The sequence below is a fragment of the Mytilus edulis genome, chromosome 2, assembly GCF_963676685.1.
Source record: "Mytilus edulis chromosome 2, xbMytEdul2.2, whole genome shotgun sequence".
NCBI classification, from domain to species: Eukaryota; Metazoa; Mollusca; class Bivalvia; order Mytilida; family Mytilidae; genus Mytilus; species Mytilus edulis.
This window is the reverse complement of record NC_092345.1, coordinates 4,409,862-4,543,746: the sequence shown is the minus strand read 5'-3', so window position 1 is coordinate 4,543,746 and position 133,885 is coordinate 4,409,862. Positions and strand designations below refer to the sequence as shown.

At 32.8% G+C, this 133,885-nt stretch overlaps 3 protein-coding genes and 1 long non-coding RNA gene across 4 annotated transcripts; 3 read left to right on the top strand and 1 right to left on the bottom strand.

The window, feature by feature from the left end:
* The first annotated feature begins 12,756 nt into the window (after positions 1–12,756).
* LOC139510412 (uncharacterized) lies at positions 12,757–31,637 on the top strand. The gene is made up of 4 exons (XM_071296995.1): positions 12,757–12,778; positions 13,549–13,713; positions 15,632–15,826; positions 30,953–31,637. The coding sequence occupies exons 1-4, from the start codon at positions 12,757–12,759 to the stop codon at positions 31,267–31,269; spliced, it is 699 nt and encodes a 232-aa protein (XP_071153096.1). The 3' UTR covers positions 31,270–31,637.
* A 14,014-nt stretch (positions 31,638–45,651) lies between these two features.
* LOC139511269 (xanthine dehydrogenase/oxidase-like) lies at positions 45,652–106,186 on the top strand. Its single transcript, XM_071297879.1, has 33 exons — positions 45,652–45,840; positions 50,538–50,595; positions 55,638–55,728; positions 56,092–56,200; positions 57,684–57,810; positions 59,042–59,103; positions 59,563–59,688; positions 61,675–61,816; positions 62,307–62,474; positions 62,824–62,900; positions 63,716–63,809; positions 64,128–64,249; positions 66,135–66,319; positions 68,195–68,345; positions 69,178–69,370; positions 70,778–70,956; positions 76,249–76,368; positions 78,717–78,938; positions 79,432–79,495; positions 86,533–86,602; positions 87,249–87,336; positions 88,271–88,357; positions 89,310–89,498; positions 90,212–90,357; positions 90,598–90,679; positions 91,879–92,103; positions 92,626–92,700; positions 93,379–93,431; positions 95,618–95,738; positions 96,280–96,366; positions 96,824–96,991; positions 98,776–98,943; positions 103,915–106,186. The coding sequence occupies exons 1-33, from the start codon at positions 45,799–45,801 to the stop codon at positions 103,957–103,959; spliced, it is 3,936 nt and encodes a 1,311-aa protein (XP_071153980.1). The 5' UTR covers positions 45,652–45,798; the 3' UTR covers positions 103,960–106,186.
* Positions 106,187–111,728: 5,542 nt separating this feature from the next.
* On the top strand, positions 111,729–117,726 carry LOC139511268 (thiamine transporter 2-like). Its single transcript, XM_071297878.1, has 6 exons — positions 111,729–111,841; positions 112,444–112,678; positions 113,453–114,103; positions 114,998–115,196; positions 115,892–116,033; positions 116,974–117,726. Exons 2-6 carry the CDS (start codon positions 112,447–112,449, stop codon positions 117,085–117,087), a joined length of 1,338 nt encoding a protein of 445 aa, XP_071153979.1. The 5' UTR covers positions 111,729–111,841; positions 112,444–112,446; the 3' UTR covers positions 117,088–117,726.
* Positions 117,727–124,882: 7,156 nt separating this feature from the next.
* LOC139511267 (uncharacterized) lies at positions 124,883–128,202 on the bottom strand. Its single transcript, XR_011661991.1, has 2 exons — positions 127,974–128,202; positions 124,883–125,456 (listed from the first exon to the last, which is right to left on the bottom strand). It is a non-coding gene; the product is annotated as an uncharacterized lncRNA (long non-coding RNA).
* Positions 128,203–133,885: the final 5,683 nt, after the last annotated feature.

Sequence of the window (133,885 nt, the reverse complement as noted above, 5' to 3'; positions counted from 1 at the left end):
TGATTTATATAATTGATATAAATCAAAACATCGTGTTATTTCTGATTATTTTTTCGAATTACTTTATTAAGGTGTGGAGAACCTTTGGTGACCCCATAGTTTAAGTGTCTTTAAAAAGTACATAGTGAGCAGTGGTCGTTACATACAAACGTTCACCTAAATTGTCCCAGTCAATGGATAAATTTAATGTGTCAATCAATGGCCACAGCCACACTGTTTTGAATTTCATTCTATTTAAAACTCAGCAGAATTCGATAAATATTCAATATCTGTTGTGTCTCATATGACATCATTTTGACCTATTTGTTAACTGATTAAGGTTCATAATCCTTCTTGGCTTTCGAATATTTCACTTAACTGCGTTCCTGAATGCTATGGTTGATACGAACATGTCAGCGATGTTTAGACATTTGTGTCTTTATAAAGATCTACGACCTTAAACATTCGGATAAAACAAAAGAAAGAGTACCAGGGTGTGTAAGCTTAATAACACTCCGGATTTAGTTTTTTTTTCATAGGCCAACTTTCTTTCGATACTATAATGATATTAGTATTTCGTGCTCAAGACACTTACCACGACTGACATTAACACTACATACATTTTACAGTCACCATCGTAGTTGTGTGGACAAATACAATATGTCTTTGTGTCAACTTAAACGCGAAATGTTTGACGGTCTTATATCTGTATTTAGCAAAATAGATGTTTCATATGTAAATTCTGTGTTCCTGTTGTTTTTTTGTTTTCCTGTTCTATTTGATGTGTGACGCACGGTTCAGGTTTGTAACCCGGATTTGTTTTCTCTCAATCGGTTAATGACTTTTGAACACCGGTTAACTACTGCTGCCGTTATTAATGTCGTATTAAAATTGTGACATTTTTGTACTATTACGGATTCGCTTGACAAGTGATGAAGGCATTTCAAAACACGCTGCCCTGGTCATTAAAAAGTATTTACTAGGTTGTGGTTCGTTAAATGAAGATGTACATTTAAACATAAATAAACTTATCGACTTTCTCTTTCATAAAACAGAGTCTTTTTTCCTTTTTGTAAGAAGAACTTCTCAAGAGTTCACATCAACTGAAATGTACAGATATGCTTTACAAATAATGGATTGGAGTATAAAATAAACATACAACACTTTTTAAATTGCATGCGTACGAAATAACGTTATTGGATCGTCTCCAATCATGAAATGCTGCCAAACAGACCACAACCGCAAAAACAAAACACAAAAACAACACCATGCAGACGACAATAGAACCACCTAATCCTGTCCTAAATGTTTATATAAATGTGAAGACAATCAACATTATTTTTTCGATTGTCCATCATACACTTTTGACAGGATCACATTCCTTGATAAACTGTCTGCCAATGGAGTTGATATTGATTTAAAGTTAATACTTTTTGATGATCAAGATATGAGTATTGAAGACAATGTGCAGATAGTTATGGCTGCTCATGAATACCTAAAACATTCAGAGAGATTTGTATAATGAAATGTACTTTATAGTCCAAAACAAAATAAAATTTTACTTTGTATGTCTGTATTATATTTTATATTTAAGCTCCTAGACCCAAACGAGCTGAAAAATAATTAAAAATTGAAACAAAAGTTAAAAATCAAAGGACAGTACATTGAAATTAATATCATAAAAAATAAAAACTAATAACTGCACCTTTATTTCTATATTATTTCTATATTCAATTTGTATATCCTTAGTTTCTTAAATCTCTTTTTTCTTTTCTTCTTATTAACATTCTAAATTCTTTTTATATCATTATGATTCTTTAATGTATCAATTTGGTTATTACTCACTGTCGTTATTCTTCAGGTGCAACAATTTAGCAAAAAAAAGTACATGATATCAAACATGTTGTTTTTATAAATGAGCTATTAAATTTATTATTTTGAATAGCTGACTGTAGACCATTTAATTTACTGTGAGACCTCCAAATCAATGTTGGAGTTTATTACCTAGAATATGAGAACTTTTTTCATCTTTAATTCATTTTTTTATTTTTTTTATTTAAAAAATAAATAAATTCTTAGTTTACAATTTGAAGCATTCTTAAAATAGTTATACTTTTAACCTCAGTTGAAAAAAGTAAAATCACAAAAATACTGAACTCGGAGGAAAATCAATTTGGAAAGTCCATAATCACATGGCAAAATCAAATAACAAATCACATAAAAAACGAATGGACAAAAACTGTCATATTCCTGACTTGGTACAGGCATTTTTAAATGTAGAATGCTGGATTAAACCTGGTTATAGCGCTAAACCTCTCATTCCACTCAGCTAAGAGGTATTTTGTAAAAATTAATTATGTGTTGTCATTATGTCTGTGTATGTGTTGCTTTGTTTGAATGTAAAATAGTGTACATTGCTTTGTGGAGAGGGCTTGTTGCCCAATCCAAACCGTTTTTTTTTCTAATCTTAAAGATGCGTTACTTTCTTTGCCTTCTTTTAATCAATTTAACTTCTCTGGATTTCGCAATGCCGCGACTCAGTGATGAAAGACGTAATCAAGCTATCGGAATGTTACAGGCAGGAATGAGTCAACGTGCTGTTTCAAGATATTTTAATGTAAGCAACTCAACAATCAGTCGTTTATTTCAACGCCACAGATAAACAGGAACAGCAAAAGATCGTCCGAGACCCGGCCAACCACAAGTAACGACGCCACGCCAACAAAATGCCATTAGACTACGTCATTTGCGAAATCGATTCACGACGTCGACGTCAACCGCAAACGATTTAATTGGACACCATGGCAGATCAATATATCCCAAAACAGTATCCCGTATCCTTAGACGTCGTCAAATTTGCTGTAGGAGACCCTATAAAGGAATGATTTTGACTCCACGTCATAGACGAAATCGACAGCAATGAGCCAGGCAACAGCAGCGGAGAAACTGGAATCACTTGGTGTTTTCCGATGAATCACGGTTCAATGTCAGTTTTGCAGACGGAAGAACAAGAATATACTTTGATACATATTTGATGGCGGAGGTGTATTGGTATGGGGTGCTATTAACACAAATTTTCGGACGCGGTTGGTTATTGTCAATGGTACATTAACAGCTAGATGCTGTATTGATGAAATTTTGCAGCCAGTTGTCGTTCCAGAGTTACGACGTCATAGACAGTTAAATCAATTGACATTCCAACATGATAATGATAACGTGCGCATACCGATAGATTGACTCAAAACTTTTTGAATTTGGATGGAGTAGATATTCTTGAATGACCTGCTCTTTCGAAGACTTAAATCCCATTCAACACATGTGGAATGAGTTAGGCAGACGCATTCGTTCTCTTCCGAATCCGCCGACTACCCCGGCTGAATTTGGTATCGCATTACAACTACAACCGGAACGGCAAAACATCCCACGCAGAACAGTAAGAAACCTTTGTCAATCAATGCGAACAAGATTAGAAGCTGTTCTACGAAACAACGGTGGCCACAACCGATACTGATGATTTACATGATTTACATGTGTACCTCATTACCTCGACATCAAACATTACGTCATTGGTTTCTCGATTGACAGTTAATTTTGTCTGTAACATTGAAAGATTGATTAAATATTCGTATATACCATGAATTTGTGTAATATACCATTTATTTTATTTGATAAAGTCTGATTTATTTAGGTGTTGCGTTTCTAAAGTCGTTTAGTATATTTTGAAGTCAACATTCATATGGTATTGCATATTCATTGTCAGTTCAATTATCACGTATACTCTTTTTTGGAAGACGGAACAGATCACTAGAAATAGACCCAATCTATGGAAATATGATGCTCTTAGAAACCATTATCTTTTGTTTTACTATAAGGACGTATTTCATTTGAATCATAATAAAAACCTCTAGTTACAAAGTTACGCTGGACTAATAAGTTACCCAGAATTTCATTAGTATATTGTATATTACCCTCAGTTCGCTGTAACAGTCCAAAGAAACAATATTTATCCATGTACTATGGGGTTCTTGGAGGTCTAAGTAATAAAGTAAAACAAAATCCTAATCTACATACACGTTTCAATTTAATTTTATATGTGACAAATAAGTCAGCTAAATTGCGATGCCAGTATCATTGATGAGTTTATCACAAATTGTGTTGCAATGAAGAAACAATAAAAAGAAATAAGAAATGTTGTGAGTTCCAATGAGACAACCCCTCATCCAAGTCTCAATCTGTAAAAAGTAGATAATGATAGGTCAAAGTACGGTCTTCAAATAAGGACATACTATCTCAAAAAAAGTCCAAACTTTTTATTTTGTTTGTAGTTTTTGACTCATAAAACCATATATAGCATACAATGCTGTTTATTCTTCGGCATTATAATATATGTCTATTAAAATTCGATGATGACATAAAATTCTGTTGTTAGAGCACTTTTACATTGATCAATGTAAGAATGCAAAGTTGTTTAGCATATCCGTTTTGGTTTAAATAAACAAATGATATGAATTCCATAGACAGAATTGATAAAATTCACATAAGGGAGAGCTATTTTTGTCTTCTTTTAAATTTAAGAATATATAAAGACAGCAAACACTTTTCCGTTTACATTAAAACACATCCCAAGTTGGGATGAAAATGGGCCATTCTTTATTCTTATTAATGACATTCATGGTTTGTTCTAAAGCAGGTAAGATATTTCAATTTAAAGTTTAATTGTATTTTGTCGTGTTAAAAAATAATTTTTAAATCTAATTCATCGTACACTAAAAAAGATCAAAATCTAAAATTCAAAAATCTCCCCTCCCCCCTAAAAAAAATAATTACAAAATTCAATTAAAACAATTAAACCCGGTTACCAATTGTGGTTTCGTTAAATACAAAACTGTTTAAAGCTGCATTGGTTTTATATATGATAGTACCCTTTTGCTATTTCAGCATTTTATTTGTATGACGACATAATACTTACTTGGGATGAGGCTCAAACTAAATGTTCTGATCAAGGGATGTCCCTTGCTGTGTTGAAAACAGAGCAAGATTACACCAAGGCCAAAGATTATATTGCAAGTAAAATGTAAGTATATTAGATTTGTATTTCTATAAGTCAGGATTTTTCATTTAGTTAGTTGCAGCCTGTTTATTATTTTTTTATTTTCATTTGTCATGCATTGTCTATTTATATCTTACTATTATACATTGGTTTTGCTCATTGTTGAACGCCGAACTGTGACCTATAGTTACTTCCATATCCTTTTATGTTTTTTGTAAATAACACCATATCTTTTTTTTTTGTTAAATAAAACTTTGTCTGTAAACGTCTAGCATTTTCTTTAAAATTTGTAAAAATAAATACAAGTTAACATTAATCTTTTTTGTTTGTGTTTTATTTATCATCTATATTCTTTTATTTGAGTTTATGAATGGGATTTTGTTTAATTAATTTGTTTTGGTAGTATTTTATAAATGTTTTTTGGATAATGTGACAATTATTCAGATCCAGCTGAAAAACTTTGTAGTTGATAGTAAATTTGACAATGTCGTCATTAACAAATGTTTTTGTAGTTGATAGTTCATACAGTATATAGTAAACACTTTTCTGGGGATATTCTTTTCCCAAGCAGAAAACTTTAGCCGAATTGAGCACAACTTTTGGAATTATTGGTCTTCAATGCTCTTCAACTTGGTACTTGTTTTGACTTTCGAACTTTTTTCATCAGAGCATCACTGTTTAGTCTTGTGTGGACGAAACCCATGTCTGGCGTATTAAATGTTAAACCTAGTAGCTTTTGTTAGCTATTATTCGTGTGTTTCTCTGTCCTACATGTTCTCCCATTTATTTGTATTGTAGTCCTCTCAAGTAATGTTGTCATTTTAATGTTATATTTAACATTGCTATAAAAGCGAGCGGTGTGGCATGCCACAAAACCAGGTTCAACCCACCATTTTTGTTTTATTAAAATGTCCTGTACCTAGTCATGAAAATTGCCATTGTTATATTAAAGTTCGTTTCTGTGTGTGTTACATTTTAATGTTGTGTTGTGTCATAGTGTTCCTCTTATATTTGTGTTTCCCTCAGTTTTAATTTGTTACCCGGATTTGTTTTTTTTTCTCAATCGATTTATGAATTTCGAACAGCGTTATACTACTGTTGCCTTTATTTTCCTATAAAGTACAAATTGAGTAAAATATAAATAAAAGGGTAAATAATCCACCCTGTAGAACATATTGCATCTACCCGAACCAGGAACGTCCAACAAAAACAACACACAATGATTAAATAACTTGCCATGTTAAAATTGATACAAGCAAAAGAAACACAATTCCATGAATACAAAAACAAAGGAGATACACAGCTAATACCCATAGGAATGCCGACAACCAAATGGAAAGAGTTACTTTAAAAATTCAATAAATACTCCAGCATACTGATCACTTGCATTGTTTGTTTTAGTTTAACCTGTTTTATTATCGGGCTAATTTTTAGACAAACATGCCGAATTACACAAAACAATAAATTTGAATCGTATGGTACCATTTGTTTTGAGGAAATATTGTGAATTACTTTGAAATCGTTTCATTTTTACAAGTTTATTTTTCATCTACCTGCTCTGGTTTTTTTTTATAATTTTGTAAGTAATTAAAAACATAAACGGATATTTCACAAATAAAGGAGACTAAACTAATAACTGTAATACACCTTCACACAGTTTTGTAACTATGATTCATAAAATTCAAGCTAAACCATATCATTATAATGGGGAAACTAATGCTTTCACAATAATATTTGTGTTAAAAGATAAATGGCCATTGTTATATTAAAGCTCGTTTCTGTGTGTGTTTACATTTTAATGTTGTGTTTCTGTTGTGTCGTAGTTCTCTTATATTTGATACGTTTCCCTCAATTTAAGTTTGTAAGTCGGATTTGTTCTTATGCCCCACCTACGATAGTAGAGGGGCATTATGTTTTCTGGTCTGTGCCTTCGTTCGTGCGTTCGTTCGTCCGTCCGTCCGTCTGTCCGTTCATCTGTGCGTCCGTCCGTCCGTCTGTCCGTTCGTCTGTGCGTCCGTTCAGGTTAAAGTTTTTGGTGAAGCTGAAGTCCAATCAACTTGAAACTCAGTAAACTTGTTGCTTATGATATAATCTTTCTAATTTTAAAGCCAAATTAGACTTTTGACTCCAATTTCACGGTCCTCTGAACATAGAGAATGAAAGTGGGAGTTTCAGGTTAAAGTTTTTGGTCAAGGTAGTTTTTGATGAAGCTGAAGTCCAATCAACTTGAAATTTAGTACACTTGTTTTTTATGATATGATCTTTCTAATTTAAAAGCCAAATTAGACTTTTGATCCCAAATTCACTTTTCACTAAACATAGAAAATGAAAGTGGGAGTTTCAGGTTAATTTTTTTTGTCAAGGTAGTTTTTGATGAAATTGAAGTCCGATCAACTTTCTTGCTTCATTGAAGACCTGTTAGTGACCTTCTGCTGTTGTTTTTTTGCTGTTGTTTTTTTTCTATGGTCGGGCTGTTGTCTCTTTAGCACATTCCCTATTTCCATTCTCAATTTTATTGAAACTTAGTACATATGTTCCCTATAGTATAATCTTTCTAATGTTAATGCCAAACCTGATTATTACCCAATTTTTACAGTCCATGGAACATGGAAAAGGACAATGCAAGTGGGGCATCTGTGTACTTTGGACACATTTTTGTTTCTCTATCGATTTATGAATTTCGAATAGCGATATACTACTGTTGCCTTTATTTGTTACATATTTGACGTCGAAATCACCGTTATTCCAGCCTACCTCAACTTCTTCAAAAGAAGAGGATTTGATACATTGATTTTTGAGAATATAAATTTCTGTTTAAATGTTCAAACAGATAACATGTTTGGTTACATTTGATCGAATCTTTGTTTAATGATGAAACGAATAATGCATGCGGATTTATTTTCCATCGTTTTAGCAAGATTACTCGCCATACCTTATAACGATTATCCTCACTCGAGGAAAACTGAAAATGAAAATAAGTGTTTGGTTTAATTACAGTTTTAAAAATATTTCATTTAAATGCATTGCCTACGTAAATCGTCTATCGTTTATGTCTCAATTGGCTTCAGAATATGCAATGTATCATTGGTATATTTCATTTCAATATTAACATGTATTTCTATGTGTTTAGTTCAGCTTTGAAGGAAATCAACTGAAGGGAACAAATGGTTACCATTAACGTTGGCATTTAAGAGCACTCGAAACAATCCTCTTTTTTTTTTTTTATTTAGTTAATTTTATTTAAAAAAAAAAAAGAACTGCATGGATCAGGCAACAGGCAAAGCTAATTAACCCTCTCATTTAAACTAAGGAACACAATATATTACGTTCAAACAAAATAACACACACACAGAGTTATACTGAAAATACAAAATTTCTTCAATTTAAATCTACCTCATTGCAGACGGGAAATTGCTTCTAATAGTTGAAAAAAATCAAATCTTCTAATATTTCAAGTAACCAACTCCGATATTGATTAAGAAGCGTGAAACTGTCAGCTGGTACATATCATTTTTTAATAAGTAATTTTTTTTTGCAAAAACAACATAATTGGTATCATGCACGTACTTAATAATTTATCGCACTACAGGAATAACGCAAGTGAGTTAACCAAATTGATTCATTTAAGTTTGAGAAAAAACAATGAAGAATATACTTTAAAAATATAACAGACAAACAAACAAATAGTGGTTCCAATGACAAACAAATAAACGGTAGTTTGAATGATATAGAACAGTGGAGTATTTATTAGCTTTTTTAAAGATCAATGATTGTCTTTTATTTTTCCATCTTTTTCTTCAATTTTATCTTTGCCATTTGACGCTAAGTAACCATCAATCAATCAATGACTTTTGTCTACTTTTCAGCCAGTTTGGGCCAGAATTTCAATATAAAATTTAAAAAAACACATATAGAAAGAAGCAAGTTCAGCTAGTTTCAGACTAAAAAAAGTTTTCACTATACATCTAAATTTTTTTTTTATTATGTATTTATAAGTGGAAGGTTTGGCTAGCCATAAAACTAGGTTCAAACAACCATTTTTTTTCTTAAAATGTCTTGTACCACATCTGGAATATAGCAGATTTTATATTTTGTTTAGATGTATGTTGATGTATGTTGATGTTTGTTTTTGTTTGATTCAGTGTCTCCGTTAATCCGTTATTTTCCTCTGAGAGTTGATGTGTTTCGATCAGTTTTGTCTTGCGACCCTGATATGTTTCATAACCATTGAATAGCGAGAAACTACTACTACTTTACCCATTAACAGCCTTAACTATCTGAATATTTTCTTCAATACTCATAACTTAATCACCAAATATTTATAACTTAAAATCAGTATCAACTTCATAAGCAGGCAGGTTATCAAGGGGTGTGATGGACAATTTAAAATGATATTGATTTTTTTCATTCTTCACGTTTATGTAACCGTTAAGGACACGTATGTTTTTCAATCAAACAATCATGAAGTAGGTAAGACTTCTCAGGTTTTTTCATGGGATTCGTGTTGCTAAAATAGTTTTTGATTTATGTTTTGTTGTTTGTTATTGGTTTTTTAGTCGTGTTTCTTTTTAAGTTATATTAGCGCTAGTACTTTTTTCGACGTTCAATTTGTATAGTCCCTTCGGTATCTTCTGTTATATTCTATTAAACATGAAGTCATTTATCAATGTCAGCACAGACTCAGTCTTTTTATAAATTGAAAGCTTATGAATGAAATAGAAAATCAAATGCCATGGGTGATGTTTAAAGTATTAGACGATCGGACAGCAACATAACAACACACAAACAAAAACAACAACATCAACACAAAAGACAAAAATACAATACAACAACAATGTGTCCCCATCTGCACTAACATTTTCTATGTTCAGTGGACCGTGAAAATGGGGGAAAATCTCTAATTTGGCGTGAAAATTAGAAAGTAGAAAGATCATATCATATGGAACATGTGTACTAAGTTTCAAGTTAATTTGACTTCAACTCCATCAAAACCTACCTCGACCAAAAACTTTTTAATCAAAACTTTAACCTGAAGCGGGACGCACGGACGGACAGACGAACGCACAGACCAGAAAACATTATGACCACGGGGCATAAAAGCAAATCACATCAGTATGCAATATATAGTGAAATCAATTTACATAGAATATCCATGCTAAACAGTTAAAGTATCACCAATTCTTTTTATATTATAGTGGATCACTTGAGATAAAAATATTCATCGGATTATATTACGATATTGGAAAAGACGCTTTTCTTTGGACAGACGGCACCCTTCTTACGTATGACAGATGGGGCATCGACCAGCCAATGAACACGGAGACATACCGTTGCTTTCGTTTATCAAAAGACTTGAGGGAATTCGAAAGTGATGAATGTGACACAAAACGCAATTTTCTTTGTTCTGATAACGGTAAGATTCTGGAACAAAGTATTACCAATTGTCTATGAAATTGTTATCTCAGCTCGTTCGAATTATCCGTGTCTGTAGTAACATTTTATATTTTACTGAGTGTAAACTATGTTTTACTGGTAAATTAGTAAGTAAGTCAAGGATTTTGTGAAACCTTTACTAAATTCTTCCATAGATATGCAAAAATAAATCCTTATTTCAAAAGGAATAAAATGTCTCAATGCAAATTATACCATATCTTTTTATTCTAATATCACATCATAATTTGTATAGCTATGTTTACATAAATCATTTAGGAGCCCTGTATAATTAGTTGTTCGGTTTTAAGGCCATACTTTAATCTATAATTGTAAACTTTTAAAACATTGTGACTTTGATGGAGAGTTGTCTTAAAAGTAAAATAACAAAAATACTGAACTTCGAGGAAGTCCATAATTAAATGGCAAAATCAAATGATAAAACACATTAAAAAATAGGACAACAACTGTCATATTCCTGACTTGACACTCATGCAACATCTTCTTTTTAATATCAAATGCACAAAATCATATTTTTCTAGGACTGTTAATGACTTTACACTTACAGTTTAAGCTGTAGCGGTAAGGTTATTGTTAACAGCTTTAGTGCAATAAATTTATATTCAAGTGTTAAAAAAAAAAAAAAAAAAAAGACTTTACACTTAATATGTTTGAATTGTGTACTGTTTATTCCAGTCATCAATACATGTTATTTTGTTTGTTGTTATTGGTTTGGAACTAGCAGCGAGTTAACTCTTATCTGTGATCTGTGATTTGTGATTTTTGTCTTTAATTATTGTGGGAAATGTATGCAAATACCTTGCCAAGTCCGGTCTGTGTCTTATGTAAGATGTGTTTCTGCTTTGTATAGATCTGATTATTTAAGCTTTTTTTTCAGCTGATTAGTATAGTGTGTTTATGTGTTGTATTTGTATACCACTGCCCAGGTTAGGAGGAAGTTTGGTGATATCAAACACCATTATATATCTGTTCCGGTCAACAGTTCGATCCGGTAATTTTGCGCTGGTCATTGGTTCATGTCTGTAATATTTGTTTTTGTTTTTCTTTTGTTTCCAGTGTCTAAGCCGAAAGTTGTGAAAGCAGGAGTATGTCAAAAATTTCGTCCATTTCTTAAAAAAAAGTTTATCGGAAGATAAAAAGAGCTTGTTGATAAATATTCCGTACCAACTAAAAAATACACGTCTAAATTCTAGGAACTGAAGATGTTTATAATCTGAATAACGTGTAAGAGTATTCTTTTATTTGTCTTTGGAAATTACCGTATTACTTTAACTGTTTAGTCGGTTTTTGGTAATATCAATTTGACATGGCTTGGTACTTGATACATTCCTTCATTGTGTTATTTTGCTATGGTAAATGTCTAAATTCTTGTCTTTCGTTTTTGCTAATGAACTTTGTCTATATTCCTTTATGTTTTTCTATGTTGATATAACACAATGTTGTCTGGTTTATCCCTATTTTTTACATTTTTACCTATCATTTCTGTTTGTTTTGATTGCATATTATTGTCAATATAATAACATTTTATACGGCTCTCATAAAAGTGAGAGGTTTATCTAGCTATATAACCAGGTATAATCCACCATCATCTGCATAACAAAATGCATGTACCAAGTCAGGAATATGATAGTTTTCATCTATTCGTTTCATACGTTAAGCTTTTGAAGTTACCATTTCCTAAGGGACTTTCTGTTTAGAATTATCCTACAAGTTCTCTATAAACTTATTCTAAAAGGTTACCAATTCAATACTGTAATAAGATCATTGATTATTGTATTTATTGGTATCAATATTGATTTTGTTGTCAGTAAATTACAAGCAAGCTAAATATTACTAGTATGTTATATATGCATATGCATTTTCTCTGACTGTTATGACGTCTTTACACTTAATCCAGTGGATGTTGGATGTGTACGGTTTGATAATTTAGTCTTAGATGCATGATTTTGTTTTATTAGTTGTTAGTGGCTTTGAACTAGCTGTCAGTTAAAAGTAAAATCACAAAAATATTGAATGACAAAACACATGAAAAACGAATGAACAAGAACTGTCATATTCCTGACTTGGTACAGGCATCAATTATACATCAATTAACTCTCAGATTTGTACCTAGTGTCTTTTTGCTGTTTGGGTGTACAATTATCCGGCCCCGTCCACTTGTATTTTTGTTCATATGATGAGTTGAGCCTTTTTTAACTGATTATTATAGTTCGATTTTATGTGAAATACAAGTTTACCACTGTCCTAGGTTAGGGGAGGGTTGGGATCCCGCTAACATGTGTAACCCCGCCATATTCTGTATGTTTGTGCCTGTCTCAAGTCAGGAACCTGTAAATCAGTGATTGTCGTTTGTTTATGTGTGACATATTTGTTTTTCGTTCATTTTTTGTACATAAAAAAGGCCATTAGTTTTCTCGTTTGAATTGTTTTACATTTCATTTCGGAGCCTTTTACGGCTGAATATGCTTTATGGGCTTTGCTAATTTTTGAAGGCCGTGCGGTGACCTATAGTTGTTAATTTCTGTGTCAATGTGGACTCTTTTGGAGAGTTGTCTCATTTGAAATCATACCAAATCGCATTTGTTATATTGGGGATGTATTGCATAATTTATAAACACCCTAAATGAATCCCTTCAATAATTGTAAAAGTTAGGTGTATTTAATATTTGCCAATGAGAAAACATTCAACCAGAGACCAGTTGACAACATACAAATGATCATCTTGACTTGACTATTTGTTTTAACATTTCGCGCGACTTTATTTTAATCGGAATGAAGAAGACACGTTGATAGTTCAGACATTGGAAAAGATAACTCCCTATTTCATTTTCTCAGTGATAGTTCAATAGTTATCAAAGGTACCAGGATTATAATTTAATATGCCAGACGCGCGTTTCGTCTACATAAGACTCATCAGTGACGCTCAGATCAAAACAGTTAAAAAGCCAAACAAATACAAAGTCATTGTCCATGCTGCTGTAAAAAATCTTTATTAATGTGACATCATTTTGTAACTGTTTATTTGAATTGTATAACATCACTATTTCTGTTCTTTTGATCATGTGCAGGTGCTGAATTATCAAGTCAACCGACTTCTGAACCATTAATCACAGAAATACTTAAGTCAGAACCGACAATTAAACACAGTACAGAAAACGACATAAGTTCTACACCAATGACCACAGAGAAGATAACCTTTCCTCCCGTAACAACACATAAAACAGACGTTTCAAGTATGCATATAATTACCTGTCGTCGTTTTTGAATACTTTTAAAATGACTTTGTAAAATAATATTGGGGTCCTGCTTACTCCTTCAAAACACAGAATAAAATAAACTAAAACAGAGAATAAATAGGACAACATTAGGGCAATATTAGTATATCAATGTTTGGATCTTTTTGATCGCTTTAGAAGAAAACTCAACGAAATAACCAACAAAAAAGTGTTTATAAGACACGGATGCCCCACTCACACTATCATTGTCTATGTTCAGTGAACCATTGAGTCGGGATAACTCTTTAATTTGGCATTGAAATTATAAATATCATATCATAGGGAACATGTGTACTAAGTTCCAGTTGACTTGAGTTCAACTTTATCAAAAACTACCATGACCAAAAACTTCAACCTGTGGCGGAACAGACGGGCGGACGAATGAACGGACGAACAGACGAACAGACACAGAGGCCAGCAAACATATACTAATAAAGGTGGGAGATGAAAATCAAAATCGAAGGAGCTTAAATTGATCTAAACAGAGTGTGTTGACGGCGAAAGCATCTCTAACCTTCTGAATCAACACTCAGTGAAAATGTTTCAATCCGGAAAGGGACATAATAAATAAAATTTACAAAGTTTCATTTGTCTTTTCACACGACACAAGATAGAAAACCAAAGACTAAGCACTATGAACCCTACAAAGACTAGGGTGAATATCACCAGTGAATATGCGTACACAAAGCTGTATGAACTGTTACAGAAAATTGTCAGGATTGGTTAAATGTGAAAGAGGGACGAAAGATATCAAAGAGACAATCAAACTCAGAAATCTAAAACAAACTGACAACGCCATGGCTAAAAATGAAAAAGACAAACAGACAAACAATAGTACACATGACACAACATATTAAACTAAAGAATAAGCAACAAGAACCCCATGAATGTTTTGGTCCTTGAATTTTGACGAACCGAAGAGTCTGCTGTAAGACAAAGTACTGCCCTTAACGTTTATCCAATTTTTCGGTGGCACTCCAAATGGCATGATTTTGGGTTGTATAACACATAAAAACGGATACTACGAAAAATATCCCACATTACAATGGAGAACATCAACCACTTACACCCGACTTGCAGTTTGTTTTGAGTTAAGAGTAGCCATCAAACGAAAAATCAAATATTTTACTTTCAGTCTTCTTTTATGTTTCATAACCACAACATGGAGAAACAGATGTCAAACGCAAAATCAGTGTATTTCTCACAATTGTGGTGGCACCTGTGATGAGCCAGCCTTTTAAAATATGATAGAAATAGTTACAACAGACGTATCCAATTTGAATAAAGGGTCAAGCTAATAAATATACATAATATAGTTGGAAAACTGTTAACTCCCGGTTATTTATTTATACTGCGACCATGTTTGATCTCTTTTATGCTTCGTTTTTGACCTTATGAAAACAATTTGGACAAAACCAAATCTATCCTAAGCTTCTTAAAAAGATATCTTCTTTAAATTTTTATTTGTTCAATTGATGTTTTCGAATTAAGATCGAAGAACGTGTATTGAGGATGCATTGCATAATTTTTAAACAACCGTATCTACCTAAATGAATCGCGTTCAATAATTGAACAAATAAGTTGTATAATCATTGTCAATGAGAACAACATTCCACCAGAGACCAGTTGACAACATACAATTGATTATCTTGAATTATTTGCTATAACATTTCGCGCCACTTTCTTTTCAGTCGGAATAAAGACTACACATTGCCATTTCTGACATTGAAAAAGGTACTGCCAATTAAATATTTCAGTAATAGTTCAATATTGTCCATGCTGCTGAGAACAAATCTTTATGAAATGTGATATCATTTTGTGACTGTTGGTTTACATTATATCCCATCACTACTTGTATTCTTTTTATCATATACAGGTGCTGGATTATCAAGTCAACCGAAGTCAGAACCTACAGTGAAACAGAGTACATCCACACAGACATCCACAGATGATATAACAAGCTTATCGCCTTTGGGTTTACAAACTTCAGAAAACGACATAAGCTCTACACCAATGACCACAGAAAACGAAATGGTTCCTCTTGTATCAACACAGAGAACCGATGTGTCAAGTATGGATAAAAATACCGTTCATTGTTTTTGATACTTAAGGACTTTGTAAATCATAGTCTGGTCCTGCTTATTCCTATAAAACTTAAAATACATACATTCAAACGAAAAAAAACCTATTAAAAATGAATGCAAAAGTAATTTATCAAGATTCATATGTCATCAATACATTAAGAAAACAATTCAGCGTAACAAAATATCGGAATCCAATGAGCTAAAATTGACCTCAAACGTGTGTTTTGACGGCAAAAGCTTTTCTTTTTATACATTGACAACCTGCCTTGTGAATCCACAATCAGTTATTATGTTACAATTGTGAAAGAGACACAATGGGTGAAATTAACAAGGTATCAATTGACGTTCCCACAACTCCGTTTATTTTTTTTTAACTCGAAAGTTATATTATCGAATTCGTTGTTAACCAAATAGTACAATCTTGTAACACGACTAGTTGTTTTTTTGTTTATCTGTACGGATCATGTGAGATGTTTTACTAGGGTCTTGTTGGTCAGTCCTGGTTTTCTTTTAAGTGGTTTAAAGAACGCGTTGTCTCTTCGTGGAATCTCGTTTTTGCAATTGTGCTATCTGTGTTCTTTCTAAATTTCAAAGATTTAAACCATAGTATAATATAAATAACTGCAATTAATAGTTATCAAAGGTACCAGGCTCATAATTAAGTACGCCAGACGCGCGTCTCGTTTACATAAGACTCATCAGTGACGCTCAGATCAAAATAGTTATACAGCGAAACAAGTACAAAGTTGAAGAGCATTGATGACTCAAAATTCCAAATCTGATGCCAAGTATGGCTAATGCAATCTATGTCTTGGATACAAAATCCTTAGTATTTTCCATATCCCATTGGGACTAGATGTAAAGCTGATAAACACGCATATTTAAAATAGTATGAATACATTGTTATATATTCTGTGAAGCATTTCTGAAAATAGTATCATCAACATGTTTGGATTCAGCTTTGACTTCTTTTGTGTTTTTTAGTATAAAAAACACATAGAGCAATAGAAGATATGTAAAAAAAAATAATCTTCTTTTTCATTTGTAGAATTGATGTTTTCAAATACACACAATCTATAAACACTCGTGTCTTTCTAAATATTTTTTACTTCATAACAGTTCAGACAAGGCAAGCTATAAAAGCGTCCGTAAAATTTACGAAGGGAATGTTGCTACTTAGAAATGGAAAGTTCACTTCGAAAGCTGAAATCATCTCTTTTGTCGTAAATTTTTGTTTTCAACCGACCCTCATTTTTAATTTCTAGATGTTACAGTTGGGGAAAAGCAAGCACGTAGTTGGTGAATGGGAAAAAATCTTTAACTATTTTTTATACTGCTAATGTTCCCCATCTGCACCTACAACTAGCATGCATGTTTACTTTTTACTTTTCTACATTGGCTAGAGGTATATGGGAAGGTTGAGATCTCACAAACATGTTTAACCCCGCCGCATGTTTGCGCCTGTCCCAAGTCAGGAGCCTCTGGCCTTTGTTAGTCTTGTATTATTTTAATTTAAGTTTCTTGTGTACAATTTGGAAATTAGTATGGCGTTCATTATCACTGAACTAGTATATATTTGTTTAGGGGCCAGCTGAAGGACGCCTCCGGGTGCGGGAATTTCTCGCTACATTGAAGACCTGTTGGTGACCTTCTGCTGTTGTTTTTTTCTATGGTCGGGTTGTTGTCTCTTTGGCACATTCCCCATTTCAATTCTGAATTTTATGTGTCATCCGTTTGTAGTAGTGAAGACACAGAACAGTCACACCCGTATCAGAGGTCCGTATGATTATTCTGTCGCTCTTTCCCATTTCTGTTAACTTCATGTCAAAGTATAAGGCATTAATTATCATACAAGTATTGGCCCTTGTTGAGTGGTAACCAAGTTACGACAGTCCTTTACAATAAACATTTATATTGTCTGAAATAACTTCTACAATTTCTGATTTACAAACGTTCCGGCTGAGTAAAACCCACTATTAGGTAGACAGAGATTTGTCATAGTTTTGAAGAAGAAAAACTACCAAAGAAATTACGGAGAGCCTGTTGATTTTCTTGAACAGAAAAAAACTTCTTCCAGTCAGGAATCCTTCTCCCTTCAATAATCTGATACAATTTGATGGAAGCTGTAGTCTTTGTGCGGCTTTCCTTTTCAGCAGACAACTTTGTTGAGTTTTTCATATCGCAGCGGTAAAAAAATGTCTGCTTACTGGGTGCGCTAGAGAAAAGCATAGGGTCACATTTTTATAATAGTCAGCTGCAAGGTCACCAATTTGTTTACTTTTTTGTTATCATTTATACATTTTAAAAAAGCAATGCGAGACTGGTGTAAGTTGTGAGTGATGGGCCAAAGGGTGGTAGGGAAAGTGAAAAAAAAGACATCAGAATCGAATTGGTTCACCAAATCATGAATTTCAACAAAAGAACCATACGCTTCAACATATTGCTGGCAGATTCCATCATTAAGTCTTTCAACAGAACTTAAGAAGCAACGTTTACTCTTTACAGTAAAGGAAGTGATTCAGTACTTCTTCTCTTGCACACGATACACTTTTCAAAATTAAAACACATGTGTTGCTTTTTTTATATGGTCATTTTTATGAATTAACAAAAAAGATCGAATTGAACAAATTTTAGCCATGAAAAATCTATGTGATACGAAATATCATTTATTATAATAGATTAAAATAATAGTATCGGTCCGGTTCAATATTTTTCGAAAGTCGAATTTCAAGAGGAAAACCTGTATCTTCATTTTGTAGTGTATATTTTGTTTCAATGCAAAAGTCAAAATAATGCTTCTGAGATAAAGGCTTTTGAAATTGTTGTTTAATAAAGGGTTTTTTTTTTTTTTTTTGAAATATCATATAAATGTTGATTATTTTACATTTTGCGAAAAAAATAAATGATGAAATGAATTGAAACGTATTAATTAAGTGAAAAATACTCGTAGTGTTCAATATTTACAAAAACTCTTCAATAACGGATTAATTTTGCAAAACTTTGTTTGAAATTGTTAAAATAAGGTGTAACAACAATGTATATAATAACAAAAAGCATATCACGAATGTACTTTAAGAATGTAGGCCTAAAATCTTTTAAAAGTATTTTTTTTCTTTAAAATAAGGGAACGAACTTCAAAGCCCATTTTACAAAAATTGCACCGTACGATTTTTTGACGACAAGTCAAATTGTGAAGTGAAACCTTTGAACTATCAATACTGTGATTTATAGCCGTATAGTCCGAATGACGATTAAACTCCTTAAATAAGCGACTTTTCCTTACTTGGTCACCGTACTAATTTCTATAATGTATAAATGCTAGAGTAAGTAGTCATCAGACCTCTGACGCATTAGTCACAGAAACTATATCGCAAGATCCGACAGCTAAACAGAGTAGCTTTGCAAATATACTTACTCAAACACGCAGAACGGATGTTGCAAGTAAGGATAAAATAGACTTTTGTCACAGTTGGTAATAAAAGTTTAATTACAGTCGAAGAAATGTATTCGCGTATATATAAAATTTAGTCCTAGTATCTATGATGAGTTTATTTGACCGTAGTCAAAAAGAAGCACTATGATCAAACATCTGTTGGTAAAATAAATTGTTCATATGTTCAGAAAAACTATCTTCATAATTTTTACTACGTCTGGTTTTCTATAATGTTTTGCCGTTTGTATTTGTTTATTTTGAGGAAGAGAACAGGGCTAAAAGTCTAATAAAATTTGTAAATAATCAACTAATCGTAAAATATAGTGAGCAGCGTACAATTCCCATTTCAATGATAGCAAAAAAGCTTGAGCTAATCCAAGAGGCTCAAACATGGAGCTAAGCTGATTGTTTCGACAGAAAAAGCATCTCCTGCTAAATATGTGTTCATCATCTGCCATGCGAATTCACACTCTGCTAAAATATCACAATCGGAAATAGGACGAAAAAAGCGAAAGATCAAAATGTTCGTATATCTTCATTGTATTCAACGATTGATTGCCATTTTGTTTACCCCTTTGAATCACATAAGATTTCCCTGTGTTGTATTGGGTTCATTTTTCTTTTCTCAGTCCTTATTTTCTGTTTAGTATTCTGGCCATCGTTTCACAAAGAATCGTACGACAATCTTAGATCGTACGTCGGTCGTAAGTCAAATCGTAAGTTTTTGACCGTTTCATAAACAATCGTAAGTAGAATTTTATCGCAAGTTTGATCGTAAACTTACGAGTATTAACAGGCAGTCGTAAGTCAAATCGTAGTGATTTAACCTGTCGACAATTTGTAAAAATCAACAACATTACATTATCTTAAAGAAAAATAAGTGTCATTGGATCATTAGAATACATGTATTTATGTTATATTGTCCCAATCATAAGTAACTGAAAATTTAAATTCCTGAAATAATCGTATTTTCCAGTACATTTGACTTTTTTTCCTTTAACTTAACTTTCAATAGTCCAAATATTTGACCATAAAAACATAGAAGTGAGTACGCTAGCACAGCACTATATATATACGGAGCCCGGATAGGGAGAGAGAGGGATCGGTACGTCGTGTCACGGTGCTTGTACTAACTGTGTACTAAATATTCAGCAAAAAAAGAAAATTATAAAAGCTTATTTGCTAGTTCTACAACATTTATCACTCATGTTTTACACGGACTTTATGAAGATAACAATAAATACATAGATATGTCAAGTCACTTAGATATTAAATTACAATCATAGTTATGACCCCTTCCCCCACCCCCTTTTTCCCATCTATCAATGCATGTACTGCGGTTAAACACTACAGCGGAGGACGATGTTCTTTATTGATAGACATTTTTGAATATATATTACGATTATTTTAAAACAAATAACAGTCCAAAAATTGAGAAAACAATCATTTATAAGTACATGAATGTATTGGTATCAATCCATAGTTTCAATGTAATTTACTAATTACACAGTTGTCATGCCCTCTATCAGGTTCGCGTTTTTTTTAGGTATAAAATGTATGCTTCAACCCCGTACTCAATACCTGCTTGGATTTTTATAATATATGTAGGTTTGAAAACTATCTTAGTTCACTTTGCCATTATGGGATTGTTTATGTCTATAAATTTACTTATCAAATTTCATTTTCAAATTAAGAAAATTGTAAGAATCCTAAATTTTCCAATCCTAAATATGTTTAATTAATTCATTTTTAATTTTATTTTTTTTAGGTGACGAGATTTTTATTTTTAAGTATTCAAGTGGATGGAAGGAAACATTAGAATTTCTTTGATTTTTCAAGTTCCCACCTTGATGAAAGAAAATAAATTCAACTATCTTTCAAATACAAACAAAAAATCCTTCACTCCATTTCAGCTTCAGATAAATATACTCTCCTCGAAGTCAAGATCTTGTTGAAAGTTAGAATTTGGGATCTTAAAGTCATAATAAACGAGTAAAAATAATGTTATTCCAACTCTTGAACTAATGCATACAAACGTCATAAACTTACTAGTCTTCTGTGCACGATTTTATCATTTTTTTCGCATAAATTTCGTATAATCGTCATTTTTTTTTCAATCGGTCAGTGTTGTTGTGAAAATATGGCAGGTAATTAAAGTTCGTGTTTTGATGCCGAAGTTTAAATATAAACGATTGTCACCTGTTTGTCAACAATCAACAAAAAGCATGAATATTGAGCATGTATTTAACATGTACAATCAGATAATAGTTTATTTTAAGGACATTCATGCGTATTGCGATCACCGGATTTTTATGAGATGGGTCACACTGAGGTCACTTTGCATACGGAAAATATGTCGGGGAATTGCTTCCTGGAAGGAAGCAATGAAAATAAAGTAAACTTCTTTTAAATATGAACAAATTAAAGAATTTTCTTAAGAAAAAAGTATATGCACATAATGAAAACTATCCATTCAGTTATATAAAAAAAAAGCATGTACATTATTTTTTTTAATTTGAGGTTTCTTAAGACTTTTTAAGAAATGAGCCCGAGCGAAATTATTTTCTCTGTGTCAAAATATTACAATTTTTTATTGTATAGGCAGCGCACGGTAGGTTGTCTCTTGAGTATGCATCTCCACGTAAAAAATAGTGTGTTCATTGTATACAGAATTGCTGAAATATTTTGAAAACATTTCATTGCCCCCCCCCCCCCCCACCCCTACCGATTACAAGTGCAAACTTTTAGGCAATCGTTTTTATATTATAATTTGAGCATTTTCGAATTATACGGATGCTAGCAGATACATGTGGTAAATATACTAAACTAGAAGAAAAATGTCAAAGATAGAGAAACGTGGCGTTAAACATCAGCAATAAATCAAAATCAATACTATATCATAAAGAATATCGACAATCTTTTGTGGAATACGAGATATATCCTTTGTTGTATTGAGAACTATTTCCTCATTATATTTGTCTCAAAATCTCATACATCTTCGCCATATATTAATTCTTTTAAAAAATGATAATTACGCATTTTGTCTCGGTCAAGGATTTTTATAGTAAGTAAATCTTTATATACAGGTGGAGACCGTCAAAAGTTTTGTTCATACATGAAGAGTGTACTTTTTTTTTACGGAGATTGAGATATAACTTAAAAACAGATGTACAAATTAATGTTTAATATGCCTACCAAAATAATCCCCCCTCCCAAAAAAAAAAAAGAAAACACAAAAAAAAATTTTAAAAAATAAAATACAATTGCACACAGGCTGAGACATGACTCGTAAATGTTTGTTTTGTTATTTAGTTCATCCACACAAATGAGGGAAAGGGGGGGGGGGGGGCGGGATCGGAACTCCGGGATCGAGTATTTTTAAATACGGGATTTCGGAATTAATCTTTTCGTGATCCGGGAATTCTTTTTTTCGAATTTCGGGATGGCGGGATTTATTTTAAATTACTTTAAATTCGGGACCTCTGGATTTCATTTTTTAAAGTTCGGGATTTCGACAAGACAAGACAATTTTTTTTTATTCGGTTAATTTTTACCCATATATTATATATAATTTTTATATAGAACAATTTCCTTTGAGGAGACAACCATACGAATCACTACTAGTAAGACAATTCTTTTAAGGATCCACTGAATGTTCTTTTATTAGGATAATATTCCATGTATAACTCTTTAAACCATAAACTATTTATACATGTATCTATTAAAAAGATTTGTGTTCTATTTTTAACATCGAAACTTTCAACAAAATTGCGGACGTGAAAGAAAACACCATTAGAAAAAAACAAACACGTCAGAATACAAAATGTAGCGATGGATTAATGATCGTGAAACATCATTTTTGTTTATTTTTCATTTGTTATAGTCTAAAAACTGTTGTATGAATATTAAATTATTGTTCCGACCGTAAAGAAGGTTAAAAATTTAAATGTATTATAGTTTAGTGTCATCTATATGACTGACTGACAGCAGCGGATAATTTATGACCAGTATTAATTTATGTGGTTCCTTTCCTTTTCGATACTTTGAAAATATTTTTAATTGTTCCGAATGGTGTGATAATTTTTAAAATAGGGGATATCTAGTCTTACCGTACAAGACTAAGTTTAGTATTAATGTCCCAAACTTGCCTTTTGGCTAAAAAATATAAAATAAGTGTAAAATGCACTTTTTAAACGGTTCTTGACGTGGGGCATGTATATTTAATAGTTGCTGTTAAGTGAAAGAGTTGGACATTTTTGATGTTGTATTCTCCCCATACATAAATTGTCTATCATAAAATTATAGTATGGGTCAAAAGCTATGAACTGATATATTTGATGTGGGACTTGTCAGTAAAAAATTGACATGGACAATTCTCGCTTGTTGTATGTTAAGTTAGCATAAACTCACAGATTTCTTGTTGTAAACAAGATACACACCGAATTTGTGAATGACGGTCGACAAATGGAGACATAAAGGCCACACCAGCAGGCAGGTTGCAGTCTGATCTTGATAAAAGTATTCGATATATCAGTTCATGCAAACCCCCGTCCCGAAAAAAGTACGCCCGTTTTTTATTTATTATGTTCATTTAATGCTATATTATTCTGTTGGAAATTTTCGTTTCTATTAGCCAAAAAGTGGACAAGATTATTGTTTTCAATCTAAATACGGCCAGACTCTCAGATCTCAGACTGCCTCCTCAAACAATGGCTCGAACCTTGCACTTTAAATCTATCCAGAGCTTATACTGACTGGGGATAATTATTCAGCTATGTTATTTTAAGATAGGCGCGGGCGTTATAGTGTTATAGTTGTTATAGTCTAAAAACTGTTGTATGAATATTAAATTATTGTTCCGACCGTAAAGAAGGTTAAAAATTTAAATGTATTATAGTTTAGTGTCATCTATATGACTGACTGACAGCAGCGGATAATTTATGACCAGTATTAATTTATGTGGTTCCTTTCCTTTTCGATACTTTGAAAATATTTTTAATTGTTCCGAATGGTGTGATAATTTTTAAAATAGGGGATTGAGAGTTGGACATTTTTGATGTTGTATTCTCCCCATACATAAATTGTCTATCATAAAATTATAGTATGGGTCAAAAGCTATGAACTGATATATTTGATGTGGGACTTGTCAGTAAAAAATTGACATGGACAATTCTCGCTTGTTGTATGTTAAGTTAGCATAAACTCACAGATTTCTTGTTGTAAACAAGATACACACCGAATTTGTGAATGACGGTCGACAAATGGAGACATAAAGGCCACACCAGCAGGCAGGTTGCAGTCTGATCTTGATAAAAGTATTCGATATATCAGTTCATGCAAACCCCCGTCCCGAAAAAAGTACGCCCGTTTTTTATTTATTATGTTCATTTAATGCTATATTATTCTGTTGGAAATTTTCGTTTCTATTAGCCAAAAAGTGGACAAGATTATTGTTTTCAATCTAAATACGGCCAGACTCTCAGATCTCAGACTGCCTCCTCAAACAATGGCTCGAACCTTGCACTTTAAATCTATCCAGAGCTTATACTGACTGGGGATAATTATTCAGCTATGTTATTTTAAGATAGGTGCGGGCGTTTGGAGTTAAACATAATTTCGTAGGTAAATAATATTAATGTGGAACTTTTTTCATGAGATTATAATAGTGTATAACTTTTTTTGGTTGAATTGTGAAATAGAAGTCAATACGTTCTTGCTCACTCCTTTGTCGCTTTGAAGGTGTCATGATTTTTCATGCTCAGAATTGCAAATGTGTTCCTGTAATTTGAATTTCAAAATGACTGAGTGACGTTTTTTCGACGAACTGGTCAACTCAACCATACCGAATCACTCTACTGTGATGCGACTGCCATATAAGTTAGAGGTTTAGCACTATAAAACCAGGTTCAATCCATCATTTTCTACATTTGAAAATGCCTGTACCAAGTCAGGAATATGACAGTTGTTGTCCATTCGTTTGATGTGTTTTATCATTTGAATTTGCCATTTGATTAGGGACTTTCCGTTTTGAACTTTCCTCGGAGTTCAGTATTTTGTAGTTTTACTTTTGAAATAATCAGTAAATACTGGCGAAAAAAAATCTGTATATGAAAAGAAATGTCTCATAAAAATTAAATACACGGGAAATGGCAAAGTTTACGAAGTCTAGTCTAAGTCCAAGCAAAAAGGGGGGCGTACGCCCTCATGCCCCCCTCTGTATCCGCCACTACACGCAGTTACTGACAGCTTGTTTAAAGCCAATAACAAATAATAAAAAAATCAAGCATCTAAGACTAAATTCTTACCAAGATTTCTGTAAATCAGTGTTGATTGAGACCCACTGGAAAGAAATGCACCACTATTATTCTGTGTAACAGATTGTCATTGTTGCGTCAACCAGATTGATTTCTTGTTTTACTTCATTTGAATTTTAAAAGTATAAGAAAAATTGATTTCTTGTCCAAAAATACCGTGTGTTGCACTTATAAACCTTTCTTCTTGTTTTTAAAACATGCTAAATGTTTATAATTACATGATTGTGTAAATTTACATTCAAACATTAGATGAATTGCATTTATTTCAAACGTTCCAGAAAACATGCTCATATTCGAATAAGCTGACAATAATTCAAGTGAAACAGGGATGGGGATATACAAAGTACTGTAAAAGAAAAGTTAGAGTATCTATACTTATAAACGAGAAGACCTAATTTTGTGTGTCGCTTCTCTTCCTTCTACAATGAATTAATCATCTTGCCTCTGTGTTCTATATAGGTATAGTCGCATTTGTCATCTTTTCTTATGATTATTCAGTTTGTGTTATTTTGGGAGGAAAACGAAAATAAAGGTGTCAAACCACCAATTAAAAATCCCTATCTGTTCAACCGAATCTTGCAATTTTCACAGCTATCTAAATATTTTACCTTAAGTTTAACTTCAAGGAAACCAGGTATATCCTGAATTGTACATGTACCACCTTTCTACATGCCAATTTTCAACCAATGTTTAAAGTCTTATATGAAATTTCTGATCTTGAAAACACAGGTACTACCAAAATAACTCCCTGTTTTCTGGAAATCTTAAATTAGTGTACTATGAAGCGCATTAATCCTGAATTTTTAACGCAAACTCATAGACAAGTGAATTTTGACTCAAAATGGTCTAAATATATTTCCCTTTCACCAGAAGTTTCATTTCTGCATATTTGTTGGTTAGTTTAAGTAAACAATGACATAAAAAGTGTTATTTTGTGTCAGAGTTCAATATACTGTCGAGACCGCACTGTTTTTCCTCATCACAATTATGTAGAAATAGTGGTGAGCAACAGTGATCAACAGTTTTCACACTTGTTTTAACTGGTCGGCAGATATCCAAACTCAGACACCTGATTTTCGTTTTGAAGGTCGTCTTCATGACTGTTTTCATATTCATTTTCAAAATCCTGTAGCATTTCTTCAATTTTAGCAAACAAGTTCATTCTCCTAGAAGATACATACTTTCCGTCAGATTTACCGTTGTCCCATTGAAAAGTCGCCGGTTGAAATTTTAACATTGCAAAATCTGGTCAAAGGGACGTAATTCGTACAAAACGTCGCAATATTTCGCGGCATCCGCTAGACGGCGTTCACTTACTGTTACTTGACTTTAATAAAGGAATCCAAAGAGCAAAAAATATATATATAGGTCATCGTGCTTGTTTTCGAGATATGAGCCATTGAAATTTTAGCGGGAAAATATTTTCTCTTGACTTTTCATAGCTTTATCATTGACAAGTTAAAGTTCTCAAAAACTGTTAAAAAGTAATTAAAATTTTATAAGACTTTAATTTACAGATTATCGGTTTATCATTATACATGTTAAAGAATTTCAAAAAGAAAAAAGGGGGTCACCCGGCAAATTTTTTCAAGGCATTCAAATGGATAAAACCAGAGGATTCTGAAAATCTGACAAAAATCCAAAACCTGACAAGCCAGCTTCCTTAACAGCTGTATCATGATACGTGATATATCTGTAATTTTCCGAATTTTTGATCGATAGTGAACCGTTTCAGTATTTTTCTTTAATTTTTTTTCGTGTAGCCGTCCGTCTCAGTGTTATTCAGTTTTTGTACGAGAACACATATAACAATATTCAAATTTATTTAGGGGCTCAATTAAGCAGAGGAAGTTCCCTTTTTTGGGGGAATCTTTTATGATATCGGAAATTCGTTACGCGCTGAATCAGCTGTTGGATCATTTTTGTTATTGTCTCCCGATCTTACGAGAGTATTATGTTCATACGTTAGTAGATAAACACTCCCATTCGTTGTAGCAAGAACTTTCTATACTAAGTATATACTATTATAGAAAGTCCCTGGTTGTAGTTATATACAAAATGTACATGTCTGTTCAGCTTTCAATAATATTGAAATTCAAGGTCCTCGATAAAAAAAAAATCTTTCGTTCTATGATCTTGCTTTACGATATGTATTTTTTAACTTACCAGTTTGATTTCTAACAAAAAAAAATTTAAATACAGATAATAATTGTTTGCATAAAAATTGCTTCCAGGATCCAGCAATACTGATATTTCTTTAAGTAAGGAAATCGAATGAAAACGGGTAATTTTTAGCCACTGATTTTATTGAGAAAAAAATCAGCGGTCACTTTATTAAATGTATTTAATGTTAATAATTATAGGTCAAAGTACTGCCTTCAAGACGGAGCCTTGGCTCACCCCGAACAGCAATCTCAGCTTAAGTTGTTCTTGCTTAAAAATTGCTTCCACGCTCAAATAATACTAATAAATATAATAATAGTACCCGTCCACTTGTATTTTAGTCCATCTGATGAATTTTAGTCCATCTGATGAGTTAAGCCTTTTTCAACTGATTTTTATAGTTCGTTCATATGTTGTTATGTTTGACACTGTCCCAGGTTAAAAAGGGGGGATCCCGCTATCATGCTTAAACCCGCCAAATGTATGTATGTGCCTGTCCCATGTCGGCCTGTAATTCAGGGGTTGTCGTTGCATATTTGTTTTTTGTTCAATTTTTACATAAATCAGGTCGTTAGTTTTCTCGTTTGAAATGTTTTACATTGTCATTTTGGGTCCTTTTATAGATGACTATGCGGTATGGGCTTTGCTTATTGCTGAAGGACGTACGGTGACCTATAACTGTTAATTTCTTTGTTATTTTTGGTCTCTTATGGAGAGTTGTCTCATTGGCAATCACACCACATCTTTTATCTATCTTATGCTTTCCTAATGTCCTGATGACTATTTTTTGGATGATACAATAACAAATGCACCGCATAGCGTTATAAAATATGAAATTAAAATATGCACATACTTTTTACATTTCCATAATTGATTGTTGTTTTGCCAGTGGGTTTCTCCTTGACAAAAAAACAACCTAGACACGCACTAGAAACTTTCACAATGCTTAACACATTTTATACCTGTTCATAAATAACATTCAAAGATACTTATAATTTCTAGTAAAAAAGTCCCAATGAATGTAACTGGTTTTTTTTTTGTATGACTTCATCATTCTTCAACAATAGCAAAAACAGACCGTGCATGAAAAAAACAACCTCCGCCAGTCAATTTTCTAATAAAATCAAAGCAAAAAATTTCTTAAAACTAGATTGGACACTTATCATGCTTACCTCACTAAACCTCATTACTATACTAACAAAAAAACTGATAATTATTTCAAAATACGATGGTATGAATGTTCTTCCTGGTTTTGAAAGAACGATTCTTTTTATAGACATGAACGCGGCTGTCAAAGAGAGCACCCCTTTTCCATTATTATCGTAAGTCTACGTTACGTTTACGTTACGTTTGCGATCACCTTTGTGAAACACTCGCAGGTAAAATCTTACGCTTAACGTAAGTTTAATCGTAAACGTAAGTCGTACGAATCTTTGTGAAACGATAGCCTGTACGGCATTTTTGTCTCCCAGTCATATTTCGCTTTTGCAATTGTCTTATCTGTTTTACTTCAACTTATAAGTTGGCGTACTAAATTATAATCCTGGTACCTTTGATAACTATTAATTATCCCTTTGGTATATGATGTCTGTATGTGTTGACAGAGATAACTGTATGTGTGCATGGAAATGCTTAAATAGAACACATCCAAATCTCGTCTGTTAAATAAAGGCAACAGTAGTATACCGCTGTTCAAAACTCTATGGACAAAAAACAAAATCGGGGTAACAAACTAAAACTGATGGAAACGCATTAAATATTAGAGGAGAACAACAGCATTTGAATAAAATGAATTATTCAATCACATGTATTGTACCTACCATAGTTTGTTTTTATCGTTTTGACCTACATATATATATATATATATATATATATATACAACTCGTCTAAACATCAACCCAAGAATGTTAGATCTGTGAATTTGCTTTCGCAAATTTTTGGTTCTTCCCTCGCCGGGATTCGAACCCATGCTACTGTGATATCGTGACACCAAATCGCCTGCACTGCAGCCGTCCCGCTAGACCACACGACCACCTGGGCTCTCAAAAAAAGAGCTTTCGCTGGCCGTGTGTTACCTTTCCTTGTCAGTTTTAATCTAGCGGCGTACTACAGTACATGATATATAAGGCATGAAAATGTTATTGTTACAGATCAGCTAAATTATCTATAGTAAAGGATCCTACAAATTAATGTAATATACAGTCACAGAAAATAATTATATTTATAAGTACGTCTGAGTCAATGACAACTCTACAACAGATGTATCCATCGGATCGCCATCAATGATGGTGATACATGGCTGTGTACATAATGTATATACAACTCGTCTAAACATCAACCCAACAATGTTAGATCTGTAAATTTGCTTTTGCAAATTTTTGGTTCTTCCCTCGCCGGGATTCGAACCCATGCTACTGTGATATCGTGACACCAAATCGCCTGCACTGCAGCCGTCCCGCTAGACCACACGACCACCTGGGCTCTCAAAAAAGAGCTTTCGCTGGCCGTGTGTTACCTTTCCTTGTTAGTTTTAATCTAGCGGCGTACTACAGTACATGATATATAAGGCATGAAGATGTTATTGTTACAGATCAGCTAAATTATCTATAGTAAAGGATCCTACAAATTAATGTAATATACAGTCACAGAATATATATATATATATATATATATATATATATATATATATATATATATATATGTAGAATCGAAATAACGAAGGGGGCATGACATATACTAAACAAATAAACAAGGTGTATCATAGATTGTTAATTTATAGAAAGGAAAGCTTTACACAGGCACATTTACTCTAGCAAGACAATGATTGAAAAGGAATAAAATATGTATGAAATGAAGCACTCAGTGTATACTCTAGCCAATGTACAATAAACACACACACAACAATACACACAGTTAAACTCATTTGCGGTTCGTGTTGTTTATTCTTAAGTTTTCTATGTTGTGTCGTGTATATTCTTGTTTGTCTGTTTGTCCTTTTCATTTTTAGCCATGGCGTTGTCAGTTTATTCTCGATTTATGAGTTTGATTGTCCCTCTGGTATCTTTCGTCCCTCTTTTAGATGAAGTCAGTTTAAAAAACTTTCTTTCGTAATTCTTAAGTGTTATAAACTATATCAGTTTTCCTTGGTGTTTAAAAGAGTTATTTCTATTACTTTAATATATCTTTACAAACATATATTTCAGCTGAATCGCTGTGTCCCTGCAAAGGTATTATATATAGCAACAAGACTAATGTTATAACTGATATTCAAGTCGAAGAAATGAAAAGAAGAATAAAAAAGGAACTTACTGTCGATAAGAAAACATTATCATCAACGAGAAACAAACGTTTATCGGCCCACGATGATCGTACCTCATCCAAATGTATAGGGTTAGTTGGTATATGTGTTCTCGTTACTTTAGTGTCACTGTTTGCTGCCAGTGATATAATGTCCTGTGTCTCGGTGCTTTGCTTTCGCGCCAAGAATAAAACCTTTCATTTGCGCCAACAATACAGGTAAATAAAGGTAAATATTATTTTTTTTTTCTTTCAGAAAACGCTTTGAAAAATAAATACAGTTTTTTTTTGGCATAATAAAACATATTCCTCAGAATTCAGGCATCTTGAAATCATACATAAGGTATATTAAAACTTCGTTAAAACACAGTTCTTTTACTTTGAACATGTTTAAAAAGTAGTAAAATTGCGAGACAGTTGTATGCATTATACACTATAGTAAATTTATAATTCTGTCCATATCAGTTGTTATTCTGGCTTTGCAAGTTTTATGGAACACCTAAACGATTTTTAATATGATGCATATGATAGGCTATTTTTTGATTGAGTTAAGTCTGCCAATTGATATTTTATCGTATGTTTTTCTTTGTTGTGATGTTATGCTATTGTTTCAGAAAAAGGGAGAAGGTTTGGATCCATTAAAACGTTTAATCCCGCTGCAAATGCTTGCACCTGTCCTAAGTCAGGAATCTGATTTACAGTAGTTGTCGTTTGTTTATGTAATATATACGTGTTTCTCGTTTCTCGTTTTGTTTATATAGATTAGACCGTTGGTTTTCCCGTTTGAATGGTTTTACACTAGTAATTTTGGGGCCCTTTATAGCTTGTTGTTCGGTGTGAGCCAAAGCTCCGTGTTGAAGGCCGTACTTTAACCTATAATGGTTTACTTTTTAAATTGTTATTTGTATGGAGAGTTGTCTCATTGGCACTCACACCACATCTTCCTATATCTATTTTTATATACCGTATGTGTGATCATAAAAAATACAGACTTATTTCCTCATTTGGACTCTGAACTGACAACGTCCATCTATACACCTCAAGCTTATAAACATTTTATAATTTTAAACCTCAGTTCTGTATTAGAAATTAGTATGAACAATCATCCAGAAGAAATACTGTAAAAACAAATCTTATTCAAGATACAGCAAAGAATATTCAACTGTTCGGTTATATTTTATTTGAATTACCTGTGAAATGGCGCAAATGAAGTTTTTTTATTTGGCGCAAATGAAATATAACATTGTGGCGCAAATGAGATTGGATTTTGTGATGTTCGATTACTTACAAAATTACGTAGTGGGACACTTCAATTGGATATCAAAGTTGGTAGATATATTCTCCATCAGAATTACGATTATGTCTTTGTTGTAATATGATCGTTGCTGAAGACGAATATCATTTTGTTTGAGTTTGTCCTGTATAAAGACATGTAAAGTGACATTGTTTACCAAAATACTTTGAAATTTGTTCTTGGCGAAATATTTATAAACTGGATCAATTATTAAAAGCTGCCAATAAAACTGTAACTATAAAATTAAGTAATTATATCAAGGCAGCATGGAAAATGAGATGTCAAATTCTTACTGAACTTTGTGTGTTGTTTTCTGCTGTTTACCAATGTGTCATATATGTCATATATATATTTTGATTGCCATATCATGTAAATGCTTTTTGCAAATAAATTCATTCATTCATTCAACAATCCCAAATGGAAACGTTTGTAGAATCTATGAATATTTAATGTTGTTTATTTCAATCTGTACTATCAACAATATTACTGAAGATCGATATTACAGCTTTTGTATTTTAAATTGCATTGCTAATATGGTGGTTTTTTCTAATTAAAAAAATCAGATTTTTAAATATAATTCAATCACAATTTTTATCGATAAGTTCAATTAATTTGTACCGTTTCTTATAGAATTAGTAATGCTAGTCTTCGACCAATTTAAAAAAAAAAGAAGATTTGGTATCATTGCCAATGAGACAACTTTCAACCAAAATTCAACTGAAGGGATTTACAAAATAATAGATAACCGTACGGCCTTTAACCGTGACAGAAATAACATACCTTATATGCGGCTACAAAAGGCGCCTGATATGAAATATAATTATGTAACAATTCTATTCAGAAAACTAACGGCCTAATTCTTAACAAAGCAATTTGCTTCAGAAATATGACAGACATAAACCAAGTCTATTTTTCATTTTTAGTTGTCATTGTGATAATCTGTTGAAATTTTTGATAGGGTTTGGGATCAATCTTTTTCATGTAGTCATGCAGTTATTGTTTTGCTATTTATTCTAACCATGTTTCTAAATGGGAACAATTTCATGTACAAATATAGGAAGGCTAAAAAGGACTTAAATTTTTTTCATTCTCACTGAATGTTTATGACTTCTTTATACTCAACCCTTATGATATTGGATTTTTACTGATTGATAATTTCGACTTAGATGCATGATAAAATTAGTTTGTATTGGCTTTGAACTAGCTGTTAGTAATTGTGAGTACTTTCAGGTCTGTACTAAGTGGTTTCTTTTGTTGTTTGGATGTACCAACACCCGGTCACGTCCACATATGTTTGTTACATGTATTTCTATTTGTATCCTTATGATGACTAAATTAATTTAAAAAACAAGATGTTTTTTAACAGATTATCATAGTTCGTTCTTATGATATACTGTTTCGCCAATTCCCAGGCTTGGGGCTAATTGTGGATTCATTATTATTCGTTGGATACAAATTTTCGTGGGTTTCATGGGTTCATGTGAACCAGGAATTAAAATGTTCAACGCATTACAAATTTTATATAGGTTTTGTATACAGATATTGCTAAACCACGAAATCAATTATCCACGAAAACGTAATTTTTACTAAATCAACGAAAATTGATACCCACGAAGTAAATAAATACACAGAAAGATTATGTAACAAACATCCAATTATCAAAAAATTGAAGCGGAAAAGAATTTAAACTGAAAATCCCCAAACGTATGGCAAAATCAAAAGCTTAAACACATCAAACGAAACCACTTGGTAAATAAATTTCCATATGTTAATCCACCATTTTCTAAATAAAGAAATGATTGTTACTGCTTTTAATGGTAGCTTAAAAAAAATTGTCGCTTGTATGACAGTCAAAATCGCATACAATTTCATTATAGTGCCAACAAAGTGTGAGAAAAACAAACAAACTTAGAATATAAAAATATAAAAAAAAAATTGAAGTGCAGCAGCCAAAATTGTTTTATATCTTAAAACATATATATACAAAGTAAAATTACAAAAATACTAAATACCTAGGAAAAATTTAAAACGGAAAGTTCCATATCAAATGGCAAAATCAAAAGCTCAAACACATCAAAACAATAGATAACTACTGTCATATTCCTGACTTGGATCAGGCATTTTCTTTTGTAAAAAGTAAAATCACAAAAATGTACACCACACTATAAAGACATACAACTATTTCAACAAAGATAAACTAAAAGGTATGGGGACACTCTACACACAATGCTCATAACCAAAATTGTAAGAAAAGAATACAAAAATAGACCCTAGCACAAATCCAAAGTATAAATACTGAACCACGCCAAAAAGATATTACCAAATATGGACTAAGCATAAACAATAAAGGTTAAAGATATACAAAGACAAATATAAATATCAGTATGTTGCCTTCTAATATAATTCAACATATTTTCGATTTTGTTTCTAGTCAAACTTGTTTGCGGCGATTCGTATTCGTGATTTTTGAGAATAGCAACATCAGAAATTTATATTTTTATTACATTGTCTAATGTCTAGTATCTGATCTAATATTGGTCAAGGATGCATTATATCAGTAACTATAGTTACGGAGCTGTCTACTCTGTAATTTTCCAGAATTTGTCCTATTCCCGATTTGTACTTTAGTAAAGTGACAGGTGCTAAACGTTCATCCCTGTTCACATCTGATTAGGTGAGAGGTGCTAAACGTTCATCCCTGTTAACAGTTGTATAGGTGAGAGGTGCTAAACGTTCATCCTTGTTCACAGTTGAATAGGTGAGAGGTGAAAGATACCTTATGGACAGTCAAACTCATAGAAAGGAAATAAACTGACAACGCCATGGCTGAAAATGAAAAAGACAAACAGACAAATAATAGTACACAAGACACAACATAGAAACTAAAGACAATTAGAGTTGATAGGCATTATTCGTTAGCAAATATTTTAACTATAATGCCAGATTTTTTGTAACGACATGCCTGTCGTGAAATGGTTGTCATGGGTGAAAAGAGACACGAATCAAATAGAACTCAGAAAAACAGCTTTCAAAATCAGATTGAAATAAACTTTTTTGAAACGGCCCTTTGAAAGTACCCAATTTGATGATTTTCCCATTTTTCATCAATTTTCACCACTTTTTGGGCTATTATCGTGAAAAAAATCACAGTTCCAAAAATTAAACTTTTTTTCATAGTTTCAATAAGATGAAGTGGATCAATCTGAATAAATTCAACTTAAAAAAAACCCTATTTTTAGGTATTAGCATAAGAGGTTTTTTTATCATATTTTGATGCTTTTTCGTGTCAAATTTACCATGCTGTCAATTTTGTGATTTTTCTCTGTTTTTAGAACAAAATGCATATTATTTCAAGTTCTTTGTTATAAATGATTGAAAAAAAATACATATCTTAGTTAAAAAGAAAAAGTGATATGGAATGTCCGTGTTTCTGGTAAAATCATTTTTTTTTTACCCCTCAGCCATTTTCTCAAAATTTTGTCTAAAGAGACTGCCTTGATTGGTAATAAAATTTGATAAATTTATAACTTAAAAATTTCTTATTGTACATATACAATTTTTCACAGAGTTTAGTTTTATTATGATATTTATTAAGTTCATTGCTATTTTCCAATTGTATCACATGTTTTGGAAATTAGTCCAGAACGAGATTTCAACAAGACTTAAACATCAATAAACATATCTGCTTCAAACTTAATAAAATAATATTGTACTTCAACCATCAAAAGTAAAGGTTTCTGTTCAAACTTCAAAATCAAAATTTAAAACAAAATCAAATCAAAAATAAATTTATGACAAAAACATTCAAACCAAAACTGAGGGATCAGATATCCTGGTCACGGCACCATTTGTAGCAGGAGGGGTCGGTGACGATAACGTGAAGTGGCTAGTACTTCGCTACTATTCGATCCACGGGATACCTGATATCAGATTTTGGCAGAATAGAGACACAAATCATATAGAACTCAACAATTCATTCACAAATGTACAACATTCAAATAAAACATTATTAAATAAAATGAAAAGGGATTGTATTTCAAGAGTTAAGTTTGAAATGAAATTAACTAGTTCAAAAGTATTGTTCGTAAACAAAATGGAAAAGAAATGTATTGAAAGTCAAATGAATGAAAATAAAATAGACTTAGATAAAAAGTAAATGTAACTATATACTTCGCGTTGTGTTTTAGAATTTAGAAAATCGTATCAAACTAATGCCTATGTAGTTGCTGGTAATTAACATAACAGGTTTGGTACCATTAAAACGTTTAATCCCGCTGCAAATGTTTGCACCTGTGCTAAGTCAGGAATCTGATGTACAGTAGTTGTCATTTGTTTATGTAATTTATACATGTTTCTCGTTTCTCGTTTTTTATATAGATGAGACCGTTGGTTTTCCCGTTTGAATGGTTTTACACTAGTAATTTTGGGGCCCTTTATAGCTTGTTGTTCGGTGTGAGCCAAGGCTCCGTGTTGAAGGCCGTACATTGACCTATAATGGTTTACTTTTGTAAATTTGATGGATTTGGATGAATATATATATAGTTGTCTCATTGGCACTCATACCACATCTTTGTATATCTAATAAGTGGAATCATTTCTACGATCTGGTATTTAGAAAATGGTGGCAGTGATACACTTTTTTATCTTTATTCTGCCGGCTCATTTATACACTAAGAGTAACTGACAACAAATGGAAGTTTTTAACGACCTTGACTGGCTATACAGCCCTTGCACGGTCGGTAAGTAACTGATGCTGATGGAAGTTTTTAATAACCTTGACTGCCATTCACCTAGTCAAGAATAAGATAAAAGATCATCTCTTTCGAAGATATAAATAAAAAAAATACCATAAAATGTAAATACTTTTTAAGATAAAAAAAATAAAATAAAGATACTTTGTATTTTACACTGTCTAGATAAAATTGAACATAATGTGATGATTTAGTATCTAAGGCTAGATTGTTTATATTGGTTACAGTTCGGTAGAAGCCTTATTTTATGCATTATATATATACCTTAATAAAACATAGTAAAGAATTGGATGTTTCGCGGGTAAACTTTGGGTCAGGTCAAATGTGAAGGGGTGTTCCGAAGGAAACTCAGATACGAGTAACGAGACACTTTGGTAGAACACCCCTCCTTCAAGAATGGTACAGCTCCCATCGGGGTATATAAGCAGGAGAGAATCCTAGCTCAGAGTCGATTGTTAGAAGTCTTCGTAGACTTAAGACCACGGTACGTTGATATTGGAGATCGCTCGCTCGTATATATTATATATTATTACTAAGTGTAATAAAAAACAGGTCGGTGCCTGTTATAAATACGGATTTGTATATTTACAAGCGGAACCGTATTGTACCGTATAGGACAAGTGTGAGTCTGTGTGACCACCTTGTAAAGTACATAATTGTACAAGAGGAACAAAGACAAGTGTGTAAACTTGTAGGGTACATTATTGTACCAGGAGGACAAGTTTGTTCCTGACCCAAGGACAAATTTGTAAGAGTACAAATTTGTACCAGTTGTATATAGATACTTTAAGTAGAATAGTTTATAGATAGTTTATTAAAGATTGCAAAGAGCAGTTGTACATATTTTGGTTCATTGACGTATATATTTGAATAAAGATTATTTGTTATATGTTTTGTAAATAGAGCAATTTTGGATCCAGTATCAAACTGGTAACGTACTCATTCTAAATTGAAATAGACACGCTTACCCTGTGTACACGTTACATAATTTGGTGGCTAGCGTTGGGATCCAAATTGTTCATTTTTAAATCCATAGTGAAAGATTATATATCCAAATTTGATTATCTTATAAACTTATATCCAAACTGTCTTGTGAGAATAAACTGTTCACTTTTGCACAGATCGTTTTTGTCCAAACTGTTCACTTTTGCACAGATCAAAATTGTCCTGTTAACGTTTTAAATTTCCCACGGTTAAGTTACGATTATTATTTACATTAGGGATTAACGATCGATAGTGGTACAGGCAAGTTTTTGATTGACATTTATTACACTGTACATTTATGACATTGTGTTGACATTATTATATTGTATGCATGGTTAAACCGCAAATTAAAGTACAAACATGTCTTTTGATGATACAATCGACGAGTACACAAAACAAATTTATGATATGGAAGAAGGAACAACTTATAGAAACAGTTTTGTTTCGTCAACACCAAAAGATCAGGGTGTTCGTCCAAAATATAATATTGTATCAAGAAATGATTCGGGTCTGGGATCAAGAGGGTCCTCATTGTCAAGAAAGGGAGATAATGAAAAAGTTGATTTACCAACATTCAACAACCCGAATACGCACAAAACTGTAAAATTTTCCCAAACTGATTTGAAGGAAGGGGATACTTTGCCTTTACCCATAGATACTAGTTACATTAGGGAAATAGACAAAACTGACAAATCAAAGTACCGACATACTGGTAACACAGATAATTCTGGTGTAAAAATCAAACCATGTCAATATGATGGTAGCACATCATGGACGGACTATTTGTCCCATTTTGAAATGTGTGCACTTGTAAATAATTGGTCGGAAAATAGAAAAGGGTTATACTTAGCGGTATCGTTAATGGGACAAGCACAGGCTGTACTTGGAGATTTACCAAGTGAGAAAAGACAAAACTTTTCCGATTTAGTCAGCGCACTTGAAGAGCGATTCGCACCTTCTAGTCAAACTGAGTTATATAGAGTTCAGTTTAAAGAAAGACGTCAAAAAGCCAGCGAATCACTTCCCGAATTAGGCCAGTCAATTCGAAGATTGTCCAACTTGGCATATTCTACTGCCCCATTGGATGTACGTGAAACTCTCGGGAAAGAGCAGTTTATTGACGCGCTTGTCGATTCGGAAATGCGGCTTAGAATAAAACAATCGCGACCGAAAGGTTTAAATGATGCCGTAAGACTTGCTGTTGAACTAGAGGCGTACAATAAAGCCGAAAATAAAGTAAGAAAGGGACGAGGTTATTTACGGCAGACTATGAATGATGACGAGTTCGATAGGGAAGAAAAGATTACAAAAAGTGACTCACCAACGAAAGACATTGCATCATGGATGCAAACAATGGAGAAAAGTCTAAGTACTCTTACGACTGAAATGGCAAAATTAAAAACTAGTGGTACAAATGTGGGGTCTTCTTATGCTAAAACTAGATATACCCAAAGTAAGAGGACAAATAAGGGTTGTTACAATTGTGGCAAATTTGGTCATTTAGCAAGGGACTGTCGCCTACCCCGAAGAAATCAGAACAATTATAATAGAAATAAGGGGGATGGGTCTGTAAAAACATTAATGAAAACTAGGAAACAAAATAACCGTAAGATAAATGAAGGTGCGGTTACAACAGCATCTGAAGATGCTGGTATGTATGTCAAACTAAATGTAGGAAACATTGAAGCCAAGTTTGTGGTTGATACAGGAGCAACTTTAACATTGGTATCTTCTAAGTTATACGATATGTTGACTCCATTAGATAAATCATATCTAAGTGAAGTTAAGACAACTGTTAGGTCAGTGTGTGGCAATAAGCTAGAGCTTCGTGGAAAAGGGAGGTTCAATCTGCATTTCGGTCCAAATATGTTGCAATCTGAAGCTGTTGTGACTGATCTGCAAGTTGATGGTATACTTGGTTTAGACTTCATGAAACGACATAATTGTTTAATTGATGTTAAGAATGGGCACTTTTGTATTGGGGATTTTAAGGTAGATTTGTGTTTTCAGGGATCAATAGGCTGTTACCGAGTGGTTGCTTCAGAAGCGGTTGTCATACCGCCAAGGTCAGAAATTGTCATTAATGGCACGGTTTGTTTAGCAGAAGGTCAGAAATTACCTGCTGACAATGCTTTGTTAGAAGCAAACGAGCATGCAGGGAAAGACTACATTTTGACTGCTAGAACGTTGGTAAGGTCAGGCGAAAAAGTCCCTGTTAGATTAATGAACACAGAACTAGATCCTAAGACAATCTATCCTGGTACAACTATAGCCCAAATGTCTGGTGTTGATCAAGTACTAGATGGTAATATTAGTTCAAATGAACAGAAACATGACGGACTTAGACCAGATTTACAAGATCTGTTAGACAGGACATCAGATGAATTGACTTCGAAAGATAAACAAAAAGTAAAATCTTTGTTGATAGAAAATCAGAACTTGTTTGCTTCTTCTGATGTTGACTTGGGAAGGACCAATCTCGTAAAACACGAAATCAATACGGGAAACGCAAGGCCATTTAAAGAACCACCTCGTCGTACACCTTATCATTTAAACAAGGTAGTAAATGACAACCTTGACAAAATGTTACAAAAAGGGATTATTGAACCATCCCACAGTCCCTGGGCGGCAGGGATAGTCTTAGTTAAGAAAAAGGACGACAGTTATCGCTTTTGCGTAGATTATAGACGCTTAAACAGTGTGACCCTTAATAAAGACGCGTATCCTTTACCGAGGATTGACGATTCGTTAGATCATTTAGCAGGAAATAAATGGTATAGTACTCTGGACTGTTGTTCAGGATATTGGCAGGTGGAGCTGGCCGAAAATGACAAACACAAAACCGCTTTTGCAACGCGAAGGGGTTTATTTCAATTTCGGGTCATGCCGTTTGGGTTGTGTTGCGCTGCACAGACATTTGAGCGATTGATGGAAACCATACTAGCTGGTTTGCAGTGGGAAACATGTCTGGTTTACATTGACGATATAATCGTTTTTGGAAAAACACTAGATGGTATGCTTGATAATTTAAGAGACGTTTTTGCTAGGCTTAAATCGGCTGGTTTAAAGCTGAAGGCGAAGAAGTGCACCTTGTGTACCACCAAGGTTCGTTTCTTAGGACATATTGTCTCTGAGGAAGGAATTTCCACTGATCCCGATAAGATTAAAGCTGTTAAAGAGTGGCCCACCCCTACAAATATAACCGAAGTTCGTTCCTTTTTAGGTCTCTGTGGGTACTACAGAAAATTTATCAAAAACTTTGCCCACATTGCTAAACCATTACACAAAATAACAGAGAAAGAAACTAAGTTTGTTTGGACTTCAGATTGCCAAGAGGCTTTTGATCAATTAAAAGGTAAATTAATAAACGCACCAGTTCTTGCATATCCAGATTTTAACAAAGAATTCATTTTGGATACTGATGCAAGCAATTTGGCAGTCGGAGCTGTCTTGACTCAGAAATCTGATGAAGGGCTTGAACATGTTGTAGCTTATGCTAGTCGTACACTTTCAAAATCAGAACGAAAGTACTGTGTGACACGCAAGGAATTGCTTGCTGTGGTTTGTTTTGTTAAACATTTTAAACCATATCTCTACGGTAGAAAATTCACGGTTAGAACTGATCACGGATCATTAAAGTGGTTACTTAACTTTAAGAACCCAGAAGGACAGATAGCTAGATGGATAGAGACATTAGGATCATTTGAGATGCAAATTCAACATCGGCCAGGAGTGCAACATAGGAATGCAGACGCACTTAGTCGCATTCCTTGTAAACAATGCGGTTATTATTCTGGTTTAGAAAAAGAGACTGAGACTAAAGACCAATATGACACTGTTAATGCTATCACCCGTTTTGATGATAGTTATGACAAAGATGATGACAGTGAAGATTATGATCTGTCTTTAAAGGAAATTCAGAATAATGACCATGACTTGAAAATAGTGACAGAATGGGTAGAAAAAGATGAACGTCCTGATTACAAAGATATTTCTGATAAGGGATTTTTCTTGAGATCACTTTGGAATCAATGGAACAACTTAGAGTTAAGAGACGGACTTATTTACAGACGATTTGAAGACCCTGTAACCAAAATTGTAAAAATGCAGGCTATCATTCCTTTATCAGAACGCAAAAAGGTTTTACAATTTTCCCATGATGATAAATGTTCTGCTCATTTGGGTATCCATAAAACTTTGGCAAAAATTAGACAATCTTATTATTGGCCTGGATTACAAAATGACGTCAGAACTTACATAAACGGATGTGACAAATGTGCAAAGCGAAAAAGTCCACAAAAGTCCAAAAGAGCTCCAATGGCTTTAGTTGAAGCTAATGGGCCAATGGAAAGGATAGCTACAGATATCCTTGGTGAGTTGCCAGAAACAGAGAGTGGTAATAAATATATCTTGGTAGTTTCTGACTACTACACAAAGTGGACGGAATCTTTTGCCATGCCAAATATGGAAGCTAAGACTGTGGCTAAGATTATAGTTGAAGAAGTCATTGTAAGATTTGGTGTTCCTCATTGGATACATTCAGATCAAGGTAGACAATTTGAAAGTTTGTTGTTTCAAGAGATGTGTTGTATTCTAAACATTAAGAAAACACGTACAACTCCATATCATCCAAAATCTGATGGTATGGTGGAAAGGTTTAATAAGACTCTTGCAACAATGTTAAGTTCATTTGTGGAACAGAACCAGAAAGACTGGGATGAATACATTCCTTTCGTCATGATGGCATATAGGGCATCCGAGCACGAGACGACTGGACAAACGCCAAATAGTCTCATGTTAGGTAGGGAACTATCAACCCCTTTAGACATCATGTATGAAATGCCACCATCAGTTAAAGATATCCCTGCACATAAATGGGCTTGGGAGCTTAAGGAAAAGTTAGAAATCTCCCACAGTTTTGTCAGAGGTAAAATAAAAGGGCAAATGCGAAGACAGAAACACTATCACGACCTCAAATTGTCATACCAAGATTTCAGAAAAGATGACGAGGTGTACGTTTATTTCCCAGTAAAGAAACCTGGGATGTCTTCAAAATTGACTAGTTTCTGGAAAGGTCCTTTCAAAATTCTCGACAAATATGGTGACCTTACATATAAAGTTGACTGTGGATACAGAGGGAAACCACAAGTCATACATGTCGACAGACTTAAGAAAAAGAACAAACAGACATTAAGGACAGAATCAGATAATAACACTTTTGTTCCATTAGACACTGAAAATGATACAGCTGAAAACGACTCTTATTCACAAGACATTGCTGTTCATGAGTCAACGTTGCCTGAGGAAGAAACGCAAGAAATTAGTTATGAAGGGCGTCGTACAAGGCGAAAACCAGCTTGGATGGCAGATTACATTGTTAAATAGATTTTGTACATTTATTTGAATTCATATGGCTATATAGTACTTCAATGTTTTATCCGTTTTAAAAGTTAGTTTTAGACATGCGGGACGCATGTGTTTTTGAGGCGTGGGTTATGTGATGATTTAGTATCTAAGGCTAGATTGTTTATATTGGTTACAGTTCGGTAGAAGCCTTATTTTATGCATTATATATATACCTTAATAAAACATAGTAAAGAATTGGATGTTTCGCGGGTAAACTTTGGGTCAGGTCAAATGTGAAGGGGTGTTCCGAAGGAAACTCAGATACGAGTAACGAGACACTTTGGTAGAACACCCCTCCTTCAAGAATGGTACAGCTCCCATCGGGGTATATAAGCAGGAGAGAATCCTAGCTCAGGGTCGATTGTTAGAAGTCTTCGTAGACTTTAGACCACGGTACGTTGATATTGGAGATCGCTCGCTCGTATATATTATATATTATTACTAAGTGTAATAAAGAACAGGTCGGTGCCTGTTATAAATACGGATTTGTATATTTACAAGCGGAACCGTATTGTACCGTATAGGACAAGTGTGAGTCTGTGTGACCACCTTGTAAAGTACATAATTGTACAAGAGGAACAAAGACAAGTGTGTAAACTTGTAGGGTACATTATTGTACCAGGAGGACAAGTTTGTTCCTGACCCAAGGACAAATTTGTAAGAGTACAAATTTGTACCAGTTGTATATAGATACTTTAAGTAGAATAGTTTATAGATAGTTTATTAAAGATTGCAAAGAGCAGTTGTACATATTTTGGTTCATTGACGTATATATTTGAATAAAGATTATTTGTTATATGTTTTGTAAATAGAGCAATTTTGGATCCAGTATCAAACTGGTAACGTACTCATTCTAAATTGAAATAGACACGCTTACCCTGTGTACACGTTACAATAAAATAAACATTTAATTATGAAAATACTAATCCGAGACAATTAAAGGGAGACTACAAAAAGTTTAAACCACAATCATTACACATAGTAAGCAGATAGACCGTTAGACGGTCTTCGAGCCTTCTTTTTAGAATATCCCTTACGCCTTTTCCGTTGACTTAAAGTTTTTCAATTGACTTGAAGTATATCAATAAACCTATTCAGTTTATGTACGTGACCTTTGCCGGAACCAGGCCGTTTTTTTTGTTCGTGTTGTTCAGTTTATATTTTTCGAGGCTGTGTAATTTATCAGAATTGTTATAGGCGCTTGGGTACTTGATTCCGATATTGTTTATTGTATTGAAGGAGATTTCAGCCGTTTCGTAGTGGACATTAACAAAAATACGGTATCACTCTGGCCCATTTGATGTGTTCAATTTTTCTTACCAACTATTTAATTGCCGTTATAAAAGCATCATTTCTTTTGTAAGACCCTAATGTTTATATCTCTTGCTAACAAAAATTACATTGATTTTATAAAACTGTTTATTAGCAAATTTTAATGACTTCGTTTCGTAGTGGACATTTTGTCAGTGACACACCTTTCTGAAATTAAAAATCCTATGTTTAAAGCTGTTTATTAAAATATGTTGGCTCTAAACATACTTTTGAATGATTAAAGAACTTATATTAAGTAAAAATAACATTTATTTCAGGCTACATTTTTTTACGATATTTTAGAGCGGTCTGCCATTTTGGTTGTTTTAGGCCATTCAGGAATCAATATCTTATCAATTCATCAATCCTTCTAAAAAATAAACTGTTTCTTTGCTTAAAAATGTTAAATCTAATTCAATGACTGCACAAAATAATACTTGCAATGATCGAACACTTTTTTTTAAAATGCCTTGGACAAGAAAGTACGGTTTTATTGAAAAACGCCAATATAGTTGTCATTTTTGATAAAAAGTATTTAATAAACAACCGATATAACATTGGCGGATCCAAAGGGGGGGGGGGGGGGGTTCCGGGGGGTTGGATGGAACCCCCTTTTTTTTGGCCGATCAATGCATTTTATAAAACATACAAATAGTCAATAAAACAACATCATAAAACATACAAGAGCTACTCTAAAAAGAGTTATGAGTTATATCAGAGACATATAATAATACATATTATATGTCTCTGGTTATATCAGAGACATATGTGTATATATATATATGTCTCTGGTTATATTAAACATTACAGTTTCCCGCGCTTTAGGCCTTCGGTGGTTGTCGGGACCTGTCATTACAGTGATAGGTAGATCAGAGATCAAAGGTCAATATTCAGGATCATTGAGTAAAAGCAATTGAACGTGTATGGAGATAACCTTTTCTAGCTGATGCTATATCAACAGTAGAAAGATAAAGAAGAAAGAGACGACGACGAGGAAACGACGAACATGGGAAAACATTCTCTTGTCTTCTTTATAAATGGAAGAAAGGTAATGACAGTAAAACTTGCTCATTTATATATAAGTCTAAATAATTATGATGTCTTGAAAGGCTTTCGGCTTTCAAGGAAGGCGTCATAGATTTTTTTATAATTTAGCTGTTCAATTCAATTCATTGACAATCATCTGGTGTGACCACAAGCTTTTTTTTCTATCTATGGGAATATGCATAATTTGCCTGACAAGTGTTTATGTACATGTAGCTAATAATAACTAGCTAGCTTTCCTAAAAAGCTTGCAGTGTACTATTAACATGGTTAATGACATTGTATAAACAAGGATTTGTATAGTAAGACAAAGTACAAATCCTTGGTATAAAGAACCCTATATTTTTAGATTTTAGTTGTGTACAGTAAATCTTAAAAATAAATATTGATATTAAAGGCCTATAGATACTTTTACCTTTTAATTGCGTAAATTATTTTATCAGTCCTTAAATAGTTTAGATTTTATCCGTGTACAGTGAATCTAAATTTTTTTATGTTATTTGTTGAAAACTTTTAGTGCATACAATATAAGTTTTAATTAACTTCCGTCTGGATAATATCCTTTGCGGAGGTGTTCCATAATTGGAAGTATATACATACAGAAGAAGAAGACCTACAACTGACAGGTATTAAGTGCTAGTCTTTGTAAGAAGCAGGCAATTTAGGTAAAAATCAAAACATGATCAGAATAAACCCACTGAGCTAATCATGTTATTTAATACTAACCATCATCCTGAGTTAAAAATTATTAGTCTTTCGTTTGTGTGTGTCTGGTAATATCAAATAACTCGGTTAGAAAATTGGTTAGAACAGAGTTATCTCCCCTTATTCGATAATTTCTAGTGCATTTCAACCAAATTGTATCTTCTATTACCAGAACAGAAAACGAAAATGAATGTTATTTTTGTGCATAACTACATATTATGAACTGAAATCAATGTCAAATTGGGTGGGTTTTTTTGGTCATGTTTTCACCACTGCCTGATTCTTAGGCAAACGGGCACTTAAACTTTGAATTTGATGCATCTGCACTCATGAATGTTATAGTGCATTACTACTATTGAACTTGAAGTATTTGGCATCAAATCTTTAAGCTGAGGTAGAAAGTGAATAGAGATGACTGTCAATGTCTTCTCTTATTATCCTTTTTAGTTGGTGCTCTGTGAATCGCTGAGTCCATGTCAAATAATACATGTACAAAATGTCCCTTTGCAAACTGGCACACTTTTCAAACTTATACCCAGACATGTGATTTTCTGATTCTCCAGATTTTTAAGCTGTCTGTCCCTTTCAACATGTTCAATAATAATTCAAATCTTCAATTTTTTTTCAAAGTTTCATACCCAAAAATCTGTCTGTCTCTTTTTTATTATTAAATAATATTTTTTTTGTGTCACCTGTGAAGGAAATTTTTTACAGAAAATCAAAGAACTTTTATAATTAAATGGCTTCATTTGACAGCTTGTTTCTTTTACTGCAGGCTACATGTGACTGCCATTATGTTATATAAGCTCTGTGTATTTGAAATCTGGTGATATAAATTTACTTCCCTTGTTTACCATATCCTTAAAATAATATCAAAATATAAATGAAGTACAAACTTAACAAAGAATTCTAACAAAATGGTAATTAAAAAATTTTAAATCCTGAGGATGAATAAAGAAATAATATTATAATATAATATAATATTTTAATAGATATAATGTGCAACAGGTGCAGAAAAATTGGTACCCTTTACATGTATGTTGTTAATAAACCTTTTTTCAACATGTTCAAAGCTTGAATTGTTTATATGACACATTTTTAGCTCACCTGGCCCAAAGGGCCAAGTGAGCTTTTCTCAGCACTTGGCGTCCGGCGTCCGTCGTCCGTCGTCTGTCGTCCGTCGTCTGTCGTCCTTCGTCGTCTGGCGTCGTTAACTTTTACAAAAATCTTCTCCTCTGAAACTACTGGGCCAAATTTAACCAAACTTGGCCACAATCATCATTGGGGTATCTAGTTTAAAAAATGTGTCCGGTGACCCGGCCAACCAACCTAGATGGCCGCCATGGCTAAAAATAGAACATAGGGGTAAAATGCAGTTTTTGGCTTATAACTCAAAAACCAAAGCATTTAGAGCAAATCTGACATGGGGTAATATTGTTCATCGGGTCAAGATCTGTCTGCCCTGAAATTTTCAGATGAATCGGACATTTCGTTGTTGGGTTGCTGCCCCTGAAATGGTAATTTTAAGGAAATTTTGCTGTTTTTGGTTATTATCTTGAATATTATTATAGATAGAGATACACTGTAAACAGCAATAATGTTCAACAAAGTAAGATCTACAAATAAGTCAACATGACCAAAATGGTCAGTTGACCACTTTAGGAGTTATTGCCCTTTATAGTCAATTTTTAACCATTTTTCGTAAATCTTAGTAATCTTTTAGAAAAATCTTCTCCTCTGAAACTACTGGGCCAAATTTAACCAAACTTAGCCATAATCATCATTGGGGTATATAGTTAAAAAAATATGTCCGGTAACTCGGCCAACAAACCAAGATGGCCGCCATAGCTAAAAATAGAACATGGGGTAAAATGGAGTTTTTGGCTTATAACTCAAAAACCAAAGCATTAAGAGCAAATCTGACAGGAAGTAAAATTGTTGATCAGGTCACGATCTATCTGCCCTGGAATTTTCAGATGAATCGGTTGTTAGGTTGCTGCCCCTGAATTGGTAATTTTGAGGAAATTTTACTGTTTTTTTTGTTATTATCTTGAATATTATTATAGATAGAGATAAACTGTAAACAGCAATAATGTACAGCAAAGTAAGAACTAAAAATAAGTCAGTATGAACAAAATAGTCAATTGACCCCCTAAGGAGTTATGACCCTTCATAGTCAATTTTTAACAATTTTCTTAAAATTTGAAGATTTTCAATAACATTTTCCACAGAAAGTACTGTTATAAATAGAGATAATTGTAAGCAGCAAGAATGTTTAAGTATATCACCGGTATAAGGAAATAATTCGTAAATATAACTCAACATGCAGACATCTTATACGTTCAGGTATTTCACATCCAAAATTTTATGGAAATATTCTTTATAAAGCACAAAAATGTCAGTATTCTCCTCAGAAACTAACAAAACCTTTAAATAGACTTATTAAAAGGGGATATAGTTACGATACTGTTGTCAGGTCATTAAAGATTGCATATTTTGGCTTTAACATTGATTCACTGATAGGGTCTTTGCATCGGAACTAAACACATTTATTTCTAAAAAAACAGTTGTTGGCATGACACGGGTTATGTTCTTCTCATATATTTTATGATAGTATGATACTAAACCCCTAACGGGAGGGATTGTACCTGATATTCATATGATGAAGACATAATCTTTCAATCAGTTTAATTGAGGTCTGGAGCTGGCTTGTCAGTTAACTGCTAGTAGTCTGTTGTTATTTATGTATTATTGTCATTTTATTTATTTTCTTTTGTTACATCTTTTGACATCAGACTCGGACTTCTCTTGAACTGAATTTTAATGTGCGTATTGTTATTCTTTTACTTTTCTACATTGGCTAGAGGTATAGGGGGAGGGTTGAGATCTCATAAACATGTTTAACCCCGCCGCAATTTTGCGCCTGTCCCAAGTCAGGAGCCTCTGGCCTTTGTTAGTCTTGTATGATTTTAAATTTTAGTTTCTTGTGTATAATTCGGAGTTTAGTATGACGTCCATTATCACTGTACTATTATGCATATTTTAGGGGCCAGCTGAAGGACACCTACGGGTGCGGGAATTCTCGCTACATTGAAGACCCATTGGTTGCCTTCGGCTGTTGTTTGCTCTATGGTCGGGTGGTTGTCGCTTTGACATATTCACCATTTCCTTTCTCAATTTTATTAGTAAAGTAAGATCTACAAACACATCACCATCACCAAAACACAATTTTGTCATGAATCCATCTGTGTCCATTGTTTAATACTCACATAGACCAAGGTGAGCGACACAGGCTCTTTAGAGCCTCTAGTTATTACTCATTGTTGCAGTTACTGTATTTTGTCGTGACACCCACATTATTTTTGTATCTACACTCATGGACTGTACTTTGTTTTGTAGTTGATTTAAATTTTATTTATCATTCTAAAAGCAGCAAGTCAAATCAAAGACCTAAAAATGGTACTTTACAAGACCTAGCACTAACCATGCTAACCCAGTTTAGTGTGTGACATATGTCTTCCTGTGGACAGCATTTCAGACAAGAAAAATTCAAATGCCTGTTCTAGCTAGCAATTTGTATTTATAAATGTATATATTTTATTTGGTTGTTTTATGCAGTCTTTGGAGGTTAAATATTTCAATGTATTTGGATGGATAGTCTAGTCTAAAATCTGTCGGAAATGATGATTCATTATAGCAAGCCCATACATTGTTTCTTTTAGACTTTTTGTAATTTTGAAATTCGTTTCAGTATGTTTTATATTAAATGTTAGAATTTGAGTCAAATTAGTGGAAATGAGTTTGACAGATAAAGCTCCTTTAGACATATTTTGACAAATTGATAAGAATACGTTCAGACAAATTCAGAATGTTAGTTCAGATGAAGTCACACATTATTCATAATTTTTAGAATGTCATTTGAACTTAGAATTAATAATTTTACACAGTTATCATGGTAATACACAAAATGTATGTATGGTATATTTATTTGAACAGGTGGAAGAGGAGTCTCCTAGTCCAGAGACAACATTACTACAGTATCTCAGAAGAGTTGGTATCCTTTCTCTACTTCTTGATGTTATCTATTTTTGAAAAAGTAGCAGGTTTTTATGTATCACTGCTACTCAAAGGGCCAAGTGAGCTTTTCCCATCACTTGGCGTCCGTCGTCCGTCGTCGTCGTCGTCCGTCGTCGTCCGTTGTCGTTAACTTTTACAAAAATCTTCTCCTCTGAAACTACTGGGCCAAATTAAACCAAACTTGGCCACAATCATCATTGGGGTATCTAGTTTAAAAAATGTGTGGCGTGACCCGGCCAACCAACCAAGATGGCCGCCATGGCTAAAAATAGAACATAGGGGTAAAATGCAGTTTTTGGCTTATAACTCAAAAACCAAAGAATTTAGAGCAAATCTGACATGGGGTAAAATTGTTTATCAGGTCAAGATCTATCTGCCCTCAAATTTTCAGATGAATCCGACAACCCGTTATTGGGTTGCTGCCCCTGAACTGGTAATTTTAGGGAATTTTTGCTGTTTTTGGCTATTATCTTGAATATTATTATAGATAGAGATAAACTGTAAACAGCAATAATGTTCAGCAAAGTAAGATTTACAAATAAGTCAACAAGACCAAAATGGTCAGTTGACCCCTTTAGGAGTTATTGACCTTTATAGTCAATTTTTAACCATTTTTCGTAAATCTTAGTAATCTTTTACAAAAATCTTCTCCTCTGAAACTACTGGGCCAAATTAATCCAAACTTGGCCACAATCATCTTTGGGGTATCTAGTTTAAAAAATGTGTGGCGTGACCCGGCCAACCAACCAAGATGGCCGCCATGGCTAAAAATAGAACATAGGGGTAAAATGCAGTTTTTGGCTTATAACTCAAAAACAAAAGCATTTAGAGCAAATCTGACAGGGTTTAATTGTTTATCAGGTCAAGATCTATCTGCCCTGATGTTTTCACATGGATCGGACAACCCGTTAGGTAACTGTCCTGAATTGGTAATTTTAAGGAAATTTTGCCGTTTTTTGTTATTATCTTGAATATTATTATAGATAGAGATAAACTGTATACAGCAATAATGTTCAGCAAAATAAGCTCTACAAAAAAGTTTGCATGACCAAAATAGTCAATTGACCCCTAAAGGAGTTATTGCCCTTTATAGTTAATTTTTAACATTTTTCATAAATTTTTGTAAATCTGTAGAAAATATTTTCCACTGTAATTACTGGGCCAAGTTCATTATAGACAGAGATATTTGTAGCAACAAGAATGTTCAGTAAAGTAATATCTACAAACACATCACTATCACCAAAACACAATTATGTCATGAATTTATCCGTGTCCATCATTTAATATGCACAAGACCAAGGTGAGCGACACAGGCTCTTTAGAGCCTCTAGTTAGTTATTATCTTGAATATTATTATAGATAGAGATAAACTGTAAACAGGAATAATGTTCAGCAAAGTTAGATTTACAAATAAGTCAACATGACCGAAATGGTCAGTTGACCCCTTAAGGAGTTATTGCCCTTTATAGTCAATTTTTAACCATTTTTCATAAATCTAAGTAATCTTTTACAAAAATCTTCTCCTCTTAAACTAATGGGCCAAATTAATCCAAAGTTAGCCACAATCATCTTTGGGGTATCTAGTTTAAAAAATGTGTGGCGTGACCCGGTCAACCAACCGAGATGGCCGCCACGGCTAAAAATAGAACATAGGGGTAAAATGCAGTTTTTGGCTTATAACTCGAAAACCAAAACATTTAGAGGAAATCTGACAAGGAGTAAAAATGTTTATCAGGTCAAGATCTATCTGCCCTGAAATTTTCAGATGAATCGGTCAACCCGTTGTTGGGTTGCTGCCCCTGAATTAGTCATTTTGAGGAAATTTTGCTGTTTTTGGTTATTATCTTGAATATTATTATAGATAGAGATAAACTGTAAACAGCGATAATGTTCATCAAAGTAAGATCTACAAATAATTCCACATGACCTAAATGGTCAATTGACCCCTTAAGGAGTTATTGCCCTTTATAGTCAATTTTTAACAATTTTCATTAATTTGGTAAATTTATGTAAATTTTTACCAAATATTTTTCTCTGTTACTAATGGGCAAAGTTCATTATAGATATAATTGTAAGAAGCAAGAATGTTCAGTAAATAAGAACTTCAAACACATCACCATCACCAAAATACAATTTTGTCATGAATCCATTTGTGTCCTTTGTTTAATATGCACATAGACCAAGGTGAGCGACACAGGCTCTTTAGAGCCTTTAGTTATGTATCACTGCTACTCATTCAGGCTATAGGTTCCTAAACTTGACTCAGTAGTCACGAGTACAAAATATGTGCTTGAAAAATCAAATCAAGTATTTGATTGGTTGATTTCTCAGTCTGAGTATGATAATTGTGCTCGAAAGTCTGAGGACCATTAGGCTCAGTACATGTATTTATGTGGAGTATTTCTCTACCAGTGCTTTTTACTCGGGCCATAGGTTTTTTAACTTCAATAAGTAGTCACGAGTACAAAATATGTGCTTGAAAAATCAAATCAAGTATTTCAATCTTGGTCAATTATGACCACAAAATGCACAAGGCTCAGTGTTTATGTGGAGTGTTTCTGTACCAGTGCTAATCACTCCGTGTTTATATAGAATATTTCTGTTTACATTTTAAATATACATCAATGAATTTGATACATTTCTGTTGTCATTTTTGTTGTTAAGTACAGATCAGGCGCGGATCCAGAGGGGGGGGGGGGTTCTGGGGGTTGGAACCCCCCTTTTTTTTGGCCGATCAATGCATTTGAATGGGAGCATATAGCTGGAACTCCCCCCTTACTCTGCGTTAGGAACCCCCCCCTTTTTAAAATGGCTGGATCCACCCCTGCAGATCACACAAATTGTTTGGATAACAAAACATTTACTGTTATAAAATTATACACTGTAAGTGTAAATTTCTGTGTTGTTCAACACTGCTACTACTACAAAAATGTATATGGTATGTAGAGTAGTCTCAGTTAAACAGATAAAATCTTTGAAGAAGATAAATAAATATTTTACAGTAAAGGTAAAAATAATTACATTAAAAGATTTTTTAGCTTACATAATTTGATATCTTATGAAAATGATTTAATTGATCAAAATGAATGCATGCATGTGGAGACTTGTACATTTTAAGCAAAAAGTAGCTGTGTGCAACTCTGCATGGCACTGCTTAATACCGAATGTGCCACATTCTCAAAAAATCTTAATTTTATTACACTTTGAAGAGTACAGAAATTTTAAAATGTCTGCTTTCAAAGTTTGAAGCTGGAGTGGAATAGGACAAATGACATCATACTATTATGACTTGTTCAAATGACTAGATCATCCATATGCATTCACAAAATTTACTATTTAACACAAAGACAGTTTTTACCAAGAAGAAAAGGGTTTAACAACTCTTTGACAATCATACCACCTTTATATTGACAACTTTTTAGGCTCATTGTTATATTGGTGTTAAATTATTTTAGTACTTGAGTTGATACCTAGCAATTCGTAATGAAACTTATAGATATTCCAGTACACTTACACTTATTTAAACATTATACAAGTCCTTTTTTGCTTATATAAGGAGATTTAAAGTTACCTGCAAACTGGTAGTTTCACATATATCAGTAATTGTTATTATCTGAGTCACATTATTCAAAGAATTCTATGGTATTGCTGAATAACATCAGCATTATGCAAACAATAGATTCATTTAAAAAGTTCTTATTGAAAGTTTTGAGTTCCATTAGCATCAAGTACAATTAGAATGAACAGGATGCTTAAACTGCTATCCAATTAGTTACAATTACATAAATGGATATGTAAAAAAATGAAAAATAAATGTGTCAAAACTAATATAGTTCTGTAAAACTTCCTTCTTATATACTGGTCAATGCTGGTAGAGAAAAACAGTCTGATCTTTAAATTTAAAACATTTAATGTGACTATACATGATATAATTATCATTCATTACATAATCTTTTCCCTTCTGTTATAAATTGTAAACCTGAATATTTACACACAGGTATTTATAGTCTGATGTCAAAGGTTAAGTGGTAGTTTATTTATGGTCAGACCCCAATCTTTTCTATTTTTGATGTTACAGTACAGCTATTTCATATAAAAGTTATATTGACTTTATTGAAAATGTAGTTTATTTTGGTATATAAAGAAATTAGAAATGAATATATAAAGATAATTAGTGGTATGATTGTCAATGAGACAGATATCCACCAAATTTCAAATGAAGTGGACGTCAAGAAATAGAGGTAACCATACAGCCTTCAACAATTAGAAAAAAACATACCTTGTAGTCAGCCAAAATATGCCCCAACATAAAAAATATGAGAAAATTTAGTTGAGAAAAACTTATGGCAGAATTTATAACTATTAAAACAATTTACAAAAAAACAAATATGATGGTCATGAACCAACAACAACCACTGAACTACTGGCTCCTGACATAAAGAATTAGGCAGAGTTAAACATGTTTGAAGGCGCTGTTAAAACCTTTAAATCAGCTGCATTTTTATGCACCTATCCTAAGTCAGGAGCCTGTTGTTCGTTGGTTGTCATTTGTTGGTATGGTTCGTTGGTATTTTTCGTTATTTATATTGATGAGTCCATTGGTTTACATGTTTGAATTGTTTTACACTAGTCATTTTTAAGGCCCTTTATAGCTTTCTTTATAGAGTGAGCCAAAGCTCAAAGGTTGTACTTTGACCTATAATTATTAAATTTTGATAAAATGTGACTTGGATGGAGGGTTGTCTCATCGGCACTGATACCACATCTTCTTATTTATATTGAAGGAGACTTACAATGCTGATATGAACATCAAACAATAACACAGACATGTTTTAGGATTTGAATCATTGTCCTTAAAATGAAAGGTTTGATGAATTACAGTACCTCTTTTATTTGCTGTGGGTTGTGAATTTGTATTTTATGAAGATGTTTTACTTTAACAGCAAATTAATATTTTGATCCTGTGTGTTGTTATGAATTGTTATTTTATTGAGAGGTTTTACCTTAACAGTTAATTAGTATTTTTACCTGGAACAAAAGGAGCGTGTGAGCAAGGAGGATGTGGATCATGTACAGTGATGATATCTCAAAAGATAGACAACAAATTAGTGTATCCTTTACTGATTATTACAACTTCCTGAAAGACAGAGTTTTTTAGCATATGGGGGGGGGGGGGGGGGGGGGGGGGATGTCAAAGAGACAACATGCAACCCTACCAAAGAGCTGACAGCAGCTGAAGGCACAATAAAAGTTTTCAGCTCTAGTTCAATCAAACCTACATGTAGTATAGAAAATATGTACCTCCTTGATTGTTTTAAACGGTTACCAGCAAAATCCACATAAATTGATATTCCACAAATAAAAATGAAACCAAATGATACACTTTTCCAGCCAGGAGATGCATCTTATATATTAGTGTCATTTCAAACTTCACATCTTGTTTACGTAAGAATCCTTAACTTAGTTTTTGCAGCCATTTCTGTGTCAATGCTTGTTTAGTACCAATATGCTATTTACATGGTATGGCTGTGACAACGGTAGAAGGTGTGGGAGGTACAGAAAAGGGACTACATCCTGTTCAGGTATGATATAGAGGGTGTGGGAGGTACAGAGAAGGGAGTACATCCTGTTCAGGTATGATATAGAAGGTGTGGGAGATACAGAAAAGGGACTACATCCTGTTCAGGTATGATATAGAGGGTGTGGGAGGTACAGAAAAGGGACTACATCTTGTTCAGGTAGGATATAGAGGGTGTGTGAAGTACAGTAAAGGGACTACATCCTGTTCAGGTAGGATATACAAATACGGAGATGAGGTATGATTGCTTAGGGAATGACTATTTAACTTCAAAAAGGGGAGGGCTTTTCTGTATGCAGATTTCCCCCATACCTTATGATGTAAAATTTTGAAAAAGATAATTGGATTAATAACATCGAAAAAAAACTAAATAAATTTGAAAAAAAATCCGGCTCAGAAAAAGAACCATACCCCAGCCCACCCCTTGATGTAAAATGGTTTCTCCCTTATGTTAACATTATCCACCATAGAATAAAGGAAGATGATGTCTACACTTGTAGGGCCTGTCTACATCCTTCAAAATTAATCAAAATCTGAACCATATAATATTATTGTTTGCTATACAAGGCCAGGACATGATCAAGTGAAACAATTATTCAAAGAAGAAATCCAACAATTTGATATATGCTATTGCGGTAAAAATATCAAACTTAAAAGACAGACAGCAAGCGATCTAGGAATAGTCACATTTACTGAAAGTTGATTCAAAGCAATCCAACTGACAAAGAAACTATGATTTATTATCCTAAAAATATCAGTCACTACACATCCAGTTAAGATTTAGTTAAAGATGTAATAAAAAGGCAGAGAAAAAATAATTTTGTGCTAAACCTGCTAAACATGGTAAGGATAAACAAAATTCAATGTTCAGTCTAATAGAATGGTTAGATCAGATTGAATAAAACACATTATAAAAATACTAAGATGTGCCATCATGTGGTATGTGGTATAAAAATACTAAGATGTGCCATCATGTGGTATGTGGTATGATTGCCAATGAGACAACTCTCAACAACAGACCAAATGACAAAGAGGTAAACTATAAGTTACCATATATGCCTTTAAGCTTTTATAAGGTAAGACAAAGATATTTTGTATACTGGTATACAGTTGTATAGCTTTTGCATGTAAATTATATGGCCTGTATAACTATAAATATTTGTCTGACTATAAAAGTCTGTATTGGTTCATTAACTATAGGCAAATTAAGTTACATATGTATACCGGTACTTGGATTTATAAATACACACTGTACATGTATAAAGGAATGTATCAAAATGTATGAAAATCTTATCAAGATCTAAGACTATATGAATTGAAAATAAAACAATTAGTGAACAGTATGGATAATGTTTTCTTGTGTCAAAGGAAGTGCTAGTCATCATATTCATGGTTTTACAGAGTATTGCATTTTCATTATACTGGGCTAAGATGCATAATAGTTTATGTTCTAAAATTTATCACAAACCAAAGATTTGTTTTCACAGAGAAGTTTGGTGGACTCCCATGGACTTCAGTGTGGATTTTGTACACCTGGAATGGTAATGACAATGTATACATTATTCCACAATGTACCACAGCCTACAGCTGACCAGATGGAGAGAGCTCTTGAAGGTGTGTCTTACTTTTAAGTTGAAGGCAGAGCTATTTCATAATATTTTGTCTATTTTAGAACTTATGCATGCTACTCTACTCAGCAGCATTAAGGTGATAAGTACTTTTTGGAGCTCTTAAACATCTCATTCTGGTATGAGTGGTATCTGATACTTTGAATTTTTCAAAAAGATGACACATTCCCCATTTCTGTTTTCAATTTTATCAATGAAAACAAACATTTTTATGAAAACAATTCCAGTAACTTCTGAACAGAATGACTTAGTATTTGTTCAGCCCCTTTGTCGTGATGATTTATAATTGTTTCAGATCTGTCAGACAGATGCTTTTTAGCTCACCTGGCTCAAAGGGCCAGGTGAGCTTTTCCCATCACTTTGCGTCCGGCGTCGTCGTCTTCCGTCGTCATCCGGCGTTAGCTTTTACAAAAATCTTCTCCTCTAAAACTACTGGGCCAAATTAAACCAAACTTGGCCACAATCATTATTGGGGTATCTAGTTTAAAAAATGTGTCCGGTGACCCGGTCACCAACCAACCAAGATGGCTGCCATGGCTTAAAAAGAACATAGGGGTAAAATGCAGTTTTTAGCTTATAAGTCAAAAACCAAAGCATTTAGAGCAAATCTGACATCAGTAAAATTGTTTATCAGGTAAGGATCTATCTGCCCTGAAAATTTCGGATGAATCGGACAACCCGTTAATGGGTTGCTGCCCCTGAATTGGTAATTTTAAGGAAATTTGGCAGTTTATTGTTATTATCTTGAATATTATTATAGATAGAGATAAACTGTAAAAAGCAATAAAGTTCAGCAAAGTAAGATTTACAAATAAGTCACGATGACTGAAATGGTCAATTGACCCCATAAGGAGTTATTGTCCTTTATAGTCAATTTTTATCAATTTTCATAAAATTTGCAAATTTTTACTAACATTTTCCACTGAAACTACTGGACCAAGTTCATTATAGAAAGAGGTAATTGTAAGCAGCAAGAATGTTCAGTAAAGTAAGATGTACAAACACATCACCATCACCAAAACACAATTTTGTCATGAATTCATCTGCTTCCTTTGTTTAATATTCACATAGACCAAGGTGAGCGACACAGGCTCTTAAGAGCCTCAATTCTTGGTTTTTCCATATTTAGAATTATGAGTCTGGGAATTCTTAGCAGAACAATGTGTGCATCTTTCTCTTGACCCATCATTTGACCTTGTATTGATTTACCTTTACAGGTAATCTATGTAGATGTACAGGATACAGACCAATTATTGATGCTTTTAAACAGGCTTCAAAGGTAATTCAAGTTTGTGAAATAGTCTCCTTATTTTTGAGAGAAAAATGTGTAAATTACTGCAATTTCAGGTGAGAATGATATAAGAAGTCTTGTATGTGATCTTTACTTTATTTGAACTCAATAATGGTTTAACCTGGTAGTTTCTAAAAAAAAAAAGCAGATCATGCGCTCGTTTTACATATCTGTATTGTTAAAATTTAAACATTCAATTAAGGATATATCCATTTATGTCTGTTTTTAAGTGTTATACAATTAGAAACAAGTAAAATAATTCTTATAACAGCCATTCTGTGCATTTTCTTAAAAAGTTAAATTTTCATACAGTTTTTGGAACTGCAAATATAGAGAACATGAACCAACCCACTAAATAGTTTACCATAGTGTTTGTTTGTATAAATAACACGTTTCATGAAAATATTTTTTGTGTATTTTGCAAAGCAAAGTTTTCTTATTTTCTAGGCATGTCCCTGTGGCTTAGGACTGTGCCAGCAGTCTGATTCAACAGATTCAAGCATTGAAACAAAAACAGTTACAGAACAGAATAGAGATCCATCACAGAGCTTTATATTCCCGCCAGAATTACAGGTACAAGGAATTATAAAGCTGAACAGTTAGATGGTTAAATCAATAAAAAGTAAAATAACAAACAAAAAAAACTCCAAGGAAAGTTTAAGCAAACTTCTGTAGTCAAATGGCAAAACTAAAAGCTCAAACACATCAAACAAATGGATAACAACTGTCATATTCCTGACTTGAAAGTCTCATTTATTTAATATTGAGTTTTGTACATTGTTGCAATAGTTCAGTTGAGGCAGCCATACAGTTTGCACATTATTGTAGTACTTGTACAACAACTTGTCCAAGAATTTAAATTTAAAATAATATTGCAACGATAGACAAAACAACACATAAATTAAAAAATATGAATAAGGCATGAGTTTATTATCAGTGTCTGGATATTTTAATCCTTTGATAAGATAATCTTTGTATTACTTTGACAAATGGCTTTTTCATTCAAATGAAGTAGAAAATGAAAGGAACTATAAAAAACTATGAACACAAGTTTATATAAGACCAAAGTCCTTGAGATACTTTAAATTGTATTCTTTCGTATGTTTAAATATATGGTTGTAAGGATTAATTTAAAAGGCAAACCATAAATAATGGACTGACATACATTTGAGACACATTAAACAAATAAATGTATTTTTAATGCAATAAATCAATTTCTTTGCATAGCAATATAATATTTCCCACAGAAAGTAACCAAAAGTTAGTGTGCAATAAATTCCAATATTTCACTACAGTGGGGTGCTCATTTTCGCCATATCTTTCCATGTTTTCTTCAGTTTATGTTCAGGTCTTTATGTTTTTGAAGTGTACTGATATTGCTATATGACGATAACTTCAAATGCAAAATATTCTTAGCTTTAAAACGTATTTGTTTTGAGAAAAATCATTTGAAATGTTGGATTAAAGGGTGTTTGAAATTTCCTGATGTTTTGTCAACGGCGGACACATATTCTCCGTTGTTACACATCTTTTTAAAACTAAATAACTGCAGCTTTAAGTCAATATGTATCAAATGAATTTCATTATAGATGATTATCGAACCACAGATGAATTATCACGTTGTGATTGGTTAAATGCCGTCACGTGGTGACCCCCTATGAGACCATATGGGGTTAGTAAGTTTCATATGGGGTTGATGACGCCTTAATGGCAACGTCATCTATTAATGTTGTTGTGTTTCATGTTTATTTTTCAACAAAACGCAGCAGAAAAAGTCCAGCGTCCGATAAATTCGTTATAAGGTTAACTACTGACCCCCTACAAATCCATAGAGGGTGAATAAAATTTAAAGGGGACTCGGCCTCAGGCCTCACCCCCTATGGATTTTACTAACCCTCTATGGATCCGTATGGGGTCAGTAGCGAACCATATAACTTATAATAGCAGACATTTGAAAGGTGTAAAAAAAAAAACTGAAATTTAGGGCAATCAGTCAAAAGAATTACTAAAGAAAATTAATACTTCTTTGAAATCGTTTGTTTCATTCAGGAAATTGGCTGAAAATCGTTGTCCGTTTTTCACTCCTTTGTGGTAAGTGCCGAAATTTGGTCTCATTTTCAAAAATTATAATATTTGTTATAAAAATATAATTTACCGGCATATTTCTTCAATTTCAACCATCCTTTGAAGTTTTTACACCTCAAAATCATAAAACAGCGAAATTGTGTCAACGGCGAATATGAGCGCCCCACTTTAGTGCAATATATCTTCAAAATTCATGACGTCATCAATGTCAAACTCTTAGTTTAAACCAATTCTTACTTTAAAATATATATTGCTATACAATAAAAGGGTTATTGCATGAATATTGGGGAATATTGTCCCTTGTAGAACATATATTGCACTCGCAAGCTCGAGTAATATTAAATTCTACTCGGACAATATTTCCAACGATTCATGCAATAACCCTATATAATTATAAGTTCATTAAATTTTATTATTTATTTTCAGAGCTGTTGTAAACCACAATTTCTATTTATTTTTATTAACACTTTTCAGGTAAAAGAAGAATACAGAAAATCTTCAGTTGTATTCACCAAGGGGGACTACTCTTGGTACAGACCTGGTTCCCTGTCTGACTTGTTACAGATTAAGCAACAGAATCCTGATGCCTGTCTTCTGATGGGTTGCACTTCAGTTGGTAATTAGCTAGATGATCTTTTTTGGACAATCAATGTCATCTTTATCCACTGAAATATTAAAATATCACAACAGTTTCATAATAAATCTTGCTCTATTGCTTTACATTAATACCTGAAAATTAGTTTTGCATTGAGCATGTTGAGAAACTTTGCACTTGTTATATAAAAAACAGAGGACAAATGCATTTATTATTGATAAACCCATTAGTGATCTACAGTTCTAATCATCATTTTTAATAGGTAATAAAAGTATTACAGCGATGATCAGTTTACCTATTGTCCAGTTTTCTGATAAAATTGATTTGAACATAAATACTTATGTTAGACCATTGACCTTTGAAACAGTGTAATGGCTACCAATGCACTAAAAGGGTATCAGCAGTGAGAAAAACACCTTGTTACAGTAAACTATTAAACATTTTCTGCTCTTTTGTCACAATGTTGTCTCTTTGACACATTTCTGTTCTCAATTTTATTGTTTGTTTATAGGGTTTTTGCTGAGAACAGGACAGATGAAATCAAAAACAATCATTTGTGGATCAAATGTTCCTGAACTTTGTACAGTAGAGGTGACAGATACAGAGTTTGTCATAGGCTCTGCAGTTACCATGAGAAGTCTAGAGCAGGCTCTTAATGATAAAGCCAAGGGTGTGAATGGTAAAAAGTTAACTTTCAGTCCTTATGATCTTTCATATAAAAAAGAAGATTTGGTATGATTGCCAATGAGACAACTCTCCACAAAAGCCCAATGACACAAAAATTAACAACTATAGGTCTCTGTACAGCCAAATAATTGAAATGTCAAGTAGTAAATGAAATACAATATTTAAAAGTCATTGATGTCCATAGCTAAGAAACAGCATTCTTTATTTATCTATGGTGCTGTTTCACTATAAATTGTATGAATAGACTAAGAAAATCATATCTAGAACCCCTCTCAATTACTTTCCATCCCTTGTTTTATCCTTTAGTCATTGCTTTATTGACATTATTCTGCAACTTTTAGAGAACCAGTTAAGAACTTTTGATGCTTTACAAGATGGTTTAAGATGGATTGGTGCTGATCAGATCAGAAATATGGCTGTAAGGTTTTTTTCTTATATTTTTTTGTAAACTTTATAACAGATTTTCTGTACTGTTGCATGCTGTAATGCATGACCAGAGTTATCTTCCATCTTGTAATTATATTCTCATTTTTTGTATAGCTGATTTTTAAAACATATTTTTAATAAAAACAAACCAATTTCTATGCTTAATGAAAAACTAAATAAAAAATTTTATACATGAAACCATATACTGTAAATTCAGAAATTATTATTTGCATTTATTATTGCGATTTTGACTTAAATGCGATTTTAATTTTTAGGATTTTGAGAAAAAATGTGAGTTTAGATTATTGCGTTTACAACGTTAACTATGTCAAAATTTTTGCAATAATAAAAAACCTCGCAATAATTTCTGAATTTACAGTACTCTAGCAGATGTGATTAATCGAATAAAGTGAATACTAATGATTTATAAATTTAAAAGAAGGGTCGATGGGAGATAACTAGTAAAAGCAGACAAAAGTTGTGCTGCATAAGTTTAATTATGATCAGTCTCGTCATAAATATACTTCTCCTTGAGTTGTGATGAATATGCTTTCAAGAAAGACAACTCTTGCAAACAAAGTCAAATCAATGCAAATTTTGAAAAGAGAGGAAGTTGAAAATGCTTAAATTTTACATTGTCTGTTCTTGCTATTACACATGACAGGTTTCATTTTATGTGTTTTTGTCCTTATTACTACTGAAAGTCTTACCAATATATATATTTGGTTAGGTAATTAGCAAGTTTGACAATTATTTGTAGTGAAAATATATTGTATGATAACCGTTGAATAACATTTTCTCTTTCAGACAATTGGAGGACATATCATGAGCCAGGCTCCTAACCATGATTTACAGACATTACTTATGGCCATGGGAGCACAACTTAACTTTTTGTATCTTGGTGAGTTGTACTTTCCTAATTATCCTAAAGATGTTTTTAAAATTAGAGGAATTAAGCTTAAATTGTTTCTTCTGTTATAACCAGTTAAAAACTTACCTAATGGACTATTTTTTTTCTTTCAGAAACTCACTTTATCTCTCTCCTTTAAATCATTATGATTCAGTAAATAATGAAAGCACTCAGAATAAGTGATATGTGTTTTAATTAAATAAGTATTCAGCTTAAATCAAGCACAGATTTAAAAAAAAAGTATTAATATCATTGATAATGTTTAAAGAAAATTATTTGATGAAATATATTTGTAATTATTTTATACAGATAAAAATAACACACAGAAAAGTATAAGCTGTAGACTTGATGATACATTCCTGAAGAATGGACCTGGGAGATTTGGAACAGCCGAAATTATGACATCAATCAGTATTCCTTTGACATCTAAGGTAAATTGTAACTTCTATTTGTATGATAAAATGTCAATGACAACCACCCAAAGACACAAATGTACTAAAATAACCTTTTTAGCTTATGCCATCACTTGGCGTCCATCGTCGTCTGTCGTTGTCGTAAACTATTTAAAAAATCTTGTCCTCTAAAACTACTGGGCCAAATACATTCAAACTTTAAATAAATGTATCTAAGGGTATCTAGTTTATAAATTGTATCCAAAGTTTAGATCCATTGACAATGCCACCATGGCTAAAAATAGAACAAAGGGGTCAAATGCAGTTTTTTGGCTTACATCTCAAAAACCAAATCGTTTATAGCAATTCTGACATGGAGATTAAGTTCTTCAATTGGTCAAAATCTTTCAGCCTTGTAATTTTCAGAAGAATTGATCAACCCATTTAAGGGTTGCTGCAACTAAATTGGTAGTTTAAAGGAAATTTTGCATTTTTTTTTTATTATGTTGAATATTATTATAGATAAGTATAAACTGTAAACAGCAATTATGTTCAGCAAAGTAAGATCTACAAAAAAAAAAAAAAAAAGTTAATATAACCAAAATTGTCAATAGACCCCTTAGGAAGTTATTTACCTTAAAAGACAATTTTACACAAATTGTTCATCAAGTTTACTTACATTTAAAAATCTTCTCCTCTGGAACTATTATGCCTAATACTTCTGAACTTTAAAAGAATGTTCCTTTAGAATTTAGTTTATGAATTTTATCAGAATTTTTTATCCATCGACAAACATGGCCGCCATGGTTTTAAAAATAGAACAAAGGGGTCAATACCATTTAAAACCACTAACAAACCAGTAAATCTCATGAATCCATTAAAATCACGCATTACTTTTTGTAAGAAAATAATTAATATTTTTGTAAGATATGCTATTGAAATAAAGATTAATTGGGAATTCTTGCTACATTGAAGACCCATTGGTGGCCTCCAGCTGTTGTCTGCTCTATGGTTGGGTTGTTGTCTCTTTGACACATTCCCCATTTCCTTTCTCAATTTTAATGACAAACATCAATGAAATACTTTGACTGAAATAGTCCTCTCTTCACGAGATTAATGGGCCATTAAGGAGGCTCGAGGATATAAAAATTTCAGAAAAAAATTAAACATTTGTTTTTCATTACAAATTTTATTTATTACCTTTTGTAGTTGTTACGTTATCATATGGTACAAAAAACATTCAAAACAGTTAATTCGTGTTGGCCCCAGATGACTTTTGAAATGTAAACATCATGGAAAAAGTTCCAAATTATCTTTGTCTTTGGTGGAAAAATGCCATTTTTTGGCTTTAAAATTGAAATATCTCTTTTAACTCATCGGTGACCTATATTTTTTAATATAATTTCGATATATGCTGTACTTAAACTAAATAATGGTAAAATTTGAGCGATTTCTGTAATAAATTTCTTTTTTTTATTTCAATATTACCTTTATTTCTCCTATTAGTTCAACAGAAAAAAAAACACTTTTACAACGATGTATGCTTCTTTCGAAGGCAGATTGTGAGCGCAAATGAACGGTGACCCCATTTTTTAATTTTATTTTTCTATTAACTATAAGATAAAGTTCATTTATAGAAAAATATAGAGAAATCCTATATAAATGATTTAGACCCGCGAACCCCCTTAAGGTAATAATGGGCATTATTTTCTGTAGATAATAAGTAACGTCTATTTAAAAGATAAACAATATCAAACTAATGGTCATTAAATTAAATCCAATGAATGTTATGACCTCTTTTGTTATGTGTAATTAACTTATCGGTATTGATTAGTTTTATGTCTGCCAGATCTTAGGTAATACGCTATGTACACACAAATACTTTGATTGTGACTGTGGTTTAATGGCATTTTGTTTACTTTAGGAGGAGTATGTGAGTTTCTTTAAACAGCCAGGAAGGAGAGGTTTTGACTATGCAGTGTTGAATGCTGGGATATGCATCCAGTTTAAACCAGACAGTCATGTGGTTAAACAGGCCAGAATATGTTTAGGAAATATCGATAAAAAGCCTGTTTTTGTCAAGTCAGCGGAATCAGAATTAGAAGGAAAGTATGTACAGTATTTTTATTATTTCTTTATACTAGAAGATGTCCACTATATAGTGGTATCATTTGGCAAGTGTTGAAACAAAAAGTTTTAAAATTTCTAGGGCAGTATGTAGACCATAGCGTATAAGACACAGATTGATATTAACAGTCTTGGAATTTGGGTATATTCTCAAAAATTGGTGTTTTCTGTGGAAAAAAGGTTGTTTCAAAGACAAAGGAGTAGGTCCGGTAAGGACCGATTTTGGCCTCAAATTTCAGGTTCATCTAACGAAAGATTTTGGACACTTTTTAAACACTTAAGTGTCTATTTCAATTGATTTGATTAATTTTTGGGAAAGATTTTAACTGATTGAGTCATTAAAAACGCTCCGATTCAAGCTTAAATATGAAAAATCTATCAAATATGCCAAATAACGTCACTTTTCAGTTGGTTTTTGTCAAAAATGAAAGTGGCCGCATCCGTGTTCATCCTCAACCTTTATATATGTTATGTATTATCGTCAAATACAACTTACATTTCAATATTATGAATGAACACGAATGCGGCCACTTTCATTTTAGACGGACACCGTCTAAAATTTAACTAAAATGCACAAATTGTGCAGATTTCAGTAATTTAGCATGACTTAATGATGCCAGAACCCGATATATGTACATTGTATTGTCAAAAACAGCCTATATTTATGTAGCAGAAGCATTCTACTTTCCAATAAATAACCAAAAGATTACAATTTCACAATTTTGTAAAACTGCTATATTTTGGGGCCAAAAAGGGGTCTTACTGAACCTACTCCTTTAGGAATTACACATTTCCACATGTATATACTCTATGTCATAAATATTTCCAACTGTATGGTTAAGGGGGAGTTGTGGACCAATGAAATCGGTCTCTTCCTTTATCAGAATAGATTTTATGCTCTAATATATAGCAAATTTAACAAGTTGCTTGATTCGCTGAACACTTTTTTATATGCATTTATATAAAGGCTTGCATATAAACTGCTGTAAATAGATATAAGCTAAAAAAAAATTTAAATACAAATAAGGCCGTTAGTTTTCTTGTTTGAATTGTTTTACATTGTCATATCGTGGCCTTTTATAGCTGATTATGGGGTATGGGCTTTGCTCATTGTTGAAAGCCGTACAGTCCCTATAGTTGTTAATGTCTTTGTCATTTTGGTCTCTTGGGGATAGTTGTCTCATTGGCAATCATACTACATCTTCTTTTTTTATGTTTTGATATCTTTATTTAAAATCAGAGATGAGACTTTATACATGCAAAAATGTCAAACTCAAAAATTAGATGACCAACACCAATTCTTATATTTGACAAAGAAAATGTTAAGCAAAATTTCTTATCATACCATTAAAAAAAATTGTTTCAAAAAGGACATGGACTTTGTAAAGCAAATAGTTAAAAAAAAGTATGTATTAAAATAAAATGTGGTAAGATTGCCAATGAGACAACTCTTCACAAGAGACCAAAAGACACAGACATTATCAACTATAGGTCAAAGCACAGATGTCACCAATACTGCATACTGCATAGTCAGCTATAAAATATACCTCTTTTTTTAGTTAAATAGATATTATCACTAATTGTACACCATTACTGGACATTAAAAATGTTCCCATAATATTTTCACTTAAAAAAATGTCTGATGCCACAAAAGAAAAGTGATTGCTGTATAACATCAATAGTTCAAGTTTTGTGTTCAATTGTTGCAGAATCACAATTACGGATAAGGAAAAGTATCCCACATACATGGTGATCTGCCTTCGAAAATCAAATTCCCTATGGTGACAAAAAATGGAGATAAAACTTCAAACTTTTTTTTTTCTATGACTTTATTTTCCTTATCATTTCATTTTCCAGGAAATGGGAAGATATAGACTTCAGTTCTGTGACTGACAAGTTAATCACAGAGTTATCTAGCATAGAGAAAGGGGAAGATTTAAAGTTCAAAACAACATTAGCTGCTAGTTTTCTGTATAAATTTTCTCTACAGATGAACAAAAGTTTGAAGGTAATAAGTGTTCAATTTATCCCAAACCAAAAACACAAGAATTTCAAATCAGAAATTTCATACTTACCAATCATTATTATTCCTGGGATACAAACCAAACCAAAAGAATAAGAATTTCAAATCAGAATCCTGTGGATTTATTATTATTCTTGGGATACAAAATTTTGTAGATTTGTAACGTAAAGGTTTACCACAAATAAAAATGTTCTATGACATACAAATTTATTTTAGATTTATATGCAGACTTTGGCAGAGGAGGGCTGTTTTAATTTTAATTTGTTTTACCACAAACCAGTCTGCACCCAGGATTTCAAACGTTCAATAAATATCTGTAAACAGGAAGTCAAAAATTCATGAGCAAGTTAAAAACTAGGAATTACAGGTTTAATGAATCACTTGTTGTTTTGCTAATGTGTCACCAAAATTAGTTTCCTACCATCAAAGATGGTGGTAATGCCCTTTACTGTCAGACGTCAAATGGTTATTTTTGGCTAACGTTAGCATCAAATTGGTTAAAATTTTATTGTGATTCCCCAAATATCCTTATCGTGATACGTCAGATGTCTGAAATAACTATCGTTACCGTTATTTTTGGGAAAAAAATAGCATGATTTGTCAAATTCAGCTAATTTTTTTATTGTCTAAAAGAAAATGTACATTTTATCGTCATGCACTAAAAATTAGCTTTAACGTCATTTGGCAAGAATTTTTACTGTTATACGTCATGAAGGTACCCCCTTTACTACCCTCATCAAAGTTCTTATCAAGCATTTAGGATCAAAACTCCTTATTTCAAATAGTGCATATTTATGATTACATTAACAATTTATAGATACAAGACAAAGATTTAAGGGAAAGCAGTGCTGCAGACAAACTTAAAATAGACCCATCTACTGGTATCCAAATCTATGACGTTCCTGATGATGATGGTAAACACGTTGTATGGAAACCAGTCCCTAATGTTGGATCAGAGTACATTGTAGCTGGAGAAGCTGTATTTATTGATGATATGCCAAAGTTTAGTAGTAAGTCTATTATGATGGTAATAATATGGGATACTGTGGATTCATTTATTTTTGTGGGTACCAATTTTCGTTGATTGAGGTAAAGTTGCATTTTCATGGATATTAGATTTCTGGGTTTTGGCAAAGTCTGTATCATATTCCTATAAGAAATTTGTAACTCATTGAACGTTTAAATTTGTTGGTTCCCCTGTACCAACAAAATCCACAAAAATTGGTATCCAACAAATAATAATGAATCCACAAGTTTGTCTCCTATATGGTTAATAAGAATTGGTTAAGGTACGGTGGATTCATTTCACGGGGGTAACTTCGATATTTTCTTGGTAGGGGTGTGCCATTTTTGTCTCAAAAAACGTACCCATTTTAATATAACATTCACTGAAATTCAGTACCTATAGTTATATAAATATTTAAGAAAGAATGACCTATACTTATATACAATATTTAAAATATGAGCCATGCTTATATAAGCACTAACTCACCGGGGTTCATTTGGGAACTTATTTGAAAGGTGAACTTTCAAATGAATTGATTTAATTTAATATAATAATTGACCATTAATAATGTATGATTCTCAAAAGCATATTTATATATGATATGTAGATCATACCCCGAATCAATGTATAGTTATCAAACGTAAATGCATTTTAATATAGGATGTCATTAAAAAGGAGGGCCATTTTTATATAAAATCTTGCAAAATTATGACCCATATTTTTGGCACATCCCCGTATACCCAATAATAGGAAGTTGACCCCCCGTGATTCATTTATTTTTTGTGGTTTAAGGAAGGAAAATTTGAACTTTGAATGAGCATTTTGATGAGTGGTTCATCTGTACCCATCATATCCATGAACATTGGTATCCAACAATTAATAATGAATGTATAGTAGTAAACCTTGCATGAAATTGTAGTCTTTTTTTTGCGCATTTTTGCGCCTGTCCCAAGTCAGGAGCCTCTGGCCTTTGTTAGTCTTGTATTATTTTAATTTTAGTTTCTTGTGTACAATTTGGAAATTAGTATGGCGTTCATTATCACTGAACTAGTATATATTTGTTTAGGGGCCAGTTGAAGGACGCCTCCGGGTGCGGGAATTTCTCGCTACATTGAAGACCTGTTGGTGACCTTCTGCTGTTGTTTTTTTTCTATGGTCGGGTTGTTGTCTCTCTGGCACATTCCCCATTTCCATTCTCAATTTTATTATCAACTTGAAACTTAATACACATGTTCATAATGATGTGAACATTTCAAAACATATGATAAATTAGGGGTTTGAATCCAGATTTTGGGATTCATAAAACATGGAAGTATGATTGTGTAAGCTGAGCATAGTGTCTAAGAATTTTATCAGCAGTGTTGGCATTGTTTAAGAGTTAACAAGATTTTTTGTTTGACTTTGTTTGTAGATGAACTATATGCTGCAGTTGTTACCAGCACAAGATCACATGCTAAAATATTGAACGTTGATGCATCAGAAGCCTTAGCTGTGCCAGGAGTGGTAGACTATATATGTCATAAAGATATTCCAGGGTGTAATAAATTTGGCCTTATGATACATGATACACCACTCTTTGCTGAAGAGGAAGTAAGTAGTAGATTGTAGAGTTCTCTTATCCTCATTTAGTTATGTTTTTTTTTTATGCCCCAGGCCATCCGTCCCACTTTAGGTTAAAGTTTTTGGTCAAGGTAGTTTTTGATGAAGTTGAAGTCAAATCAACTTGAAACTAAGTACATTTTGTACACATGTTCCCTGTCACCCTGTAATATGATCTCTCTAATTTTAATGCCAAATAAGAGTTTTGACCCAAATTCTAGGGTCCACTGAAAATAGAAAATGATAGTGCAATTGGGGCATCTGCGTACTATGGAAACCAAGGATCCAGAAAAATTTTTCACCTAATTTCAAGTCATTTTGAGATAACTTAAAAGTTGGTGCCCTTTTTCAAAAAAAGATTGTCAAAATATCATAACTGAGTATGCTCATACTCGTAGCCTCAATGAACTTGTTTTACTGTTGCTTGCATCGCATTTACTTCATGAATTTTCCTACCATTTTCCTAAAATCGTTCAAGTGCAATTTAGAGAAGGCAGCAGTTTAAAAGTGAAACTATTTTAATGACTCAAAAGGATAAATTTCTTAGACAAAGCTTACGTTTCTTTCGATTTTGAAACTGGATGTTTTGCAAAATTCTAAAATGAACAATTCCAGACTCATTTCCCGTGTCATATGGTATTTTGATCCCCCTGCAGTATATTGAACCCCCAACTATAGACCTTGAATTTAAAAAATTCTAGCTATTCTAACTCCTTAACATAGTAATAATACTCTAATAAGTAGTTTGTATGTATTTAACATGATGGAAAAGATGTTTTGAAAATTTTGCCTAGCCATGGTATTTTGAACCCCCTGCAGTATATTGAACCCCTACTAAAAACTTCAAATTAAAAAAAATGATAGCCAACAAATTGTAAATTAGACTATCTGCAATACTATTTATCAACCACAAGGGGGTTCAAAATACCATATGGGAAAAATGACCCCGGGGTCAAAATACCATACTGTATAATGACTTTAAATTTAATTTTAAATCAGAATTGACAATTGTTTTAGCTGAAAAGTATTTGAATAATGAAGACAGTTGTTATGGAATTTTAATTTCTTCATAATATTAGTTCTGAGCTTGTGATCAAAAGCCAGGTGTCAATTAAACACACAGGTAAAGAGATTAGCGATCATCAGCCAATACTTCCCCGAGGCATTAATATAGTTCGGCGTTTTGCATTTGCGCCGATCTGCATTTTATTTGCGCAAATTTTTTCTTTCATTTGCGCTGATTTTTGTTTTCATTTACGCCAATTTTTTACAGGTAATTTACAGATTAATTACAGGTGAATAGATATAAGAAGATGTGGTATGAGTGCAAATGAAACAACTCTCCATCCAAGTCATGTTATTTTTCATTTATCATTATAGACCTCTTCCGTCATCCAGTTGTACACTATATTCACATACTTTAAAATCAAGAAGTAAAAACCTTGGATAAAAGCACTCTGGTTTATACTAAAATGACGAATTGAAAATCTATTTACAGCATTCAAATCCATAAAAACGGAATACATTAAAATCATAATCTGTTCTTGCTGAGTATTTATAGGCAACACATCTAATATATTCCTTTCTTGTGATTTCGTCTCTTCTATATTTGTTGTAATTGTCAATTCTAACGAAGTCCATCTTTTCTTTGTCTGGCTAACGTACTTATGTGTATGGACGTCGATGGTTAAAGAATTGACTCTTCGGATCGTTGCAGTGTGCAATATGTCCATCAATTTACAGCAAAGTTCAGAACAATATGTATCAAAATTAACTAAAACCTATGTTTATAACCAGATTTTACCAATATACCTTCACGGTATAGTACATGTAAAAGTATTCTCTTACCTGTAAATCCAATTAGCCTAAGGAGCAAATATAAAATCGGCTCAAATGAAAAAATGAAATTGGCGCAAATGAAAGAATGAAAATTTAGAAAATCGGCGCAAATGTCATACGCCCATATAGTTATATATTAGGAGGGCCCTCGGGATTATAACACTATATTGAGGTGGCAGTTTTATTACAGGAAAGGACAAAAACAAGTTCAAAATGGTGATTTAGAAACTTGATCTCAACGAAATGACCGAAATTATTTCTGTTAAAAAATAAAATTTGACCTAAATCCCAATTCCGTGTTTAGGACAAACACTTTCAGTTTAGGACAAGACTGGCAAATATGACTGTTTCCGGACCCTTGATGGACACATTCTTGTTTTTCAACGTTTCAACAAGATTTATTGATCATTAGTGCTGGAACATTTTGAACTTGTTTGGTGATAAAACTCACAAGTAAAATAATCAGTTATCCTCCTTTTTAGCTCACCTGGCCCGAAGGGCCAAGTGAGCTTTTCTCATCACTTGGCGTCCGTCGTCCGTCGTCCGTCGTCGTCGTCGTCCGTCGTCTTTAACTTTTACAAAAATCTTCTCCTCTGAAACTACTAGACCAAATTGAACCAAACTTGGCCACAATCATCATTGGGGTATTTAGTTTAAAAAATGTGTGGCGTGACCCGGTCAACCAACCAAGATGGCCGCCACGGCTAAAAATAGAACATAGGGGTAAAATGCAGTTTTTGGCTTATAACTCAAAAACCAAAGCATTTAGAGGAAATCTGACACGAGGTAAAAATGTTTATCAGGTCAAGATCTATCTGCCCTGAAATTTTCAGATGAATCGGTCAACCCGTTGTTGGGTTGCTGTCCCTGAATTGGTAATTTTGAGGAAATTTTGATATTTTTGGTTATTCTCTTGAATATTATTATAGATAGAGATAAACTGTAAACAGCAATAATGTTCATTAAAGTAAGATTTACAAATAAGTCAACATGACCGAAATGGTCAGTTGACCCCTTTAGGAGTTATTGCCCTTTATAGTCAATTTTTAACCATTTTTCGTAAATCTTAGTTATCTTTTACAAAAATCTTCTCCTCTGAAACTACTGGGCCAAATTAATTCAAACTTGGCCACAATCATCTTTGAGGTACCTTGTTTGAAAAATGTGTCCGATGACCTGGCCATCCAACCAAGATGGCCACCACGGCTAAAAATAGAACAGGGGTAAAATGCAGTTTTTTGCTTATAACTCGGAAACCAAATCATTTAGAGGAAATCTGACAAGGAGTTAAATTGTTAATCAAGTCAATATATATATGCCCTGAAATATTCAAATGAATTGGACAACCGGTTGTTGGGTTGCTGCCCTCCAATTGGTAATTTTTAAAGAAATTTTGCTGTTTTTAGCTCACCTGACCTGAAAGGTCAAGTGAGCTTTTCTCATCACTTGGCGTCCGTCGTCCGTCGTCCTGCGTCCGTCGTCTGTCGTCCGTCGTCCGTAAACTTTTACAAAAATCTTCTCCTCTGAAACTACTGGGCCAAATTTAACCAAACTTGGCCACAATCATCATTGGGGTATCTAGTTTAAAAAATGTGTCCGGTGACCCGGCCAACCAACCAAGATGGCCGCCATGGCTAAAAATAGAACATAGGGGTAAAATGCAGTTTTTGGCTTATAACTCAAAAACCAAAGCATTTAGAGCAAATCTGACATGGGGTAATATTGTTCAACAGGTCAAGATCTATCTGCCCTGAAATTTTCAGATGAATCGGACATTTCGTTGTTGGGTTGCTGCCCCTGAAATGGTAATTTTAAGGAAATTTTGCTGTTTTTGGTTATTATCTTGAATATTATTATAGATAGAGATAAACTGTAAACAGCAATAATGTTCAGCAAAGTAAGATCTACAAATAAGTCAACATGATCAAAATGGTCAGGTGACCACTTTAGGAGTTATTGCCCTTTATAGTCAATTTTTAACCATTTTTCGTAAATCTTAGTAATCTTTTAGAAAAATCTTCTCCTCTGAAACTACTGGGTCAAATTTAACCAAACTTGGCCATAATCATCATTGGGGTATCTAGTTTAAAAAATGTGTCCGGTGCCGTGCCCAACCAACCAAGATGGCCGCCATGGCTAAAAATAGAACATAGGGGTAAAATGCAGTTTTTGGCTTATAACTCAAAAACCAAAGCATTTAGAGCAAATCTGACAGGAAGTAAAATTGTTCATCAGGTCAAGATCTATCTGCCCAGAAATTTTCAGATGAATCGGACATTCTGTTGTTAGGTTGCTGCCCCTGAAATGGTAATTTTAAGGAAATTTTGCTGTTTTTGGTTATTATCTTGAATATTATTATAGATAGAGATAAACTGTAAACAGCAGTAATGTTCAGCAAAGTAAGATCTACAAATAAGTCAACATGACCAAAATGGTCAGTTGACCACTTTAGGAGTTATTGCCCTTTATAGTCAATTTTTAACCATTTTTCGTAAATCTTAGTAATCTTTTAGAAAAATATTCTCCTCTGAACCTACTGGACCAAATTTAACCAAACTTAGCCATAATCATCATTGGGGTATCTAGTTAAAAAATGTGTCCGGTAACTCGGCCAACAAACCAAGATGGCCGCCATGGCTAAAAATAGAACATGGGGGTAAAATGCAGTTTTTGGCTTATAACTCAAAAACCAAAGCATTAAGAGCAAATCTGACAGGAAGTAAAATTGTTGATCAGGTCATGATCTATCTGCCCTGGAATTTTCAGATGAATCGGATAATCGGTTGTTATAGGTTGCTGCCCCTGAATTGGTAATTTTGAGGAAATTTTGCTGTTTTTTTGTTATTATCTTGAATATTATTATAGATAGAGATAAACTGTAAACAGCAATAATGTACAGCAAAGTAAGAACTAAAAATAAGTCAGTATGACCAAAATAGTCAATTGACCCCCTAAGGAGTTATTGCCCTTCATAGTCAATTTTTAACAATTTTCTTAAAATTTGAAGATATATATTCAATAACATTTTCCACAGAAAGTACTGTTATAGATAGAGATAATTGTAAGCAGCAAAAATGTTTAGTAAAGTAAGATCTACAAACACATCACCATCACCAAAACACAATTTTGTCATGAATCCATCTGTGTCCATTGTTTAATATTCACATTGACCAAGGTGAGCGACACAGGCTCTTTAGATCCTCTAGTTTGCCCTTTGAATTTGAAAATAAAAAAGTATCATAAATCTACCAAATAAGATCATTCAGATGTTCATAAGACATTATTGTGTGTCAGATATTAGATTTATATTTTAATATTTGTCTTGCATATTTGCATCAAGATTTCAATATTCTTGAATTTAGTACATATTTTTTTACTAATTTTTATTTTCTTTGCCTCTTTGTTGTTTCTCTGCATCTTATATTTATTTTTATACCATTGTAGGTGTTACATTATGGCCAGTTAATTGGGGCTGTATTGGCAGACACTAGGGAGATAGCTAGCAAGGCAGCCAAACTTGTCAAGGTTGATTATGAAGATTTGGAGGCTATTTATACCATTGATGTAAGAATTAAATTTTATGTGACTGTCATGAAAGTGAGATGTTTAGCTAGTTAAATATAAAACCAAGTTTAATCTACCATTTTCTGCATAAACAAATGACTGTAGAAAGTCAAGAATATGACCGTTGTTATCCATTCAATTGATGTGTTTGAGCTTTTAATTTTGCCATTTGCGTAGGCACTTTCTGTTTAGAATTTTTCTACGAGTTCAGTACTTTTTTTTACTTTACTTTTTTATACGCCCGTCAAAATTTTGACGGGACGTATTATGGTATACAAATGTCCGGTGTCCGTCCGTCCGTCCGTCTGTCTGTCTGTCTGTCCGTCTGTCCAGCGTAAACATGTGGCACCGTAACTTGAGAACGACTTATCTAAATTTTATGAAACTTAATATAGTTGTTTTTTATGATGGTCAAATGATCTTTATACTTTTTGGTGAAAATAAGATTTAAACTTTTTGAGTTACGGCACTTTGTAACTAAAACAGGGGTGTGTTTTTTTTCACATGTCGCACCGTATCTCAAAAACGATTCTTGATTATTGCTTAAAACTTTACACACTTCTTAGTTATATTAATCTTAATATCTGTATACTTTTTGGTGATGATTCAAAATTTCATTTTTGAGTTATTGAGTATTTTGTAAAAAAAGGGGAGGGTTTTTTACATGTCACGCTGTATCTCACAAACCATTCATGATTATTGCTTAAAACTTTACACACTTCTTTGCAATATTAATCTAAAGATCTGTATACTTTTTGGTGATGATTCAAAATTTAATTTTTGAGTTATTGAGTATTTTGTAAAAAAGGGGAGGGGTATTTACATGTCGTGCCGTATCTCAAAAACGATTTATGATTATTGCTTAAAACTTTACACACTTCTTTGTTATATTACGCTAAAGATCTGTATACTTTTTGGTGATGAATCAAAATTTCATTTTTGAGTTATTGAGTATTTTTTAAAAAAGGGGAGGTTTTTTTTTACATGTCGCGCCATATCTCAAAAACAATTTATGATTATTGCTTAAAACTGTACACACTTCTTTGTTATATTAATCTAAAGATCTGTATACTTTTTGGTTTGATTCAAAATTTTATTTTAGTGATATTTGTAAAAAAAAAACCAGGGTTGGGGGGGGGGGGGGGGGAGTTCACATGTCCTGCCGTGTCTCAAAAGCAATAAATGGTAACTGCTTAAAACTTTCTCAGAAACTATTTATGATTATTGCATAAAACTTCCACACAAGATGTCGGGCGTATCATGCGCTCATGGCGCAGCTGTTTATTTTGTAATAGACTACATCATCAAAACAGGTAAAATCTTATAATCATATTATAGATAAACTTATAACATAGATAAATTATATTATATTTATTGTAGAATTGAAAGAAGATTTGATTTGAATTATATGTATGTTTTTAATTACTTTCTTCTATTTACATTGTCCTGTCATAGGTCAGTGGTTTTCTCCAGGCACTCAGGCTTCCTTCACCAATAAAAACTGGCCGCCAGGAGATAACCTAAATGCGGTGCTTAAAAGTGGCGTTAAAACATCAAAAATAAAATCAAATCTATTTCCATTATCCATTTCCTCTTTATCTGCAGGATATTGAAAGATTTCTGTTCCTTTGAATAAGATTATAGAAAAGAGAAAAGTACACATAGATGGACTCATTATTATTTTAGTTTGTTGAGCTTGAGCGGGGACATTCTTGTCCTCAGAAATATTCTTTTTTATTTCATCTATCTAATTAAAATATTTAAATACATTATTTAAAAAAATCATTTTCAATCATATTCAATTTTAACCACAACTAGTATTTTTCCCTGTCTATGATAAAAAAAATCCACATCTTTTTTTTTTATATTCTCTGTCTGTGCATTATTTACAAGGTGACATGCTCCACTCTATATTTTGAATTAATATATATGAAGTGAATTAATGAAATTTCTGTTGCCAAATATTTGAAAGTGGATATATATATACATTTATACAACAATAGCAGAGCATCCCAACATGGCCTTCCAAACAGAGAGTAGAACAGAGACTTATAAGATCTATAAAAGCAAAGCATGGACATGCATCCTTATTTCAATCAGATAAGTTTGTATGTCAGCTGTTTTAAATTCCAAAATTTGTCGAGATTATTGTGGGATAACAACATTGTTTAGTTTGTACATTACCATTGTCGACGTCGACATCACCACTTATGAGTTGTTAATTGTCAAAACTTATTGCCAAACAGAAGTGTTTGTTTATATTAGCGTAAATATCTCACTTTTAACCTCCACAATATTTATTGTTTATATCAAATATGGTATGATAAATATGTATTCCTTTGTTTTAGGAAGCCATTGAAAAGAAATCTTTTTATGATCTTGGTTTATCTATTGATGAAGGAGACATGGACAAGGCTATAACTGAAGCAGCAGAGATCGTATGTGGAGAAGTGGAGAGCCATGCTCAAGAACATTTATACCTAGAACCACAAACAGCTCTTGTTGTACCTAAGATCGAACAGAGAGAGATGGATGTTTACTCTGCTACACAAGCTATTAATGAAATACAGGTTAATACATTGTGACTTGGGTGGAGAGTTGTTGTATTAGAACTCGTACCACATCTTCTTTTTTATATATGATATATACATGTATTTCTTATAAATAAGTTTACTCTGCTACACTAGCTATTAATGAAATACAGGTTAATACATTGTGACTTGGATGGAGAGTTGTTGTATTAGTACTCATACCACATCTTCTTATTTATACAAGATATATACATTTATCTTGTATAAATAAATCATTTTTTTTGCATGCTTCAGAAAACATTTCTTGCAATCATTTTGAATTTTAATCACCATAAGTATTTTACTATTTTACTCCCTGTCTATCATATTTTTTTTTAAACTAAATGTTAGAAAATATTAAAATATGCATTAGATAAGTGGCTACTAACAGGTAATTTTAACGATGATTTTATTCGATCTTTTAATATTTCTTTACTGATGAGCTCCCCTCTAGTTGAAATGAGGTTTAAAATAACACCTTTCTACTCTGCAGACTGAAATATCAAGCATGCTGTCCATTCCTAGAAACAGAATAAATGTCAGAGTCAGGAGAGTTGGTAAGCATTCTATTGATCCTCCCACAAACAGGGGACTCCTTGGCTGTAAGTTAAGGTTTTTGTGGCTGTAAGTTAAGGTTATTGTGGTTGTAAGTTATAGTACGGAGGCTTTGTGAAAAATTGTGCACATCCTGCTTCAAGCATGAAATTTAGCATAGACCTTCCGCAACTATTTCTCTTTTATTTCAGATAGGGAGGCATTTGAGAAAAATGTCTCACTTCAGATAAAATCCAAAATGGCGGACATCATACTTAATTTAGCCCAATATCGAAGGCTAGTATGTGAAAAGGTGTTATTAACATGCTACTACAAATGTATCATAATATTTGGTACAACCCTTGTTATGTACTACTTTTGGATATATGATATAGATTAGATGTCTTCAAAAACCCTACTTCTGGTAAAATCCAACATGGCGTACTTGTACTAAAATAAGCTTATTTTTAGGCAGGGTAATTGAAATGTATTTTAAAGTATTGGTACTACCATTATATTGTGCAGGAACCTTTCTATGGTGTTTCTCATGGATACAATGTATCAGACATATGTGTTTAAAACCCTTACTTCCAGTGATATCCAATGTGGTGTACATAGAAATATTGATAATTTTTCATATTAATATTCAACTTTTTAGCTCACCTGGCCCGAAGGTTATTTTTGTTTTTGGTTATTATCTTGAAAATTATTATAGATGGAAATAAACTGTAAACAGCAATAATGTTCAGCAAAGTAAGATTTACAAATAAGTCAACATGACCGAAATGGTCAGTTGACCCATATAGGAGTTATTGCCCTTTATAGTCAATTTTTAACCATTTTTCGAAAATCTTAGTAATCTTTTACAAAAATCTTCTCCTCTGAAACTACTGGGCCAAATTTATCCAAACTTGGCCACAATTATCTTTGGGGTATCTAGTTTAAAAAATGTGTCCGGTGACCCGGCCAACCAACCAAGATGGCCGCCACGGCTCAAAATAGAACATAGGGGTCAAATGCAGTTTTTGGCTTATAATTTAAAAACCAAAGCATTTAGAGCAAATCTGACAAATGGTAAAATTGTTTATCAGGTCAAGATCTATCTGCCCTGAAATTTCAGATGAATATTACAACCTGTTGTTGGGTTGCTGCCCCTGAATTGGTAATTTTAAGGAAATTTTGCTGTTTTTGGTTATTATCTTGTATATTATTATAGATAGAGATAAACTGTAAACAGCCATTATGTTCAGCAAAGTAAGATTTACAAATAAGTCAACAGGACCGAAATGGTCAGTTGACCCCTGTAGGAGTTATTGCCCTTTATAGTCAATTTTTAACCATTTTTCCTAAATCTTTATAATCTTTTAGAAAAATCTTCTCCTCTGAAACTACTGGGCCAAATTTATACAAACTTATCCACAATCATCTTTGGGGTATCTAGTTTAAAAAATGTGTCCGATGACCCGGCCATCCAATCAAGATGGCTGCCATGGCTAAAAATAGAATATAGGGGGTAAAATGAAGTTTTTGGCTTATAACTCAAAAACCAAAGCGTTTAGAGCAAATCTGACATGGGGTTAAATTCTTTATCAGGTCAAGATCTATCTGCCCTAAAATTTTCAGATAAATCGGACAACCCGTTGTTGGGTTCCTGCCCCTGAATTGGTAATTTTAAGGAAATTTTACTGTTTTTGGTTATTATCTTGAAAATTATTATAGATAGAAATAAACTGTAAACAGCAATAATGTTCAGCAAAGTAAGATTTACAAATAAGTCAACATGACCGAAATGGTCAATTGATCCCCTAAGGAGTTATTGTCCTTTATAGTCAATTTTCAACAATTTTTCGAAAATCTTAGTAATCTTTTAGAAAAATCTTCTCTGCTTCTTTTTTAGCTGGTCATTAGACTTTTTGCTTTTTTGCTTTAAATCATCCTCAAAACCACTAATTCTATTCAGCTTTATATGTTTTAATACAAAGTTAACTCTTCCGGTATTAAAAACCCAATATGGCATAAATTACAAAGATGAGTCCTCAATCCATATCTTCGATGTAGAGTTTTGGATAGACTGATTAAAACAAAAAAAATCAGTAAAGTTCTTAAACATCTTTAGAATGACTAAATTATGGCCGCAAATACATGTTTATTCACAATCAGAGAGCTTATTTTCCAAATTTACAAAGATCGTGATATTGTTTCTTACATCTATAATGTGCAAGCTCCTGATAAGATGAAGAGGCCTCACAAAGAGTTGTCCAAAAGGGTTCCCATAGATCATATTTTCCCCTTCGCCCTTCATAAGCGTCTGGACTAGTAGGCATAGGAACCAATACCAAGCTTGTTACTCATTTGCATCTACCATGGTATATTGCACGTTTTACTTACTGAAAAAGACTAGACCAAGTCGTGGGAATAGCCTCAATAAGTATTTCCTCTTCCAAAAACACATGTTTTCTTGCTTCGTTTACCCCACCTGATAAGTTTGTTCGATCTTACAACAAAACCGCGTATCTTTCTATCAATGACAATGTCAAATCCATATCTGGTAATGTTGGCTGATCTTCCAAATGAAAGCCAAAGTTGTCCCTATGTCACTGAATAGCGAAACAGCAATGACAGCAACATCAGTATAGACTGTTTGAGTCATGACTCAGTAAAGTCTGTGTTTTACTGCATCAGACACCTGCATCTTGATTCAAGTATCAGCCTCTTCATGTGAACATGGTTCTAAGCTTGAAACATCATCATGTGGTGGATAACACAGAACACCCTGAGCAATTGTTGCTACAACTACCTTTTCCTCAAAATCTATTAAGCAAGCTGCTGTGAATGGAATCTTAAAAGTTCTATCTTATTGTAGTCATCTCTCAGAAAACTTTGCCAATTTTGAGGATTTTGTTTTGACTCTGGATTCGTCTGTGTATTCCCTTTCCCCTAAATGTAGGTCTTGCTTCTTATAACAAATGCTCATGATATTCTATCTTATCTACCTCGTGATGTATTTCAAGTTTATCACCATGTTTACATTAAGAGGCTGACAATAGAATCATGGTGCATGTGTCTGATGCAATGAAACGAACTTGCACAAGTCTTGATTCGAATAGTCGTTACTGATGATGCTGTCATTACTGTTTCGCTATTCCGTGACATGGGTAGACAACCTATGGATTGTGTTTGGGAGGGCAAAAAACTTTGGATAAATATATATCAATGACCTTTCAAATGCACCTGCCAATGAGTGATTACACACACTTATTGTGATCCATGTCTTTACCGGTTGTGATATGGTTCTCTGATTGCTTGAGAAGGAAAAAAATACTGCGTGGGAGACATTGATGGCATTTGAAGATGTGACTTTAACATAAAGAATGTGAGATGAGCCTAAATCACCGAGGTTTAACTGTAAGATCACACAAACTTATCAGATGGGGTTAACATGGTTAACAAATCAAGAAAATAGCTTTTTGCGCAAAAGGGAAGACTAATTGAGGGTATTCCCTCAACTTGGTCTAGTCTTTTCCAGCATGTAAAACGTGCAATATTCTAAGGCAGGTGTTTAGGAGGACCAGATTGGAATTGGTTCTTACGCTACCCAGTTCAGGCGCTAATGGATGGCGAGGAAAAAGAGGATCACTTTTAAATAACTCTTTCTAAGGCCTCATCATTTTGTCATAAGCTTGTAGATTGAGGATGTACTGAGGAATGCGGTTCAATGCCAAAAAATGCTACATCCTAATCATCAGAATCAAAAGACATACAATCTACAGTTTCAATGGAAACATACTACAACAAATCAAGCATAGCCAGTACCTAGGCCTACAAATTTCGGAAGACCTCAAATGGACCACCCACATATTAAACGTGGCAAAGAAAGCAAATTCAGCACTAGGCTTCTAAAGAAGAAAATTGAAATACTGCCCACAAGATTTAAAAAAAACCAGTTTACATCTCGCTTGTCAGATCAACGATGGAATATGGAGCCATAGTACGGGACCCCTACACAGTAACAAACATAAATAAGCTAGAAAGGATACAACGTCAATCGGCAAGATTTATCACCATAGATTACAAGTCAAGAGAGGACGGGTGTGTCTTCAATATGCTTGCCCAACTGGAACTACCATACCTCCAGACAATTGCAAGACGAACAAACTAGAAGTTGATATTTATGTACAAAGTGGTTTAGGGGCTGAATCCCGCTATTGAACCAGACGAATTTCTCAAAAAAGCATGTCCTAAGAGAAACATAACTGCCAAGAAGTTCGAAGAATACCTCGCAACAAATATTGTGGAAAAGCAAATAAAGAATCACTCAGAAGTGTTTTGACATTCCACTAAGCAAAACGCCACAATACTCAAACTCATTCTTTGTAAAGACAGTGATTGTGTCGAATCAGCTAGACGACACTGTAGTGTGCGCATCAAGCGTAGAGAGTGTCAAATCTGCTCTTACGCCTAGTCAATAAATCGGTGGCGCTCTCTCTCAAACCGTTATATTTAAGCCAGAATTGGTATCGACAACGTATTCATACAGATACAGATACAGATAAAGATACAGAGGATGTGGCGGTTGTTGTTAATGTGGAAAATCCGGTCTCACTTGCACTGCTATGTTTGCATGTGGTGGTGGCTGTGAATAAACATGCTTTTTTAGCCAAATAGCAGTAATTTGAAAAATGTTTTAGTAATTTTATTTTGTTTTAATCAATCTGTCTAAAATTCTAATTCAAAGATATGGATTGAGGACTTATTTTTGAAAATTAAGCCATATTGGTTTTTTTTTTACCGTAAGTGTTATTTGAAAATTTACAACAGAATGAAATTAGTGGTTTTGAGGATAACTAGAAGACAAAAGTTTAATGACAAGCAAAAAACCCCAAAAAAACAAACATTTTCTTTACATTTTGGTTATTACCAAAAGTAAGGTTTTTAAAGAGATATGTCTTATACATTGTATCCATGAAAAAAACAAAAGAAAGGTTCCTGCACAATGTAATGATAGTAGCCATTCTTTAAAACACATTTAAATTACCCTCCCTAAAAATAAGCTTATTCTAATAATATGTTCACCATGTTAGATTTTACTGGAAATAGGGTTTTTGAAGACATCTTGTCTATATCATATATCCAAAAGTAGTACATAACAAAGGTTGGTACCATTTTTTCAAGTGCCTCCCTATCTGAAATTAAAGAGTTTAATAGTTTAGGAAGGTCTATTCAAAATTTCATGCTTGTAGCAGGATGTGCACAATTTGTCTGAAATATGCTTGTAGCCGCTGGACTATAAGGTGGCTGTAAGTTAAGGTTTTTGTGGCTGTAAGTTAAGGTTATTGTGGCTGTAAGTTAAGGTTTTTGTGGCTGTAAGTTAAGGTTATTGTGGCTGTATAGACAATGTTGTTATAAGGTCTTGGTTATTGTTTGGTGTAGGTGACTTTGAGAGCTTTATATACCCTACCTAAGGGCATTATGTTTTTCAGTCTGTGTGTCAGTTCATTTGTTTTTCCGTTTGTTCATTGGTTTGTATGTTAGCCCCGCTCAAGATATAGTTTTTGGTCAGGTCAGGTTAAAGCTTTTGGTCGAGGTAGTTTTTGATGAAGTTGAAGTCCAATCAACTTTAACTCAGTACAAATGTTCTTTATGATATGATCTTTCTTATTTTAATGTCAAATTAGAGTTTTGACCTCAATTTCACAGTTCACTATACATAAAAAATAATAGTGTGAGTGTGGCATTATTGATTATATATAGATTAGACATTTTGTTTTCTTGTTTGAATGGTTTTACACTAGTAATTTTTGGTGCCCTTTCTAGCTTGCTGTTTGGTCAACTTTGGTGTGAGCCAAGGCTCTAGGTTGAAGGCAGTACTTTGACCTGTAATGTTTTACTTTTACAAATTATGACTTGGATGGAGATATGGCTCATTGGCACTAATACCACATCTCCTTGTATCTAACTGGTGGCAGTATTGACAAGAAGGGCGTATGGACTAGGTGGCTTTAGGTTTTCATGTTTGGTAAGTCTATATGGATGTGAGGTCTAGGCAGATGTATGGTAAAGGTGGGTGTTTGTGCCAGATGCCTGATTTGAAAGGTCAAGTTGGATTTATGTTCTAGATGGCTAATGAAAGGTCAAGGTGGATTTATGTTCTAGATGGCTAATGAAAGTTCAAGGTGGATTATATTCTAGATGGTTGAAAGGTCAAGTTGGATTTGTGTTCTAAATGGATGAAAGGTCAAGGTGGATTTATGTGATAGATGGCTAAGAGGTCAAGTTGGATTTATGTTCTAGGTGGCTGAAAGGTCAAGGTGGATTTATGTTCTAGATGGCTGAAAGATTAAGGTGGACTTTTGTTCTAGGTGAGTGTCCAACCTAGGTATATGTATAGTATAGATGTCTGAATGGTCTAGATGGTTGTGTAGTCTAGAATGTATGGCTATATGACCTAGTCGACTGCATGATCCAGTTGACTCAACTTGGCTGTATGTTCAGGTGGTTGTATGGTCTAGATTACTGTATCATCTAGGTAGAGTAAGGTCTGGATGGCTGTATGGTCTAAATGGCTACATGGCCTAGACAACTGTATTATATGGTCTCCATGGCTGTATGTTTAGGTGGTTGTGTTGTGTGGGTTGCTATATGGTCTAGATGATTGTATTGTGTAGGTCAATTTAAGTTCTAGATGGCTGTATGGTCATGATTGCTGCATGGTGTAGATTGCTGTATGGTCTAGATGACTGTATGGCCTAGGTGGATGTATACGGTTTTCATAACACATGTGAAATGCTTTTAGTCATAAATATTCTCTGCTAGATATGCTGGATACCAAAAATATTGTTAAGACAATCACAAAAAACATTTCTGAACAAACAAGAACAAAAAGGGCCTAGATATAACAGCCAAGTTTATAATTTAGCTAGTTGGAGTTGAAACCTTTGCAATTGGTTGAAGTGCAAGACTTAAGCTTTAGTACTTAATTCATAAACAAATACTATAAGAACAAATCACATAACATACTTTTATTTGTACTTGTTTAAATGATATGATTGTATGTTTGAAGGAGGAGCCTTTGGAGGGAAAGCTTTTGAGGCCTTGATGCCATCAGGTGTAGCAGCTGTGGCCGCATTGAAGTAAGTTTTGGTTTAGAGATTATTAAATAAAATAGAGTACTGTGGATTCATATTATTATAGGGATGCTGATTTTAGTGGAATTGATAGAGGCAAAGTACAAGTTTTCCATAGGCTCACTTTTTGTATACTGATGTTGGCAAAACCATGAAATCTAATATCCATAAAAATACAAGTTTTCCTCAATCTTTGAAAATTGTTTCTAATGAAAGTAAATGAATACATAGTGATAGTCTTAGGCAATGTTTCTTGCAACAATACTTTGTTATACAATTTTTATATCTGTTTATTTATGTTAATTATATGGAATTTAAGGGATGTTCAGTGCTTTTTGATGTTCTTGATTTAACCTTGATAATTTTTATACTTGAACTGTTATAGTATTCCTTAAACTAAGATTTTTTTCCATCTTTGTATCAGATTATGGAAAATATGTATGACTTTCATTTAAAATATATTGTGAAGGTAGCTTAATGAGTATGAAATAGTGGTTGATTTCACAAAAAAACTTTTGACTAAGATTGATTGTAATCTTTGTTGTAAGTTTTTTAGTGAAACTGACCACTGATCCTTATGTGATTTTAGTGTTCATATAGTTAGTGTTAGAAATCAGTCCAATTTCTTAGCATGTTATTCTAATCCTTGTAGAACAAAGCGACCAGTAAGAGTTGTGTTTGACAGAGCCCTTGATATGAGATCAACAGGAAAAAGACACCCTATAAAGACATGGTTTAAAGTAAGTACTTTTAAAGGGTGACTTGAAGTTTGAAACTCTCTGCACTCATGTGATCATTTGACATCAATGTAGATCCATTGTGTGCATTTGTAAGCATTTATTCATGAACTGCTGAAGGGCTGAAGTTAAAATTGGATAATAGATGTATTTTAAATTGTATGCAAATTTGTCCCCCATTATGTATGATCACACAAGTTCCTGTAAACTTTGAAATCACGATTTAAAAGTTGACTTCACAATTAAAAAGTGATTGTTGCTTGATGTCAGAAGGTTAATCAGAGCATATCTAAGGTCATTCGTAGACAAAGTTCAGCTAAATTCAATAAGTGTAAATACGTTTATTGTGATACGTTTCTCAAGATTGCTGCTACATTTTATTAGGATATTTATGGTGGCAAAATTGTAGGATTATTCTCAGAAGTTTTCTATAAAGTGATTAAATTTGAAATGCTACATTCATGATATTTATAGATTTCTATAGAAATATAAAGGGAAATGTTTTAATGACAAAGGTTTTATTGAATGATAAAATGTCCATTATGCAATATGTCATGTTACAAATATAGATAACACAGCAGCAACAAGTGTGTTACAATATTTCTCCACTTGTTACAGTTAAATTAAGATATTTAAAGAGTAAGGCTTGCCAGTGGATTCTGTTTCTCCATTATTTTTTTACCTTTTCAGAGATTTGCAGAAAGTTGTGTTTTTTAAATTTTATGTCATCAGGCATGGTAGCAAAATAGGAAATTAAGAAGAAACCAAGAAAATAGGACATAATTATTAGATTTCCACTTATTTATTGTTTGCAGAGAACAGATACTTCACCAATGAGGAGATTTTTTTTACAATGTTTCGGAAAGGGGAAAATAGTGAAATAGCGTAAGAATTATAAAAAGTATTTTATTATGCAAAGATGTGCTTTATGTTTCAGGCTGCTGTTACAAAAGAGGGCAAGTTACTTGGATTAGAACTGAAAGTTTATTTAAATGCAGGGTGGAATCTTGGCCTGAGCTTTTTTGTAAGTAGTAAAATGTTATATATATAAAATGTATACAAAAACATTTAAGGAATGACTGTAATATTTTTTCTGTCTATGAAGAAATAACATAAAAAATGTGGCGCACACTTCTTAGCAGGTTATTTTAAAGTGTGCACCACATTTTTTATGTTATTTCGAATAGGCAGAAAAAAATATTACAGTCATTTCTTATAATTTAATTCTTAATTCCATTTTAAACCAGAGTAAATCATGAAAAAACGTTGATGACGTCACAGTCACATGACAAAATTATGTCTATGAGCTGATAAACAAAACGATGTCAGCCAATCAGAAGACGTGTTACATCCAAAATTAAATTATTAGGCTATAGGTTCTTCATACCAAAGGTCAATTGTTTTATAAGGATTGTTTTTACATAGGATGACAGTTTGACTGCCTGCTGATCTGTCCTCAAGAGATGACAGTCAAATGATTAATTATTGAAAAGCTTCAGTCAAGCAGTTGAACTTTCTTGGTAATAATATAAATTGATTATTAAGAAGTCATGTAAGTGGCAGGTTTGTTTGCAGCAACCTCACCATTGTCCTATCTGAATATTAGGTTACACATAAGTATGACTGAACGATATTTTGGAATACCAAACTCTCCCAAAGTTTACTGTATTTCTCCAATTTCTATATTAAATTTTCATAGTTAACATGGTCCCTATGGCTAGCATGTGAAAATTTAAAATCAAATCTCTTTTGAGTAGATACATAATTGGCCATCTGAGAATTTAATGCATGCAGGGTAATGTTTTCAAAAGTGTATGCCAAAACATTGTGATTGGTTTAAAATTGTTCTAAACAATGGAAATTGAACCAATGAAGAATGTTACTTTCATTTTGGAGTACGATCAATGGAACTGCCCATAGTCTTTCTGATTCTGAAAAGGCAAATTGTTTATATTATTATTATTGTATTATTTTAGGTTTTGACGTGTGCCTTACCATACAATTCTCCCTACAAAATACCTGTTGCTAGGATGAATGGTGTACTGTGTCGGACAAACTCCCCATCAAATACTGCATTTAGAGGTTTTGGACACCCACAGAAATTATTTTACATGGAGACTATAATGAGAGCCATCAGTCACAAGCTTGGACTGTCAGTGGATAAGGTAATATATATAAAATTGGAATACAAACAAAAATTTAATAGATATGTTCCTAATCACTTACATTGTATGTCAATTTGTGAACATCAAATAGAGACAGGTTTGTACACAGAATATAAAGCATCATCTGTCATGCGTTTATAGGTCTCCATGCAAGTCAAGACTTTTATAAGTCACAAATTGTATGATACATGATGTGACACTATGGGTAAATCTTCAGATCAGACTTGGACACAATGGGTAAATCATTGATATCAGATAAGACAACTATGCTTACAAGGGTCTGAAAACGCTTCATTCTACTTTTGGTATAAATGACCTTTTGTGATTCACTAGTTTTTTCATAATGATTCACATCTTGAGGTAGCCATTTAATTTGTTGATATAAAAGTTATTAGAATAGAAAATAGAAAGTGAAACTAAAGTTTTCAGATCGTTCTAAACATGTTCACATGATCTGTATTTTAATCGGAATTTCAAAGATGTATTTGTCCGAACAGAAGGTATTATTGTTGTATTGTTATCTTACTGTTTTTGTTTTCCTATCACACAAACTATTTCTCAATCCTGGTATCTATGATGAGTATATTCACATATTGTGGTCCTCAATCCTGGTATCTATGATGAGTATATTTACATATTGTGGTCCTCAATCCTGGTATCTATGATGAGTATATTCACATATTGTGGTAACTATTTTCTAACTTTTTGTATAGGTGAAGGAGATTAACTTTGTAAATGAAGGTGATACTATTTTAGCCAATATGAAGTTAGAAGGGATATTTTTACATCAGTGCTGGAATAGGTGTAAAGAACAAGCAGACTACGACACCAGGGTCAAAGAAATAGAAAAATTTAACAGGTTGGTCAATATTTCATCTGTACTTCATATGCCTTTAAGAAAAGTAAGAAAATGTAAATAAAACTTTTTAATTATTTGTGAAAGTCTTTTTAATCTTGTTGATTCAAGATTAATAAGAAAACAGTAAATTGTGTATCAATCTTGGCTTCAGTAATTTATCCTCCTATCCACTTCTTTTATCATCACTAATTGTTTTTAAAAATATATTAGGTAAGTGATTATGTTATTTATGTTTTTAAGGGAGAACAGATGGAAAAAGCGTGGTATTGCTATGACACCCACTGTTTTCAATTTAGGTTATCCTGTTAATATGATGTTACAGGTAATGTATTTTATCGTTATCCTAGAGGTTTAAACTTTATAAAGTAGAAATAGTAGACACTCTTTGTTTCCTGCTTGTAAATTTATTTGCTTGTATTAGTACACTGCAGTAATGATCAGTAATATCAAAAGCACTATGTTTTGTTAGAGTGGAGTTTCTTTTACTTAATAGCTAGGCAAATCAGTTCAAAGGATTATTTGTGGATGAATTAGCATAAAAGAGTCAGTTGTAGCAAATTAAACATGATTTCCCAATGATTTTGGAGAATTGTTTTTTTAATGCAATTGGACTTAGGTCTTTAGAAATTTGAGTTTAAAAATGGAATGCTTTATTAAAATATTTATTTTATTTATATAGGAATATGCATTGTTGTATGCCTTTCTTGCACAATGTTGAAGTGAGCAAATATAAAATCCATCTTTATTTTAATAATTTTTCTAACATTCCTTCTAGAGTTATGGCACATTTTCATAAGCAACCTTTCTTTTGTGTCTTGCATAATGTGTGAAACTTTTAACAATGTCATGAAATTTATAACAATGTCATGAAATTTATAACAATGTCATAAAACTTATAACAATGTCATAAAACTTATAACAATGTCAGAAACTTATAACAATGTCAGAAACTTATAACAATGTCATGTAACTTATAACAATGTCATGAAACTTATAACAATGTCAGAAACTTATAACTTTGTACTTGAAATGTTATATATAGTTATCAAAGGTACCAGGATTATAATTTAGTAGCCAGACCAGACCAGACCCTGCCTGTTTCGTCTACATAAGACTCATCAGTGAGCTCAACTGTAACAAATATAAATATAAATATATGAGCTCACTGATGAGTCTTATGTAGACGAAACAGGCAGGGTCTGGTCTGGTCTGGTCTGGTCTGGCTACTAAATTATAATCCTGGTACCTTTGATAACTATATATAACATTTCATAAACAAGAAAGGTTAAAACTCCTTTTTAGTATGTTACTATCTTCCTGATTTGTTGTTCTTGAGTTGGCCCTGCTGTTTATTTAATCAAAAGTGTGAAATGAAATAAGAATTGAATTGGCATGAAGAATTTATTTAACTTGCTGAAATCTGGCACTTCATAAATATTATAAATAATTAGAAAAAACACAGAATAGATATATGGTATTGAAGAAATTAAAAGTTTTAAAATATTTTTTTTGTTTATATAGGGATATGCCTTGTTGCATGCATATCTAGATGGAACTGTTTTACTTACCCATGGAGGGATAGAGATGGGACAAGGTGTCAATACCAAGGTCCAACAGATTGCTGCTACTGTCCTGGAGATACCCATCACAGATATACTGATTGGGGAAACATCCTCCTCAACTGTGGCTAATACTTTTGAATCTGGTGGCAGTTTTGTAGCAGATATAAATGGTGGAGCTACAAAGGTAGGAGTTTTATCATGTTATTCTAAAATCATCAACAGCATAATTTTTCTTCAACTAAATTAGATTTATGACACTTTAGAGTGCAAAAAAAAACAATCAACAAGAAGAGATTTGCAAATAAGTCAACATTGTTGAAATGGTCAGTTGAACCATTATAGTAGTCGTTGCCCTTTATTTTACTTATATTTGTCATTTTGGTGCAAAGTTCAATATATAGATCAAGAGAAGCTTTAAGCAGTTATAACAGTTAAAATAATTTAAAAACCAAGTTCTACTGAAGGCCTAAGTTATCATATATTATAGTTTTTTTTATTGATTGATTGATTGTTAGTTGGTGTTTGACACCACTGGCAGCACTATGACCACATCATGGGGACCAGTTTTTATTGATGGAGGGAGTAGGAGTTTCCAAAGAGAACTTTGACCTTTGCTGGGTCAACTAACAATCCAAGTCAACTATGATTCAGACGAGCAGGGTTCTAATATTATTATATCTGACTAAAACATTTTGTCATGTTGTAGGTAGCATGTGAAACTTTAATGGAACGGCTGAAACCTTTTAGAGAAGCCATTCCTGGTGGTACTTTTAAAGACTGGGTGAGCAGTTTATTAATTCCAATTGTTTGTTTATATTTACCATGTTTACCACCTTCATATATTTAATTGAAATGTTTAATAGATGTGAACTGTCAAATAAACATGTAGGAAAAGATATGTTGGGGTTTTAATGATTATTAATGCCACAAATTCTCCATGAATTCAGATTAAAGGTTTGGCCATTTTGCAAATTGAAGGTTCTTGTTTTGTATGCCCCATCACTAGTTAAAGGGGTATTAAGTGTATACCCAAAGAATTAGAAGAATAAAAAAAAAATTTGATTGTTTAAAATAATTAAAGTTTACGATCTGAGGAATGCATTAACTTAATTTAATTTATTGACTTGAATGATTGTATGGTTAAGGTGTTTCTGGCAGGTTTCATACTACCTTGATTTAATTTTCATGGTAGATTGGTCAGTCTTAAGTGTCTATTGTTAATTTATCTAATTATAATAGTACTGTATTGTCTTATTCTTTTATTTTCCATAGTTAATCTTTATACTTTTGCCTCCACCAACATTATCTATTCTTTATACATTTTACTAATTTTTCTTTATTCAATATTTATTTTGACCACTATTGTCTGTTCTGTAAGCACCATACAGACCCTTATAACAATTATTTCTACTCAGGAAAGTATAATAGAGATGATCAGAATGATATATTATAACTGTAGGTTGGAGCAGCCTTAGCGAGTAGAGTCAGTTTATCAGTTATGGGCCATTACAAGTAAGTTTAATAACCCACACCTATGTTATTTTTTTTCCCAGAATAAATTGACTGACAATTTTTCTTTTCTTTATATGCGCAATGACTTAACAACAACAAAAACTTCACCTCTATTGGCAGTTTTATTTTACCATTGCCTTTTATTAAGTTTTATCATATACTAAGCATTAATATGATAGCTTTTGCATATGTGTAATGGGCGGAAGTGCACAAGCCATATATTCCCACCCGGGCTGATAACCCATATCAAGTGCCTCTCGTGCAAAAAACCCATATCAGTGCCTCTCGTGCAAGTTACTTCCAGTGTTTCCGGTATCGGTTGTTTACTTTTCCATTGTGACGTCAGATGTTTTTTATGACGACGTCAAAATTTACGGGAACTTTTGTGGGGATAGTTTAATACTTGCTAACAAATGCCATTGACAATTATGAATCATTTTATAGTACAACAAACATGGAGTAGTAATGATCGTAAAACTCTTCCAAATTTTCAATGTTTCAAAATGCCTCCTTAGGATATGTTACCATACATATATAAGGAGTTAATGATGCTGTTGGACAACTATAGTATATTTAATTCATAATTTTAATTTTCTTTATGAAGTGTTGGACTGTTTTAGTTATTGCATTAGTTTATTTGCCTTACATAAAACTATTGTCGGAAGTATATGATAAATTGATTAATACATGGCCTGTACCATATCAGCCTGGGTATCATCCCTCGACCCATATCAGCACCTCAACTCCGTCTCGGGCTGATATGGGGGTCTCGGGCTGATATGGGGGTCTCGGGATGATACCCAGGCTGATATGGAAAAGGCCATGTATTAATCTTTATGTAATACATATCGTCTTTATTTTTTTTATTTTTTTGCCTTTATGTGATGTTATGACATTTGTTTTGGGAATAAATATTTGGGTCCTACTAAAATGCGCCCGGGAGCGCCTGGGTGAAGAAAAAGCGCCCAGGGAAAAGAAAAAGCGCCCGGAGAAGAAAATATAGCGCCCGGGGAACAGAAAAAGCGCCCAGGGAAAATATATAGATATTTTATTGGCATGAGACAAATTTGTTAAGATATGAAAATTGATTTTTTTTTTATTTTAGACAATTAATTTGCAAATTCAGATAATAGACATTTGTAATAAAGCACAAAAACAAGTATGAATATTTCAATTTTAACAATAATATATATATGAATACTTTTCGAAAGATTGATAACAATGGATCACAGTTTATGCGGAAGATTTATAAAATGTAAGACATCAAAAGACATGTTTTTCAAAAACGATATCAAAATGAAAAATGTATAAGACAACCCAAATTTCACAGATAAATATTAATTTAATCAAAAATTAAAAGAGGTACACATAATAAATCAGCACATGAAAAAAAGCAGTACTATACATGTACCGTAGTTAAAACAAGGGGGTAAAAACAGCTGTTTGGTTTAAATTTAAGTCTAAGCATTAAAACCCTGATAAGCATAGCCATTGAACATGTTGAAGCAGTTTTAGTTTTATAAAATGATATAATAAATCTATCTCAGCATCTGTATAAAAAAAGTGTTCACCATGCAGTTGCGAAAATATTAGACCTCAGGCACCGATTATTTTTAAATAACAAAATATACATTTTGATCGAGGACAATGTCTTTCATGATTCTTCTATATACTCTTATTTATATTTATTTACTTACTTATATACAATTTTGAAATCTAAAATGTAAAAGTGCAACAACACTTAAGATGTAGCATCGTACATATCCCCATTTATATTAAGGACAAAACAAGCAATGATAAGTTATTTTTTACGGAAAAAAAAATTGTTATAAAATATTTTTATTTTCTTCTCCCGGGCGCCACTTTTCTTCTCCGGGCGCTAATTTTCCTTCTCCGGGCGCTTTTTCTTTTCCCCGGGCGCTTTTTCCTTTCCCGGGCGCTCCCGGGCGCTTTTTAGTTGGACCGAAATATTTTCTTAAGTTCTTTGTCTCACTGGGATAAAGGTATAAGTTGAGTATATATAAATAGGAAGATGTGGTATGATTGCCAATGAGACAACTTTTCACAAGGGACCAAATGACACAGAAATTAACAAGTATACGTCACCTTATGGCCTCAACAAATATGTAACACAGCAACAAACGACTATATAGTTCATTACTTTCTACTGTTTCCATCTGTATAAGGGTACCAGGAATGACGACAAACTTTGACGTTATGAAGAGAACTGGGGACTTCACATGGTACTTTACACATAATGCTGCTTGTTCAGAAGTGGAGATTGATTGTCTAACAGGAGAACATCAGGTATGGTGTTATTAAATGATTATGATTATGGAAATTTGTTGTGAATCAGAGGAGTTTGCATATTAATATTGTAAGATTTCAGCTGTGAGTCACAATATGAAGGTATTTGTTGAGTGAGCGCAGCAAACAAGTTTAAAAAGGATTCATATTGTGTAAAGCAGCTGATACATGTATCTTACAATATCAATATGCAGACAACCTGATAATTGATTTATAGGGTTGTTTTTCATATTTTGCATGATAGAAACTAGTGTTTTCTTTGTTTCACCAGCTAACCAGAAGATGACTTGATAATTAGAACCAAACTTATCAAAGTCGGTTCATACATTAGGATATAACTGATATGTCTGGGTCAAAGATATTAAGATTGTGTCAACATATTTGCTGTCACAAAGCAGAGATATGTAATTTTATTAAGAGCTGAGAAGAGTTATACAGACAATGGGACAACCAATAGTGCATTGAAATCTAGAAAGATAATTTTGAGAAAATTTTGACTCTTTTCCATTTTCAAATTGTGATAGTCATGTTTATATTTCAGCTAATTAAGACAGATATTGTTATGGATCTTGGTCAAAGTTTGAACCCAGCTGTAGATATTGGACAGATAGAGGGAGGATTTATTCAGGTACAACTTATCATAATTCAATAGAGATTGGGAAAATTGTATAAACATGGAACACAGATGTAAGGTTTATTTAGTAAAATTTGAACTCTTATTTTGATAAGATAAATCATAAAGCTATTCATCAAGTCTTCAATAAGTTATCCTGTTCTCTGACTCTCATGGGTTTTGGTGCTATTAAGAATGCATTGTGATGTCACAATTTCCTTTGGAAAAGCATGCATAGTAAAAATTATTATGATGTACAAAAACATATGTCTGAAACCTAAATTACATATGATATTTAACTGGAAGTATTGGCAATATCATCATATAAGTAAAACTTAGACAGTAACATGAAAAAAACTAAAATTGCTAAATATGAATGTAAATAATTTGAATTCAACATCATAGAATAAAGTTTGATCAAAAATATTTTTGGGATACTATCATATAATGTTATAGATATTTAATATTAAAGGGATATGGATTAATGACTAGTGAAGCTGTTTACCTGAAACCAAATGGTCAAGTCAAGAATTCAGGGCCTCTGGACTACAAAATCCCTGGAGTGAGGAACATACCCAGAAAACTTAACGTTACATTGTTGAAAGACAATAGATTTAAAAAGTCACTTTATTCTGCAAAGGTATGTTCAAGTTCAAGAAATATTGTGAAGGATGCAAAAAACATATGTGTAGCTGACTTTGATAATAGGAGCTCTTCTCTAAATCTGTTTTTATTCATCATTGAAAAAAGGCCTTTTTACATATGAAAAGAGTCGATATGTAAACTTAGGGAATGGTTTTAGAAATATACAATATAAGGTCAATGTCGGGACAATATAAACTTTTTTGTATGAGGCTGAGAAACTGGGAAAGGGTGAGGTTCTACCAAGCCCTTCCCCAGTTTTGGACCAAGTACAAAAAGTTTATATTTTTATGACATTGACCGAATTTTGTTTTTATACTGCAACTTAAATTAATACATTAATAGCTTATTAAGTGCCTGGTAACACAAGTGTCAAACTTATTTTCATCCCTTAATGAACCCCTGATTGTGGAGAAAGTGTTCCATGATGAAATTGACATTATACAAAATATAGATATGTTACTATATTTAGGAAATAAACACAACTAGTTGCAGTATAAATGTATTGATTGTTTATGGCAAGCAGTTTTACTATTTATTCTTTCATCAAGATAAATAACAACCTTTAAAGATATCTTAGATAGTTTATATTAAAGATATTTCCTATAATTTTCTATATATATATGCTATTATATAAACTATATGAGTTATCTTATAAACTATATAAGAAATCTTATAAAGTATATAAGATATCTTATTTAATATATGAGATATCTTATATATTATATGAGAAATATTATGAAGTATATAAGATATCTTATATGAAAAATATTGGCAAGATATAAACTTTATATATGATATCTTTTATACTTTTATAAGATACCTATATGTATGTGTGATATATATAAACTTTATCAGATATGTTATTTATCATATCGTGAAGTTAGAATAAAAAGTCAAACGACTTGTCAAAATAAATATCCTGCCCTGAAGATGGCTATATACAGATCTACGGGTCAAAATAAATATCCTGCCCTGAAGATGGCTATATACAGATCTACACACGTTTGTCCTTTCATTTGTTCATTACACTTTTGTTTACAAATAGTGATCAAAGATAATCACTTTAATTAAGTTTTAGAAATGAACACAATGTCTTCATTTGTCATGGCCCATTAAATATGAAAGTTAATGTTTGATAGTTTTTAGAATACGATTGCTTTCAAGCAATCTGTAGACTTATACCATTGACTCAGAGCCTTCACGTCAACCGTTTTATTCTAAACATCAAGGAACATCTCAGATTCTTAAGATTGTCTTGCTTTAAATGGTATTAAAAAACAAAAGAATTGAATTTCGATAAATCTATTTCTGTCATATAAGAACTGAAGTGGAGTTTTCATATATGTGTCACCATTATGAAACTGATATTTGATATTGTTCTTCCATACTATTTTTAAAGTTGAATAACTATTTAGATTACGTAAATTACATTTTACGAGTATTTTACATGTGCAGTGAATTATTTTGAAAACAATACTAACACATGTATCAATGAAAACAATGGCAATCGTATCCCTCAGAGCAATTTACTCTTTGATTATCATTTAATGATAAATAGTTATGTCCAATATTTTAGTTTATTTTTTCCATTTAAAGCACTGAAAAGATACTTGATAAATTGATTATGAAAAACATATTTGTGATGACTGAAGTTGGCCATTGTTGAGTACTGTAGAAAGTCAAACAAAGAAATACATTTCACATAAACAAACATTTAACCACAGATGGTAGTTATTTAGTTTGCACAATTTTCTTATTTGTAATATAAATTGATTTTAGGGATGTGGTGAACCACCATTACTGTTAGGTGTGTCTGTTCATGAAGCATTAGAGGAAGCAGTAATGGCTGCCAGAAAGGATTCTGGGAAAGATGAATACTACCAACTACCATGCCCAGCTACTGTTGATAAGATTAGAATGGCATGTGGTGATGCTATAAGTCAACAGGTAAATATAACCACAGTTTTGTGTAGTCCCACACATCTACCAATAATTTATAAAAATCACAACAATAGAAAAACAAAGGGATATGGAGTATCCATCCATGTCACAAAATCACTGTGAGTTAATGCACAACAACAACAAAAAAACACACACCAAAAGCTAAGGAAGAGTGCTTTTATTGCTGTTTTTTAGTCCTATTGCTACCAATATTTTCAAATGATATCTTTTCAATCCATCCAAACAATTATGGTTGATCATCTCATAGATTTGAAATGAAGGTAAAATTTTCTTTGAGAGTTAATATAAGGATTAAACACATTTTTTCTAGAGGTTATTGATGTGTAAACCAGGCGATTAACTCAGAAACGACTTTTATCTAAAGTTTGTGAGTTAGAGACCCAGTTAACACATCAATAATCTCTAGAAAAAATGTGTTGAATCCTTATAATGCTTAAAACAAAAATTCACAATTTTAGATTAACATTTTTTTATGCAGTTAAGCTGCATTATGCGAGCACCCTAGATTTGTGTTCTACCCAATAAATCCTGAAATACTTGCCATTGTTATTATCTAGCTTGCTACTATGTTATATATAACTAATTGAAAACTTTTTTAATACTTTTTATTCTGGATTACAAAAAAAATGACCAGAAAAACCTTAAATGATCGTCGATTTATCCAAAAGTTTTAAAGTTACACATAGGAAGTAGTGCTTATTAAGAATCCTTGTGTAGTTCATTATGACTTGTGCTTTTAGCTAAGATGTCAAAGAACAATTGTATGAAATATTTAATCGCCGAAAATCTCTTAAGACAAGTAGTTTAGATTTCCCAAATGACAAAAGTCGTAGGAATATTGTTTGTCATCAATACGTAGTACAACTACGTCAGTAGTCTATTATATAATAATTTCAACTGTTCATGCTGTTGGCGGCAATTTCAAATTAGAAAAAGAAATTTTCGTAGCTTTTTGGAGGCAGGTGTGCAAATTAGCGGTGGTCCGAGACCTTCCACTTCTGCAAGCGGAATTTCGACTAGGATAGTTGGTTTCTAGCTACGCCCGACGTAGTCACCTTACATTTGAAAGAAAATAAGAAATTACTTTGCAAACCTTTTCACCATGTTCACCAAAGTCTCCAATTAAACGAGCTAAAAACTTATTTTTATCATTATTATTCATGACGATGATGTTCATTTTGTTCAACCGCTAGCTTTATACAGAAAATCGCTGACAAATATTGTATAAATTCGAGTAAAATCGTATCTGATTGACAAAAACAACATTGTAAACACATAACAATGGCGGCCGTGAAGACAAAATTTTACAAAATCGGATCCGATTCCGGAAGCGGATAAGGGTAATTCCGGGTTTGGCGATCATTTACAAAATAAATCCAAGCAGGTGAAAAAATACATCTATGCATGGTAAATGAATATAAACACTAGTATTGTAAACCAAAAGATATATGTAAAAGAAAGAAAAAGCAGAAAAATATTTTATTCAGAAACTCAAAATTACTTTTTGACAAATTTTAATTTAAAAATCCAATACAACGTGACAGCTGGGAACAGTATATCTAACAATATACATGTTCATGGTCACAGTCTAAATTTTCTTTATAAATGATAAATGATGATAATGCATGTGAGATGCTTTTAAAGTGTAAAGTTTACTGCAATTTCGAGGGGTTATTTGTTTTTTCTCAATTTTGAAGGGTCAATTAAAGTAGCTGAAAGTTGCATTCTTTTTTTTTCACTAATAATGCAACTATATTATATATACCTTAATGTAAGTAAATCATATGGCATTCTTTGGGCCACTCTACCCCCTCCTGTTTGATAACTTGGAAACGGTCGAGCTCCCCACCCCTAAACCATATGAGGGGGCAGATCCAGGATTTTAGGTTAGGAGGGGTGCAAACTTAAATTTTCGCTGAGCAGAGCCAGGCTAAAAAAAAAATTGAGGTAAAATTCTCGGAATATTCTTTATTAAGCTGAGAACAACCCATGCTTTGCAAATTTAAGGGGGGTGCAAGCCCGCAACCCTCCCCCGTCTGAGTCCGCCCCTGCATATATTCAAGTATAGGACAATATAATAAATAAAAAATGAAATATAGGGGGAGTCCCTGGAGTTACCCCACCCCCTCCTGTTTGAGAACTTGGAAACGGTCGATATCCACACCCCTTAACCATATATATTCATGTTTGTGACAATATGAAAAATCAAATGAAATATAGGAAGAGTTGTTAGGGGTCACCCCACCCCTCCTGTTTTAGAATTTAAAAATGGTCGAGATCCCCATCCCTAAACCATATATATTGTAACGAAAACCGAGCGGTCAGGCTTTGATGTTAAACTATAAATGTGTAACCCTTAGTGTGTTGCTATAAGAATGTGTTTTATAACAATGTATAAGTATATATGAACTAAAGTTATAACTGGTGACCCTTCTTTGGTAGCGTGGTACTCTGGTATCGTGGTACTTTGCGGTATTCCGGTAGATCTAAGGTTGGTTCTGTATAGGTTTTTGTAAGAATAACAGACTCGTTAAATAAAAATCAACTTGTATTAACTTTAAGATGGGTTAAATATCAACAATACGTACAAATATCAAATAACTTAACAGTATTTTAGTCTAACAAATAAATACCCTACTTTATTAGAATATCATGTATTAAAGAAAATGGATAGCGGAACTATATTATACCCAGAAAGTTTACGAACGTCAGTTTGGTAATCGGCAAATGGTAACCGAATTCAATGTCAAAAGATAACGTTTCTCTCTAGAAGTTATTCTCTAAATACAACTTGTTATGGAACTAACAAGCCCACATTAAAAGGAAATAGTCTGGTTATTACTTAGTCTGGTAAATGGTTTCTGTACAATATTCATGTATGGGACAATATAACAAATCAGATGAAAAATAGGGGGAGTCCCTGAGGTGACTGTTCACCCTCCTGTTTGAGAACTTGGAAATGGTCAAGATCCTTACCCCTAAACCATATATACTCATGTATGGGACAATATAACAAATCAAATGAAATATAGTGGAAGTCCCTGTGGTCATCCCAACCCTCCTGTTTGAGAACTTGGAAACGGTCGAGATCCCCACACCAAATATATATTCATGTATGGATCAATATAACTAATTAAATGAAATATAGGGGAGTCCCTTGGGTCACCCTACCCCTTCTGTTTGAGAACTTGGAAACCAATGAGATCCCCACCCCTGAACCATATATATTCATGTATGGGACAATATAACAAATAAAATGAAATGTAGGGGAAGTCCCTAGGGTCACCCTACCCCCAGTGGCGGATCCAGAAATTTTTACAAGTGGGGCCCACTAACTGACCTAAGAGGGGCCCGCTCCAGTCACGCTTCAGTGATTCCCTATATAAGCAACCAAATTTTTTCCAAAAAAGGGGGGGCCGGGCCCCCTGCCCCCCTAAATCCTCTGCCTACCCCTACCTGTTTTAGAACTTGAAAACCATTGAGATCCCCACCCCTAAATTATATATATTCATATGTATGGGACAAAATAACAAATCATTTACATTTACTATGGGCAGGTCAGTCAGACCTCACCTTTGATCCCTGTTGTAGTGAACATTTGTCTGATTCGTGTCTCATAACTTTTGTACTATAGAACACAAACTCAGTTTTCTTTCCAGGGAAACCAGTCCATTCATACTATTACATGTTCATACTAAGTCAAATTGAACTTCTAGCAGTCAAATAAAACCAAGGTTATCTACCAAGTAGAACAACTGTAATCATTGGGAACTTGTACCACTGCAGATTCACCATAAAAAATATACATTGATACCGTATATGCATTGCTTTTGAAACCTTGATAACATATAAATTATTTGCCTTAATAAATAAATCATTAGATAAACATGAATGTACTATATATGAATGTTTAATGTTGAGGCAACATTGCCACAGTTTTCATAATTACGGTTGCCTTGGTTTTTGGTTAACTGCCTTCAGCGCTTACAGCGCTTTGATTTTGTAAAGGCTACTATAATTACCATCAAATGCAAAATTGACAGGTCGTAACTAAGGAGTTGGCCGCTATATTGACAACAGAATATAAAAATAAATATTACCTATTAAAACTCCAAAACTTCATTTTAATGACTAATTTTGCAAATGTGAAGCGTACAAGTAACAAAATTGAATCATTCCCTTGAAAGTTTTCATTTGTCAGTATAACTTTGTGTTTTGCCATGACGTAAAGTCGCCAAATCATTCATGAAATTTTGCGGAATTTTATTAAGATTATAATTTTATATATTTTTGAAGCTTAAGTGCTTTTATTTTGTTTCTTTTTTTATTAATATATATGCATACGAATAGAAACAATTGTTATGCATTTGTTTTTTAATTTTTCAATTTGCTGAAAATCCAGAGATCCCTGCAAGCATGTGTATCGCGCATGAATAGATTACAAAAGTAGTTTCGGAAACATGGTTTATTGAAGTGTAAACCAAGAGAAAATTTAAACTGACTAATCAAGTACAAGTATTTATAGATATGCAAATCATATAAGAATTATTGCATTTTAAAAGAGCCTAGTGATGATAGTCTGATGATGTTTCACACTTCAAACTATACACTGTCAGTGAAATGAATTACTATGAGTATCTGTGTATGAGTTCATTGCCAGTGAGCTCCCAATGATTACCTTAATTGCTTTCCAATAAATTGTCTAAAAAAGAACACTTAACAGGATTGAAAAAAATGTCTGGTGTACAGAAATACTTTTGGAAGGCCTGCTATCCAACAGATAAAAATTCCTAAAATGGAAAATATTCTGTTCTGGTAAAAAAAAAACCTTCATGATTATAATTTATACTTGCTCACATCCTAGGTCTGGGATTATAATTACAAATTAAATTGTTTTTTTAGATTTTTAATCTTTTTCATTATTCTCTATGTTATACAAATGTTTTCTTTTTGCAGTGTGACAAGCAGTTAAAAGCTTCTGAGGAGAAGATTCTATATTAATGTTGGAGAACTAGTTAAAAAGCTGCAATAGTAATTTTATGAATATCTTAATCACCTCAGGTAATTGATGAACAGATAATTGATGTTATTTGATTTGAAATACTTTATAATTGAATTTAAAGATAAATGCTGCAGATGTATACAGATATTCTGGTGTGGTGATTAAATTGTCTTTAGCATGTTTAGTTAGAAGTTTAATCAGAACAATCATTTTTGGTAATATAAAACAGTACTGTTTTTATATAGTATTTTTTCATATTATGGTGGATAAAGGAGTATGTTCGATAAGGTCCTAAAATGGCCCCCTTTTTTAACGTAAATTTCAAATTCGGATTTATTGACCAATATCACGATAAATTATAGCTAAAACATTGACTAGATAGGATATAAGCCATTTTGTTGAAAATTTTACGTTTCTGCGTTTCATTATGACGTCACAAGTTGTACTCATATTGATTTTTCACCAAAAAAATCAATGAAAATAGATAAATTACCATAGATTATTTGACAGGAAACATAGAGCGCATACGTCGACAACAATGATCTTTTAGAATAATGTTTGTGAAGACATTTCACATGTCTCATTTGAATATTAAGCTTGTCGACGCCTGCGCTCTATGTTTCCTGGTCCTTTATTTGGTTGAAATCCAGCTGATTTTGTCAAATTTCACAAAAATCCCTTATGTTGACCTTTTTGGGATGTAAAAATCAGCGTGTTAGAATAAAACTTTGACAAAAATAGTTCTGTTCAACTTTTTCTCATGTCTTTACGTCAACTTAAATCATTTATTGTCTTGTAACTATGGACTTTATAATTGGGGCCAAATATGGCCCTTACCGAACTTACTCCTTTCTTTTATACATCAACCTGCTTCTTTAAAGAGAGAGAATATTTTTCTCCATATTTATGTTATATTTTCTTGTGTGATTTGAAATAACTTGTGAATGAATTCTTATTATATGGTTGAGGTATATACAATTATTATTAGCCTTATCACCTGTTTTAAATATTTTTGATATTTAGTCAATATGTTGATGTAAACAGTTTTGTAATTCAATACTATGAACAGAATCTCCTTGGGTTTCTGTTGTTTGACAGATATGCATTGAAATATAACTTACAATATAGATCACAACAAAACAAGTCTTAAAGGGAGACAATCAGATTTAAATTATTCTCAATGAATATTTAGTGATGAAATAGTTAAATAAATGGTGTAGTAGAGGTAATTATTGATATTCCTCTCACAGTGAAAACATTTATTTCAAAGAATAAACTGTCTCATGGGAATACACAAAAGAAAACATGATTTAAAATTCAAAACTTTCAAAACTTGTTATTTTTATAAAGCCTTGTCTTAGCAAGTAATCATGTGTGCCAACAAAATTTAAATTAGTTTTTAAAAACATCTCTTAAATGCTTGCCATTTTAACAACAATACTTAAGTCAGTGATATGTATTAAAAAATAATCATTAACTTTGAACAACCTTTCAATTGTATAATAAATCATTATTGCAACAGTATATCGGTTCTCAAAACCATTTAGATAAACAAACTTCTGTTAAGAAAGCATGACAAACTAAAATTTGTCAATGACTGGTAATAAAAGAATCTATAAATATTATTTTCCCCTTTTGCAGCCAAGATATAACTGCAAATGCTCATGAAATTGAAAATACATTTTTTTTTTAAGTAATCACATTTTTGTTAGTGATTGTTTCAATTTCATATAATCTGGAATCTGGATGGTATTATTTAATACTCTGTACAATATCTTTTGACTAAGATCTGTTTGATAATAGCTTGTAGTGGACGTTTTCTGTTGTATTTTGTTTATTTTTGTTTTAAACTATTGTATCTATTAAATTTTTAATGATGACTTTTAAAAGGTGTCTTGAATGAATCATAGTTATAATAGTTGTAAAATTAGTACTCACAGTTTGAAAAGTTATGGACAGGCATGAATAGCAAATTATAATGTATTATTCAGAAATCAAGTTAGAAATATGGTTTGGGCATTTAGATAGACCAGAAAAAATATATTTCTTGAATTGTTTGTTTACATTTTATTGTAGTCATTGCTGGTGCTTATTTTAATTATTACAGTTTTTAATTTGTTTTTGATTAGATATTTGTTTGTTTATCTACAATTTTGCAAATTTTACACAATTATATATTTGATTGATTCAAATTGCATTCTTTTGATAAAGTCTATTTGAAGAAAATTTTGTGTTTTTTTACTTATTTTTATGCAAAAAGGAGGAGAAATATATGACTAAAATCAGAAATAATAATAAAAAATAACTGATGTTGTATCATTGCCAATGTGACAACTATCCACCAAAGGTCAAATGAAGAGGATATAAGCAATTATAGTCAGCTGTAAGGTGTCAACAACAAGGAAAAAAATAATACTGTATAGTCAGCTATAAAAGGCTTTGACATGAAAATGTGAAACAATATAATTGAGAAAACTAACGGCCTAATTTATAACAAAACATTTTCTGAAATGCAAATATAATAAACATGAACTAACAACAACCACTGAAATACAGACTCCTGACTTAGACAGGCACATACTAAAAGTCGTGGGGTTAAACATGTTTGTGCGTTCTCAATTCTACCCTAAACTGGTACAGAACAAACTGTAAAAATCAGTTGAAAATTGCTTACCACATCAGATGGATACAAATAGAAAAACCTCTTATAAAAACACAAAGTAGACGTGTCTGGATACTTATACATCCCAACAACAAAAAGACACTAATAGAATTGAAAATGGAAATAGGGAATATGTCAAAGAGAAAACAACATGATCTAAGAGCAAACAACAGCCAAAGACCATCAATGGGTGGAAGTACCGACCTGAGATAACTGGCAGGTACTGACAGATAGTGCATAGCCAATAACTACTAATGAAAAAAACCATGCATCTAAGACTAAAATATCAATCAGTTCACATCCAACATCCAATGTATTTTTTTAAGGGACGTCATTGGCATTCAGACAACATCATGTGCAATGCCAAACTATAAGCATTGACAGATTATAGTTCCATGAAGGTGCATTTGTGTAATAGTTAGTATGGTTTTAAATAATTTCCTTATAAATATCAGGATTGAAATTTTAATTTGTGCAAGATGTGCGTTTTGTCTACAATAGACTCATCAGTGGCATTCGAATAAAAAAAATGTTAAAAAGCCAAATAAATTACAAAGTTGAAGAGCATTGGGGAGTGACATAAATGAGGACCAAAATTCCTTATAGTCTTGCCAAATACAGCTAAGTTAATCTATTACTGAAGTAGAACAGCCTTGTTATTCAGTGGTTGTCATTTGTTTATGTGTTACATATTTGTTGTTCGTTAATTTTTTTATATAAATAAGGCCGTTAGTTTTCTCGTTTGAATTGTTTTACATTGTCTTATCGGGGCCTTTTATAGCTGACTATTTGGTATGGGCTTTGCTCACTGTTGGAGGCCATACGATGACCTATAGTTGTTAATTCCAGTGTCATTTTGGTCTCTTGTGGACAGTTGTCTCATTGGCACTCATACCACATCTTCTTTTTTATATTAGTATTTAATTTATTGATAACAAAATCAATATTTACATCAATACAAACAATAATCACAGATTTAATTACAGTGTGGAATAATTAGCCTTTTAGAATAAGTTTATTTAAAGGTTAGATAAGTTTATCAGGATGGTATATTTTCCAGGCTCAGTATACAGCATTATAACTTACTAGTAATACAAACGTATCGGGGGTTATTCCGCAGGGTGCAAATTTTCACTTATTTTCGCAGAAAATAAATTCCGCCAATTTAAGACAGCACATGCAAAGGTATTGATAAAAGTTTTGAATCCACCAAAATATTTCGTATACTATTAACTTATTCAATGAAAATCGAGAAATTTTACACTCGCAGAAATAACCCGCTATACGGTAAATCACGCTAAATAAAATCCACACAGCACTACAAATACGAGGATAGTGAACGATATAGGACAAATAAACATGGTTTGACGGTGCCAAAGGAACTTAGTGTCTTATTGTTCTCTGGATATACAAGTACCAGGCCATGTCCACTCTTGTGTTTTTGTTATATGTATTTTTATTTATCCATCTGACAAGTTAAGCCGTTTTAATCGATCGTTCTTATGATTTACTGTTACACCACTGTCCCAGGTTAGGAGTTGGGATCCTGCTTACATGAACTCCGCCACATTATGTATGCATGTACCTGTCTCAAGTCAGGAGCCTGTAGCTCAGTGGTTGTCGTTTGTTGATGTGTTACATATTTGTTTTTCGTTCATGTTTGTACTCAAATTAGACCAGTAGTGTTGTGTTTAATTTAGTCGTTCTTCTTGAGAACTTTGTTGAATCATTTTGTTTAAACAACAAAGCTAATGAAATCCGAATAGTGAGGATATACACGTGAGTAACGTATAATTGAAATATGTAAACTTCATATGATAGGGTAAAGGGTATGTCCCTACTGCAATGTAGTAGGTTGTTTCCAGGATACTTCGACCTCACTTTCTAGTTGATTGTTTAAAGTAAAGTTTTCATGTTGATGTTGTTTTTCCTCACATTTACTAAAAACAACGCAATAGGTCAGTTATAATTTGAATAATGCATGATTGCATGTATTCATTTTATGACAAAAGAACACCAACACTAATAACACTGACTAGGACATGTTCTCCAAACTATCATGTAACTCAGATAATCTCAAAACTAAAGGTTTATGCTATGAGTGGTGTTTAAAAGTTGGAAGGATAGAGGAGCATCATGCTGAAATAGATTATGGTTATCCCTAAAATATAGATGGACCATATGTTTGGACTATCATACGATAAATATAAGAGCAGGTATCTTTTCATTGATACGTATAAACATGCATCCCAATCTTATCTACCAAATAATATTTACATAGTAAATATACAAACAAACAAACAAACAAACAAACAAATAATTTATTTGAGTCTCACCTCATATATGATTCACATTATGTATGTATATAGGTGATGAAACACAAAGGTAAGTTGTTTTGTTAATTGTTGATAAATGTACAATGAATGATATTGGTGTCGGCACATGACATGTGTTTCTATATGAACTGTGGGGTCTTAAAGCACCACAGGGAACCAGTAGGATTCAAATTGATACATTGAAACAGAAACATGTCACGCTAAAAATCATTATTTCGAATGAGTGTAGAGCGGACAATTTACTCATATTGCGTTAATGAGTATCATTTTAGTAAAATCTGTATGTGTTATTATGAAACGATATAAAGCACTCTCTCTATCGGTTCTGATTTTATCGATATTGTGGCTACCAATTTTTGGCACAGAATTTGCAAACCGAGGTTTGACTTGAAAATAGAAAAATACCCCAAAATCCGATTTCCAAAGAAAATTCTAAACTGAAAGTCCGAAGCAATTGACAAAGTAAAAAGAACAAGCACATTCAACGAATGGATAACAACTGTCATAATCATGACATGCATGAGTCGATACAGGCATTTTCGTAAAAGTAGATAAAACCTGGTTTTATAGCTGGCTAAATATCTCGCTTGTATGACAGTCGCATACAATTTCATTATATTAATTTGACAACGATGTGTGAACAAAACAAACTTTTAAAATAGTTAGGTCCCATAACACCCATTATTCTTTTTTGTAAGACTTTAATGGTTTATAAAAGTCATTTACCAAAATTTAAGCAGATTCTCGACTTCCTTTTTGTTTTCGATTTTAGACCCAAATTACTTCAAGACAAATATAATTGGAAAGTCCGAGTCACCCTTTTGATGCCATTACAAAATTGATGCTCTTCTGACTTATATTTTCAGTCTTGTATTCTAGAATATTTTTTGATTTCACCTACGTTCATCCTTAATGACCAACACAAAGTATATCAAATTTAAAATTTAAAAATATACATAAAAATGTGAATGGAAATGGGGTAAATTTCAAAGAGACAACAACCCGACCAAAGAGACATGTTTTTGCGTCAAGCTAACAGTTATTGATTTGTAGCTGATAATTTGTATCATTAAATATTTACATAGTGCAAAGGGGGAGGTATAATACATGTAAGACCACTCTTTTTTATAATTGGAATTCAAAATTCATATAGTATTATAAATCAATCAATTAACATTCTTTAAATGTTAATAGTGAAGAATGTTAATAGATAAAAGCAACAGTATTGTAACCGCTGTTTATTAGTAAAAAAAATCCAAGTAACAAAATTAAAGCGCGGGAAACACATCAGCTATAACAGAAAAACAACGGAACAACAGGTACAGAAACACTGAACTGCATCACAGGTAAACACCAACATACATAGAAACAGACTGTAGTTAACAACTATCATATTTCTGACTTGGTTTAGACATGAGATATAAGACATGTCTACGACCCATCGTAAGTAAACATCGTCGTTAATTTTTCGTAATACCCTATGTAATCATTGGAAAAATCAATATTGACCCACAGTAGAAAATGTTTTAATCATACTGTTCTCGATTAATAATACCCAATATCAAAACAAAGAGGACATATTTGAATTTTAATACATTTTACATTTAGTTTTCCTGATGTTTAACAAGAGAGATAACTTCTATAAGGATTAAGATTATAAACAATGTAACGGTTGACTGCTGTACCCCTATTTTTGACATTTTGACCTGATATGTCTGTTTGTTTTGTTCACACATCATTATCAATATAATGGTATTTGATGCGACTGACAAACAAGTGAGAGGTTTAGCTAGCTTTAACATACGGTTAAATCCACCATTTTCTACATCGGAAAATACCGATACCAAGACAGGAATATTACAGTTGTTAATATTTTATAGAATTATTAGAAATTTACCCGTGACGTCACTTATGTGCTTCGATCTAGTTTGGTGACATACAATGCGAGGTTCGTCTGTGCAGTTTTTATGTGCTGACCTAGGTTGTTTTACGTGTTCGTTTTTATTCTGTATATAGCTAGTCATAATTCGGTGTTGATATATGTATCTACTATATGGTCATTTTTATTAACTGTTTGCAAAAGTATGAGTTATTCTAAATATTACGGATTGTCTTATCCCAGGCAGATAACCTTAGACGTATTTTGCAAAACTTTGGAATGTTCGGTCATCAATGCTCTTCGTCTCTGTTTGGCTTTCTCTACTATTTTGACCTGAGCGTTATGATGAGTCTTATGTAGACAAAACACACGTACATTTAATAACTTTTAGTATGTCATAATGTTCTATTGAATTGTTTCTTTTTTTGATTTTTCTGTCCTGTATGTTTTTCCATTTATTTGTACTGTCATATAAATTGTTGTCATTTTAGTGTTATAGTTAACATTGCCATAAAAGCGAGGGGTTTGGCTAGCCACAAAACCAGATTCAACTCACCAGTTTTCTTAAAATGTCCTGTACCAAGTCAGGAAAATGGCAATTGTTATCTTATAGTTCGTTTCTGTGTGTTGCATTGTCGTTTGTTTTCTTTCTTGCACTTTAGTGTTTCTGTTACTTCGTTGTTTTCCTCTTATATTTGATGTTTTCCCCAGTTTTAGTTTGTAACCCGGATTTTTATTTTTCTCAATCGATTTATGATTTTCCAAATATTTTAAGATAGTTTATTTTACTGTAGATCATGTTTGTTATATACACAAAATCCCTTAATCAATAACTGTTATCATGGACATATGTATTAATATCGGTGTTGAAAAATAATAATATTTGTTTAGATTTTATCTGGTAATATATCTTCTTTTCAACAAAGGGAAAACTTTCATTTTAAGGAAGGCTTAATATGTTAAAAGGGAACTGGTCAATATTATAAGAATCGATGTGAAATTATGTGAGTAGTACATTGTACTTTGAAATACATATCAAATTCCTTTGTACCATACTTTGGCGAACAACACTTCATTTCTTGCGTCCGAAAAGCTTTTCTGGATAACCGTTCATCAGGAACGTTCGAAGCTGAATATTTGAAAGCCAATGATGAATAAGGTCCTAAACAGTTGAAGTGCTAAATGACCAAAGACCTTAAATAATAGTCAAATACAGTGGAGGTCAACTTCGCCTGAGGTAGTTGAAACTTTGGGTTTTAAATTGTTCATTACATCGGTGAAAGTTTGTGTTGAACTGAATTTCCCCTTAGATTACATAGATTTCACATTTGTTAATATGCTTGATAGAACACATGCAGATATGATAAATGTTATATGAATAATGTTTGAGCGCACCTAATATGTATGTGCGGTTTTCTTTTTTTACACTTTCCCGTGAGGTTATCATTCACTGCATTTATTTCTGGAATTGTAATTGCACTTGAAATTGCATTTGAAATTTTATTTGTTCTGCAACATTGAAAGCATCAAGATTGTACTTATTATTTTATAAGTAGAGACATACATGGTCCTATATGATGCAAGTCTTTTGTTTTAAAAAATTCAGAAAATGGACTGGAAGGTGTTGACCTTTTTAGTATGTTTGTATGGCTTTCTAAAGGAGTACCGACCATCTGAAGCCTATTTGTCAGATTATTTAACCGGGCCATGGAAGAATCTTACAATCAAAGAAGTAAACGATGAAATATATCCTGTATGGACGTATGCTTACCTAGTATGGCTCGTTCCCGTATTCCTACTCACAGATTACCTTCGATACCAACCAATGTTGGCACTAGGAGGTAAGTTATTTTTTTTATTTCTTGTATCAAATGAAAGAAACGAACTAATATCCAGTAGATTGTCGCTTATATCAACACTGCCAAAATAGAAAGATGACATCTAAATATATAAAAGAGAGTTGGAGCGATTTCACATGGCAATTTTCTTTGTCTTTTTTGTTATTCCCAAAAACTAATCATGAATGCGGCCATCCGTAAAAAGTTTTGATGCGCTAAATGAATCTAAACCAGGATGGATTGCAATATAATTAATTCATTCATTTATGATTTCTCAAAACAGCTTCACCTATTTCATTCTTATATTTTAAAATTTTGGGTTTTAAAGGGTTTAAAGACAGGCATGGCAGTTGTTTTCCACCTGTTCCGTTGACTGATGACGATTGATTTGTCCGTTTTCCCCTTTTTGAATTCGGCCTTAAGATGACATTTCAAATATAATGTAGTTTTAATATAAGATCAAGGTTATCTCAATCTCAATTTAACTTAAATCTCAGCGTTGCATGTGAACTGATTGATAACTTAGCCTGAGCGAACATGATATGTTTATTTTTTTATTTTATCAATTTGTTATACTAGTACCATTTATAACTCTGGCTACTATCAGCATTTTTGTTATTTTGTTTGATAATGTTTCTACTGTTTAAAAAAGTGTCACATATTAGAATATAGTTGTTTCGGATGAACAGTACGAGTGCTAATGTAGCCTCGATGTTTTTTGTTCGTAGATTTGTCATTTTTACACTGCAGGTCAAAACAAATCTTAATATATTATAGGTGTAGCCTACATAGTAACTTGGTCACTGCTTCTTTGGGCACGAGGCGTTTTAGCAATGAAATTCATGCAAATAACTTTTGGCTTGGTGTCAGCAACAGAAGTAGCTTACTATGCCTATCTATTTGCAATGATTTCTAGTGATCGTTACAAGATTATAACAAGTTTTACAAGGGCTGCTACTCTTGCTGGTCGTTTTGCTGCTTATTTGACTGGACAGTTGCTTGTTTCATTAAACCTAATGGATTATCACCAGTTAAATATAATATCGTTTGTGAGTGTTTCTCTGGCTTTTATATTATCTCTGACTTTTAAAAGATCGCAACATTCTTATATTTTTCAAACTGAAGAGAAACATGTCGATAAACAAGACTTTGTTGAGATAGAACTAAACAAGATTGGATTATCAACAAGTGAAGAAAATTCGAACGACCATAAAAATACTTTGAAACGAGGTTTCGTGTTTTTATTGAGAGAATTAAAGACATTATATTCCGATAAAACTGTGTTGATTTGGTGCTGTTTTTGGGCCTTCGCATCGTGTGGACATCTGCAAGTATCAAATTATATCCAGAACCTTTGGGAGGTAATCAGTCCAGCTAAGAAGGGAACAATTTATAATGCAGCAGTAGAGGCCTTTGGAACTATTATAAGTAAGTTTCAGATGAATGTATTTCCTCTCTGAATGAAAAGCAGAAAACACAAAAAAAGAAGTATGAAAACAATATTATGAATACGACAACAATAAAATTGAGAATGGAAATGGGGAATATGTCAAAGAGACAAAAACCTGACCAAAAAGCAGATAACAGCCGAAGGCCACCAATGGGTCTTCAATGCAGCGAGAAAATCCCACACCTTGAGGTGGGCCTAATCTGCCCTTAAATAAAAATGTGTACTAGTTCAGTGAAAATGGACGTCATACTCCAAAACAAATAAATGAACTAAAATTAAACAAAAAATACAAGAATGCAAAATCAACAGGCTCCTGACAGACGCAAAAATGCGACGGAGTTAAACAATGGTTTGTCAGATACCAATTCTCCCCCTATACCTCTAGCCAATGTAGCATAAATAAACACACAGTAAATCTCAGTTTGACACAGGAACCTAATGATACCATTTAACTTGTGTCAGTATTTTGTGGCAATACTTTTAGGAATTTTTGGTCCTAAATGCTCTCCAACTTCGTACTTTATTTGGCCTTTTAACATTTTGTGGTTCGAGCGTCACTGATGAGTCGTTTGAAGACGAAACACGCGTCTGGCGTAAATACAAAATGTTAATCCTGGTATCTATGATGAGTTTAATTATTTTATGAATACTAAAATTGAAGAAACAAGGTTAAATATGCATAAATCAAGTTTCATATTCATATATTTCACACTCGTAAACGTCAAGGTTCCTCTCGATTTTAATATACAACAGTTCACTGTACCACTATATGTTTGATTCCTTATAAATAAAGGCAACAGTAGCATACCGCTGTTAGAACGTTTTGTATCGTGATTTTTTTAAAATCTTTTTTTATGTTTTTACTTATGTAGGTGTGTTGAGCGTGTTATTATTTGGGTTCTTGCCTACTAACTGGTCCCGCCCAGGAATTTCTGAAACAACTATGGCCATTGTATGCTTCTTCAATATAGTAGTACTTATCATTATGGCTCAGTCTACTAGCATTTGGGTTTGCTATGCATTTTATAGTGCATTCAGAGCTACGTACCACACAGTAATTACGTTAGCAACGTACGTCTTTCATTTATATATCTGAGTACTTTAATTCTTCCTTTTTTTCTTCATTCGTTAAATAGAATGCATAACTCAAATTCAAATATGTATTTCAGTATGTTATTGGTTAATAGCTATATAGATATAATATGATATAAATGAGTTTGTTGTTAGATTTGAATTAAATTATTGAAGTACTAAATATTTGTTTTTGTCTGATTAGTGCTACTATGTAATTGCTATTTTGGTCTGGAAAAGCATGTTTAATCATAGCTGTAAATATAATATAATAAAGCTTTCAATAGGAACGAATCATTAAGTCGCGTTTTGTGATTTTTAACACTTTTGCCTTTTATTTTTAATTTGTTTGTGTACGAGGAACCGATGAGATCTTTTCAACTTACATGTATGTATTAGGTTTCTAATTATATTGCTTTATCGCACCAATGGCATAGGACCACATCAATTAATTTTATATGTATTAAGTCTTGATCGTTCACGGAAAAGGAATAAGCATGTTTGTGCCTACGAAAATTGATATCATAATACAAAACAATCTGGTGTTTACGCTCATGTCCAAACACATATGGCTTGTGGTTGTAAAGTTTGGTAAACGGGAATAATTTATAATGGCAATTTTCTACTTCAAAGAATAAAATATGGTAAAGGTTTATTCATGATTCCCATTCGATGCATTTCTTTTCTCTCTGAAGGTTACAGATTGCAAAGTCGCTTACCAAACAGAGATATGGCTTTGTTATTGGAGTGAACATGTTCATATCCCTTAGCGTTGAAACATTACTAACAGTCACTGTGGTAGATAAAGCTGGTCTTGATGTAGATGTACGAACGCAGGTATTGGTTAAGAAATAATATATATGTATTCGGGATTCATTGTAATGCGCAGGTATCTGATTTGTTTTACAATTATTTCTCATTGGGAAACAAAATAAACGTAGATAAAAATATCTACATATAAAAGTGCACCTGACATGTGATTGTGGAATAGCATACTCCAAACATGACCGTAACAAAAAGTCATGGAGACCCGTTATAGTATTATGGAAATGAAAAAAAAAAAACGTTATCAAAGGTACCAGGATTATAATTTAATACGCCAGGCACGCGTTTCGTCTACATGAGACTCATCATTAGCGTTCAGATAAAAAAGGTTATAAAGCCAAACAAGTACAAAGTTGAAGAGGATTGGGGACCCAAATTTCCAAAAAGTTGTGCCAACGGCACAAGGTAATCTATTCCTGGGATAAGAAAATCCTTAGTTTTTCGAAAAATTAAAAGTTTTGTAAACAGGAAATTTATTAAAAATTACCATATAATTGATATTCATGTCAACACCGAAGTGCTGACTACTGGGCAGGTGAAACCATCGGGGACGAAACGCCCACCAGCAGTGACATCGACCCAGTGGTGTAAAAACAAGGATTATAATTTAATACGCCAGACGCTCATTTCGTCTACATGAGACTAATCAGTGGCGCTCAGATCAAAATAGTTATAAAGCCAAATAAGTACAAAGTTGAAGAGCATTGAGGACCCAAATTTTCAAAAGGTTGTGCCGAATACGGCTAAGGTAATCTATTCCTTGGATAAGAATATCCTTAGTTTTTCGAAAAATTCAAAGTTTTGTAAACAGGAAATTCATAAAAATGACAGTATAAGGCGTTTTTAACTTTAAAGCAATGCTTTTATTTTGCCATCACCTATATCCAGATTAAATCCGATTTAGAAAAAGGATTATTAGTAAAACTTTTCTGAGAACTTTTTTCACTTTTAGTTCATGGTGTATGGTGGATATTTTGGTGTAATTGGATATGTGTTTCTAGCAGCAGCATTTTACGCTGTTTACAAGAATGGATGTTCTTACAAAGTGAATTGGACAGCCGAATAACTCAAACTGAAATGTGTTTATATTTTATGTAAGATAAGTTGTAAACTGGTCGGTAAACTTCCCCTGCAATTGTGTCATTAATGACGAAAAATCCAAAACTAACATTTATGGACTTTTGAATATTTATGAGACTGATAACAAACAGACACATGTACATTTTTTATATTTTTCCAAAAACATGAAAAAACTGTTATTCAGTGGTAATAAGCGTACTGACCTTAAGGTTAATTTGATACAGTTAAAAACGATACACGTTTTTGAATAACTTTTAATCTAAGTACGTTTTATCTATCCCAAATTCATGTATTTGGTTTTGATGTTATATTTGTTATTCTCATCGGATTTTGTCTAATGCTTAGTTCGTTCTGTGTGTGTGTGTGTGTGTGTGTGTGTGTGTGTGTGTGTGTGTTACATTTTAATGTTGTGTCGTTGTTCTCCTCTTATATTTAATGCGTTTCCCTCAGTTTTAGTTTGTTACCCCGATTTAGTTTTTTGTCCATGGATTTATGAGTTTTGAACAGCGGTATACTACTGTTGCCTTTATTTAACCTGCTTCAATAGAGTTATAAACAGAGTGTGAATTTGCATTGCTATACGACGTGTATCGATACTTTAAAGGGGCACTAGCTACGAGATATATAAAAAGTAAGATTTTTTTGTTCAATAAATAATGAAAGTGAAATAGTAAAATAAAATAAATAGCAGCCAAAATGGTTCAATTTTGTTAAATTAAGCGAAGAAACATTGATAATGACTTATTCACTTGCAAGTGAATAAGTCGACCTCATTAAATCCGTATTCATGTGAACTTCAATTTAACCCTAGCTAGAGATTGACAACGCATACATTATACGTGTACTGGTTATTTAAAGAAAAAGAATGTCAACAATGAAAGTGAAACTACGGTAAATCATTTGATTACTGATTCGATCCATATAAAATAATTCTTATACGGTTAAAAACAATGAGAAACATAATTTTTTTTTATCTATAAAATAAAATCAAACATACCTATGAAAATCCAATTGCACGTGTTGGTTAAATATATTCATATCTTTATTTATGTTTACATCACTTAAATGGTTATCTGAGGTCAAATTGATAGTTAATTAGATGGCAACTGGACTAATAACATTAACAGTACCAATTTTCCTGCACCAGATGCGCATTTCGACAATACATGTCTCTTCAGTGATGCTCGTGGCCTAAATATTTGAAAACCAAAGCTTATATAAAAGATGAAGAGCTATAATCCAAAAGGTTAAAAAAGTATAGCCAAATCCATAAAGAAATCAGAGCTTTGCATGAGGGAGATACATTCCTTTATTTATAATAATTTATAACATTTTGTAACAGCAAATTTTAATAACACAAAAAATCCGTATTTTCATGCCAGTAACATACACACAAAACGAACCTATATATTATCTACACCATGCTCTGTAAACTTTTTATTTTAGACTTTTGGTAGTTTGGATAAATGTTTTACATTGTTATAAATCAAATATGAGAATTGGAGTCAAATCGGTGATCATGAATTTAACAGCTAGTGCCTCTTTAAACACTCAACATTCATGGATTTATTCATCAGGTGTCGGTTTGATAATGTGTTATGTATTATCGTTTGTAGACTATATAGTTATAGAATAACCTTTCAATACCGTCATTTTCATGAGAATTGTTTGAACTAATATTGCGAATATAATTTTATGAATTTCAAGATTATATATTCGTTGAAAAAAATACATCACTGTTTGTGATGCCCTGTACTATCTGTCGTTAATGAAAGATGTTAGTTGTTGTTCTGCAGTTTAGATTTTGTATCGACTTTTGTATTATCTATTGGTTCGTTTCTCTGTGAAGACTGTTCTTGCGTGTGTTTGTGTTGTATTTATGTCACTTTAGCGTTTTAATATTGCCATATAATCAGGTTCAATCCACCATTTTTCTTAAAATGTACCAACTTACCAAGACAGGAACATGGCAGTTGTTATCAATTAGTTTGTTTCTATTGAGGTTGGCGTTTGTTTTTGTTGCACTTTAGTGTTTCTATTTTTCCTCTGCTTTCTTCTTATAGTTGACGTGTTCACGCGGATTTAGTTTGTAACTCGTTATTATTTTTTTTTTTTATCTCAATCGATTTATGACTTTTGAACACCGGTATTCTACTGTTGCCTTTCTTGAACCAAAATGAATTAATTTGTTGCTGAAATGTTTATGTCTACTTGGACAGAATTTTTGTTTTGAGATAGTCCTTCTAAGTTACATATATTGTATAAATACTAAACAAATTAAAATATTGTGACTAAATTGCAGTAAAAAACTATTTTAGGATTTTGTTATTTGAGAAATAGTGTTTACTTCAAACATTTTGCATTATACGAAAAATAAAAACAGAAACTGTGATATTGAGAATTTCCTGGAAACTAACCTATTTTATCTAAATGACCATCTCGCATGAATGAAACTCCCGAGAGAGTAGTCCGACCTCTTTGAAACAACTATAGCTAAAAGAGGGACGAAAGATACCAAAGGGACAGTCAAACTCGTAAATCTAAAACAAACTGACAACGCCATGGCTAAAAATGAAAAAGACAAACAGAAAAACAATAGTAAACATGACACAACATAGAAAACTAAAGAACAAACAACACGAACCCCACCAAAAACCAGGGGTGATCTCAAGTGCTCCGGAAGGGTAAGCAGATCCTGCTCCACATGTGGCACCCGTCGTGTTGCTTATGTGATTACAAATCCGGTAAATAGTCTAATTCGGTAGGTCACATTCATGAAAGGGAAGGGGATTGTAGTTACGACGTAAGGAACATATCCGATATCATTTGTGAAACGGTTATTCCATAACGGTCAACCAACTCGTGATGGCGTCCGTAAAATTTACGAAGGGATGATTTCAACTTCACCATTTGGAACTCTTGGTTTAATAGCTTCCTTGTGAGCAGTAACCCTCTATCAAGAAAATCATTATAGGAAACGCAAGCACGGGAATATCGTATCAATTGGGAGATATATACCCCGTATGCAGGTGCTGCTGGAATGTTGCTACTTAGAAATGGAAAGTTCACAATTGGAAAGCTGAAATCATCTCTTTTGTCGTAAAGTTTTGTTTTCAACCGACCCTCATTGTCAATTTCTAGATGTAAGTCAAGATATGAAGCCGACTTAACTGTATCTGTAGTATCCTTTATCTCCAATTCGATGGGATAGATGCGTTCCACATAGTCACCAAATTTTGAATTGTTTAGTGGAAGAACGTCATCTATATAGCGGAAAGTAGAGTTAAAGGATATTGCTAACTTCTTATCTTTCTTCCTAAGAAGTTCCTGCATGAAGTCAGCCTCATAATAATAGCTCAATTGTCAAGATAGTGTATATGATAAAAAAAATATAGTGCGGAGGCTACAGGCATATTTCAGACGAATTGTGCACATTCTGCTACAAGCATGAAATTTTGCATAGACCTTCCTCAACTATTACTCTTTTATTTCAGATAGGGAAGCATGTGAAAAAAATGTCTCACTTCCGGTAAAGTCCAAAATGGCGGACATCATACTTAAGTTATCCCTATATCGAAGGCTAGTATGTGAAAAGGTGTTATTATCATGCTGCTAACATAATATTTGGTACCAACCTTTGTTATATACTACTTTTGGATATGTGATATAGAAAAGATGCCTTGAAAAAACTTACTTCCGGAAAAATCCAACATTGCGGACATAGTACTAGAATAAGCTTATTTTTAGGGAGGGTAATTGAAATGTGTTTTAATGTATTGCTACTATTATTACATTGTGCAGGAACCTTTCTTTTGTGCTTCTCTTGGATAAAATGTATAAGACATATCTCTTTAAAAATCTTACTTCCGGTAATATCCAAAATGGCGAACATAGCAATATCAATTTTTTTCTCATCACTTGGCGTCCGTCGTCAGTCTTCGTCGTTAACTTTTACAAAAATCTTCTTCTCTGAAACTACTTGGCCAAGTTCAACACAATCATCACTAGGGAATCTTGTTTTAAAAAATGTGTCCGGTGACCTGGCCAACCAACCAAGATGGCCGTCATGGCTAAAAATAGAACATAGAGGTAAAATGTCGATTTTGACTTGTATCTCTGACACAAAGCATTTAGAGCAAATCTGACATTGATTAAAATTGTTTATCAGGTCAAGATCTATCTCCCCTAAAATTTTCAAACAAATCAGACAACCCGTTGTTGTGTTGCTGCCCCGAATTGGTAATTTTTCAGGAAATTTTGCAGTTTTTCGTTATTATCTTGAATATTATTATAGATAAAGATAAACTGTAAACAGCAATAATGTACAGCAAAGTAAGATCTACAAACAAGTCAACATGACAAAAATTGTCAGTTGACCCCTTAAGGGGTAATTAGCCTTTAAAGTCAATTTTTAACCATTTTTCTAAAATTTTAGTAATTTTTAAAAAAAATCTTCTCTGAAACTACTAGGCCAATTTAACCAAACTCTGCAACAATCAATAATGGGGCATCTAGTTTTAAAAATGTGTCCAAGGACCCCGCCCATGAACCAAGATGGCCGACATGGCTAAAAATAGTACATAGAGTAAAATGCAGTTTTTAATTCATATCTCTGAAACCAAAGCATTTAGAGCAAATCTGCTGTGGAAAAATTGTTCATTAGGACAAGGTCTATCTGCCCTGAATTATTCAGACCATTCAGACAACTTTTTGTTGGGTTGCTGCCCCTTAATTGGTAATTTTAAGAAAACATTTTTAGCTTTTGGTTATTATCTTGATTATTATTATAGATAGAGATAAACTGTAAACAGCAATAATGTACAGCAAATTAAGAACTACAAATAAGTCAACATGACCAAAATGGTCAATTGACCCCTTTACGAGTTATTTCCCTTTATAGTCAATTTTTAACAATTTTTGTAAGTTTTGTAATTTTTTGTAAATTTTTACAAATTATTTTCAACTATCACTTCTGGGCCAAATTAATTATATAGATAGAGATAAATGTAAGCAACACCAATGTCAAGTAAAGTAAGATCTTCAAACACATCACCAACACCAAAACACAATTTTGTCATGTGTCCTTTGTTTAATATGCACAAAGACCAAGGTGAGCGAGACAGGCTCTTTAGAGCCTGTAGTTTCAAAATATAATGAAAATGTTTTGTTTTTTTGTCTGTCATTTAACTATTGGCTTCTAGTTATCCTCAAAACCACTAATTTTATTCTGTTGTAAATATTAGAATAACACTTCCGCTAAAAAAAAACCCAAAAAAAAACAATATGACGTAAATTTCAAAAATAAGTTTTAGATAGAATGATTAATGTAAAATAAATTACTAAAGTACTAAAACATTTTTCAAATTCCTACTATTTCAAGCAATCAGAGAACCATATCACAACCGGTAAAGACATGGATCACAATAAGTGTGTGTAATCACTCATTACCAGGTGCATTTGACAGGTCATTGATATATATTTATCCAAAGCTTTTTGCCCTTCCAAACACAATTCATAGTTTGTCTACCCCTGTCACCGAATAGCGAAACAGTTATGACAGCATCATCAGTAACGACTATTCGAATCATGACTCGTGCAAGTTCGTATTGCATTGCATCAGACACATGCACCATGATTCTATTGTCAGCCTCTTAATGTAAACATGGTGATAAATTTGAAATACATCTCGAGTAAGATAAGATAGAATATCATGAGCATTTGTTATAAGAAGCAAGAGCCTCATTTAGGGAAAAGGGAATACACAGACGAATCCAGAGTCAAAACAAAATCCTCAAAATTGGCAAAGTTTTCTGAGAGATGACGACATTAAGAAAGAACTTTTAAGTTTTCATTCGCAACAGCTTGCTCAATAGATTTTGAGGAAAATGTAGTTGCAGCAACAATTGCTCAGGATATTTTGTGTTATCCACCAAATGATGATGTTTCAAGCTAAGCACCATTTTTACATGAAGAGGCTGACACTTGAATCAAGATGCATGTGTCTGAACAGTCTGATACAGTTAAACACACAGACTTAACTGAGTCATGACTCAAACAGTCGATACTGATGTTGCTGTCATTGCTGTTTCGCTTTTCAGTGACATAGGGGCAGACAAATTTTGGCTTGCATTTCGAAGTGGGAAAAGCTTCATATACATAAAAAAAATTGGCAATAGACAAATTAGTTGACGCAGAAATTTTAGGTGAAGAACTTAAGGTGGCTCGGCCCTTTACCAATGCGCATATTTTAACGCATGTTTCTTACGACGAGTGCCTTGGAAACGGTCGCTTTAAGGGGTCTTCTCAAAAATAGCTTTGACGACCTTGGAACGCGGGCGTGTATGAAAGCACCCTTGACGATGTAAACAAGTGAGGCTAAACGTTCTTCAAAACAGGAAATACGAACGGTCAGAAATTCACAGTGCTTTCTTCATTTTTCGCATAAAAGTCTAAAAGGAGAAAAATATACATGATTTAAGCATAACATTAAAAAAAAAGAATATATAAATACTGACAAAGTCCCATGTATGACGTCGACGGTATTTGGTGCCGCTTCGCTCCCAAAACGCATTCTCATCTTACACGGTCGCCTCTTGGGTCCGTTCGTATCATATTTTGAATTCACTTAAATACCAGTTGAATTAATTGATGTCTTGGATATTTATTTTTGAAAATGTTTTGCCAATGACGCAACGATTAACTGTAAACAAATGATAGCAATGTAAACAACTTCATGTTATCGTACAGCTTTCAAAAACAGGTAAACTTGTGACCCGTATCAGAGACATGTGTATATGAGTATTTGGACCGTACGCGTACGGTCCGGACCGTATACGTATACTCGTACGGTCCGACCATACGCGTACGGTCGGACCGTATGAGTATACGCGTATGGTCCAGTATGAGCTGACCATACATGTTATTGGATAATATGAGTTACATTTATCACAATCTTTATTTTTAGTTTTACAAATTGTTATTATTACATAAGATGTATAAAATGAACTATCTAACAATTTAAATTAGATATTTGTTTAATTGTATATCTGAATCCTATTTTGAAACTCTCGCCAAAGGTGACACTCGCTACCAAAAGTATATTTTTCATATTTACATTTTTTTTCTAGGAGTAAGGCCCCTTTGTCCTATTTGCTTCAATATACTACTGCAACAGTTTGTCATTGCATCTCCTCTCAAACCGCACAGCAGAATTTCATAAAACACCCTATGTCGGACTCTGTAACAATCATCCCATCAACCAAATATTTTGAAACATATTTAGAATTCAAGAAACAGACAAGTCCATGAAAATGAGGTTAAGTTCAGATAAACCCTGCAAGACAGACATATTTGTTATTCATTCATTATTTTGTACATAAATCACCCATTAGTTTTCTCATTTTAAATGTTTTAAATTGTTCATTTGTCATTTCGAGACCTTTAAAACCAACTATGCAGAATATGTTTTACTCATTGTTGAAGTCCATATGGTGACCTACAGGTATAGTTATTTCTGTGTTATTTGGTCTGTTGTGTCTCATTTACAATCATATCACATCCTCTCATTTGATATTTTAATTTGTGATAAGACATTTAATAATCATTTTATACACCAAATATACATGAAGATGACCTATTGATTACACAATATTGACTACTACATGTACCTATTAGTATTTATTATTTTTGAGTATATGTGCGACATGCTGACGACGGACAGTCAATGGTATACCATAATATGTCCTGAAAACTGGTGTAAAAAAAAAGGCTCAACTAAATCAAATTTTTGAAACGTGATTGATTTTATTCCTCTAATATCTATGAGATCAAATTTATAAAACATCTATTAATATAATTAATTTCAATGTACTAGTATACATGTAAGAATTGTTGCCATTTATACATCATGTACAATCATTAGCTGATCAGCTCTATATTTTCTTTATTTTTATTCTCCTTCACTGTTTTATTTATAAGAGTAGACTCATATATATGATCTGTATTCATCATTGGGACAGGTAGCTATATATATATAGGTGAAGTAGGTCCTTTTGATTTGATTTTTTTAAAGGATTTTGACAGCACTAAAGCATATACATGTAGTTCCAATTTATAGTTGATCTTAGCTCCTTAGCTCCTTAAGTGGATTGTGGCAACATATATTGCATATATACATGTAGAATGTTGTTCTTAAGTTTCAGCACTTTACGCATAGTTTCCGGTTGCAAGACTAGAATATGATACTGGCTTCTCATGAAATTCTGTCAGTACTTTGCCAATAGTTTCCAAGTAAAGTTGAACATTCCAAGCTCACTCCTTCCATTTGCAATGTACATGTACAAATGTACTTGCAGCCTGAAATTAAATAGGAGAGTAATTCTGTCAGAAAATCAACAATTTATATTGACATTCAAAAGCATATAGATGTAGACTAGTTCATAATGGTAATGTGTCCATGGGACACAGATGAGCAGCCACTTGCATATAAAGGATGAAAAGGGTGACACCACCCAAATTTGTACTTGATCTGAGTGTTGTTGTAGTAAGCATTGCATATAAGTTTCAGAACATTTGGATGAAGCAAACTTGTGTTAGGCCAAATAAAAAAGCATGTGTGTTTCCTGTTTCCCTACCTACCCTATATTTTAAGCTTAGAAATAGCCTACCCTAGAGTTTTTTTGGTCATTTTTCAATAAGCACTGTTAAAGTCAGGATTTCTCTCCCATAGACTCAATGTAAAAAAAAATGGTAAAATAAAAAAAAATCCCTACCTACCTACCCTATTTTTTTCAAAGATGAAACAGGAAACACACATATTATTTTATTTGGCCTTAAAGAAAGGAACAAAATTTCAGCATTTTTTTAATTTGTAAAGGAGCATAACTCTAAAAAAGTAAAAGCGACCCCACCAAAAATTCAAACTTCATGTGTGTTTGTTGGTACAATGTACCGGTAGTAAGCATATATATATGCATTAATTGTGTATTAGTTTCATAACATTAGTAGAGGCAAACTGAAGTTGGAGAACAGAAACCAAATTTGGGAGGTACATGCAAGTTTGAAAAATGACATTGGCCCTGCTTACATTCGGGAACTAGTCAATCTACACGTGCCAAACCGATCTTTGCGTTCAAGTTCCAAAAAACTACTCACCGTTCCAAAAGTGAGAACGAAGACGTACGGTGAAAGACAATTTGATTGGGTAGCGGCATCTCTATGGAACAATCTCCCGAACAGTTTAAGACAATGCAAGTCCCTAGAGTGTTTTAAAATACAGTTAAAGACTCATTTTTATCGTATTGCTTTTAATTAGATTGAATTCTTTTCTCTTTTACGGGCTTTTTTACTCTTTGTATTGAGTTTTTGCTTGTTCTGCATGCTTTTATCCTATATTGTTATTTTTTTATTCTTTGTTTTAACATGTATTTCGTATTGACCTTTTATTTCATGGTAGGCATTTTTTATTTCAGTATTTGAATCTGACACGATGTATTTTTTTATGTTTTGTTATTGTCATTGATATGTTTTAATTACCATGTGTATGTACAGCGCCTTAGAGTAATTTTTATTTTTTATATAGGGCGCTTTATAAATTTTCATTATTATTATTATTATTTGATAAGACTGACAATGCAAGGGTAACCTTAAAAGAACTAAAATGGTCTAAATTAATATGTGTTTATTTGATAATAGGTTCGTTTTCATTTATTTTTGTTTTCCCTTGAGAACACATAAAATATTTTTTTATAATTTAATTTGATTGAATATACATGTATATATATCGAATTTCTGAACAGAAAATAATGAAAATGAGCTAGTCGAGACACAAAAAAAATATAACCAAAAAATAAACCTGTAGTTGTTAATGTCTGTGTCATTTTGGTCTTTTGTAGATAGTTGTCTCATTGGCAATCGTACCACATCTTCTTTTTTATATTATATACAATATATATGAACCGCTAAAAATCTCAAGTGACAAATACTTATGGCTGCATTCTGTACATGTTTAACCCTGATACTTCTATTACTAGACCTTAAGACATTTTTGTATACCTAACAGAATTAGGGGGGGGGGGGGGGTTAATGGTAAACAAATTGTGATTGATCAAGATGAATCCTTCGATAAGATGAATTGCCTCCTACTGTAGGGTTTATCATTTACAAATTAGGCCAATTATATCATATTCTCAAGAAAATAAAGAAGTCAATCAAACCCCAGACCTTAATAGAGGGGTGGACAGGGGTAAGGAGACAGGGGAATGAGGGATCAGGGAAAAGGGGGTATCTTTGAAATATATGTTGTCTTGGGGCAAGGAGATGGAAGAATTGAAGTAAAGGGGGGGGGGGGGGATTTTAGAGTAAAATGGGAAGGGAAATATAGTTGGGGTCAAGGAGTAGAAACTGTCCCGATGGAAGTTATGGGGTATCCCACATACATATGACCCTAGTCCGAGATTTCTCTGACGTCCAACGGGTGTTTTGCCAGACAAGCTGGGGCTAATCTCGGACTAATATGTCTTAAAAAAGACTAATTCATTGACACTAACCATTGCTAACGGTAGCGTAAAAATGACAGTAGATGTCATCCCTTCCTCTTCGGCCGTTTGCACACGGATATTTTGCAAACTGGCCAGACATGTTAACAACTTGTCTGTAAAAGGTAAAATAAACACATAAATAAGATACCAGCTATAACGATCTATAATATTAAACATAGAACAGAAATTGAGCCCGTGCAAGGTTTCAGCCGCAGTGATTTTCAACAGTAGCGAGTATTTTGAGACAACCCCCAAGTTTGTATTTTTCGTTATACTGATAACATTTGGCTGCCTAATATATCGAAATCTATGTTTTCTTATGTAATAACTCTACCTTCATCGTTGTATATTCGCCACAATGTCTGTTATGCATGTACATATTCGTATTCATCAATATAGTATGCTGCTCGGCAATGGCGACCTTGAAATTCCTCTGGTCCGATAATGGCGCCAAATTAGAGGGAAGCAACTCGCGCCAGACAAAATTACCGTATTTCACCAAAATAATCAAAATTTCACTTTTTGATAACAAACAGTAATACGATAACCGCATTTATATTCACCAATCGTTTATTGATATAATTACAAACATTATTTTATTAAAGCCATCAATAAAAAATTCACAATTAAGTAATTAATGGAGTGCAATGAAATCAGACCTTATGGGGTAGAGGGGTTAAACAAAAGCTCGTAACTTTTTTAAAAGCCTGGTGACCCCCATTTTATTTTACCTTAAAATGTTCGAAAAGTTCATAGCTTTGACATATCTGTTTTTAAAAAAAATCTACCGGGGAAATTTTACGAAAAATCGATTAAACCAATATTTTTTGCCTTAAACTAAAATTAGAAAATGCAAAATTTAGACATTAATCTGAAAATAAAAGGATTTTTAAGTCAAAAACAACCAAGGGAAAGGTTTACATTTCAAATTCTAATGTTTTTTCACATAAAAATCATACTGACTTGGTTTTAAAAGTCTTTGACTTTGATGTAACGGTTATTGTTGGAAGGGTGGGCATGTTTGGAAATAGGGTCAAAATCGCACATTTCGCTTCAATTTGAGGAGAAAACGAGCCTGGTGATCCCCTTTTTTCTTTGCATTTTTGGATTCAGCATAAAAAAATCTACAGAATATGTGAAAATAAAAAAATTCTACCGGGGGTCACTATTGGGGTGAGCCACCTTAAATTAAAAGAAAATGAATTTAAATTAAAAGAACTGGAAATAAAGGAAAGGTTGGAGATGGAGACAATAAAAGACAAAGAAGAAAGAAGAAAGAAGATGAAGTTAAATTAAAACAAGATGAACTAAAAATTAAAACAAGATGAACTTAAATTAAAACAGGCAGAACTTGAAATGAGGGAAAGGCTAGAGATGGAGAAAATAAAAATTAAAATGTTCAAAGAAGAAAGCAATACTAAAGTCCAGTCGAAATCAGAACATTTTGATGCAGCAAAAGATACACGTTTGGTTCCCCGATTTTGTCAAAAAAAAACAGTCGATAAATATTTCCCACAGTTTTAGAAAATTGCTCATAATTTGAAATGGCCAAAGCCATATAACGTCACTGAACTCCAAAACATGTGTACCTGTGAAAGAGCGGTAAAGTGTGTCATTTTTATAAACGCCTAATCGTGCTCATTTTTATATTAAAAAAAAACCCAACAAAATCGTGTCCATGTCATAAAAACGCCAAAAGGTGTCCTCCGTTATTTGGTTATGACTCTATCAATGACGTCTACTCCTTTTACTGTTTCATGGCAAATTGAAATATAGTCCTTTTGGTATTTTGCAAACTAATATGATATAATCCGTGCCAAAGCGGGGCCTCCGTTCGGGAAATAAAAGAGGGACGAAAGATACCAGAGGGACAGTCAAACTCATAAATCGAAAATAAACTGACAACGCCATGGCTAAAAATGAAAAACAGACAAACAGAAAAACAGTAGTACATATGACACAACATAGAAAACAAAAGAATGAGCAACACGAACCCCACCAAAAACTAGGGGTGATCTCAGGTGCTCCGATATTGACAAAAGATATTGACAAAAGATATGATAAAAGAGATGATTTTTCATTTCCTATCGTTAATTATCCATTTTAAGATGGTGACGTTCCCTTGTCACCATCTTATGGTGTTTATATATCTCAACTTGTACGATTCGCTCGTGTATGTAACAATGTTTTAGATTTTAACGAGAGAAATTTATGTTTTACTGAAAAATTATTACACCAGGGTTTTCTATATCACAAACTAGTCAAAACATTTACTAAATTTTATCATCGGTATAAGGACATCATTCGTAAATATAGCTCAACATGCAGACTTCTTATACGTTCAGGTATTTCACATCCAATTTTTTATGGAAATAAAAAGGTGTCAGTATTCACCTCAAAAACTAACAAAACCTTTGAATAGACTTATTAAGAAGGGATATAGTTACGATACTGTTGTCAGGTCATTAAAGATTGCATATTTTGGCGTTAATATTGGTTCACTTATAGGGTCTTTGCATCTGAACTAAATACATTTATTCAAAAACCAGTTGTTGGCATGACACGGGTTATGTTCTTCTCATATATGTTATGATGGTATGATACTAAACCCCTAACGGGAAGGATTGTGCCTGATGTTTATATGATGAAATCATAATCTTTCAGTCAGTTTAATTGAAGTCTGGAGCTGGCATGTCAGTTAACTGCTAGTAGTCTGTTGTTATTTATGTATTATTGTCATTTTGTTTATTTTCTTTGGTTACATCTTCTGACATCAGACTCGGACTTCTTTTGAACTAAATTTTAATGTGCGTATTGTTATGCGTTTACTTTTCTACATTGGCTAGAGGTATAGGGGGAGGGTTGAGTTCTCACAAACATGTTTAACCCCGCCGCATTTTTGCGCCTGTCCCAAGTCAGGAGCCTCTGGCCTTTGTTAGTCTTGTATTATTTTAATTTTAGTTTCTTGTGTACAATTTGGAAATTAGTATGGCGTTCATTATCACTAAACTAGTATATATTTGTTCAGGGGCCAGCTGAAGGACGCCTCCGGGTGCGGGAATTTCTCGCTACATTGAAGACCTGATGGTGACCTTCTGCTGTTGTTTTTTTCTATGGTCGGGTTGTTGTCTCTTTGGCACATTCCCCATTTCCATTCTCAATTTTATTCCAGTTATTCTAATTTAAATTTATATTTTATTTTTAAAATTTTAGAATTTCTTTCCGCATCTTTCTCTTTGAATTCATTTGTTTGAATAATCAATAATGATGTAGTAGTCTAAATTAATGGTTACATTGTATGCAGCCAAAATAGGTAGAGTGCAGTAGTGTCAATTGCTTATACTCATATATTGTAAATATGTCATAAACGCAGAAACACACGAAAAAAATGGCCACAATTTATAATTACTTTCAATTTTTTTCGGCCGTTTCGTTTATTCTCAAGTTCTGTTTTGGTAATCAAAGTTTTTTCATCTACAATTGCAAGAGGCGCAACAGATGTGTTAAAATCAGCCATGTGACTTATTTGAATATTCATGTGACCTTTGTTGTTGTTTAGAGATTTTATTCGAAGTTCGTTCATCCCTTCAACCATTTATTTAGATGGTATTTTAACTTATAGATAGTGCGAAACTCTTCTTACTCTATGCATCGGATATACGACATTTTTATTTCGACTAAACGAGGCTGCAAATTTACACATCCAAGCAGCTAAACGGCCGCACCTATTTTAGCAAAGATATACACGTTACTGTCGGACGGGAGCAGACCAGGGCCCAGTTTCACGAAGCTGTCTTAGGACTAAGACATGTCTTAGGATGGTCTTACAACATATCTTAGTCCTAAGTGGGTTTCACAAAGCGGTCCTAAATTAGGACATCTCTTAAAGTTGGTCATAAAGTTAGGACAACGCGAGAGGTGTCTTATGACGGTCTTAGGATAGTTATACGTTTATTTATATAAATTACACTCATTTTTTATATTAATTTTGAAAAAAAATATCTTATTATTATCTAATTATCTATTCTCCTGTTCCTGCTTAAAACATATACATTGACGGATTATCAGGATTTGTCAACAATGAAAATTCGATGTATTGATATAAAAATGGCACGATTTTATCTCTTTACCTTTTATAACCAATAAAGTCGAAATTGAATTCAACTCACTTGTACCAAAACAATGTCATAATTTTATATTCTTTTTTCTTAATTTTGCATTGAAAATTTCATATTTATATTGATGTATTGTTTAAAGATAATTTATATATAAATTACTTTTATTTTTTTATATTTATTTTTTATGTCATTATATTAATCAATACGTTTAGAATAATTTATGGTAAGACATACTACATTTACATGATTTTTTTCCGTAGATCAATTTTATATTTGAAAATTTAAAGAACTTGCGACAGGTTTAGGATGTCTTTGCTAAGATGATCCTAAGACAGCTTCGAGACGAGGTCTGAGATATGTCCTAGGATAGTCATAAGAGGATCATAAGACATGTCCTAAGATATGTCTTATGACATGTCTTAGGATAGCTTCGTGAAACCGGCCCCAGGAGATGTAAATATTTTTTTACCCAATCAATCCTTTTTTTAAAGGTATACATTAATACGACAGCAACCCAACGACACGTATAATTCAAAACACTAAGAGTCAACATACAGATTTTTGTTATAGCTAGAAGCCTATAAAAAAAATAATCCCAAAACTGCAACATGCATATATAATACGGATCCGGAGTCACCCGGTGAGATTTTAGACAAGTGTTTGGTTGCAAAATTTCACGTGCATGCTCTTTATTGAATTCGATATATGAAATTATAGACTGTAATATAAATCAGTGTACAAAAAACACTTCATTGTAAGGTAACGGTAAAATAAATAATGATTATGGATGACGGACGTCAAGTGGCATATTAAATGAATAATCAGAACAAAAACATCAAATGTAAATATAATATGAAAATTAACCCTGCATTATACTATAGACCGACACACAGAAACGGATTTCTAACGTGTAATACTTTTGTTTTAAAAGAGGGATGAAAGATACCAGAGCCGGGGACTATTTAAAAAAAAATAATTCCATGTTTTGCATGTTTCACAATTTCGACAAACACAATAGTAAAGTTAACTGAATTGTTATCTCGTACAGCTACTGTCCATTATAAATAATAAGATGCGATATGAGTGCTATCGAGACAACTATCTAACAAAGTCACAGTGTATATTAATACATTTGTCTGTCACAACGTCGCACTGCCTTTGAAAAATTAGCGGGGAAATATAACAATATTATATTACTCGAATTTTCTCAAAAACGAGTATGGTGACACATATTTTTCAAAACGTTATGACGTTACATTTTTTCAAAGAATAACATATCTTTACTTTGGCCAAATCGACACCGTTAGAAACATTAAAAAAAAAAAATGTGCATTTTAAATGTTCATTTCTTGCCGTTTTTTGGGGTAACCATAACGTTTTTGGCTTTATTTGAGTAAGAATTAATGCTTTAAATGGTAAACTTAAAATTTTCTAACAATATTGATCTATTTTGCTTCAATTTGAGCCCCATTATAAAGTATATGCTGATTAAAAAATCATATTTATTTTTTTTTTAAATAAAAAACGTTTTTTTCTTCAAAATTGCAAAAATGTTCATTTTTCAGCAGTATTTTTTGCAAAAACGAAATCGACGACAAATATTTTTTTTGGGTAAAATTTGATTCTCTGTCAATTGAAGAATGAAATATCTCCAAAGGAAAAAATTCTCACCGTCAAAAATAAACTTTTGGATATGCCCTTAAACAAACAGAATTGTTGAAAAAAAACAACTTGGAAAACACTTCTGCAAGAAGCCGGTCGTGCAATATCCTCATACATGATTTATATAGTAAGGCATCACTGCAGTTTATTTGTTCTCAGTAAATGATCAATTCAACTGTACTAAAGTTATGTTTATATGTTCGCTCTAAATATACATCAAGTACTTGCCACTAGACATTAAGCAAGCAACAGTCAAGAATTATTTATATGTTGCTATGCAATCTTTCAATTATGCTAAATATAAACAACTGACGTTTAACAAAATAATGCTGATAAATTTTGAATTTTCTTCTTTTAACTTTTTTAATTTCTGGTAATTGTGCTCTAAATACTGCAGGATTTATGTCTTTTGGATGCGGCTGTTATCTTATATAATTTATGATCCAACAAAGACTCGACATCTTTT

Bases quoted from the DNA above. Each gene is read 5' to 3' on its own strand.
- LOC139510412 (XM_071296995.1), top strand. From the start codon at position 12,757: ATGTGTAACCCCGCCATATTCT. The intron at 12,779-13,548 runs GTATGTTTGTGC...GATCATGTGCAG, and splicing joins GTGTAACCCCGCCATATTCT to GTGCTGAATTATCAAGTCAA. The intron at 13,714-15,631 runs GTATGCATATAA...TATCATATACAG, and splicing joins ACATAAAACAGACGTTTCAA to GTGCTGGATTATCAAGTCAA.
- LOC139511269 (XM_071297879.1), top strand. From the start codon at position 45,799: ATGGGAAAACATTCTCTTGTCTTCTTTATAAATGGAAGAAAG. The intron at 92,104-92,625 runs GTAGGAGTTTTA...GTCATGTTGTAG, and splicing joins TAAATGGTGGAGCTACAAAG to GTAGCATGTGAAACTTTAAT. The intron at 96,367-96,823 runs GTACAACTTATC...TTAATATTAAAG, and splicing joins TAGAGGGAGGATTTATTCAG to GGATATGGATTAATGACTAG.
- LOC139511268 (XM_071297878.1), top strand. From the start codon at position 112,447: ATGGACTGGAAGGTGTTGACCTTTTTAGTATGTTTGTATGGCTTTCTA. The intron at 114,104-114,997 runs GTAAGTTTCAGA...TTACTTATGTAG, and splicing joins GGCCTTTGGAACTATTATAA to GTGTGTTGAGCGTGTTATTA. The intron at 116,034-116,973 runs GTATTGGTTAAG...TTTCACTTTTAG, and splicing joins ATGTAGATGTACGAACGCAG to TTCATGGTGTATGGTGGATA.